At 35.3% G+C, this 144,179-nt stretch overlaps 2 protein-coding genes across 3 annotated transcripts in view; one reads left to right on the forward strand and one right to left on the reverse strand.

Annotated features, from left to right (window-relative positions):
- The first annotated feature begins 7,913 nt into the window (after positions 1–7,913).
- On the forward strand, positions 7,914–77,733 carry LOC143256074 (transcription factor collier-like). Its single transcript, XM_076512746.1, has 14 exons — positions 7,914–9,065; positions 17,499–17,652; positions 27,334–27,397; positions 31,303–31,358; positions 38,885–38,958; positions 39,660–39,728; positions 59,203–59,284; positions 63,542–63,659; positions 64,135–64,277; positions 67,541–67,667; positions 68,817–68,905; positions 73,732–73,906; positions 75,062–75,244; positions 75,380–77,733. Exons 1-14 carry the CDS (start codon positions 8,926–8,928, stop codon positions 75,478–75,480), a joined length of 1,575 nt encoding a protein of 524 aa, XP_076368861.1. The 5' UTR covers positions 7,914–8,925; the 3' UTR covers positions 75,481–77,733.
- Positions 77,734–120,119: 42,386 nt separating this feature from the next.
- Positions 120,120–144,179, reverse strand: part of LOC143256075 (uncharacterized) — a 127,747-nt gene continuing 103,687 nt past the window's right edge. Inside the window, exons 11-22 of one of the 2 annotated variants that reach the window (XM_076512747.1) lie at positions 135,639–135,780; positions 134,577–134,830; positions 132,940–133,113; positions 131,463–131,639; positions 130,950–131,156; positions 129,177–129,308; positions 128,496–128,792; positions 127,987–128,269; positions 126,349–126,518; positions 125,972–126,080; positions 122,725–122,875; positions 120,120–121,331 (exon numbers count right to left, since the gene is read on the reverse strand). In XM_076512747.1, the coding sequence (XP_076368862.1) occupies positions 121,161–121,331; positions 122,725–122,875; positions 125,972–126,080; positions 126,349–126,518; positions 127,987–128,269; positions 128,496–128,792; positions 129,177–129,308; positions 130,950–131,156; positions 131,463–131,639; positions 132,940–133,113; positions 134,577–134,830; positions 135,639–135,780 (2,267 nt within the window). In that variant the 3' untranslated portion in view covers positions 120,120–121,160. The remainder of the gene's footprint in view (positions 121,332–122,724; positions 122,876–125,971; positions 126,081–126,348; positions 126,519–127,986; positions 128,270–128,495; positions 128,793–129,176; positions 129,309–130,949; positions 131,157–131,462; positions 131,640–132,939; positions 133,114–134,576; positions 134,831–135,638; positions 135,781–144,179) is intronic. The other variant, XM_076512748.1, reaches the window with a different exon arrangement.

Genomic DNA, 144,179 nt, shown 5'->3' on the forward strand with positions numbered 1-144,179 from the left:
CAAATAGTGGAAACTAACATCACCTATAATACACAAAAATAGTCCTAAAGTCCCAAATAATTATTATTGGAGTACCAGAACCCATAGTCTGGGACCTTAACCACAGGACCATATTCAGCCCCTAAAATGTATTAACACCTAAAGTATACTACAGTCAACACGCTTAGAAGTTTTATCATTTTGGGTCAAAAACTATGCCGAGTCCAAAATAAGGACTTAAATAATAAAAAAGCTGAGTTTTCTCAAAGTATCTCAAAATGAAACAAAACAGATATGTAAATATTAGTTTCGAAATATCGTAGTAAGAATATTACCACTAATATTTACTAAAATAAAAGTTATATAAATTTTTTTTTTAGTTTATAATATTTATTAAAATAAAAGTTGTATAATTTCTTTTTGGTGTGTAATATTTATTAAAATAAAAGTTCTTTTAATATTTATTAAAATAAAAGTTGTATAATTTCTTTTTGTAATATTTATTAAAAGTAAAGTTTATAATATTTTTTAAAATGAAAGTTGTATAATTTTTTAGTTCATAATATTTTTAAAATAAAAGTTGTAAATTATAATAATATTTATTAAAATAAAAGTTGTATAATTTTTTTAGTTTATAATATTTATTAAAATAAAAGTTGCATACATTTTTTTTAGTTTATAATATTTATTAAAATAAAAGTTGTATAATTTTTTTAGTTTATAATATTTATTAAAATAAAAGTTGTATATATTTTTTTAGTTTATAATATTTATTAAAATAAAAGTTGTATATTTTTTAGTTTATAATATTTATTAAAATAAAAGTTGTATAATTGTTTTAGTTTATAATATTTATTAAAATAAAAGTTGTATACATTTTTTTAGTTTAGCAAAGTATAAAAAGTCTTATTTTCTGACGTTGAAATGATATTTAACTTTTTTTTAAGTTTAAAAGTTGCCTGTGTGTATTTTAAAAAACAAAAGTTTTTAGCCACGGCATAATGACTCATAAAATAGCTCTGAGTTTGTTTTTTTCAGGTACAAAAGTTCAACTTTTAGCCGTGTAGTCTCTAGAATGTGAGATCAAATTACAGGTTTGAACTGTATTTCGATTGATGTATTTGACCACTTCCGAAAAGTGTGCCGCTACTATTGAGAATTTCCCCTTGTTTATTTTTATTTTCTTCAATATCATAAATAAAAGATTATAGAGATATTGATCGTTTGTTAAGACTGTGTATAAATAGAGTTTATAAGGCGCTCTTGCTGCATATATATATACCGTTTTTCTAACACAATGGTTACTGCGTTTTTAACACACTATTTACTGCACAAAGACAGTGAAATGTGGAGACGATGGCACATTCGGGTGCGTACTTAACCAGTTTCACTTCTAGTCACTCCCGAGTGACACAATGGTAAATCTGTGGGCTTAATATGCCAGAAATCCAGAAACCAGTTTTCGATACTAGATAGTCCATGGTGCTTCACTGCAAACAAACAAACACTTCCAGTCGTTTAGATCTTCCATCGTCAAATCGGTGAAATCTTTCATCATTAAATAGTTTTACAAGCGGTCCCACTGGGCAGAGATTTAATTCTTGACAGCTTTAAAATACAGGGAACTTGAGACCATTCATTCATCTTGTATTTGATGTATTGTAGGAGTGAGTCAGGACGAGATGTGACAGATTTAGGGCTAGGAAGTTCCAAGTGAAATCTACCTACAAACTTCATATTGTGCAGTTTTCAGACCAATGTATTGGTTTCATAGCAAAGCTGCAGAGTGATCTGCCTGACTGATGCTGACCACAGGGATCTAACCCCGAATTTTGACGTGATAAATATTTAAGCTTACCACTAAACCATTTGGCGTGGAGTAAGATATGATTAATATATTATCTTACAATTAGGATTAAAAATCTGAAACTGGACAACTTACATTTAGGAATATAAGTTAACGTTATCAGTATGTTTATACAGTTTTGTTTGTTAATTAAATTGGTCACAGAGTTTTTCTAAGTTCTTTTAAGTTATTTTCTCATGAAGCAATTATCAAATAACCTTGAAATAATAGATAATATGCCTGATATGACCTTGAAATGACAGATAAACCTGATAATGTGTAAAACGAGCGTATCATCTGACGCGCTGACTCAAAACACGCTTTCTCGTCGAAAAGCCAGTTATGAAATCTCTAATGCTTTCAAGTACTTAATCAGTGCGTTGAAAAATCCAGATGGCGTGACAGAAAAGCGCACCTGTCGGCGTGTAACCTAATCCTCAACACAGCGTACTACAGTCTGGTTCATAAGCACAGGCTACTATTCAGACCGATAGCATAAACCGTAACAATACCGCTAGTACAAATTTCAATTCATTTGTCCAGTATAGAGAAATAAGTTTACTTTTATTCCAGTATAGAAAAAGAAATTTACTTTTGTGGCCATGTTTTGTAAAGTCGTGACTCTTACCAAACTCAAGTGAATGCTTTTCAATCCAATACACTCATCCCGACCTAAAACATAGCCACACGTAATCAGAGGAGATGATTGAACACTTAATAATGTTACAAATGATCAAACAAATATAAATGTGAATGTGCCTATAAATAATTACATTTCCACGTGTAAAGGAAATTAAAAAAATGGGTTCGAACTCCGGAACACGGACAGCAGTAAAACACATTCACCTCAACTACACTACGCAGTACAGTCCGTTTTAAAACATCTTGTGGTAGGAGTGTATTTTACCTAACAAAGAAGTTATTGTTGCAAATAAGGTTCAGGTGACGAAGTTTATGTTAATAAGCTTTGAAAGAGGTTCTAACGTTACGAAGTTTGCTGACACTTTTGTAGCACCGAAACATAACGAGATTTCGTGGAAACTATTAATTAGTCATCAGTCAAAGGTACGGCTGTCACGTGCTCGTTTTCTTTCTTATTATTGTATTTTCGTGAATATTAGATACTTATATCTGGGATTAATTGCTTTTAATAAACAATAAAAATGAGTAAATAAATTCACATAAGTCAAAACGTCTGTCGAGTCTCAGGTGAAATTAAGGGGATTATGAAAACAATATCTAAGTGCGAATGACTTAATTAAACTTGAATATGTATCGTGTTGACAGATTAGGTTTATTAGAAATACCGCGTATTTCTTCTTCAAAGACGTCGTGTCACCGCGTAGGAGACAGTCAGAGACAGAAATTTACAGGGAGCATTACGTGACGTTACTTCGACTCGGGGGGTGGTGAGACTGGAAGGCTTGGCTTGGGGGGACAGAGAGAAAGGGAATGGATTCCCGCTGAGGTCAAGACATCGAAAGGATTAAGTGATAAACGTTCCATTCTAATGCTATCGACGGCATTGACGATTCCCGAGACGGTTGTAACTTAGCCGATGACCAGTACCTGAGGACACTGGACAAACAGGCACAGGTCATTATTTATCAGGATAATCAGTAATGAGTGCTAAGCGGTCGTTATAAAATGCTGCGAACACCTGTGTAGAGCGGTAAACGTTTAATGATGAAACGTCTAATAAAACTGTCTGTTTCAAGTTTTCTGACAGAGAAGGGTTTGGTTGGTTACAATTCTAACTCTTAATATTTCAAGGAAAGGGGACGAACAGACGGGAGAATAAACGATTTTAGAAGTTTAGCAAATCACTTTCCTAGGACTCGTTTGTAACGGGTTCATCCACCGATGGTAGTTTAAAAGTCATTTATTAACTCGCTGCTCATGGCCAATAAGAACAGATGTAACACTCGTAAGAACATTATCTGTTTAGAGCTGATCTGTTTCATTTCCTAGTTTAGTTTATCGAGACTGGTTCGAACCGTCCAGCGTGTTTCCGTAATGTCTGTTCACTGCTACGGCGGATACTGGAATCAGGGGTCAGAGGCCATGTCCTGCGTGTCAAGGTAATTATTACTCGAAGCAACATTTTGGTTAAAATATTTTGTAACATTCTGAAATTCTTTTATTTGAGTTTGTTTGTTGTTTTTTGGTGTGTTTTGTTTTTTTTGGGGGGTGCGTGATGTTTGTTTTTTTTTTTTTTTTGGGGGGTGCGTGATTTAAAATATAAACTGTAAAAGGTTAGTGAAGGGTACCGGTCTATAATAAACGTTTGTGCATATACATATTTATGTTATGTAATACATAGATATTTACATCCAGCATTCTAGCAAATATTCCATTCACACATTCATATTTACCGTAATAATAGAATGATTTATAGAACATCCGATTAGAGCAACCTACCGACGTAAAATGAAACTTAAATTCAAACTGATAATGAACATAGCAAAGTAAATGTATTTTTCTTGAGTTCTTACATATTTGGAATGCGTTGTTTCTTTCTTTGAATACCTCTTGCTGCTGAGGATATTTTCCCTGTAATACTTTAGTGATATTTTCCCTGTAATATCTCATGTCAAGAATACTTCACGTCTCATAATACATTACTACAAATAGATAAAAAAAGCAGAGGTTACGTGATGAATGAGATGGGCTTTGGAAGAAGCCGAGAACTAAAGCTTCTGTAAACTCTCCCAAAGAAAATTTGCAAAGACGTTTTTTTTTCGTCTACGGAAAATATATTTTGTTCCTGATGCCAAGAAGCAATTGCTATTTGCACTTTACACATGCTAGTATGTTGCACTAGTTTACATCTCGGACTGTTTCAGAATATGGATACATAAGAAGAAAGGAGAAACAGATTATTATGGTTTATTTTAAGTATTCGTATAGTGAATCGTACATCTTATCTTTCCTCTCTTGTTTTATCGCTTATCTGCCGCAGTGGCGGTTTTACGTTTACATCTGTCAAGCAAAGGATATCCTTTGCTAGAGACACAACGTTCATCACAATTGTTTATGGTCGAGATATATTATTTGTTAAAACGTAGCAGTTGATATACGATTATTACAACACTAACATAAAACCTATTACAATACCATGCTAACATCAGAACCAAACACAATATTCAACTAGCACCAAACTGATTATACAGGGTGTTCGGAAAGTCACTGTGCAGTTTTATAACAGCATTCATTCAGTCCATTTCAAGCCAGCAACTGACAGCGGTGTTTAGAAATAAAATATGAAGAATCCAAGCCTGTATAGATGCCAACGGGGGTCACATTCAACATTGTTTATAATTGTCATTCATATTTACCTTCTGTATTCTATATTGAAACATATATGTTAATAAATATATAAGTGCACAGTGACTTCCGAACACCCTGTATTACTGTACACTAGTATTATTGTAATACTATTACATTGTGTACAGCTCAGCATCGCTAAATTAACATTTACAATAGTATTATAAAATTTATGACTCAGCATAACTGTCATAAGTTTTAATAATATTTTGTTTATAACTCAGTATAGTTAAAATCATTATTTTAAACAGCAGTGTGACGTTTTAAATTCACTATCACAAGGTTACCGTGTTATAAAATTCACGGTGGCCCAAAATGGTATTATGGTAAAGGTAAACCTACTTTATTACTGACTGTACAACATACAAAAGGCTATAGCTTCAATAAAACCATAAGAAGCAACTAATCAGTCATCAATGAAACGTATGTTTACTATGTTTATCGCTCCTATGCTTGTTTTTGTTTGTTTTTTGAATTTCGCGCAAATCTACACGAGGATTATCTACGCTAGCCGCCTAATATTGCAGTATAAGACTAGAGGGAAGGCAGTTAGTCATCACCACCCACCGTCAACTTTTGGGCTACTCTTTTACCAACGAATAGTGGGATTGACTGTAACTTATAACGCCCCCACGGCTGATAAGGGCAAGCATGTTTGATGAGACGGGGATTCGAACCCGCGACCCTCAGATTACGAGGCCATGCCAGGCCTTGTTCCTATGTATGCAGTGTTCATTAAGTTAATTTTGTCACCTCAGCTAAACCTTGCACGCATGAAACAGCCCCATATTGTTGTTCTTCAATTGGGAAAGTGGACAATAAGACATAATGTCCCTCACCACTAATCCGGACACTGACGTGAAAATGGATTTTTTTTTTTCTAGCAGTAGCTGACTTTGATGGTTAAGGTGATCGGCTCGTAATCTGAGGGTCGCATGTTCGGATTCCCGTCACACTGAACATGCTTTTCCTTTCAGTCAAAGGTTCGTTGTAATATGACGGTCAAAATTTGGCGGTTGGTAGTGCCTCCCCTCTTGTTGATCACTTTTAAATTACGGACGGCTAAGGCATTTTTAAAACAAAATAAAGCCTAGTTGTACGCATCAGTTTCTCTATGGAGTAATTCACTACCACTGGAGAACTGATTTTTCGAGTAATTTTGGAGCATCTTGTAGCATGGTATTTCTAATTCAGTTGGACTAAAATCAACATTTGTAACAATATATAATGTTTACACTTAGTGACATTAAGTTAACGTTTGTAATAATATATAATGTTTACACTTAGTGACATTAAGTTAACGTTTGTAATAATATATAATGTTTACACTTAGTGACATTAAGTTAACGTTTGTAATAATATATAATGTTTACACTTAGTAACATTAAGTTAACGTTTGTACATTAATATTTGTAACAATATATGTTTACACATTTAGTTTGTACATATAAGTTAACGTTTGTAATAATATATAATGTTTACACTTAGTGACATTACTTAACGTTTGTAATAATATATAATGTTTACACAGTAACATTACGTTAACGTTTGTAATAATATATAATGTTTACACTTAGTAACATTAAGTTAACGTTTGTAATAATATATAATGTTTACACTTAGTGACATTAAGTTAACGTTTGTAATAATATATAATGTTTACACTTAGTGACATTAAGTTAACGTTTGTAATAATATATAATGTTTACACTTAGTAACATTAAGTTAACGTTTGTAATAATATATAATGTTTACACTTAGTGACATTAAGTTTACACTTAGTGGCATTAAGGCAACGTTTGTAATAATATATGTTTACAAAACGATATTATTGTTCCTGCTTTAGCGTCACTAGCATTTACACGTGACAGTAATGTTGTCTATACCTCAATAAATACTCAGCCAGGGCGTATTAACGCAGCCAAATAGGACGCCCAGTTAACTCTCATAGAAACGCGAAACAACTCCGTACAACCCGCGAGATCAAAGTATTAGCTTTTGCGACTATTATCCAAGTTAGTTTCAATAGAAAAAGGAGCAAAACGTCCCTTGACGTTAATTGTTATTAGAAACGTAGACTAGTTTCATCAGACACATATAATCGCAACTAGTGTGTTTCTAATCATTCGTATTTTTCATAAAACAAATTCCTTGCATGTTACAAAATTAAACAATTTGATCCGAATGTAATGTATTTTGGTATGACTTACTAGATTATCCATACAATGCTCAAACCTCGTAAGAGCTTATTAATTCATGTATTTTACTACAAGTTTGCGATTTTGGGAGCTCGGGTCCCAAAACCCTTAACCTGCCAGTATGAGCAGCATCATTGTAACACTCATATTAATACATCTACTCCTAACAGCAAACCTGCCCCCCCAGCGTGACTCAACGATCAAGTTAGTGACTGATGACGGTGAGATTCGTGGTTTGATCCCGGTTGTAAAAGGACGAATATTTAAAATTACAATGGGCTAAAACAATCCTGATGAAACTAAGCTGGACTTGAAGAGTAATGCAAAGAATGTTCGACTGTAAAGTATAAAGTAAAAGCACACACTTGCACATGCGAAGTAAAAGTTGTATTTTTAGTGGTATTGAACCATTAGATGATTAGACATAGATAATATGACTTTTACAAATGGTTGCTCTTATTCCTCTCAACGAGTCAAACTAATAGTCACGAAAACAATTACAATACGAGACGTATAGAAATACCTGCCTCCAGCTAATTATCATTGGCGGAAACCCAATTCACATGCTCTCGATTGGATGCTTTCTTCCCGAGGGGGTGGAGCTTCAATTTGTTTGTAGGCAGTATTGCCACCAACCGTCCCTAGGGGGCGTATTCCTTGGGGAGGTTCCTCTACCCATGCGATCGAGTGCGCACAAAACGCGCCCCATGAGAACAAATGCCGTCAAATCGACGGTCACTGTTGGCCGAGTAACGTTCACGTTCTTTCGAAGCGGCAGGGACCTGGCGAATGAACGGAAATTACTGCATTTTGCTCCTGGTGGCAACGCAAAGCTACCAGATAAGTGTTTAAAATACATCATAACGGATGCTATTAAGCCCAGAGCTTAACGCGGCAGTTTCTGCTCTAATTCTACCAGTAAAGCTTCTTCGGGGAAACATCATTCTTGTTCAGTGAAACCCAGAGGAGCTTCCGATGGTTAGGTACATCTCAGCACTGGAAAAAATATTTACATTCGTTATTTATTTATTTATTTCACATACGGTACCAACTGTGAAAAGTATTTGCTGGGTTTCGTAGTTTCAAGTAACCTTTTGAAGGGTAAATTAATCTTCAAGGGAAAGTTAAATAGTTAAAGACTAGGGGGGGATAAAGCCTGTTAAGTAGATGGCATTTACCTGAACAGTAGCTTCGAAACATTTTTGGCGTCGGTGCTTAGCTTGTCGCTCCATGCAGTTGACATTAAGAATTGGTAGTAAGTTCTGCAGTGGTTTTACCTACTTAACATTTAGGACTAGTTCTGAGTTCTGAAGGCATTCCTTATTGCGTGATAAGAGATCGTACATAGCGCAGAAATTGATTTCCTTGTGACTATTTTCTTCGCTGGTCACACGCGACAGTCTCTTGTATACACGCGATCTTGAATATTAGTGAAGTATCCGTTAGTTTCTCACATTAAACACGCTTCTGTTAGATCTAAATAACCTTTCGTCAAACGAACACAGAAAACCTGTCGGCTGTGACTGTTCGGCGCATGCTGAGTCAGTGAAAGCAACCGTGAGGACGGCGTGGTCGATGTTCGGGCCGACGGACCCTGGGCTTCATCCCCGCGGCCCCGCGGTCAGCTTGAAGGAGGAGTCTCTTTGTGCCGCACAGGTCGGGGCAATGCGGAGCGGTTGGATTCAACCAACTGTCATCGAACATGGAACCGGCAGGTAGGTTTGTGTTTCCCTGTATTGAAATGGAGAGCAAATGTTGTCATTTCTTATTCAAGCGTTATTCATTTACACATTTGTTATTTTTATGTGTTTTAGTTAAACATCAGTTTAGACTTTACGACTGTTTAATACAGGCAACTGTGTGTGTGTTGTTTCTTATAGCAAAGCCACATCAGGCTATCTACTGAGTCCTCCGGGGGAATCGAGCCCCTGATTTTAGCATTGTAACTCCGTAGACTTACCGCTGTACCAGCGGGGGACGTACAGAGAACTGATACTAACAAGAGACTGGAGTTTTATGATTGTTTAACACAGAGGGCTAACACTTTAAGAAAAGAGACTGAAGCTTTACTACTGTTGAATACAGAGGACTGACACTAACAAAAAACGACCAGTTTAGGCTAAACGACTGTTTAGCATAGAGAAATGAAGCTAACAAAAGAGACTGAAAAATAATTTTTGCCAGGATTTTGTAGGAGTTTCAGAAAACTTGACAAGGTCTGTTTTTGTCCAGAAAACTTGAGAAGGTCCGTTTTTATCCAGAAACCTGACAAAGTCTGTTTTTGTCCAGAATACTTGAGAATGTCTGTTTCTGTCCAGAAAACTTAATATGGATTTTGTTCTTTGTTGTTGTTTTTTTACTTTTCTTAAAAAATATTTATCTCTCTCCACCAACACAACATAGAAATGTTTATAAGACAAAATGTTGTACATCACCATTGGGATAGTACCTTGAGTTTAACCCATCATTAACAACATGAGGCTCACATGTCATTTTAAATATTAGTCTCCCAGCAAAAATATGCCTAACAGACATACCAATACGTTGAATTATGTGCGTTATATTTCAATATGCAATTAACTACATTACTTCCCTCCAGTTATATATGACCCACACACAACAACGTTAGTTCCCTCCAATTTTATATGACTCGTATATAACTTGCATTACTTCTCTCCACTTCTCTTTGACTCGTATATAACTACAATACTTCCCTCCAATTTTATTTGACTCGTATACAACTACATTACTTCTCTCCAGTTCTCTTTGACTTGTATATAATTACATTACTTCTCTTCACTTCTCTTTGACTCGTATATAACTACATTACTTCCCTCCAATTTTATTTGACTCGTATACAACTACATTACTTCTCATTCTCTTTGACTCGTATATAGCTACAATACTTCCTCCAATTTTATTTGACTCATACAACTTACTTCTCTCAGTTCTCTTTGACTTGTATATAATTACATTACTTCTCCCACTTCTGTTTGACTCGTATATAACTACAATACTTCCCTCCAATTTTATTTGACTCGTATACAACTACATTACTTCTCTCCAGTTCTCTTTGACTTGTATATAATTACATTACTTCTCTTCACTTCTCTTTGACTCGTATATAACTACATTACTTCCCTCCAATTTTATTTGACTCGTATACAACTACATTACTTCTCTCCAGTTCTCTTTGACTCGTATATAGCTACAATACTTCCTTCCAATTTTATTTGACTCGTATACAACTACATTACTTCTCTCCAGTTCTCTTTGACTTGTATATAATTACATTACTTCTCTCCACTTCTGTTTGACTCGTATATAACTACATTACTTCCTCCAATTTTGTTTGACTCGTATACAACTACATTATTTCTCTCCACTTCTGTTTGACTCGTATACAACTTACATTATTTCTCTCCACTTCTGTTTGACTCGTATACAACTTACATTACTTCTCTCCACTTTTCATTGATTCGTATATGACTGCATTACTTTCTTCTAGCTCAACCACAAATACTTCTTGGTTTTTGTTTAAGCACAAAACTACAGAACGGGATATCTGTACTGTGCTCACCACGGTTTTAAGCCCGTGGTGCCACAGAGGGAAATCATAAATAATATCCTCAATAACCTTTAAATTGTTATCCTTCAAAACACACAATCCTGTAAACAGTATCTATTATCCTTTCCCCCTGGAGACTGTAAAAACTGGTAGTAATAAAGTCAGATATATCATTATAATAACAATCCATATCAACGGTCGTAGAATAAGAGTACTTTACGTTCACTCGCTTGCTATATTAAAGCGATCAGTTTAAACTTCGGCAGAAAAAAAAACAAATCCTAAAGTATTCGTATTTAGAGAAGATTACATTATCGTGAGGCAACTTATTCATCTTGGAACCAAAATGTTCTAAAAATTCACATGTATCAAGTTTCTCGGTTGAGGGACTGAATTCTCCAAATAACTGAACGTTCTGCCTTAGATAATTCTGATTCGTTTCAACAAGAAATGAATTCTTCAGAAATAAATATTCGATTTCTTCAACCACTACCCCCTACTTCACCAAACCATTAAATTAAACATTGAGTCAAATCTAACATTCACTAACCAAACTACACCATCGTGAGTTAGAAGACTTTCACCGGAAGTGTTTAAGGGGTTGAACCAAGGAGTCTACTTTGAATCCCAATTTTAGCACTGTATCGAGGCGCATGCTCAGAAAACTCGAATTTCGGAGAGAGGTATCTTATCAAATTAAACAAACAAACAAATAAAAGTAATGTAATGGATATTCATAATATGTGTGTACAATAACACGCGCTCGCACGTATTTTTGCTAGTTCACTAAAATCAGTGTAAGCATAATTTATGTGGCGGATGTTTGAAACGAACCCGGATAATTATTCTTTGAAAAATCCCGTCTCTATCCAGTCACATTATAAGCATTAAATATAAGAAATATATAACAGTAATATGGGAAATATTACTGGTCGGGTTATGGAATAAGTAACTTGAGATACAAATTTAAAAGCTACGAATATCTAGTGAAGTTGACTACTTAAAATTATAACCGTTTCTTCAGTGATGTCGAGAAACCCACTTGTTGAGAAATTTGTATGCAAAATCGGCTCGTTTGGGTTGAGAAAATATTTTACATAGAAGAGCGAACAACGTTTCGACCTTCTGCGGTCATCGTCAGGTTCACTTTTTGGAGTCATTTAACATACGCACTTAAAAGATCGTTTTAACCATTTCTTATTGGAGTTATTTGACATATGCACTTATAAGATTGAATACCTACTGCATTTAGCCTCTGTCATAAACATTTTTTATTGGTTTATCCTCATGTAAAATCCACTTAAAGAGAAAATGTTCACTTTGTGAACCTGACGATGACCGAAGAAGGTCGAAACGTTGTTCGCTCTTCTATGTAAAATATTTTCTCAACCCAAACGAGCCGTTTTTGCATATAAATATAACCGTTTCTTATTGAAGTCACTTGACATGTGCACCAAGTGATCGTTATAACCGTTTCTTATTGAGTCATTTGACGTATGCACTTAAAAGATCGTTATAACCATTTCTTTTTGGAGTCATTTAACGTATGCACTTAAAATATCGTTATAACAGTTTCTTTTTGGAGTCATTTAACATACGCACTCAAAAGATCGTTTTAACCATTTCTTATTGGAATCATTTGACATATGCACTTATAAGATTGAGGACCTACTGCATTTAGCCTCTGTTATAAACATTTCTTATTGGTTTATCCTCATGTAAAATCCACTTAAAGAGAAAATGTAAAATTATCGTAGATTTTCAGACAATAGTTAGTTTCTACTTTAAAATAATTATGTTTAATATTTATACATTAGGTTAATAAGGAAAATGGGAAATCAGTGGAAACAAGTTGATTTTAAAAAGTTTTATCATCAGTATAAAATGTACTTGTTTATATATATATATATATATACACTATATGGTCAAAAGTATGTAGACACCCGACCATACACAACATGGCCAGAAGTATGTGGACACCTGACCACCACACCCATATGTGTTTGTTGAACAGCTCATTCCAAAACAATGGGTATTAATATGGAGTTGGTTCTCCCTTTGCTGCTATAACAGCTTTCACTCTCTAGGCTGGATTTTTACTGGATTTTGGAACATGGCTGCAGGGATTCGCTCCTATTCAGCCACAAGAGCATCAGTGAGGTCGGACACTGATGTCGGGCGAGAAGGCCTGTCTCGCAGTCGACGTTCCAATTCATCTCAAAGGTGTTCGATGTGTTTAAGGTCAGGGCTCTGTACAGGCCAGTCAAGTTTTTCCACACCAACCTCGGCAAACCATGTATTAATGGACCTTGCTTTGTACACGGGAGCATTGTCGTGCTGAAACAAAAAAGGGCTTTCTCCAAACTGTTGCTAGAAAGTTGGAAGCACACAATTCTCTAAAATGTCATTGTATGGTGTAGCATTAAGATTTCCTGTCACTGGAACTAAAGAGCCTAGCTCAAACCTTGAAAAACAGTCCCAGACAACCGTTCCCCCTGCACAAAACTTTACAGTTGGCACTATGCTTTCAAGCAAGTAGCGTTCTCCTGGCATCCGCCAAACCTAGATTTGTCCGTCATACTGCGAGATAGTGAAGCGTGATTCATCACTCCAGAAAACGTGTTTCCACTGCTCCAGAGCCCAATGGCGGTGTGCTTTTCACCACTCCAGCCGACGCATGGCATTGCGCATGGTGATCTTAGGCTTGTGTGTGGCTTCTCGGCCATGGAAACCCATTTCATGAAACTCCTGACAAACAGTTCTTGTGCTGACGTTGCTTCCAGAAGCAGTCTGTTACTTGGTAGTGAGTGTTGCAACTGTAGAAAAACGATTTTTACGCGCTACGCGCTTTAGCACTCGGCGGTCCCATTCTGTGAGCTTGCATGGCCTACCGCTTCATGGCTAAGCTGTTGTTACTCCTAGACGTTTCCACTTTACAATAACAGCACTTACAGTTGACCGGGGCAGCTCTATAAGGGCAGAAATTTGACGAACTGACTTGTTGGAAAGGTGGCATCCAATGACAGTGCCACGTTCAAAGTCACTGAGTTCTTCAGTACGATCCATTCTACTGTAGATGTTTGTCTATGGAGATTGCTTGATTTTATGCAATTGTTAGCAATTGGTGTGGCTGAAATAGCCGAACCCATTAATTAGAAGGGGTGTCCACACACTTTTGGTCATGTAGTGTATATAGCAATAGAAGAATGGATTTGAAAATAAAATATTAAATTCTAAAAAGAAGAAAAACTTCAAAAAAATTGACCCGAGTTCGGATCATTTACCCGTGCGAGTAACCACATAAGTATATCTGTCTTTTCATACAACTTCCAAAATTGTATACTTTGTTTTAATTATGTTGTGCTTTGACAATTGTTACTGTGTGATCGTATTTACTACGCTAGCAAAACATAATTATAATTAATTTTACTTGTCATAAGATATTAGTGTTAAGCCTATTCTATTATTTATTCTACATTCTTTATTCAGTCTCTCAGGGACTTTCAGTAACGAGAAGAACGTATAATAGTATTCCAATCACATTATTTTCGCCTTATCCATTGCCGACGACGCAATGTTCAGCCCACCGAGGGGAATCGAACCCTGATTTTAGCGTTGTCAATCCGTAGACTTACCGCAGTACTATCGAGATGCGGGTCGCGTCGCTCCCAACATAAAAGTGACTATTTATATAAGTCACTTATTACTATAACAACTGTTACGGTGTGAAAGCCTTTTAGGCTCGTTTAGTGTGATTATAATTAATTAAATTTGGCATAAGAGATTAGTATTATGGTACGTGAGATTACATTTTGTGCTTTTTTTATATAATTGTTCGTTGAGGTCAGTTAATGAGACAATAAGTTAAAAAGTTTTAGTTTACCAATCAAAGCACTATTATGTGTGTGTGTGTGTGTGTGAAAGAAGAACTGGTGTTGATGTCAGATTTTTGTATAAAGCAAAACAATGGGCTAATTGTACTGTCCACCGCAGAAAACCAATCCTCTTATTTTTGGATTGTAAGCCCGGAAACTTGCTGCTGACCCATGAACGGTTAGGAAATGGGATTATTTGAACATAATTTTCGTCAGAGCAACAAGTTGTACATGTATTGGTAGAAATATGCAAAACCAAGTTATATAAGGTTACTATGGACGATGCCCGACATGGCCGGGTGAGTTAAGGCGTTCGACTCGTAATCCCAGGGCCGCGGGTTCGAAGCCCTGTCACACCAAACATGCTCGCCCTTTCAGCCATGGGGCGTTATAATGTAACGGTCAATCCCACTATTCGTTGATAAGAGTAGCCCAAGAGTTGGCGGTGGGTGGTGATGACTAGCTGCCTTCACTCTAGTCTTACACTGCTAAAGTAGGGACGGCTGGCGCAGATAGCCCTTGAGTAGCTTTGCGCGAAATTCAAACAAACAATACTATGGACGAAATTTTTTACATCTGATGTATTAAGTGACAGAAATTATGAAATCCATATGTTATTTCAGATGATTGAAAGGTAACACAGGTGAGTTACCAAAGTAACAAGGAGGTCGAGTATGTGGTCAGCATCTATATAACTTTACGTGGAGAATAGAATTGGCACTAAGGCCTAGCCACCAATACGAACACATAGACCGTAACGTCCCTTTAATGGTGCTACTGGTGTGAAGCGCGGTCGGTAGTAGACAACTAAGTGACATCAAAATCTATAAATATACACAGTGTGAAGCACTTGGTAGCGACCATCTAAATGAAGCAAAAGCCTATAAACATACATGGTGTGAAGCAGTCAGAAGCGGACACCTAAATAAAACCAAAAGGCTATAAACATACATGGTGTGAAGCAGTCAGAAGCGGACACCTAAATAAAACCAAAACCTGCAAACATACATGATGTGAAGCAGTCAGTAGCGGACACCCAAATGAAACCAAAGCATACATAGTGTGAAGCAGTCAGTAGTGGACACCTGAATGAAACCAAAACCTACAGGCACACATGGTGTGAAGCAGTCAGCAGCAGTGACGGATTTAAGGTTGTTTGGGCCCAGGGGCTAATAATTTTTGTGGGGTTTACATCTCATGCAATTTTACATAAAATACAATTATCAATGGGCCCCCATTAAGACTTAGGTCCTGGGGATGAGCCTCCTCTAGCCCTAATCAAATACGCCACTGGTCAGCAACGGATTCATAAATGAAACCAAAGCCTACAAACACACAAAATGTAAAGCAGTCAGTAGTAGACACCTAAATGAAACTAAAGTCTTAATACAAACATATGTGATGTAAAGGGGTCAGCAGTGAACGTCTGAATGAAACCAAAGACATTAAATATACATGTATTTAGATAAGTTTGTATTACAATCATAGAAAGGTAGCCAAGACGATGAGAACGTCACGTTCTCTCTTTAAAAGGAGTTCTAAGTAACAGCAAGGTATCTAAGACTTCTAGAACATTGCTCAACCCCGGTTGTTCAGCGTTAAGTCTAAAATCTTATACCCCTAAAATTCGGGTTTCGATACAGCATTGACAGTCCATTGAGTATTTGCGTGTTTAATATAAAAGAAACAAACAGATTTAGAGTTTTCTTTACTGGTTAGGGCCACGGTTTACTCGAACTCTGCTGGTCGCTCTTTTGAATCCCACATGAGTGCTATAATGTGACAGTCAATCCCACATTTCGATTGAAGTAGCCCAAACGTCTGCAGTGGATGATACTGACTAGCTTCCTTTTCTAGTTTATCACTTCTAAGTTATTGACGGCTAGCACAGACAGCCTCTGATTATAGCTTTACACGAAATACAACAAATAAACAAAATTATTTTAAATCTTGAAATTTGTATTTTCCATCACAATTGATTTTTGGATGCATAGCGCTATGTTTAAAAAAGGTTTCGTTTGATTTCCAATAAATTATTTGTTATTTATAGCAAAAGCATCGCTTATAAGTACGAAAAAATGGAAAATACAATATGACAAATCATCTTCGTCCTGCTGAAAGACAAAACAAACTATAATGAGTTGAAGCCTGCTCTTGTCTTGTGAATTAATTAATAAGTCTGTCATTGTTCTCTCTGTACTAGAAAAATCTTTAGTCAGAATAGGCCCGATAGAGCATCAACTCGCAACCTGAAGGTCGTGGGTTCGAATACCAGTCGCACCAAACATGCTCGCCCTTTCAGCCGATTAGGCATTATAATGTGCTGGTCAATCCCACTATACTTTGGTAAAAGAGTAACCCGAGAATTGGCGGCAGTTGGTGATGATTAACTGCCTTCCCTCTAGTCTTATTCTGCTAAATTAGGGATTGCTAGCGCAGAGTGCCCTCGTGTAACTTTTCGCGAAATTAAAAAACAAACAAGCTAAAAGTACAATTGAGTCAGAAATCTAGATTTAATACCAGAATATCGAGACTATCTCAGTCGGCCACCTTTGTGAATAGGATATATCTCATTATAGGCTCCATAAATTATCAATACCGGCTGGTATGTATAGCTATATATATGTATAGTTATTATGAACTTTCATCTAAGGATTTTAACCTTGTTGTGAAAGACAACAACAACGAGTTAATTGTTCTTCCAGTGTTGGTTTGGGACGTGCTCATCTTGAGAAGCAGCCGCCGTCCAACCTGAGGAAAAGTAACTTCTTCCATTTTGTGGTGGCGTTGTACGACAAAACGGGACAACCTGTGGAAGTGGAGAGAACATCTTTCGTCGGTTTTATAGAAAAAGACCAGGTAAGAACAAATAATTTGATTAAGCAGTTTAACTTGTCATGCAAACAAAGTATTAGTGGAAACAAAATACGTTCGACATCATGTTTTATCTGATAGTTTTTAACACTTGTAAAAAGAAAGACGTAAAGATAGCCGTATATAGTTAAAATAGTTATTTCTAGACAGATGGTTTGGCTGGCATTGCATTTATGTCGAGTTACTAACGAATGTTAAGTTGGTTGTTGTTTTTATTTTTAAAACTATTATTCAACTTCTAGTTATCACCCACGACTTATTACAGTTAGTGTTGAAGTGTTTATAGTTGGTTAATTTATACACGTGTCAACCTCTCGTTATATAAGATAAATGTTTTATGACAACCTACACCTATAAAGCTATATATATGTATATGTAAGCCTGTGAGTGTTCGGTAAAATATATAACTGTAAGTCGTTGACCGAAAATAAGTTAGCCGTGCCTTTTCTACCGCCATCTTGTTGAAGGTAAGATATCTTACCAAACATAATAGCATTTATACTATGTAAGACAAGTTTGTGTGTGTTATAGCTCAACTTTCTAAGGTTTTCCCAAGCGACTGTTAATTTCCTATATGTTTGCATGAAACAAAGACACATCGGACTATCTGTTGAGGCCACCAAGGGTAATCGAACCCATGATTTTAGGGTTGTATATCTGTTGACTTACCTCTGTATTAGTGGAGGACACGTATAGTGATATTAACCGTCGTATTATAACGCCTCTCTGGCTAAAAAGGCGAGCACGTTTTGTGTGACTGGGATTCGAGCCCATGACTCTCAGATTACGAGTTGAGCGCCCCCTAATCACATGGCCATGTCGGGGATTTACAACAGCGGACAGAAACACGAAACCTATTAATTTCATTAAATAACTTACCACGTGTATTGTTTGTATAATATAGATCAATCGGACGTAATACCTTTAGATAATGGCTAAGTGGTTACGGCACTTGACTCGCCGCCTGCTTGTTGCGTGTTGGAACCCCATTCTGCTATACATGATCTCCCTGTCAACAGTGGGGACGTTATAATGTTTTGGCCAATCCCTTTATTCGTTGTTAGAAGAATAGCTCAAAAGTTGACGATGGGTAGTGATACCAGCTGCCTTCCCTCTTGTCTTACACTGCTAAATTAGGGTCGGCTGGCGAAGATATCCCTCGTGTAGCTTTGCATGAAATTCAACCCAACATTTAGATAATGTTTCTAGCTTAATAAATTATTAAACTTACTGCTGTGCCATTAGAAAGCATGAAGTTAGGATATCTGTAGACTTTACAGCATTTAATTTTGTGTTCACTTCATTTGGAATAAAGAATTTTAAAATAAGTAATTTCTAGGTTATTTTTTCGACCGTTTAATTGGTCCCATCTAGGGATTTATTTGTCAGTAAAGTACACAAACACTGAAGTCGAATATAATCGACAAATTATATTCTTGCAAATAGAAGCTCAAATTGAAGCACAGCTGGATGTTTGCGTACAGGTATTTCACATACAATAAAAGTAAACATAGAAAGAAACCTTTAATATTAACCAATAGAGCTACAATAAAGTTGTCAGAAATGTTCCGCACTCGGTACCAATATTGGCAAAAGCTATACAGAGAAGAAACTGTGTGAGTTGCAGATTATATACATAAACAGGGTTGAATGAAATAACATACAGTTTCCAAACTGAAAAACTTTAAATACATTGGTGAAAAATAGTATGAATTAACCGTAATAGCCATAAGAAAACTAGAAGGAAAATAAATATTCTAAACTTAATACTAAAATAATCAAACTGAAGAGTAAATAGGGCAAATAAGTTTAATGTCTGAAGAGACAAACGCTGAATCAGACATGCGTAGTCAATCACATGACAGGATCAACAATACAATAGATAAAACTATGTGACAGGTCACTTTCAGCTAGTAAAAATATATTAAAATAAAAATATTCGATATAACGTGTACGAAAATCAATAGTATCAGACATTAAGAAACTAAGTGTCTGACAAGCGAGAGCGACATTAATTTTCTGGCTAATCCACCGCATTCGCCCGAAATCGCTCCCGTTACTCAAACCGAGGCCTTTTCCTTCGGTCGACTAGCAATCCGAGGGCCTTTTTAACCGATGGGAGCGTTATAGATGGTTTTGTTTTTTGAATTCCACGCAAAGCTTCACGGACGCTATCTTGATAGCCATCCTTAATTTAGCAGTGTAAGATTAGTGGGAAGGCAGCTAGTATCACCATCCACCGCCAACTTTTGAACTACTCTTCTACCAACGAATGATGGGATTAATCGTAATATATAACGTCCCCAAGATTGAAAAGACGAGCATGTTTGGTCCGATGGAGACTAGGACCCGCGACTCTCGGATTACGAGTTGAGCTCCCTAACAACCTGGCCATGCTGAGCTTGAGAGCGTTATAATGTGATGGTTAATTCCATCATTTGTTGGTAAAACAGTAACCCAACAATTGGCGATGAAGTGAATTATTTTGACCAACTCTCTGCCCTATAGTCTACCACTGCTAAATCGTAGAGGTCTAGCACAGATAGCCCTCGTGCAGCTTGGGGTTATATGTAATTAAAACCTCCTTTTTTCTTGGATTTCACAAAATTTTGTTGCTTTTTTTTGTAAGTACCTCTATTTTTCTTTCCCCTTGCCTTATGAGTGTGTGTGTGTTTTCCTATAGCAAAGCCACATCAAGCTATCTGTTTTATCCACCGAGGAGAATCGAATCCCTGATTTTAGCATTGTAAATCCGAAGACCTACTGCTGTCCCACCAGGGAACCCCTTGCCTTATGAATCCTTTTGTATCTGATAGTGCATTATTAGATAATGTTCACATGTGAAATGCATCTAACATGCTCTAACTACTAGTCCCTTTCTGGGAATGAAGAAATGACCTGTAAATGGCTTTCACAGAATGTACAACCTTTTAATCCATGTTTCTTAGTGTGGAAATATTTTCTGCGATTTCATCACATGTAACATTCCATGTACGAAGTACTGCTTTTGGAAAAAAAACGTTTAATTATGTTCTAACAGTATCAAGAAAGAAAAACAAAATCAAGGTTTTTTTGCCACAATAAACAAATTAAATATTTATTAAAACTTTCAGCCAACTATTTATCGTCGTTAGGGTTAATGAACGATGGCGGTAACTGTTACCGAAAATCGTCTGCTGAAAGTTGTAATAAATATTTAGACCTTAATTGTGTAAAAAAAAAAAAACAAAAAAAAAACAACATCGAATTTGCCTTTTACTCTTTATGTAGTAGAACAATATTCCGGGAAAGGACTTGCGGATGTTCTAGGAAATTGAGTTAAAATATTAATGTCTACTTTATCAACGAAGAAATATACAATAAATGTCTTTCCCGCCCGACCAACCATTAGAAAGTACTTCAGAACCAAACTGTCGATTTTTTGTTGAGCCACAGCTATATCTTAAATTGTAAGACAAAAGTATTTTTTGTGACAATTCCCCACTAATTTCATATTATCAAAGCTATGTAATAAATTACTAAGCTTCATTTTTTCTTGCATATGTGATATCAATTTTATTTCTAATTTTAAACTTTCACAATTTACAAAGTGCTTCAAGTGCGTAGTCGTAAAAAAAGAGGTAGTACAAACATCTGATGCAAAAAAAAAATCGGTAAACATTTGAGGAATAAAAATAAATGTCATAGCCAAGCTTTTCGAGTCTTCTGAACTGTCAAACACATTGCTTCACTTCTCTGTTTCTCAGAGTATCCTATGTCAAATGTCCCACGACACCAGGAAAAGCGTTCCTGATGAATTGACATCGAGCCTTCATATAAACCCTGTTTTTTATTTTCATATTCCTAATGAGCCACTTTTTATATCTCCTCCTTAAACGTTCTCCCATTAGTTTCATATTATTTCTCAACAACTGCTTTATTCGGGAACAAACTGTTAGACGATCTGCAGTGTGTTGTTGAATACATCTTGAAATGCTTCTGCTGGAACATGGTTCCTCAGAAGAAATTATAACACAGGTGTGCATCCAAATGTACGGTGTGTATACATGTCGTTGAATCTATAGCTAATTAGTGAAGAGCAGTTTTCGATCCAAGATTAAAATAGTATGAGCACTTAAGTGGAACATTATTCTGAAAGTTGGGCTTTGAAAATCACGTGACATTTCTTTTTGCAACAACAATTAAAAATTATGCATAGAGATTAATTTGAAGTGGCTAATCAGTTATGTTTCCATATTTTTTTTCATTTAAAACAAACATGATATTTCACTTCAGGCTGAGGGTCTTGTTCAATTTTTTTTTTTTCCACTGGAGACTTCTTCGATTTCACATTTTGCAAGTGAAGAAAATATTGATGGCGCAACTTCATTTTTAAGTACAGTGGAGCTATAAATGAAGAGAAAATGAAGGAAATATTCATGAGACAACATCATTTTCAAGTAATGTGGAGCTGCGAATGAAGGGAAAATGAAGAAAATATTCATGGGACAACATCATTTTCAAGTATTGTGGAGCAGCGAATGAAGGGGAAAATGAAGGAAATATTCATGGGACAACATCATTTTCAAGTATTGTGGAGCTGCGAATGAAGGGAAAATGAAGGAAATATTCATGGGACAACATCATTTTCAAGTATTGTGGAGCTGCGAATGAAGGGGAAAATGAAGGAAATATTCATGAGACAACATCATTTTCAAGTATTGTGGAGCTGCGAATGAAGGGAAAATGAAGGAAATATTCATGGGGCAACATCATTTTCAAGTAATGTGGAGCTGCGAATGAAGGGAAAATGAAGGAAATATTCATGGGACAGCATCATTTTCAAGTATTGTGGAGCTGCGAATGAAGGGAAAATGAAGGAAATATTCATGGGACAACATCATTTTCAAGTATTGTGGAGCTGCGAATGAAGGGAAAATGAAGGAAATATTCATGGGACAACATCATTTTCAAGTATTATGGAGCTGCGAATGAAGGGAAAATGAAGGAAATATTCATGGGACAACATCATTTTCAAGTATTGTGGAGCTGCGAATGAAGGGAAAATGAAGGAAATATTCATGGGACAACATCATTTTCAAGTATTGTGGAGCTGCGAATGAAGGGAAAATGAAGGAAATATTCATGGGACAACATCATTTTCAAGTATTATGGAGCTGCAAATGAAGGGAAAATGAAGGAAATATTCATGGGACAACATCATTTTCAAGTATTGTGGAGTTGCGAATGAAGGGAAAATGAAGGAAATATTCATGGGACAACATCATTTTCAAGTATTGTGGAGCTGCGAATGAAGGAAAATGAAGGAAATATTCATGGGACAACATCATTTTCAAGTATTGTGGAGCTGCGAATGAAGGGAAAATGAAGGAAATATTCATGGGACAACATCATTTTCAAGTATTGTGGAGCTGCGAATGAAGGGAAAATGAAGGAAATATTCATGGGACAACATCATTTTCAAGTATTGTGGAGTTGCGAATGAAGGAAAATGAAGGAAATATTCATGGGACAACATCATTTTCAAGTATTGTGGAGCTGCGAATGAAGGGAAAAATGAAGGAAATATTCATGGGACAACATCATTTTCAAGTATTGTGGAGCTGCGAATGAAGGAAAATGAAGGAAATATTCATGGGACAACATCATTTTCAAGTATTGTGGAACTGCGAATGAAGGGAAAATGAAGGAAATATTCATGGGACAACATCATTTTCAAGTATTATGGAGCTGCAAATGAAGGGAAAATGAAGGAAATATTCATGGGACAACATCATTTTCAAGTATTGTGGAGTTGCGAATGAAGGGAAAATGAAGGAAATATTCATGGGACAACATCATTTTCAAGTATTATGGAGCTGCGAATGAAGGGAAAATGAAGGAAATATTCATGGGACAGCATCATTTTCAAGTATTGTGGAGCTGCGAATGAAGGGAAAATGAAGGAAATATTCATGAGACAGCATTATTTTCAAGTATTGTGGAGCTGCGAATGAAGGGAAAATGAAGGAAATATTCATGGGGCAGCATCATTTTCAAGTAATGTGGAGCTGCGAATGAAGGGAAAATGAAATAAATGTTGATGGTACAACATCATTTTTTAAGTATCGTGGAGCTAGAGATGAACGCACCTATTAACTTTTAACTTTTTAACTGACACTGTATAAAAAACTCGAATCAGTTTCTTTTTGCTGACTTATTGTCCCTTTCCGTATGTACTATTTTCTTTGTTTCATTTACTACGATATACTGATATGAGAAATAATACATGTTTTCTATTACTGCCACTTAACAAATGAAGAATTTCCTCTAAACACTAATAGTTGAAGAAATAATTACAAAATAATTTGAAAAACAAGACTGTTTGTTAAGTTTTTATAATGGTTTAGATAATAAACAAATACCTGAACTTATTATGAACTGAAAAGTTCGATGCAGATGCGCGAATATTTGGTTGAGTACAATATCTTTTATATATAACAATAAATGTTTAATTGTGGAAACCTAGCAGTAAATAGGTGCTTATAAGCTATAATTACTTCTAGTTAGATGCGTCGTTTATAAACACAGCCCTATTTATGATTAAAAATTTGCAAAAAATCTAATATGCCAATCAATCAGTGTTTTTTTTTCTATTACCAATTATCCTGCAGTTTCTAAACTAATTAGTTAAGCCTACAACAGTCAATTACATAAATATTTACGCCACTGATAAATTACTAATATAATATACACAACTTGCGATTAATTCCAATTTTAAAACATTTAAAATTAAATGCAAAATAATCAACACTTACCTGCTAGTAAAAAGAGACTGGCATGTTTTATCTTCTTAGAAATATCTGAGTGCAGAAGTCCACAACAGTTATTGTGCATTATTTCTACACTTAGGCCACCAACTAAATGGCGCTTGTCTGGCATAGCAAGTGAACGACACTATATTTTCAGGCTATATTATCTACAGCTTGCTGATCAAAGTTGCTATTTGTTACATTTTCTTAAATTTAACAATTTTATTACGCTAAATGAATGATCGTAGTTCCACTATCTAAGTTGATATTGTATTAAATTAAGTGACGATCATTGCCACACTGCCAGAGCTGGTATTTAGTTACATCAAAATAGACATGTGTGGCCCAGTGGTTAATGTACCGGACTATGAGTCCGGGGGTTATGGTTTTCTCCTAGCTGCAGCTAAATTGTGCTCGGCGTGAATAGATTGTAACAATGGCGGTTAACTCCCACTATTCGAGTAGTGTGTCCCAAGAATTGGCGGTAAGTGCTGTTTTATTTCTGGAACAGTTAGCCCCTTTGTAACTTTGTGTGAATATTCGAAGCAAACAAATATGAAACCAGAAACCACTGTTTCAACAAAATGATGCTCGTGCTGTAAGTGAGAGGTTAATATTCGTTTGTCTAGTTATGACGGATGGTGATAATAAAATACCCGCGCTCTACTATGGGGTTCCAAGTGCCCAATCTACGGATTATCATGCTCCATTATATTCAGTTATTTCTATAACAATCTTTAAGGAGTATGTAAAGTACCTAAAAACAAAGACCTTTTGGACACCCGCCCGTGGTACCTGAGAAGGTATAGCTCTGTGCAAAAGTGTAAGGACACGAGAATATTTTGTCATTCCATCCATTTTATGGGCTAATTCTTCTATGGCATAATTTCAACACTATTGTAACGCTTCACTGATCCTTGTTGATAACTGAATGAGCCAGGATGAGAACACTTGTAATTCTTTAGAATTTCCATGTACTTATACCAAGAACATGCTGATCAAATTCAGGGTCAGAAATAGCTATCATGGCACCCCATGCAGTGTCTTAACTATATAGAAATAAGTTAGCATATGGTACTCTTATATGCTAGGAGGGATCAGTTTAATAGGTCTCCACAAATAAACCTTAATAAAACAGTGTTTAATGCTATGTATTAAGTGTTCTCGTTCCACGGCCCAAAAAGCGTAAACAATTTTTAATAGAACAGATAAAAGCTTCACGTGATGCTGGTTGAACCCTCCGACAAATTGCTGAAGACTCGAACTTCTTCCTAAGCACTGTCAGGTACACCCCAGATCGTGACACCGATATTAAGTATCTTTGGTTTTTACACCCTTCGGAACAGAAGAAAAACTGTCATTGAACTTAAACATGAGATAAACGACCACGTATCAAACCACAAAAAACTGTCCAGATCTACAGTATCTAAAAGATTGAAAATGAATGGAATATTTTATCATGTAGAAGTTAAAAAATTTTACTTCGATCTCCAATATTGTCAAGAGACATAAACTGCTAAAAATTGCAAAGACTGGACTGTTGGTGATTCGAAAAAGGTGTTATGGACGGATGTGTCCAATTTTGAAATATTTGGTTCAAATCGTAGGTTATGCTTCGGTCGGAAGAAAGATGATACTTATCTCAATGCATAGCACCTACCGTGAATCATGGGGGTGGCGTGTAATAGTTTGGGAGTGTTTTGTGCTTACATGAAGGAGATATTTTCAAAATGGATGGAATAATGGACCAGCACAAGTACCGTCAGATACCGATCCGTCATTTAACCTGCGCATAAATTACTTAATTAAGGAAGAAGTTGCTGGAGTCATTCAGATGATGCAATGCCCCCCACAGAGCCCCGATCATAGCTCAATTGAGCAGATCTGAGAGTTGATATATCAAATATTTGCCAGTCAAAAGTTGCTTCCAAATAGTCTTTATGGGAATATATTAGAATCATTTGGACACTTTGATTAAATATGTTGCAATAATGTCTGAAAGACTTCCTGCAGTTATTAAAACAAAAGAGGAAACACAAAATATTAAATGTCCCCTGAACGCAATCACTTCCACTGAGTTTATGTTGTACTAAATATGAACATTAATAACATTTTGATGTTTCACCTGTGAGTTATCTTCCACTGTTCTTTGAAAGTAGCCTGAAATTAAATTTTCAATTTTTGCACAGTGCTATATGCCTAGGGGACGGAACAGGAACACAAAATCTGATGCCACTTCGGTCCCATCGACCCTGTAAATATGTCCCTACAATTTTATCATACCTTGGTAATAGGGGGGCTACACCATGGGGATTCAACCTCAAACAAACCCCATTAGGATACCTACCCGTTTACCGCATTTGGTTTCGCTAACTTGTATTGAACGTGGTTTGAAGCATGGGTCCTCCGGATCGTAAGCAAAGAGAGATAGGAATACAAAATTTCAACTAAAATCTGGTTCAGAAACCCTGAAAATCCACTCTAAGATCCTTCACCTCCCATGACTCGTAGGTGACCTTCTGGGTGCATTGTAGCCCATCTTTGTAGGAGCTACACTACAGAGAAGGAGGACCCTTGGCAACAACGATTCCGCCAACCAAGTTTTTTCGTGCTTTCTCCAAAATTATGCGTTCGCAGACAAACAAACAGAGCATGAACTGTTATAGGATTCAGCATGGATTGTGGGTGAAATGTTATTTGTGAAGCAATATGTAGAAAAAAAAAGTATAACAAATTTAGCAGACAAATTATTTATAACATTTCTTTACTAATAATTAGTTGAATACTTTGATTCTCAATTTATAATATAATATTTATAATAGATTTTATAATGTAATAATTTTGTGATTCTATTTCTTACTTACATGACCTACAGGAGCCAGACGGTCAAAAAATAAGTAATGGAGTTCACTACAGACTTCAGTTACTGTATTCCAGCGGTAAGTTTACTTCCTTATGGTATACTTCAACATTGAAATGTGTTAATAGTATTTGGATCTCCTTCAAACATTGTTAATACAGACATAAGGGAACTATATCCGGAAATTGTTTAAGATTAGTTTGTTTTTGAACTTCTCGCAAAGCTACACGAGGGCTATCTACGATACTCGTCCCTAATTCAGCAGTATAAGACTAGAGTGAAGGCAGCTAGTCATCACCACCTACCGCCAACTCTTCGGCTACTATTTTTACTAAAGAATACCGTCACATTATAACGCTCCCACGGCTACCCCGTCGCAGCACACATACTAGCCTTTTTATGTTTGGTGCGGCGGGGGTTCGAACCCGCGACTTTCAGATTACGAGTCGAGCGCCTTAACCACGTGACCATGCGGGGCCCGTTTAAGATTGGAGTGTATTGTGTTAACTATACTTGAGTAAGATCGCGCAAATAAATTTACGCGTATGAAGCAAACGAGACCAATACGATATGAATAAGTTTTATTTAAGATAAATTTGTAGAGACTGTGAGCATGTGTATAACAACAAAAAATATCTTGCGCATAACATATACAATTTCGAACTCAAATAGCGAGAAACAAAAACAGTTTCCATAGCAACTGTTTTAAACTAAAAAGAAAATTATTCAGGGAGTTTGTCATTTACATAGTAAAAGAGTTTATTATAAGAAATGCTGATCTAAAAAGAAAACAAAAAAATAGAGGTATATCAGCGAGGACCACGGATAGATTGGGGATTGAAACCAGTCTTCCCATGGGATCAGGGAGGAAGGATTCGTAATAAAATTACACGGTGTGTGCGCTTAATGTTCACGATCTATAGTATTTAGTGGTACTGTTTACACAATTCACAAATTAAACAAATTCACTGTGCAATTGTTCGATCACAGGTCACCGTTTTTTACATTTATTACCTGTCTTAATAAGGCAAGCACATATAAAACCACGAATATAATTACTGTTTTATCACTCACTCTTCCAAACCCGAAACGGTAGATTCGGTGAGTTGGGTAAATATTGTGTAAATGTTTCGTTTTCAATGTTGTTGTTCTTCGGATCGGCCGCCAGTTCACTGAGGTTCTCACCGGTGTCTGGAAGACCTAACGTGCCTCTAATATTGGCACAATAAACAATGTTTCTAAGGGATGCTGGTGTTAATATAATAGAAAAACTTCTGAGAAGCTATTGTTTCGGTGTAACCAGGTGGAGTAGAGAAGGTAAATTTTAAAAAAAATTAATAGACTACAACTGCCTATTAAAAGGTTTCGGTTTATATGCTGGGGCCTCTAAACACGAAATGTCCGAGAGGAACGTTTTCGAGCTTAAGAAAGGGTTTCTTAACTCTGAATGTTAGAAGGAAGTTGTTTAGGACAAATACGGTGAAGGGCCCGGCATGGCATTGTGGTTAGGACGCTCGACTCGTAATCTCAGGGTAGTGGGTTCCGATATCCGTCACACCAAATATGACCTCGCCTTTTCAGCCATGGGGGCGTTATTATGTCACGGTCAATTCCATTATTAATTGGTAAAAGAGTCGCCCAAGAGCTGGAGATGAGTGATGATGACTAGTTGCCTTCCGTCTAGTCTTACACTACAAAATTAGGGACTGATAGTCGTCGTGTAGCTTTGTGTGAAATTCCAAACAAACAATATTGTGAAAAAGTTATGTAAAGTAAATACATTGAATTGATTGTGAAGAAGTTCAATGGTTAAAGATATGTAATGAACAAAGTAAAGAGTTTGAGGATTACTGTACATAAGAAATTAATTCTGGAGAGCTGCTCCAAAATTACAATAACAAAGAATCCTGAAGTGTCTTTAACAATATGAGGTCGTTTCAGAGCTACCAACTGCATGGTCAACAGAGCTACTAGTTGTATGATTAATAGAGCTACCAGTTGTACGACCAACAGAACTACTAGCTGTATGATTAACAGTGCTACTAGTTGTCTCACCAACAGACTTACTAGCTCTATGATTAACAGCGCTACTAGATGTATGATTAACGGATCTACTAGTTGTATGATTAACAGTGCTACTAGTTGTCTCACCAACAGACTTACTAGCTCTATCATTAACAGCGCTACTAGATGTATGATTAACGGATCTACTAGTTGTATGATTAACAGTGCTACTAGTTGTCTCACCAACAGACTTACTAGCTCTATGATTAACAGTGCTTCTAGTTGTATGATTAACGGATCTACTAGTTGTATGGTTAAGAGATCTACTAGTTGTATGATCAACAGTACTACTAGCTGTGTGAATAACAGAGCTGCTTGTTGTCTCACCAACAGACTTATTAGCTATATGATTAACAGTGCTACTAGTTGTATGATTAACAGAGCTTCTAGTTGTATGATTAAGAGATCTACTAGTTGTATGACTAACAGTACTACTAGCTGTGTGAATAACAGAGCTGCTTGTTGTCTCACCAACAGACTTACTAACTCTATTATCAGCAGAGCTATTAGTTGTATGATTAACAGTGCTACTAGTTTTATGATTAACAGAGCTATTAGCTGTTTGACCCACATAACTCTTTACACTGTGGTATAATGAGATCGGTATGTTTGCAGGAGTTCTAATTGTAACACTTTATGCCAAAGAATTGTTTATCAGAGAAGCACTGGTTTTGGGTTATTTATTGAAACCTTAACGGGTACGTAATGGAAGTGAAGGATTTGTTCGGAAGAGTGCTTGCAGAACGAGTGTTTCAAAGCTTGTCGTACACTTAAAACAACTGAGAAGTTTGTTTGAAGGAATAATGGAAGAACATGCTTTGGAAAACTTACCATTTACTTAATACGAAAGATAGATTTGAAGCTAAGGCTACACACAACAAGGAATTAATTTCCCTGAAGGTTATTTTTGATTAAAGATGAAAGAACCTTTCGATTTTTAATCTTGTTAACGTAAATAAATGTTTCCAAACGTTGGCCGTTTTACTAGAACTTTTATAAAGATTAAGTAAATTGTTCGAGGCATCGAAAGTTATCTACAAATTTAGTGAACTACCGATACTTAAATACCTCGTAACAGTAACACAGAATTAAATGTATATAATATTTTAACTTATACTAATTTAATGTGAGAGTTTGCTACTGCTTAGCATTAAATATGTATATGTGTGTGTAATGTTATATACTGTTTCCTGTAAAGTGCAAAGTAATAGAAGAGGCAACAACCAGACTTATAAAATATTTTATTATTAATGCAGGTGAAAAGTAATGTCAAAATAACCTAAAGTCGTTTGTTATAATAAAACATTTTAACATATGGAAAGCATGTTATCGTTATGTTACATTGTTTCACAGTATATATAATATAACATAACATATATATATATATATATACACACGCACACATATACACACATAGATCCAAAGCGAGCACGGCATGGCCAGATGGATAAGGTGCTAGACTCGTAATCTGAGGGTCGTGGGTTCGAATCCCCGTCGCACCAAACATGCTCACCCTTTCAGCCGTGGGAACGTTATAATGTTACGGTCAATCTCACTATTCGATGGTAAAAAAGTAGCCCAAGAGTTAGCAGTGGGTGGTGATGACTAGCTGCCTTCTCTCTAGTCTTACATTGCAAAATTAGGGACGGCTGGCGCAGATAGCCCTCGTGTAGCTTTGCGCGAAATTCAAACCAGATCCAAGCCAAACTTTTTTTTTCGTTGTAAGTCATTGTTTGAGCTATGTTTCTGAGACATTGTAAAGCATTCATAGAGAACATAATCACATTTTAAAATTGGGCAGAGACATAATTGGTCACTTTTTGCTAAATATTATATAAAGACTCGCCCTGTCGGCCACTACGTAAGCTATTTGAAATTTTCATACAAGAAAACAAAAATGAAAATTTTTTTCCTTCACAGGTATTCGCCAGGAACAAGATATTTATGTCCGGCTTATTGATTCCGCTACGAAACAGGTAAGACAATCTTTTCCAGTAATGTACATAAATAAGTTTAAAAAGAAGAAAACGTTTGCTGATGAAAGTCGCTCGAAGGCCGAGTAAACGTTCCGTACCACGGAATCAGAGAAGCCTGGAACTTTTCCCTGTGTTTGTTTATACGCACGAGGTCACATCCCACTCTTGGGGTGATTCACGAGACGTCGTTTATTTTATGTCTTACTGGCGGTCTGCCTGTTACGTGTTAATCTAAAATAGATGTGTGTATTCGCGTTTGATGTTTAATTGGACTAGGCTGACGTTTCGTGTGTTGAAACATTTTGAAACTGTCTTCACCAAAACGTGATATGTTCTTTTGAGTCTGGAACGGAAATAATTTCAGCTCGGTTTTAGTTCTCGGTATTCTGTGTTTCTCTTGAAATGTTGTTTTATTATTATTATTATAGTCCATTTTATCCAGAAAAGACGCTAAGCGTATCATCTTTCACTATTGTCTATTGCTTTTTTGCATCTGTTTGTGTGTGCGTGTGTCGTTGTTGTTTTTAATGTCGCTGTTATTGTCTCACTCTTGAAGCCCATTATCGGCGACGGTTATTTGTTATGTTTGCCTTAAGCTAAATATCCCTGTACGTTTTATTTATTTCCACACTAACAATACGATATCTGGTTTTGGTTCTCGGTTGACTCTTGTATAACCTCATGCCAGTCATCCTATTTCTATTCAGTTTCGCTTTTGAAATTTCATATGACTATTCCCTATTCACTTTTAGTGCTCTTGTTTTACCGATTACTCCCGTTAGTCTATTTGAATATTGTTCTAATTTTTTTTTATTTACTTTAGTTGCTCCTTGTGACATCATTCTGTTTTTCTTGGCTTTGGTTCAACTCCAAGATTTCAAGTTATAATTACTTCTAGTTACTCTGTTGATACTCTAGCATCATTTAGTGCTGATCCTACCTGATCACGTTGGACGTAGTTATAATTACTTCTAGTTATTCTGTTGATACTCTAGCATCATTTAGTGCTGATCCTACCTGATCATTTTGGACGTAGTGCTAAATAGTTGCAGTTTGCACTTAACCGTTTATTCTGACACTATTTTTTCTTCCATTTTCTTCATTATGGTTTCGAGGTGTTTAATTATTCTTGTTTTCTTATTGGTGTTGTTTTAATTACTCCAGGTTTATTGGTGCTGTTGTAATTACTCCTTGTTTATTGTTATTGTTTTAATTACCCCAGGTTTAATGATGTTGTTTTAATTACTTTTGCTTTATTGGTGTTGTTTTAATTACTCCTAGTTTATTGTTGTATTAATCACTCTTGATTTATTGGTGTTGTTGTAATTACTCCAAGATTACTGGTGGTGTTTTAATTACTCCAGGTTTATTTATGTTGTTTTGATTACTCCTTGTTTATTGAAGTTGTTTAAATCATTTCAGGTTTATTGGTGTTGTTGAAATTACTCCTAGTTTATTTTTGTTTTAATTACTCCAGCTTTATTGGTGTTGTTTTAGTTACTCGTAGTTTATTGGTGTTGCTTTAATTACTCCTGATTTATTGTTGTTTTAATTACTTCTGCTTTATCGGTCTTGTTTTAGTTACTCGTAGTTTATTAGTGTTGTTTTAATTACTCCTAGTTTATTGATGTTGTAATTACTCCTGGTTTATTGATGTCGTTTTAATTATTTCAGATTAATTGGTGTTGTAATTATTTCAGGTTTATTGGTGGCGTTGTAATTAATTCAGGTTTATTGGTGTAGTTTTAATTACACCAAGTTTACTGGTGTTGGTTTAATTACTCCAGGTTTATTGATGTTGTTTTGATTACTCCTTGTTTATTGGAGTTGTTTTAATCATTTTAGATTTATTGGTGTTGTTGTAATTAGTCTAGGTTTATTGGTGTTATTGTAATTACTCCTGGTTGTTCACTGGTGTTGTAATTACTCCTGATTTATTGTTGTTTTAATTACTTCTGCTTTATTGGCGTTGTTTTAATTACTCGTAGTTTATTGATGTTGTTGTATTACTCCTGGTTTATTGATGTCGTTTTAATTATTTCAGATTTATTGGTGTTGTAATTATTTCAGATTTATTGGTGGTGTAATTATTTCAGGTTCATTCATGTTGTTTTAATTACTTCAGGTTTACTGGTGTTGTTTTAAATACTCCAAGTTTACTGGTGTTGTTTTAATTACTCCAGGTTTAATTATGTTGTTTTAATTACTCAAGATTTTTGGTGTTGTTTTAATTACTTCAAGCTTATTTGTGTTGTTTTAATTATTCCAGGTCTATTGGTGTTGTTGTAATTACTCCAGCATGTTTATTGGTGTTGTTGTAATTACTCCAGCATGTTTATTATTGTTGTTTTAATTACTCCTGGTTTATTTTTGTTTTAATTACTCCTTGTTAATTTGTGCTTGTATAACTCATCCTGGTTTATTGTTCTTGTTTTAATTATCTCCTGGTTTCTTGGTGCTGCTATAATTACTCCTATTTTTCTGGGGAGTGCTTGTTTAATTACTTCTAAGTTTTTTGTTTAAGCTAGTTTATGGTATATTGTCAAATGTTAGCTCTTCAAGTAGTTTCATGCACAAATACGGTAGGTATTAGTTCTAAATAGTGCCATTCGTCCCTTGATTGTTAGTGTACTGAGCTTTTAACGTGAATGAATCCTCTTAGGTATACTTAATATACATTTATAATTTAGGTGAATTTACCGTTAAAAATAATCAATTTGTTTATGCAACTGCTGGTTTTAATTTTTGAAAACAAATTTCTTTGTGGATTCTTGGAAACAAAAATCAATTTCTGTAGATTATCAGATTATTTGATGTAGTGAATGTGATAATTAAGTGAATTTTCAGCTTATTACCATATAGATAATGGTTAGTTTTATGGTTAGTTTTATCCTCTATATGGATGATAACTGTTGGGCGTTGTCGCTATGGTGACAAGAGGTGGCTATCAGGGTCTGATTCACGCCGATAGCGTAATAAATGCACGTGCTGCACGTGATCAGATATCACATCTTCGCAACTTTGAAAAAGGCGTAATTCATGTGTTATAAATCTAGTATGGCATCTTTTTTTATTATTATTAAAATTAAAACAAAACTCTCGTAATGATACCTTTCGTAATTATTGCTTAATGTGATAAATCGTAGAAAACTCTAGTCGGTTTTTAATAAAATACTGCCTGAATAGGTGTGTCACTATAGACGTACACGGTGCAGGTAGCGTTACGATTAATCGGTTTTTTTTTTTTCTATATAAACCTCAAGCTGAAGGGTAAGATGAACTCCTTAATTTTGTGCCATGTCAAATTATTTGATCAATTTCACACACTGAAATTTTACTAACGGCGAAGTGACCAGATACATGAAGAATATGTATTGGTCATTTCAGTTACCTCTGGTTTTTGTCTTGGTTGTCCTCTGTTTGCCATTAAGCATGTCGTGATTATTGTGAATCAATATAAAAAAAAACAATTCATAAATAAACTAAACGAATGTTTAACTGTAGAGTCACTACATCCTAAAGTTTCTAAAGATTGTTCTACACTTGCGGTACCTATGAAGGTACTAAAGCCTATTCTAAGCTTGTGTTACCTGTAGAGTTATCAAATTCTGGTCTAAACTTGTACTATCTATAGTGTTAGGAGTGCCTATGTTAAGCATATTCTACATAAAGGGTTGCTTAAGCTTATTTTAAGTTTGTACTAACTGTAAGACTAGTAAAATGTGTGGTACATAAAATTTTAGTTGTGTGTTATCAAATACAAACTTTATAATAGGCTATCTGTGCTGTGCCCATCAGGCGCATCGGTCTAACGTTATAAGTTATTCAGATTTACCACATAGATAATGGGGGTGATATTTAAACAAATTGGTACCAAGGACCTTTTTGGTTGATAAAGTTTATTAAAAGTTTAGGTAAAGGACATTCATTTAAAGTGTAACACCTCAAGACTAGTTTAAGCAATATGTAAAGCCAAGTGTATCTGAATTTTGGTCCTGAATTATAAAGAATTTGCCTATTCTAACGATATTTAGTTATAATACTGCTTCTATTTTCTATTCTCAGCTTCCTATTGCATATTAATTACATAACCTGTACTTTGTTGTCTTTTGATATTACCCCATCCCCAGTGGCTCATAGGTAAATCTGAAGTGTCAAACGTTCAAAACCGGGTTTTGATATTTGTGGCGAGTAAAACACAGATAGCCAATTGTGTAGCTTTGTACTTAACTACAAACAAACAATAACTTATAACTGAATGACTTATAATAATCATTGAGGTATTATATATTTACAAACTGCGACCTACAAAACATTTCTGATTGTCTTCATGATCTTCCATTAACTTTTCCTTCTTCTATCACTTCCACGCAGGTAATTTAAGTCATGTTTTCTTGCAGATATTTTGTGTTAGATCGATAAATTCTGGTTCCTTTAAAAAAGAAAAAGATGATCACGTAGACGTAACTTTATTTAAAATAACTAAACGTAAACAATAAAGTAATGGTATTTATAATAATGTACAGAATATGAAACAGTTACGAGTGTTCAGTGTATAACGGTGACTTATGAGTTGAAACGATGAAACTCACAAAAACGAAGAATAAAACCCGCAGTTAAGGAAAAAGTAGCTAAAAGGTGTTTATAGCAATCTATGATACGAACTGAAGTTAATTTATTGCATAGTAAAATAAGTATAAAGTTGTAACGAAGGCAAACTTAGCTGACGATGCAGAAACGTCTGAACAGGAGTTCACAAATTCATAAACGTGATTTTTAACGAACTGCAAATGCATATTTTAGACCTAAATCTGTCAAAAAAGCTTATATAAATTGTATTTAGTGTGATGTTTATTTTTTAGGATATTACATGGAGGTTAAGTGTTGTTTGCGTGAAAAAAAACTAAAGTTGAAATCGAAGCCAGTCATCACGTGATGACAATGACATTGTGTCATCGTGTAATGTACTCGTTACATTAAAAAGTTTAAGTAAAAACCACTTGAGATGATCTTGAATTGAAAAGCCGATTTGCAATTCCAATTCTTCGGAGAAAAATTTTGAAATGGTACGAGATTTGTAGCGTTTAATCAAAAAGTTTACAAGAAAAAGTTAGACAGAGAAACGTAAGCGTATTGTTTATACAGATATTGACCAGTTTCATAGGAAATTATATCTTTGGAATATAGAAAGAAAAACAAAGTCAAAAACAGGCTTACTGCGTAAAATATCCATTTACTTTTAAATGGATAAACATCACGTACCAAATTTGTATCTGTTGAATCTCTATCTGTAAAACTAGGCCCAGCATGTCCAGGTGGGTTCGAGTCGTAATCTGAGGGTCACGGGTTTGAATCCCCGACGCACCAAACATTCTAGCCCTTTCAGCCGTGGAGGCCTTATAATGTGAAGGTTAATCCCACTAGTTGTTGGTAAAAGAGTAGCCCAAGAGTTGTCGGTGGGTGGTGAGGGCTAACTGCCTTCCCTCTAGTCTTACACTGCTAAATTAGGGACGGTTAGCGCAGATAGCCCTCGAGTAGCTTTGTGCAAAATTCAAAAACAAACAAACATTGTTTCAGAAAGAAAGTTTTGACATAATTTTAATTCTGTGATCAATTCTTCTCTGATTTGACACAGAGAATAGAAAAAAGTATATTGTATTATTTCTTTCATTCCTTCTCCATTAATTCTAAACCTCTTATCTTTGTTTTGCACATCCTGACGTCTTATACTGCCACCTTCGTATTTTTTCACATCGAAGTACCCCAACATTTTTTTCTCCATATCATGTCTTTTAACTTTACATTTCTCAAAATCTTGTCTTTATTTTTCGTTTCCGTACGTCATGATGTCTCACCTTTTTATTTATCAAAATCCTGATGCCCATTGCGTTTAATTATCCACATTATTCTGTCTTGGCGTTTTAAGTTTGTCGAAACGTTGTGCACTTGTAATAGTTTCTCTAACCACCCGCCGAAAAGATATTTTTTATAAATCTGCCTTTTATCGGATCTGGTTAGTCTGTCGTGTTTATTTCTGCTACACTTTTAGATATACATGTTTTACAAGTAGCCAACACAACAGTTTCTTGGTGAGAGTTTATTGATATACAGATTAACCTCTTTAAACTGAGAAGAGCCCTTGAGTGGAACACTTGTATGTTTGGTAACATTTGGTCAGTGTGATATGTTTACCATTCATCGTGACGTACCATATGGGACACGCACCGCGGCGAAAACCGCCTACCGTGTGTATTCGCTCGTGAATCGTTTTCTTTCGCTCAAGCCCCGTGCAGCTAGCTAGCTACCCGTGAGGCACGCGGTAGGTGGAACATTAATGCCCACCACTGCCCCAGTAGCATAAAATTATAACAACGTACTAAGCCCCCGCAAACTAGCATTGTTTCTGTACTAGGGTTTTAGAATGAATAGATTAAATGACAGCTTTGTTTGATTTTTTTTTTTTTTTGGTGGGGGTTCTATAGTTATCTGAGATGAATGCACGTAACTCACGACAATATTTACTACGAGCTGGAGGGCAGAAAATATCGCTAGCAGCGATGGTACCCAATTGATGACGTAGGACAGCGGTCATAGAAGGTTTTTGAAATTTTTCCTGTCACTCATACTTAAGGCTGTTTTTTATTAGTTGTAATTATTATTGTAAAATTTCAACAGCTCTTCTGGTTATTTCATAACTACTATTTCTCTTTTTTTATTGTAACTGTTTTATCACCGGAAGTTTGAAAATAAAACATAAGCACTGTGTTTATATAGACGGTTAGAAGGAATGATAATGTGTAATGCTTTGTAAGGGCCAACGCCCATTGTTAGCTATGTGTAAATAGACTTCTCAGTGAATCTCGTTAAATATATAAACATAATGTGTGTGACTTGGTATTTCAGAAACTTGTTAAAAATTACTGAACTCTTTTAAACAGCTCTACAAATGTTATTATTTCTTGCAAACTAACCCACATCACTTTAAAATATATTTTACAATATATTTTTTTAAAATTAGCTATAATTAAGATCGTAAATTCTACCTTATTAATTCGCGTCGTTAATTAAATGAATAGATATTTTTAACTTTTCTCTTTCCAAAATGTATATACGTTAGAAACGAAATCACGGATATGTTTTTTTTTAATAATCTTACACCTAATCTTCTTTGGTGTTGGCCCAACATGGTCGGATGTTTAGGGGCGCTCGAGCAGCAGATTCGAATCCCTGTTACACCAAACATGCTCGTTCTTTCAGCCGTGAGGGCGTTACAAAGTAATCGTAATCTCACTATTCGATCGTAAAAGAGTAGCCAAAGGGTTGGTGGCGTGGGTTGTGAAGACTAGTCGCTTTTCCTCGAGTCTATCATTGGTACATTGAGGACGGTTAACCAAGATAGCCATCTAGTGGCCTTGCTCGAAATCCAAACCAATCTGTGGCGCCACTGATCAGAAAGCGTTCGACTTAAAGAGTTTTAAGGCTATGTTTTGGATGTTAATAAACTTATAAATGCGTTTTATTTCCAGCCTATTGCATATGAAGGACAAGATAAGAACCCAGAGATGAGAAGAGTTCTCCTTACTCATGAAGTCATGTGTAGGTAAGAAAATGTTATAATGGTAACACATATGGCAAACAGATGAGAAGAGTTCTCCTTACTCATGAAGTCATGTGTAGGTAAGAAAATGTTATAATGGTAACACATGTGGCAAACATATATCATAATTACGTGGCATATATATTTATGTTACTATGTAAGTCAAGGCCAACTGACAACAATGTAGTAGTTATCCATGTTACCATGTGAGTCAGGGCTAAGTAATAACAACATATTAACTATTCATGTAACTAGGTAGAGACCAAGCTAAATGACAACAGTGTGGTACCTACTCATGTTAATTTGTAAGTCAAGTCAATATGACAGCAGTGTAGTTACAATGTAAGTTAAGACTGAATAGATTAAATATTAAGCTTATTCGTATCGTAACGCATGTTCTAGACCAATCAGTAACGATGCTGCCCTTAGTTATGGGACCATTTGTTGTCAAGATTAAATATTCTCAACAGCAACGTTTACAATAGGTTGATTTAATTATTACTGTTGCCTAGACAACAGTATGCTTTTTTTTTTTCCAAGATCGTACATAGTGCCACGAACGTAGTTCTTAATAACGTCCTGATGCTTGAAACGCTTTCAGTTGGTTTCTATTTCCACTGTGCAACTCATAAAACACGTGCTACTACGTGTAGAAGTGTTCTATTGTGTGTTTTTTCCAAACTCTATGTTTCTTTTTCTACCAGTCGTTGTTGCGAGAAGAAGAGTTGTGGGAACAGAAACGAAACACCCTCAGACCCAGTGATCATCGACAGGTAAGCGTGAGTGTGTTGTTGTTGTGGCACTTTCTCTCTGTGCATGGCCGGGTTGAGATTAAGTGGGGTCAGAGGCCCAGGTAATATCTGGGTATAATAATTATTTCCTCTGTTTCTCTAGTTTTACGAGCCATAATATTTTGTACTTGGATGGCCGGCAGGGACCTTGGCTCGTGACTAATTGATCTATGTGTGTGTGTACGTAATTGCAATCCTATGAAAACGACGAAGAGACTTGATAAGAACGGGGACACCTAACTGCATTATAAGCTGTAGAGGACAAATTATATTTCAGTTTGCACTAGGGGAAGTGGACGTAAGGTTAATTTCTTAGGAAGGCCCAAGGTTTGCTTATTTCTATTTAGTCAACTCGTTTCCCGGTTAGAAGAATGCTATGATTACCGTAATTCATAAAAATTAAAAATAGAGCATCAATAACTCGATTAATAATGGAGGCTCTTGTTTTATCTTTATTAATAATAGCGACGTAACAATGAAGTCACGTTTGGGATTTTTTTTTTGTTTTGACGAATTGCTTATCTGAAATAAGGATATAACTCAGAGGTGTCAAGTTTTATATGATCTTGTGCCTGGTCTTTTATTTTTGCAGTTTCTTTTACTCCATTTAGTTCGTAACATACATCCATATCTAAAAATAAGTAATGTGGTGGGGAAAAAAGTGGCAATTACATATACTGTCCTCGCGGGCACAATTAGATATACTGTCCTCTTCCGTAGCTGTGAATGATGGAAGGGACGTGTCCTCTTTATCTTTGTTCTTGGCCCGACATGGCCAAGTCGGTTAAGGCGTTTGACTCGTAATCTATAGGTCGTGAGTTCGAATCCCTGTCGCACCAAACATGTTCGCTCTTTCAGCCGTGGGCTTTATAATGTAACGGTAAATCCCACTATTCGTTGGTAAAAGAGTAGTCCAAGAGTTGGTGATGACTAGCTGCCTTCCCTCTACTCTTACGTTGCTAAATTAGGGACGGCTAGAGCAGATAGCCCTCGCGAAATAAAAAAAAAACAACAACCAACAAACAAACAATCTTTGTCCTCGCCGTCGAAGCCATATGGTTATAAATTGGGGACATTTAAATCTATTCCCCTCCTGGCACGAAGGGTTTAAGGGACCTGTTCCTCTTGCCTGTGTTTACAGAAACTAAATACACATGAAGGTTATTGCATTTGACTGCGATGCTTAACACGTACTTTACGAATGTTCTAGATGCTGATATATTACTGTTTAACGCATTGGTTAGTAAATGTCACCCTAAACTTTGGCTCTTAACTTAAATATTTCTCAGTTTTACTTCTGATATAAAATTTGTAACAAAGTTTATAGAATAACGCGACTGCAAATCAACATAAGTTTTAAAGTTAAATTAACGGTAGATCTTGAATCCAAAATTTTCTAACGAACTACAACTTCACTAGAGGAATATTAAACCTTTACAAATGCGTACTCGTAGGTCATCCATCCAAGGGCGTTTCTGCCATCAGTCACTGAAAACTACTGATGCCCATCGTTGTGCTGACAGGCAGATTATCTGGCAACTCATCGTGAGATTCCTAGATAGCTTACGGGTCAGAATCTTTTAACTGAGTAAATAGGCTTACATGGGGAAGCCACGTGACACGTCTAGATTTACGAAATTTACTAGACGTGGCTTTAAAAGTCTTCATTCTTTTCATCCGACATCAATTTTAGGCCTAGTTCGTGGTATATATATGAGTACAGCTTTCTAAACTTGATGCTTTGTGAATGTAATAGACAGATACGGCTGCAGTGTTCAGATCTCTTGACGAGAGCGTGTGACATGCACGCACGCTTGCATGCAGCCGCGCGAAAACTGTGCGCGCGAGTTGCTATTGAGTAATAACTGATCCCGGTTCGAGATATCGTGGTGCGAGACGTCAAAGCACAATACGTACACCAAAAGAGAGACAGATGTTCTAATCAGTAAATCGTTTTACATATTCCTAGTTTTGATTCAATGATCGGACAATTCAAGCGCTATGTGTTACATTTTACATCTGTTTGACCGTGCTGTCTCTACTATTGTCCTACGGCAATTTTTTTTCTTTCTTTCTTACATTCAAAAACAATTGTGTGATTTTTCGAGTCTTTGTTGAGTACCAGTTTCAATGTCTTAAACTAATAAAGACAGGATGAAACCTAAGCATTGAATCAGTCCTCAAAACTGTAGCTTTATGTAAGGATAGTTTAATGATCTTTCAAAACTACGCTGAACCCCAGTTTTAAAATCTCAAATTAACAAAGGCAGGATGAAGCTTGATCACCGAACTAGGCTTCAAATGATAACATCACGTTTCATGTAATTAAAAAAAATATTTTAGGTCATTAAACTAAACGTAACACGTAGAATGAAGCTTGAACACTCAATTAGGCTTCAAAATGATAACATTATGTTTCGTGCAAGAAAAAAAACGTTTAAGACCGTTAAACTAAACGCATCAAGCAGGATGAAACTGTGTGTCTGTTAATAATTTCAGTTCCTTCGTTTCTTTGTAATTAAGCACAAAACTACACAATAGGATATTGTGCTTTGTCCACCACCGGTATCGAAACCCGGTTTCTAGTACTGTAGGTTCATAGATATGCTGCTGTGCCACTGGGAAAAATTCCAGTTCGATAATACACCATTAATACCTTGTAAATGTAACTAACCGAGCAGGAATTTAACGTTAGAACTATCTTCCGGTGGCAAACCATACTTGATTTGCTAACTATTTATAGACGTTTATAATCATTCAGTTTTAAAATTAATTCAAACTGCTCCCTCGTGAATATCTAAGATATTTAAGTTACTCTTAGTTTTACACTTAAAAAAAAACAAAACCAAATACCAGTAGTGGCGTATTTGGGTAGGGGCTGGAGGTGGAGCTCAGCCCCAGGGTCCATGGTCTTAATGGGGCCCATTGATAGTTTTATTTTATGTAAAGTTACATGAGATGTAAGGCCCACAAAACCTCTTAGCTCCTGGGCCCACACAACCTTAAGTCAGCCATTGAATACCAGGCTTATTAGGTCTTCACTAGTACTGTATTTCATGACACGCACATACCATGTATAAAACCACTACAAATACCTTGGTTACCAGCGCTTAGTGATTTGAAGTCCTTTAGTATCAAACATTTTTGTCTCATCTTGTTTTGTTGTTCTAAGTTTAAGTTTATAATAAATTTGTAAAAAGGCGAATCTGTTTTTCGTTCTCTTCAATGATTCACGGATGTGTGTGTATAACGGCTATGGTTTATCTCGTACATAATTAAAACGAAGCCACGAAGTTAGAATGTAGCATACATCACAGGCGGTGGAGCAAAATTGACGTCAGACGACAGTTTAGTGACTCACAGGGAAACCGCAGAGCACCTGTCACCGATGTTAGGCTTAGGAACGTCCCTGTGGAACGGCAGCACCCGCTTGGGAAACAGCGTGGAACTTTCTTTTTTTTCTGTTTTTTAATCGACGTACAATCGTATTTGTCTCCCTCTTTTGTTATATCAAAGCTTTAAAACTTTGTCGAATTCATGAATTGGCTGGTCGGAGTACATTATCTAATGCTGTCTTTTTATATAAGAGTCTAAAAAAAGTATACACTTGAATTGTTATTAAGTACTTTGTAAGAGTTGTTGAAAAAAATTATTTAATTCGAAGTTTATAATGTTATCAGTACAGGACGTCTCCCGGATATGCTTCTGCTCGTGCCACTCGTGTTTTTCTATTCAAACAATCAACAAGTAACAACATAACGTTCGCGTGTGACTGAAATATGTAGGTACCTAGCACTTAGGTAATAGATTCCTGCCTCAATACGCAGCACGCTGGAAGAAAACTGTACAGTCTGGACACGAGAGTATGTGTGGTACGTGTCTCGTGAAGCGCTGCTGTTCCAACGAGCTCTTCTGAGAGCACTTATAAGATAAATGGAATCAGTCCTACACAGAACATAGGGCTAAGCTAGTTTTAATATGGTTATTGTCTGTGTACCTGCATGGCTTTGTAAAATGTAAGTGGGCGCACGCCTACTGGAAGGAAAAAGCTGGGTAATAGTTATTTAAATTTGTATAAAGCACGGGATTTAAAGAGAAACATTCACGATTTGGATATTCAAGGATAATGTTTCTGTATTTAGTTTTTGTTTTTATTTATGTGACTACTAAACCACATTAATAAATTTGTTTTGTATCTGCACGCAAGTCTTAAAAGTTTTTTTTGTTTTCGCAGCTTTGCGTTATTATAGTAATAAAGACACCAGAAAAGTCCAATTGTCACTAAAGGAGCATATAACTGTTTCTGGTAGACATTAAACTACTGGGATTTTAATGTTCCGTACATAAAAGAAATGAATGGGAAGAAGCATAATTTTTTATGTCAAGAATAAAATCAGTTTTAACATATAAAATAGCGTAATTAAGAAATAATGCATAAGCGTAGTAATTTATTTACTATGGAATCTGGGTTTAGGATAGAATATAGGACTTCTCACATGCTAAACTAGCGATCAACCAACTGGGCTACAGTTAATTTACAACCAACTCACAAGACTCACATGACCAGGTGGTTAGGGTAGTCGACTCGTAATCCGAGGGTCGCGGGTTCGAATCCCCGTCACATCAAACATGCTCGCCCTTTCAGCCGTGGGGGGTGTTATAATGTGACGGTCAATCCCACTATTCGTTGGTAAAAGAGTAGCCCAAGAGTTGGCGGTGGGTGATGATGAATAGCTGCCTTCCCTCCAGTCTTACACTGCTAAATTAGGAACGGCTAGCGCAGATAGCCCTCGTGTATCTTTGCGCGAAATTAAAAAGCAAACAAACAACAGAAACAAACATTAAACATTTCTTTACAACTCAAGCTGCCATATAACGTTAAGGTCTTTCTTCCAAACTAGGACTATCCCAAAGTGTGTGGAAATCAGAATTTACGTTGCTCAAAAGAGGGGTGTACAGTTAATTTTATGTTTTGTTTTATTTAATAAGAATATTACAGATGCCACGTAACAATTCCTGCGGCTTTCCACAAAGCAAGTTCATTTCATTGTTATGTTTCATCTCAGGATGCATGAGGTTATAATTGCAAAAACATGTATATGCAAAGTAGAAGCTACTTACGTAACATTTGCCGCTGTGAAGTGTGTCACGTGGTCTCCTGAATAGAATAGAACACCCTGACTTCTCTCGTGAAACGCCTCGTGTTCACTGGGCGTTAACCGGGTTTGGAGATTAGAGTTATTTTTGCTAAGTGTGACTTTACTAAAACCCTGGAACAAGAACCCCTACGCCTAGTTTGTTTTATAGATTGTTGTTAATTTTAGTCATTCATAAATATTGGAATCTCGAGGATTCAGACATATAAATGCCTAAAATTAACAATAATCTATATAATCAAGAACAAAACGTAAACAGGGGTATAGAAACATGCTGGTATGCTAGTGATAAACAGAACGAGGATAAATAGAATAAACGCGACTTTCTGTAGGTTAAGTAATTGCAGAAGGAAATTATATTTCTGAAAAAACTAGTATTATAAATCTGAAGGTTTTCAAGCTTGCTTGTCTCTTTGTATAGGAGAAATTTTGGACAGTTGTATCTGTTTTAAGTTTCAAATCGTAATTCTTGTTTTTTTCTTTATAAAATGGTGGGTTAAGATGTCTGCTTTATTCTTATTCGAACAATTCCGAGTTAGCAGAAATGTCTGTAACAACAGCCCCTGAAACTCACGTTTATCCTTATGACATCACTACTCGACAGGTGAACTGGATTTACCAAACGTAACAATAACACATCCATTGTTACCATAAGCAACCCTGCTTGACGGGCGAATCGGTGTCACCATATGTAACCACAAGGCAGGCTTGCTCAAAAGATGAATTAACGTTTCCATACGTAACCCCGTAAAGCATATATACTCGACAGGTGAACCAACATCACCATAGGTAACCGTAAGACTTAACCTACTCGATAGATGAACCACCAACACAGGTGACCCAATATCACTATATGTAACACTAAGACATACTTAGTCGATAGATGAACCAATATCGCTGTGTATACGCGTAAGACATATGTACTCGACAGGTGAATCAGAAACACCGTATGTAACCGTATGCAAGGCCTGCTTGACAAGTGAATCAACATCATCACATGTAACCGTAAGGCAGGGCTGTTTGAATAGTAAATCAGCATCACCATATGTAACTACGAGGTAGGCCTATCTACAGTTGAACCATGATCACAACTTGTAACCGTAAGGCAGATATATCAAACCTTTAAGTTGTGAAGAAAGTATCATAACAGCAATAATTAGATAGAGAAATAAGCAGGCGGACAAAAATAAAATGAGAAATTTGATGACTATTTTTCAGAGTTATGAACTTAACATTTTATGCCAAACAACAGATGCACGCAACTCTGCTATATAAACGTCTAAAATACGAACTAAGTACATTTTTATAATAACAGAGAACTCACTGCTTTAGCACTAGGATCAATAATTAGGAATACAAGTTGATCGTTGCAGACGTAATTCAACTGTAGACTCTATATACACAGTACACAGATATATTAAAGTGTATATTCTACGTACACTGTACGGAGATATATTTAAGTATGTTCTATATACACAGTATACAGATATATTTAAGTGTACACACTGTAGATAAATAGTATACAGATATCTTTCTTTAAGTGTATAGACTGTTTTTTGTTTTGTTTGTTTTTGAATTTCGCACAAAGCTACTCGAGGGCTATCTGTGCTAGCCGTCCCTAATATTGCAGTGTAAGACAAGAGGGAAGGCAGCTAGTCATCACCACTCACCGCCAACTCATGGGCTACTCTTTTACCAACGAATAGTGGGATTGACCGTCACATTATAACGCCTCCACGGCTGAAAAGACGAGCATGTTTGGCGCGACGGAGATGCGAACCCGCGACTCTCGGATTACGAGTCGCACGCCTTAACGTGCTTGGCCATGCCGGGCCGAGTGTATAGACACAGTACTCAGACATGTTATATATATATATATATATAATACACAGATGTATATATATATATATTCAAATATCTTATATATTTATATATATACTTTTCACATATTTCTTTATATATATTAATATCTACAGTAAACGCTATGACTGTTTCAGTAGTTATCCTAATGTCGTTCTACTAAGTACATCCGTATACGCACGAACAGAATGTTTACACATGCGATGTGTATGTTCATGCTATTATATGTTTATCCTGTATCTTTCCTTGTTATTAAGGTTCTCGTCATGGGCTACTTGGTTACCTACGTCTTTACTCTATTGTTTCTGGTTGAACAGTTTTAATTTAAGGCTCTAGTTAGTGAACTCCTTTTGGGGTTCAGTGCATGCGCTTAATTAAGGACGTCATTAACGAACACAATTTTCTTTTAAAAAAAAACAACACAAAACTTCGATCTCTAGGCGGTTAGAAAGGTAAATAAATCTCTTCTCGAGGTACAAAAATACTCAATGTATGGAACCTAAGTAACGAGCAGTATTTGTTTGTTTTAAAATAATCAGAATTAATCGTCAACATCTCGCCTCAGTCTTGAGTTATAAGCTCAAACATGCTGAGAATTCAACGGCTGTACTACCAAGACTCTCAATAATCCACTGCTTAAGAATCGTGTAGAGTTTTTCTTTCAACCCTCACTTTAAAAATGGAATATCATTCTCTCTCTCTCTTTTTATTTCAGAATGATAACAAATTTACTTGCTTATTTTTTGTTCATTTGAAGTTAAGCACAAAGCTACACAACGTGTGCTGCTCACCACGGATATCGAAACCTGATTTTTTTAGCGTTGTTAAATCTACTGTAGAATGTTGGGTGCGGTGAAACGAATTTGAATCACCGGCTAAAGTAAGTAAATAAAGCACTAAAATTGGATTGTTGTGTGGTAAGTATTGAACGAATAACTTAAACAATGTATTGCTAGGGTTCTCGGGCCTGGCATGGCCTAGCGCGTTAAGGCGTGCACTTCGTAATCTGAGGGTCACGGGTTCGCGCCTGAGTCGCGCCAAACATGCTCGCCCTCCCAGCCGTGGGGGCGTTATAATGTGACGGTCAATCGCACTTTTCGTTGGTAAAAGAGTAACCCAAGAGTTGGCGGTGGGTGGTGATGACTAGCTGCCTTCCCTCTAGTCTTACACTGCTAAATTAGGGATGGCTAGCACAGATAGCCCTCGAGTAGCTTTGTGCGAAATTCCAAAACAAACAAACAAAGCTACGGTTCTCTCAATGACTAAAGTATTTGAAGGTATGCAACGTGTAATCGCAAAGTTGTCAAACATAACGTTCTGTTCGCAGAGTAAACGTAGGGACACGCTAGGATATCCTAAGATGTTTTTAAGGCTTATGAAAACCATGTGTTGTAATTTTCGTTAAGATTTCCTGGGAAGTATTTCGATTTATGATTGTTTGAATCTTTAGAAACAATGTTTGTTTGTTTTTTCTGCTGCCTATCTATTGGATTCTTAATATCGCTTTAATCAAGGATTTTCCCTGATTGTATCGTGTTCTAGTATAAGAATACATACTCAAAGGATATCTGAAATAGCAGGCTCCGATTTGAAACTGATATGATAGGGAAAAGGCAGCCACTCAACAGCACCCAAATCTAATTCTTGGGCTATGCTTCTCAGACCGAATAGTGGGATTTGACGATTGGCCACACGTAATGCATGCGCACTTATGTAATACGAAATACCACATAGCACTGACCTAAATTCCTATAAAACAGTTAACAAAAGATTTCTCACGCTCATGAAATAAGTACCTCAATCTTCTGTATAAGCCTTACAGAACGAGATACACATAACACTCAACACGCAATGTTCAAATCAAGAGATACACATAACACTCAACACGCAATGTTCAAATCAAGAGATACACATAACACTCAACACGTAATCGATCCAATCAAGAGATACACATAACGCTCAACACGCAATGTTCAAATCAAGTGATACACATAACACTCAACACGTAATGTTCAAATCAAGAGATACACATAACGCTCAACACGTAATGTTCAAATCAAGAGATACACATAACGCTCAACACGCAATGTTCAAATCAAGTGATACACATTCTGCTCAACACATAATAAGAGATACACATTCTCTTCAACACGTAATGTTCAAATCAAGTGATACACATTCTTTTCAACACATAATGTTCAAATCAAGATATAAACATTCTGTTCAATACGTAATGCTCAAATCAAGAGATACATATTCTGTTCAACACATAATAAGAGATACACATTCTGTTCAATGCATGATGCTCAAATCGAGAAATAAATATTCTGTTCAACACGTAATGTTCAAATCAAGAGATACACATAACGCTCAACACGTAATGTTCAAATCAAGAGATACACATAACGCTCAACACGCAATGTTCAAATCAAGTGATACACGTTCTGCTCAACACATAATAAGAGATACACATTCTCTTCAACACGTAATGTTCAAATCAAGTGATACACATTTTTTTCAACACATAATGTTCAAATCAAGATATAAACATTCTGTTCAATACGTAATGCTCAAATCAAGAGATACATATTCTGTTCAATGCATGATGCTCAAATCGAGAAATAAATATTCTGTTCAACACGTAATGTTCAAATCCAGAGAAAAACATTCTGTTCAACACATAATGTTCAAATCAATAGATACACATTTTGTTCAACACGCAGTGTTCAAATAAAGGATACACATTCTGTTCAACATATAATGTTCAAATGAAGAGAAACATATTCTGTTCAACACATAATAAGAGATTCACGTTTTGTTCAATACATAATGTTCAAATCAAGAAATAAACATTCTGTTCAACATATAATGTTCAAATCAAGAGATACACATTTTGTTCAACACATATTAAGAGATACGCATTTTATTGAATACCTAATGAATACCCAATTGAATACCTAAGAGATAAACATTCTGTTCAACACGTAATGTTCAAATCAACAGATAAACATTCTGTTCAACACATATAGCTCAAATCAACAGATACACTGTCTGTTCAATAAATATAATGTTCACATTAAGAGAAACACATTCTATTTGATGTACGTAACACTCAAATCATAAAAAGATTCTTAAACGTTGTGAGTAACACGCGCATTTTACCTTCTCTTTGAACAGATCTGTAGCTTAGAAGATCCATTATTATATTACTAATCCTTAGAGAATAATACTTCCCGTATTTTACCGTATGTTGACTCACCATATAATTTCTACTATCATGATACCAACAGTAAGTGAGAGTGAATCGTAGGAACACGCTGTGGTGCTTTCAAGGCTTGGGCCTACGTTTCCCGCGCTCTTTCCTCGTGGAAGTCTCGTGGGACACAAGCCAGGGCAGGCGCGTGGATCGCTTTGTAGAAGCCTGTAAATTGCATTCTTATCGAGCTCTTAGATATTATTACCTGGTTGTGTGACTGTGAGTGAATGTTTTGCTCTTGTATCGACATTTGAAAAAGCCCACTTTTAAAGGCCGTATTTTCTTTAGAAACATAAAAAAAACCAACGAAAACAAACTGAAGGGGTTATTTGGGATGACGTTTATAACTCAGACAATTTAACCGGATAGCTTGTAAAAAAAACAAAAAATATTAAGTCAAAATATGTCTTCCAGGAGAACTTGTAAGAATTAATTAAACGACACAGTGAAGACATGAAAAACTGAGTTGTGCTTAGAAACAGAAAACACTAAATGTCGTAACTACAAAAATAAAGAGAAAGCGATGTTTTCGCAAAACCCTTGATTTTATAATGATTGGATAACGACGGCCATTTTAAATAACAGCGTTGAAATGTACATGTAAAACTAAAATATTTTGGTGATTTGGCAATTATAAACTCACTTTCTACAGAAGAACAGACGTCACAATTCCAGTCTTTTTCCCAAACAAGATGAACATTTTATATCTTTATGTCTCAAACCCAGTCAGTTGGAAAAAATCAAAAAACTCTTAACCGTACATCATTACGTACTCAGTTGAAAGTAATTTAAATAACTTTTCCCACTGTTGTAAAAATTATAACTAGAAATTGGTATTGAGGATTAATTTAATTAATCTAATAATTAATTATCGTTGAAAGATGCTTACTTGACTTCATTTACACACTTCAACAATACACGACGCAATATTTTCACATGTGCAAAGTATCCAACGTGGTCGTGTGTTTCTGTAGCTTGAAAACCTGTTCCATCAGTAGCGTCCGACACTAGAAGACAGTATCACCGGCTCATTGCTTGATATGATTATTTCTATTGTCAGTACACTTGTTGATCACTGCTGTCTCTTTGTATTGTGAAAATGATTTACTGCGATCTAATAGCAGAACTGGCACACCACCAGATTTGGGTTGTTGTTTTCACTTCCGAAGAACCAGTAAGCAAAAAAGTTTGGATTCATAGTATGAAGAGAGTATACTTTATGGTTCCATAAGATTAAGAGGGTATACTTGATGGATTCATAAGATCAAGAGAGTGTACTTATGGTTCCATAATATGAAGAAAACATACTTTATGTATGCTTCCATAAGATGAAGAGGGTATTTTTATGGATTGATAAGACAAAGAGGGTGTGCTTGATGGATTTATAAATGATGAGAGTATACTTTATGATTCCATATATGAAGAAAACATACTTTCTGGTTCCATAAGATGAGGAGGGTATACTTGATGGATTCATAAGATAAAAAGGGTATACTTTATGCTGCCAAATATAAAGGAACGTAGTAGACCCTACTCTTTAAAGAACATATTTTAACCGTAAAAATTGCAAGAGTGGGTTATTACACTGAGAAGAAGATTGTAGTAAATTCAGGAACTGTGTATCAACCTTGGGTGGTTCGACTGTTGACTGTAAGCGCGAAAAAGCTGTATTCGAGAGGAATTTAAAAACAAAATAGAAACGACTCCATAAGAAACGCCCTAAGGAATCTGGCGTTTAGTTTATTTGTTGTTTACAATAAATCAGGAAAACCAGTTCTGATAAATTAATAAATAGAACCTAGGATTATTTATTAGCTATTTTCGTAATATATGAGCGTATTTTCAACCTTTCTATGCACGAAAGATCGTACGTCAGTTTGGAGGGTATTTTCTGATTATTGGGTGTATTCATGGGAGTGCACAAAGGAAGAAAGTGGGGGTATTAACTGTATTCGTACAGACTCTGTAATTGTGATTCATGTAACGCTATTTATGTCTATACATGCGATGTTTAACCTGTAACCCACACACACACACACCAAATGAGTCAAATGTAAATTTCTCTGTACAAATCCAGATATACTTTGATTTCGGCCCTCCAGTAGCACAGTTGTATGTCTGTAAACTCACACCACTAAAAATTGGGTTTCGATACCAGTGCTGAGCAGAGCACAATGGAGTATCTGCGCTGAATTCCAATCAACCAATCAAGTTTCATTTCTACAGCAATGCAATATCCCTTCCCATTGTTTTCTTCAGATCTTCTGGTTGGCTCAAACCGACATAGGTTAGTTTTAATAGGACAGAATTTTTAATCCACTTTAATCACAGATACTCAAAGAAAGAAAAGGAAACGTCTTCTAAAATGGCTTTTTTACGATATATAGTGTGTTCTTCATAACAGTATTATACTGTGCGTGATAGTAGGACGTCTCTGAGATCTTTAAGAATATCTAATTAATCTTCGACAAACTCTGTAATTTCTGATTATCGGTACAAAATAATTAATGCATTTTGTTTTGCTTGTTGTTTTTACCAGCAAAGGAAAACTATTTATCTATAATACATTTGTGTTTTCGGTATTTTAGGAACATTGACTCACAATACGACAAAATAAATTGTTTAAAAGTACTTAAGAATTGTGACAATCAAAACCTGATCGTTGTCATGGTTACCGATCTATATAACTACCTAAATTTAATTACTAATCTACCAGCGTACTTTCTTTATTTTTTCTTTTAATTTTCTGTTACTCCAATTAGTAATTATCAATTAAGTTCGAACGCAAAAAATTAATAGCTGATCAGTAATTAGATTTAAATTATCGCACAGGCTATTAACCATAGCAACCATTACGTCATTACGTTGACACGCCTTTTTCATAAAATATGGCTGCGGTGCCAGTGCTTAAGAAAATTGTTTAAAACATTTTACAACATTTTTCAATGCTTATATATTACAGAAATGCTCGTAAAAAATTCTTTGAGCTTTCTTTATTTAAAATACAAATCGGCTAAGAGCTCGATCACACTTAATCTTAATAGACTCGGATGACTTTTAGACGCAATCTCTCCGTTTCTCACGTTTAATATTAACTATCAATGAAAAGGAAATGAAACTAAATAACGTTATACTTCTTAAGAAAACTTTTCAGTTTTGAATGGTTCCTTAAGCCTAGATCCTTTATCGAAGTAGTCACAAAAACCAAACCAAAAGATGACATCAAATGTAAACATACATTTCGGTAAGCAACTGAGACCAGATACTTCGCTAGACACTGGCACACTGGGTTCGTGCCCCGAATTCTCGTTTAGTGTCTTGAAAAATCAAAATAAAAAACCGTAATCGATACCACACTGAAACTCTGATTTTGATGCCAGTGGTTGGCAGAGAATAGATAGTTAATTGTCCAGCTTTGTGTTAAACAGCACATCAAACAACCAATAATAAGAAAAAACTGCCCCTAAATTTTTTCTGGATTAGTAAAATATATAAAACAATAAGAAAAAACTTGTTCATCTTTTTCATTTAAGCTCGTAAATACAAGTCAGAATATTATGAAAAAAAGTCGAAACTTTCGTAACATTGTATATAGTTGTAAACTTTCACAATATTGTATATAGTTGTAAACTTTCATAACATTGTATATAGTTTTAAACTTTCATAACATTGTAACATTGCGTATAGTTGTAAACTTTCATAACATTGTAAAATTGTATATAGTTTTATTTTATATTTATTGTCCTATAGTACTGAACATGGAAATTAAATATCACCTACTGGTCAACTGATACAAAACGAAAATATGTTGCACTGACTGGTCAACTTACAGAAAGAAAACTTATGTAGAACTCCTGGTCAGCTGACTAAAAATTTCTTAACCCTCCTGGTCAACTGACTAAAGAGGAAATTCCGTAGCATTCCTGGTCAACTGACTAAAAGGGAAATTCTGTAACGCTTCTGATCAACTCATTAAAAGGGAAATTTCTTAACCCTCCTGGTCAACTCACTAAAAGGGAAATTCCTTAACCCTCCGGGTCAACTGACTAGAAGGGAAATTCCTTAACCCTCCTGGTCAACTGACTAAAAGGGAAATTCCTTAACCCTCCTGGTCAACTGACTGAAAGGGAAATTCCGTTGCGCTTCTGGTCGTGTCTTTGTACAAATAATGTACTCTTTGTTGTTGAGCGCAAAGCTACATAAATGAACTATATATGCTATAGCTACCATAGGTATCAAAACTCAGATTTTAGCGTTTTAAGCCTTCGGACTCATTGCTACACCGCTAAAGGGCTTAATAGAAAATATCAAAGAAATTGAACTCATTCCAAATTAAAAATAAAGTTTTTCTTCTCGATTTTTTCCACTTTGAGTAGGGTTTGTAGTTACTTAGCTCTTTGTCATTATTTCCACATATTGGACATCACCAAAACACCTAAATTGTAGTTGTTTTATTATCTGAGAATCTTTTTGGTGGTAATCTTTTTAATTGGTTTTCCGCGTCAACTGTCCTAATTCTTTTGAAGAATATCTCTAAATATCAGAAATTAGAAATAATATGTGCAACACATAATACTTTTATTTTATTTTAGGTTATTTAGAAAGCATGCAAACATGTTTGTTTTAAAGACAGTGGATGTTCATCCAATTACAAGAACTTTAAACTGAGAGCAAAAATGCTATAATTATGGAAACATTTACGTAATTTACGTGTGTAAGAGGGTCTGACAGTGAGTAATGGCAACTATATGACGTGTTTACTAATGGCAGAACAACAATCAGTTTACGGACTTCAACGTTGATATCAGGGGATTGATACCCCACGGTAGGTACAGCAGATAGCTTCAAAACAAACAGTTACTAATGGTATAAAACATTGTTATACAAAATGCAGACGTGAATACACTAGTATATTGGATATGCGTCATTTTGTCATACAGTTTAATAACATACAATTGTGGAATGTTGTTCAGTCTCAAAACTGTTCATTCCAGTATTTTGTGCAAACCTGGTGATGGTAATAGAATATCCCAATTAGATATGCACTGAGACCACTCCATGATAATGTGTAGATCGCTCTTTCAGAGGTGACATTTACGCTTGTGTTTAAAACAGTCGTTGGAGAGGTTTGTGGTCAGTCGTCGTCTACTTCCCAAGATATTTAACATCACTTTTGAAGTGTTTCAGTTTTTTTCTGTCTCAACAAATTCTTATATTAAAAGTGTTAATTCTACGCATTTGTTACGTACAACTTAAAGGCTATAACTAAATTCATACTACTACTGCTGGGCATAGCATGATTGCTTGTACTTCTACAGGTCTTACGCTGGTGTGGCAGTTTTTGGTTAGTCGAATGACAACCAATCGCAGCAGTATTCCTATCGTGCTTGCATTTCATGTCCTTTTTCCTCACTCTTTCCATAATTATTTCCAATACTGTAGATATAAATATATTACGCATAAAACAAATCAAGATTGCTAAACATAACAAAAATGACAGCTTACTTTTAACCAGTGGCTTTGAGTTTAAAACATAGCATCAGACTCATATTATCATGCCACAGAGACGAGGTTATGTCACACACAGCACAGCATGCAACGTGGATTGCGTGACTTGCGTCTACTTTTAGTAATTTTAGTGTTTACAAATGTTGGGCTACGTATACAACAATAGATGGCTTTTTTAGAGTGTCGATTTTATATAAATCACGCATTATATATTTTTGTTGAAAACGCCATCTACACGGTTATATAGTTACTATTCAAACAACGTAGTATTACGATCAACATCCTTCGTAAGTTATTCGGAAAATATCCCGATTTAAAGGAGTTGTATTTTGTTCTTCTAATGTTAATTTTAATAGAAATCAAGATCCCAGCTTTGTTCCCTTTATTTTTTATAAACTTTGACAAGTTCTTGACAAGAAAGTAAGTCATTATTCGCATATCTGTTGAAGCTCTCACTATGGTTCTATGTTTGTTTATTTGTTATGAATTTCACGCACAGCTACACAAGAGTTATCTGCGCTAGCTGTCTCTAATATGGCAGTGAAAAACAAGAGGGAAGGTAGCTAGTCATCACCACCCACCCCTGGGCTACTCTTTTACTAACGAAGAACTGGAATGACCGTTCGTTATAATGCCCCCACAGCTGAAAGGACGATCATGTTTGGTTGGACGGGAATTCGAACCCGCGACCTTCAGATTGCGAATCTAGCCCAATCTAACCAGCTGGTCATGTCAGACCAGGGTTCTATGTATCAGTGTTTCGCATTTCCGGTAGTCTATAATATCCTCTCTTTACAATGTCTCATAATCAAAAACATTCTAATACACCTCACAAGCTTCGAGACTGCTGTTCTATGTAAATGGGTCCCCAGTTGGGACAGTGATGAATTTTAAGGTTGGCAACGTCAAAATCCGGGGTTCAAATGCCCGCGAGGGACAGAGAAGATAGTTCAATGCGACTTTGCTATAAAACAACAACAACAAATTATAAAAAAGAAATGTTTTGATGTCCATATATACATCAAACTTCTATACAAAGCATGCTGAGTAACCCGTGTCACACGCTCAAGAAACCTCTAGATGTTTCAGGCAGTAATTACATCAGTATTTATTACATATAAGTATTGTATCACAAGAACATGCAATATAAATTCATAGTTACACTAGGATTGTGATTATGTTATAATCGCTGTCTGGGTGGACAGAATGTCACAGAACGTTCTTTGAAAGAAGCTTTCACTCTCGTCACACGTCCCATATTGAAATAACCCAAGTAAACCATCCAAAATTTTTGAAATAAAAATAATTTTTTCTTTAGAAAAGAAAACTTTTTTTATGGCACTCGTCTAATTTAGAAATAAATATTCTGTATAACATTTAATGGTAAATCTCAAATATCCTTAAATGTCTCTCATTTGAAAACACAATTATAATATATGAATATTTCCTTCTCTCTAAACCTTCGGCCTGGCATGGCCAAGCGCGTAAGGCGTGCGACTCGTAATTCGCGGGTTCGCGCCCGCATCGCGCTAAACATGCTCGCCCTCCCAGCCGTGGGGGTGTATAATGTGACGGTCAATCCCACTATTCGTTGGTAAAAGAGTAGCCCAAGAGTTGGCGGTGGGTGGTGATGACTAGCTGCCTTCCCTCTAGTCTTACCCTGCTAAATTAGGGACGGCTAGCACAGATAGCCCTCGAGTAGCTTTGTGCGAAATTCCAAAACAAACAAACAAACTCTAAACCTTCTGTGTGGAAACGTTGACAATATTTTAATGCTTACATATGTCCCTAATGTGAGTTTTTTTTTGTTGCTTTAGAAATTAATAAGTTTCAAAGCATTTATATATATGTATATATATATGTGTCCCTTTCTGTGTTGTTGTGTAGAAATTAGAAAGCTTTTAAAATAATTAAATATAACCGTATATAGAAGTTTTTATTTTGTGCTAATAGGATTTAATGGAACCTTGTAATCCAACGAAAAATAAGAGAAACCGGAACCTCGCTAGTTTTAGTCCACCCCTTGATTTGGTGACATTATGTGGTTATACCGTACGAGTTCATGGGTCAAGTATGTGTTCTTTATATACGTCGAACGTTTTCGATCATACACAGATGTGTACTTAGGTTATTCCATCCATCTGTACGTACATGACTGTAAACACACACACACAGCACTCAAAACGTGTACATAATTATAACCTATCACGACTCAAAAAAAAAGTCGAAATTATAACATTCAATCCATCATCCAACTTGAAGCGGAAGCAATGTTTACATTTACTGCAGCTCAGCAATATAATTATCAGTGCACAGACTTTTATTTCATTCATCGTTTATGTATGTGCCCTCAGAAGATGCTTAATTAAAGACGACAGTTTCTTCGGGGAACGGAAAAAAAACTGAACGAGGAAACGAGAACAACGTTTATTTGAGGGCTGTATGTCAGTTAAAGGGCAAAGCTGAACAACAGTTTCCAAGTTTTTCTTCTACGCTTATCACTAATATTATCCATGGCTGTTGTTTGTTTTTGTTAAATAACTTTTTCGTTAAACTTATTTTCCTAGAAACCGGGTTTCGATACCCATGGCGGGCAGAACATTGTGTAGCTTTGTGTTTAATTACTACCATGAGGTAAAGGAAGTCACTTTAGCCCATTCAAAGAGGGTAAGTCACTTTGCAGTACTGCAGGGGTGATTGTAGCCTGTCATTAAGGTGCCCGAACTTATCATTTGGAGATTTTGTTTGTTTGTTTGTTTGTTTTGAATTTCGCACAAAGCTACTCGAGGGCTATCTGTGATAGCCGTCCCTAATTTAGCAGTGTAAGACTAGAGGGAAGACAGCTAGTCATCACCACCCACCGCCAACTCTTAGGTTACTCTTTTACCAACGAATAGTGGGATTGAGCGTCACATTATAACGGCCCCACGGCTGAAAGGGCGAGCATGTTCGGCGCGACGGGGATGTGAACCCGCGACCCTCAGATTACGAGTCGCACACCTTAACAGGCTTAGCCATGCGGACCAGTTCGAGATTTACGATTCGCTCCGTACTTTGGAATCGATGGTGCGTTATAAGAATGACAGTCAAATCCCACATTTTGGTCATAAAAGAGTAGCCCAAGAGTAAGAGTTCAAACTTAGGGTCATATATGCACAAATAGCCCTTCTGTAGCTTTGAGCAAAATTCAAAAAACAAACAAACGTGCTCGCTCTTTTAGCCATGGGGCGTTATAAAGTTGGTCAATCCCACTATTCGTTGTCGATGGATGGTGATGACTAGCACTTTTAAATTAGGGACAGCTAGCGCAGATAGTCCTTGTGTAGCTTTGCACGAAATCTCAATTGGACATTGAGCTAAATCCTTCTTAAGGCAATCATAAGATTAACATGAAAAAAAAAAACGAACACATCTAAGATCTTCTTGCTGTATTAAATAAACATACTTTCTTCTTTAAATTGAATACATGAGAAATATTCAAAACAAATCTGAAACCTAAGAAAAAAACGAGAAATCATAGAAAGAGAGGAGGTGACTATTGTACTAACGTGGTAGCATATTGATGTCACACTGATGGCGTCTTAAAGTGATTACAATACGTTATTGATACTTTCAATACATAGTCTTACACGTTCTGTGATTGATTTCTGTAACTTTGTATTTTATTTTGTTTCAGGTTTTTTCTCAAAATCTTCTTAAAGTGTAACCAGAACTGCCTGAAAAATGCTGGGAATCCAAGAGACATGAGACGTTTTCAGGTAAGAACTCGTGTGTTGTCATTGTAAATTAGCAGAACGTTTCAAGGAAAGTGCGCTCTACCATCTGAACGAAAGAAACCTTATAATTTACGAACCGCGCAGGTTCATAGACAGAAAGGGGAACCTTGTGGGTATTGTGTTAATACCACTAACACATTTGCAATACAAAATATTTTCTGTTTCTATGACTGTTACTGTCATACTGTAAGGCTTATAATATTTAGAGGAACGCTGACTTACCAAACATAAATTTAAGTAACGGTAACCATAAAATACCGTGCGATGGAACAAACTGAGTCAAACACACAGGAAACATAACTTGAAACAATAATCAGTGATGACGAGAAACCCACTTGTTGAGAAATTTATATGCAAAAACGGCTCGTTTGGGCTGAGAAAACACTTTACATAGAAGAGCGAAACATTTACATCGTGTGACGGAATAACTTGAGTCACACACAGGAAACACAACTTGAAACATTTAATCGTGTGACGGAATAACTTGAGTCACACACAGGAAACACAACTTAAACATTTACATCGTGTGACGGAATAACTTGAGTCACACACAGGAAACACAACTTGAAACATTTAGATCGTGTGACGGAATAACTTGAGTCACACACAGAAAACACAACTTGAAACATTTACATCGTGTGACGGAATAACTTGAGTCACACACAGGAAACACAACTTGAAACATTTACGTCGTGTGACGGAATAACTTGAGTCACACACAGGAAACACAACTTGAAACATTTACATCGTGTGACGGAATAACTTGAGTCACACACAGGAAACACAACTTGAAACATTTACGTCGTGTGACGGAATAACTTGAGTCACACACAGGAAACACAACTTGAAACATTTACATCGTGCGAAGGAATAACTTGAGTCACACACAGGAAACACAACTTGAAATATTTATACAAGTAAAAGCATAATTAGGAATAACATGTGACGTATCAAGTCCCGGTTGTTATCAGAAAAAGAGGCTCTATGAACTTGTTTACTGCTCTGTATTCTGACTTCTCTTTTCTCTGGTGCTCCGTTTTTGATACACGTCTTATCAAAACGTTGAAGAGTTTGATAGAAGAATGATCTGAGCCCTGGGACCATGGCGGGAAAATATTCTATCTCGGCAATGGGGCGAGTAGTCGTTAAAAGGGAACCCTTGAGGGCTGAGACAAATTCTCCCTCATGTACCATTAGCTCGTAGCGTACCTTTATCACCACACGTAAGGTGTCACCTGGGACTTCGAGTGAGTTTCATTCCTCACAGCCCATTCATTTTAGCTGCCTAGACGGACGTACTGGCGTGCTGTGTGAATCAAAGAGCACAAAAAATGACTGTGTTTGTATGCACGCTTGAAGAGTTGATTTTTTGTGTGAACAATATCGAAGAAACAAGATTTAAGTTTGTTAACAATGTACTAGAAAGAAGTTTGATTCTCTGTTAACAGTGTGGTAGAAACAAGACTTGTGTCGTTGTTAACAATGTGCTAGAAACAATTTTGATTTTTTGTTAACAATGTGCTAGAAACAATTTTGATTTTTTGTTAACAATGTGCTAGAAACAAGTTTGATTCTTTGTTAACAATGTGCTAGAAACAAGTTTGATTCTTTGTTAACAATGTGATAGAAACAAGTTTGATTCTTTGTTAACAATGTGATAGAAACAAGTTTGATTCTTTGTCTCACTGTGTGATAGAAAAAAGTTTAATTCTTTGTCAACAGTGTGGTAGAAACAAGTCTTTAGTGGTTGTTAACATCGCGGCGGAAAATATTCGATTTTAATATTTGAAATGTCATAGAAACAAGACTTAACTCTTTATTAACAATGTGTTAGAAAAAAAAGTTTTTGTTTGATTTTTTTTTCTAACACTAGGATAGAAACGTGTTTCTTTCTTTATTAACAATGTGATGAAAATAACGTTGCACTATTTGTTAACAATAGGATAAAAGACATTTGTTAACAGTGGGATATAATACATTTGATTCTTGACTAACAATACGGTACAAACAATATTTGATTCATTTTTAAAAACAGTGAGAAACAGAACTATTTTATAAATCAAGTGAAACACCATATTTATATCATTAACGTATTTATACAAATAGAAAGTGGGCAGAAAGTTACAACCACTTTCTTCTTGTAAAATAAAATAAAAACCAATTCATTTAGTATTATCAACTAAGTTCAAATACATTTTAACAATTGTATATTTAAGCCACTAAAAATAGCTTACGCCGTTAACATACACTTAGAACTCAAATATAAAAACTTACTCCAAATGTTCGGAATACCTCTCAGAACTTACACCGTAGTATATACGAAACATGTAGTATGCGCTAACACGAACCACTGCTTTGATTTTACCCTAACGCATATCAACAGCTTTAGGAGCGTTCACATTTCTCTAAAGGTTAAGTCATTAACCGTTTAAAATATACAAGAAAACAGTTCGTTGGTGTTATATAAACATGTCCCCATAAAACTGTTTTTAATGAAAACTCTCTTTTCATATGACTTGCACAACAACAGCGAGTCACAACCCCCTCAAGTACTGTCGAATATCTCTAACAAGTGTACTGTGTTAGGATAATTCCATTTTTCTGGTGTAGTTTGACACAAACGTCAGCCACGGGATGATTGTTGACCAGTTAGAAATCAAGGTGTGATGAATCCATACATTTCCAGATGACGGAGAATAAACTTTAGTCTTAAACGAAAATCCTTCAACCAATTTTTCACAATAATGATTGGATGTATCGATAAAGATTTTTGTTGGGTTTTTTTCCTGTAAAAAACTAAATTAGAACATTTAGAGCATGTATTTAACGTTCTTTCTCTTGTGTTGTTTGAATGACAACAGCCTAATCTCATCAGTTTAACTCTTGTGTTGTTTGAATAAGACTAAACTGCCTACTGTGGTGTACTTTTTATCAGTCGAACTAATTTTATTTTATAAGTTCATACTAAATAAATACACTCTTGTATTTATTTAATAAAAGATAAAATATTTTTAATAATTTAATAAAATATTTAATAAATATTTAGTAAAATAAAAAAAAAAAAAATTTTTTCAGGATAATCCTTATGTACCTTTGTATAATTTCTGGAAATTTGCTGAACAGTGTCCTGGACATAAGGTGATTTGAGAGCCTATAGAACCTGCGGAATTAATTTCTTTGGAACGTATTTTGAGCGTACAGACACTATATATGTATATATATATATTTCTTAATGTATTCTGTTGTGGGTATGCTGTAAATTATGAAATGTAATAGATTAGCATGCAGTCTGAGGACTTACACCGCTAAAAACCGGGTTTCGATACTCGTAGTGAGATAACTTATTGTGTGTAGGTTTTTGCTTAACAACAGCAAAAAAAAAAAAAACCAGCTGCACATCCAGCTTTCTATCAATTTCAGCTTATGAATGGTAGGTCAGTCAGTCTTGGGGCATAATGGGTCGTAAATATTTAAACGTATCTCAGAACGACTGGCATGGACTTATCTCATTTTTCGTGTTTACTTATTTTTGTCCTAAGTTGAGCAGAATAATCTTTTCTTTGGTAGCCGTTGTCGCTAAAAGTAACTTTTATCATTCGTTAATTTTTGCCATTTCGTTTCCATTGTAAACAGCTCATGTTACCAGAAGCAAAGGCCTGGCATGGCCAGGTGGTTAAGTTGCTCGACTCGTAAAATGAGGAGGGTCGCAGGTTCGAATCCCCGTCGCACAAAACACGCTCGTCCTCTCAGCCGTGGGAGCGTTATAATATGACGGTAAATCCTACTACTCGTTGGTAAAAGAGTAGTCCAAGAGTTGGTGGTGGGTGGTGATGACTAGCTGCCTTCCCTCTAGTCTTACACTGCTAAATTAGGGACCACTAGCGCAGATAGCCCTCGAGTAGCTTTGCGCGAAATTCAAAACAAACAAACAAACCAGAGGTGAAAAATAAATATTAAAAAAAGGTTGAAATACTTAACTCTTATTTTGGAGATAATATTTTATTGAAGAAATACATTGAGAATGAGTGTATGTTTTGTTCAGTGTTTTCAGTTGTTTGTTATCTATATCCTCAATCCTGTATAAGTTAAAATCATTAACGTTTAAACCGAAATCTCGAAAACGATTTACTTCAAATTGTTGTCGATGTTGTAATCAAACATAACATGTTTAACTTGTTTTGTTCTTTTTATTAAGATATGCATATACACATGTGGGATTGTTTTATGTTTTAAACCTAGGTAGTGATATCAACACAAATATCGGTCGATGGCCCCCTACTGGCGGTATCCGACAATATGTTTGTGCACAACAACTCCAAACATGGCAGAAGAGCGAAACGGCTTAACCCCGCCGAAGGTAAGTTATGAACTACTTTATTGAAACGTTTTGTGTTGCTCTAAATTTCAAACAATGTTTGATTAAGATTCAGTAGCTGAAAGGTTAGAGCTTATTAAGTGCGAATATGAAATCATATATATATTTTTCGAAAATTTAGAATTTCTTACCAGTAACGTTATTATCGATCTATAAAATTATGTCCGGAAGACGAGTATCTTTTGACACAACATTTGTCTATCTTTCAAATTGAATTAAGAATATTGATCTTGGAAAACAATTCTCAATAATCGCGAGCAAAACTCAAGTATAAAACAAACTCCAAATTTTTTCAACGTACAAAGAAATTTCCATAATTTCGTGTTAATTGTTGAATTCAATTTAAATTTATATATTAGCACGTGATAATACTGATATTTTTTAAAAGTTAGAATAATAAAATACAAGAATAATATATTGTACTTCTTCTACAGTTTATAAAATTTGATTATTTTAGTTCCCTTTGCTGTCACTCCTTGTATTAAAGCCATCAGTCCAAGTGAAGGCTGGACAACAGGGGGCAGCACCGTAATTATCATCGGAGAGAACTTCTTTGATGGGCTTCAAGTGGTATTTGGTACCATGCTGGTATGGAGTGAGGTGAGAATCGCTATCCATAAATCATATTTATTTCAACACTTTTAACAGTTTAAACGTCACGTGGAATATGTATACAAAATTTTAAAATGTATTCCATATGCTAGAAGAAACAAAATATTTAAAAATAAATGTTCAAACAAACTATAACTTCGTGAATGGTGTGTAACTGCATATGGCACTGAGAAAGCGTTCAATATATTTTATCTCTTCAACTATATAACAACGTAGGTAAGAATTTGTCGTGACAAATAAACCTACTTGGAATTATTAGAGAGACTGTTTGAAGTGTATAAACTCATAATGTCCTTAACTTTAACTGCACATTCACTGTCTACAGATAATTATGGGATGGTGTAGTAGTCTAGTAATAAAATCAGTTGGAAAACATTTCGTGATTTTATAGGTTGTTGTGTTTTATATATATATATTTTTTATTTCTGTATGTTTTATCTATGGGTGTATTTGGATTACGTTTGTATATTTGTATTTTCACTTCCTTGTTCTGTGGTTGATGACAAGTTAAACCTACTTACACATTATTATGTTCAGTTCATGTGCTTACTCATATATATACATATTCTGCTTCTATTTCTAGCAGCCAAAAATATAGAAATATTTATCGTTACTGATTATCTGCCCCCCCCCCAGAGACATAGTGGTATATCTGCTAGCTAGAAACCGGGTTTTGATACCCGTGGTGGGTAGAGCACAGATAGTCCATGATGTAGCTTTGTGCTTAATTCCAAACAAACCAAACCAAATACTGAACACTTACAATGAGCTTCAACTATACCATAACGATACAGTAACGTCCCGAAAGTTAGTAACGTAATATCACTTCTAATTACAAGTAAGGTTTCTGAAAACAAAACTCATTCTTTAAGATAAACATTTCTTAACCCCCCCTCCTCAGTAACACAGTGGTATGCTTACAGACGTACACTGCCAGAAACTGGGTTTCGACACCCATAGTGGACAGAGCTCATTGTGTAGCTTTGTGCTTCAAATAAAACCAAACAACCAAACAAATAACAGAATTCCACCCTTTAAGACAAGCATAATACTTTTTACTTGACTAAAATAAGTCCATTTTTTAAGACATACATATTACTTCCTTAGCAGAAGCACTCGAACGATTACTTTGTTCCAAATTTCAAGATTTGCTATATAGTTTTTTAATACGCTTGTCATGCGTGCGTTAATTAAAGTCTATATTTTTACATTTTGCAAGTCTCAGAAAGATACAAGTGATCGTAGTTCTGATATTGTAAGATTTTGTTCATTTTCTTGGGTTTTAGCACGAAACAACACAACTGAGTAACTGCGAGGGTAATCCAGGCTCGAACTTTGACGCTATAAGTCCGTAAACTTACCGCTGACGCGCGGTGGGACATCTTTCATGGACTTACTTTTCACAGTTCAAAATGTCTATAAGACATAATGTAGCTAATTATTCTGTTCGTAATTAAATTCTTTGCAATCAATCATTTGTATTTAACTTTTGTAGTACACTGTGGTTCAGTGGTAAACTACAAGGTTTACAACGTTAACATTTGAAGTTAGAATCTTGCGAAAGTGACTTAGTTCTAAACCTTTATGCCATTGTTAGAACTGCGAAAGAGTCAATGTTTGGACGTTATATGTCACAACAATAATTAGTTTGTATATATGTGAGAGCTATACACATAGAATATCTGTTTATTTTATATAACCTTCGTGCAAATCTGCATAAATAACCCTTATGTTGGGCTAAAAGGAATCCAGCCAGTCAATAGCGCCTATGGTTAATTCTGGAATTACTGGTGTTTGATTTAAGAGTGAGAGTTGATCGCCGCTATTTTAGCGTGTAATAAAGTAGAGATACAGTTTTTGTCGCAATGGGACGCGAACCACGAACCGTCGGTTTAACTCTCTCGACACACTAACCACTCAGCTTGTAGTATAACTACAGCTGTGGGGGCGTTATAATGTGACGGTCAATCCCATTATTCGTTGGTAAAAGAGTAGCCCAAGAGTTGGCGGTGGGTGGGGATGACTAGCTGCCTTCTCTCTAGTCTTACACTGCTAAATTAGGGACGGCTAGCGCAGATAGCTCTCGAATAGCTTTGCGCGAAATTAAACAAAAACAAACAAACAATACAGAATATAAAAAAATGTACATTTCAGGACAATGTCTCACCAGGGGAATATATTACAGAAATACATTGAATGGTTTTATTACTTTACTCACTTCTTATATTTTACGTTACAGAAAGTAATCCTTGGATAATATTACATGATGTGTCATGTACAGTAACACAGAGATTATAACACCTTACAATATATAACAGGACAATTTATCACTAGCAGAGTCGATCTTGAAAATTTATAACAATTAGAACACAGAACAATGACAATTCAATTCATGTAAAGAAAAACTTAGAAAGGTTGTCATTATTTTTTATTTACGTGAATTGAATCGTCATATTTTTTGTTTTGTGCTCAGACAAAATTGTTTGATTTGTTTTTCGTGTGTATTTCATATTTTCTAACGATTTATTGAAAAATTTTAGTCTCTTCTATTCGACTGAAAACTGTGTTTGACAACTGTTTTATTGAAGTAGAACCATTTCTTTCCAATGAGATGTCATTTACATGCAACAATGTGTAACTTCTAATCTTAACAAATAAAGCTATAATTACCAAATTACCTACCTAATTGGATATTCACTTGGAAACAAACACTCTTTTGAAGTAATTTCCCTGACATAATTAAATTATCACTTTGAGACAAACAAATCTAAAATAGCAGACAAACAAACTTTCAAGATGTCTTAAAAAAACATAATGAAAATAATTAAAAAGGTAGACTGTACAAAAAAATATTTGGGTGAGACATTGACTGTATCCCTGCTGCTTAGTCAGGAAATGTTTATAACGAGGCACGAGATTTACCTAGCAGACGATTCCGTGAATGAGCTACGTCTCCTTTTGTCATACAACAACCGTACGGTGTTGAACAGCTCGCGACCAATATCTCTTTTGAGCCTTTAGGTGAGACGTTTTAATGTTCAGAGTGCCAGCTGAAGAGAAACTAGCTATTCATCTTCTCCTAAAATTATTCTTTTAAAACAATAAACATGTCTGATTACAACATATTCGAATCAGATGATGTGATGTATGAGAAGTTAAATGATGCTAATTTATGATGGCATATATGAAAGCATTCTGATAAAGTGGTGTAAGATCAAATAGTTACACAGTAATGTTGTTGTTGTTCCTAGCTAATAACTCCACACGCAATTAGAGTTCAAACTCCTCCTCGCCATATTCCTGGTGTTGTGGAAGTGACGTTGTCTTACAAATCGAAACAGTTCTGTAAAGGTACGCCAGGGAGATTTGTTTATGTCTGTGAGTATGTTTTCCATTACTTTCATATAGTTTTGTTGTTGTCTTTAACAAATATATTATTAAACTACTCTTAAGACTATAATTATTTCTACTTTTGTTAAATCTCTTTGTCGACGTAGTTTTGCTGCCGTTATGACAGTTGCAACGGACTGTACTGGTTATACCAACTATATCCTACCAGTTACTCAATAACCATTAGTTATGACTACCATATCCTACCAACTACTGAATAACCATTAGTTATGACTACCATATCCTACCAACTACTGAATAACCATTAGTTATGTATACCATATCCTACCAATTACTAAATAACCATTAATTATACCTACCATATCCTACCAATTTCTGAATAACCATTAATTATACCTACCATATCCTAACAATTACTAAATAACCATTAATTATACCTATCATATCCTAACAATTACTAAATAACCATTAATTATACCTACCATATCCTAACAATTACTAGATAACCATTAATTATACCTACCATGTCCTTCCAATTACTGAATAACCATTAATTATACCTACCATATCCTAACAATTACTAAATAACCATTAATTATACTTACCATGTCCTACCAATTAATGAATAACAATTAATTATATCTACCATATCCTACCAATTACTGAATAACCATTAATTATACCTACTATATCCTCCACGTCTTCCAATTACTGAATTTTCATTAGCTACACCTACCATATTCTACCAATTACTAAATAACTATTAACTATACCTACCATATCCTACCAATTACTGAATTATTATTAGTTACACCTACTATATCCTACCATTTACTAAATAACCATTACTTATAGCTACTATATCCTACCAATTACTTAATAACCATTAGTTATAGCTATCATATCCTACCAATTACTGAATAACCATTAGTTATACCTATCATATCTAGAAATTATTGAATAACCATAAAACAGTTAGTTATATCTACCATGATTTCCACATCATGAAATTACTGTATAACCATAAACGATTAGTTTATACTTACGTTGTCCTTCAGTTGTTTTTTTTAGTGCTTGTACGGATTAATTTTCCAAGTAATAGGAAATCCAGTTTATATCATATCTAATAAAATGTTTAGCCTACAAAACTATATCTCTCATTTTGTCTTTCACCAGCTACAAATGAGCCTTCAATTGACTATGGTTTTCAAAGACTTTCTAAATTAATTCCCAGACATCCAGGTGATCCTGAAAGGCTTCCAAAGGTAGGAAGAAGACAACATTTTTTAAATAACGTAGGTTAGAAATGTGGTATGTAATTGGGTGAATGTAAATTTAATATGTAGGTTTTGTTTGTACATTATTCTGATCAGAATAGTGCTGCAAATATAACACTATTTATATGGTTGAATGAACAGCTAACGTGTAGTTTTTGTTTATATATACATGAGTTTGTTACAATTTGAAAAACAAGCCGAAACAAAAATAGATTAAACAAAAATCGCTGCACTAAATGAAAAGATCCCAGGGTACAAACTATAATGTGGTATTATTCAATATATCCTAGGTTTTGGAGGTGACTGATGAAATAGGACTCACACTGCGATGGGGATACACCTTTTATCAGTCTTAGCCTCCATTCGTCAGTCTCACGTAAGAAATAAAAGAGTAGCAATAGATATAGAAATAGAAATCAGAAGAGAGGAGTAGGTACTCAAGCCCACAATGTCCCACATATATATCACCCTTCAATGCCTGCACACAGATGTGGGAAGGTGACTGCTCTCAAAAGTAAAGAAGAAAAATTAATTGAAATAAAAATAAAAATAACAAAATAAGGTACCAACAGTTGTGGGTAAGTAATTCGAAAACTTACCTCTTGAAGTTAGCATTCAGTCCCCAATACGGTAGAAAGGTACTAACTGATAGCGCAGAAGACGAATTATACTACTATGAAGCGTCTCATCCAGTTATCTAAATAAACTAATGTAGCTACCAACCACCACGTAATTATTAAGTCTACTGTGACTATCATGCTTTAAACAAGCCTTTATATGCGGCAACCTACCACATTAAGGCTAAAAATACTTTTATGCATCAGGAAGTTTTCAAATTTCACATACAGAATATTTTTAATGTCCAGATATTTATTAGACGTTTCTTAAGAAAAACATATTTTCCTGTTACTTTAGTAAGAAATCTCTGTATTTTTTTGGTCAAACTGATCGATCTAGACTGACTACAAATTATATCGAGAAAACATAAATATTTAGATTAAACAGCTTACATTTCATAACGTTATACATTTATATATATATATTTATTATTTTTATTATAATGCGCTTTCATCCGTGCCTGGCTAACAATACAGAAGTTATAAAGACGCAGCATCTATGTACATTCGTATTACTGTATCCAATAATATAAAACTGAGTATTTTTATCTTTACAAAGTGACCTGTCTTGTCCATGTTTCAGTGGATTAGTATTTTGTAAAATACCGTCACATTTCAATTATTAAACATTCTGAATATTATTACTTGTAAATTCTTAAACTTCTTTTTCTTAAAACATAGAATAGTAAATACAGAAGTGAAGAAAACAATTATTTCTTCAAGTAACAAACCGTCGTACTCGGTTGATGCCAGTTATAGCTTGCTAAGCCTTAAAGGTGAATTTTACAGAAAAAAGAAAACTTTGCAGTCAAAAGAACTACTTATACTGATTAATTTTGCTGATTCACATTTTTTATAAAAAATATCTGCTGATAAATGAAACATAGAACTTGGTGGAGAAAGAGCCCTTTTCGAGCGGCAATCCGAACGTTTTAGTGTTTACGTTTGCCGCTAGGAAAAGTACTGTGACGTAATAGTTGCCAAGCAAACCGCCAACGCGAACGCGTTGAATGTAAATAAACATGGCCAGTGCATATGGAGAAACAGAGGCGGAGTCTCTTTTGACTTTGTGTTCTGAACAATGTCGAGTAGCGCTATATCAATTTGAACCTACTCTGAACGAACCGAGAACAGTTACTTTTGACACAGATCTGACAAGTTCTAGTGATGAGGACAGTTTTGTGAGTAACACTGATAGCGCCCAGGCCGGTTGCGAGTCAGTCATACCTCCAGTGGAAGAATGGTAAGCCTAAGTCATGACAACAAATATGGTCTGTATTATTTCACGTGCAATTTTAAGCATCTCGAAACCTGTCTGGTGTTTATAAATTATTGGTATCACAGACTGGGTTTTATTTGTTTATACTTTGCCGACTACGATAACTAATACTCGGCTCTTCCACAATCATGGTTCCGGGTATTTATGACTCGTTACAAAATGAATTTCAATTATACGTCATAATTTTGTCTATAAAATCAAACTAGATGTAGCAGTCTGAATTGTTATCTTGGAATGTTAAATTTCAAAAATGGAATTATTCAAACTTTTTTATCCATATTTAAAAATGATACAAAAACATCTACAGAATGATCTATCAGCTTTTAAACTTGGAATATACTCTATTTGGGATAGATTTGTCCACTGTCTAGACTAGGAAATCAAGATTTCACTGACTTTCAGGTACCACAAATGCAAAACACGTTCATGAATGTGAAATGTGTATGTCTAGTTACATTCTTCAAAAACTTGTACTTTTTAAATTATTATATTATACTAGTTATTGTTTATCGCTTTATACTGCACACATACCTTTAAGTTGTTCTTTTCGTGATGGCAAGGGATGGCTTCAGAGGGGTGGAACCTGTACACTGCAGGCTGAGATCAGGAAAGATGGTGGGGACGATTCTGTCTGCGGCCGATGGTTTTTTCAGTCTCAACCTGCCTGGCTTGAAACCCACGGAATCCAAAACAGTGGGATCCGACACAAAACATAAGCGTTCAAAGTGATCTTGACAGAGCTTTGCATGGTGTGAAGGAGTCCAATTCTTCCTATTGACCATCCGCACCCACTGTCGCCACCTTGCCGGTTTCTTCTCCTTGCATGGAAACGAAAAGAAGCTTTTGCCCGATGCAGAACCGTTTTTACAACCATAACCAACGCAGTAAACCATGTTATCATAAAACAAACATAAAGTAGTAATATCAAGACAAAAATAGTCTCACAAAGTATGTACTCCGAAAAAAAGCACCGATAGATTTACATAAAACACCAGCACTGAAAGGAACACAATGGTCGGCGTGCAACAAAGCGTGTTTGGCAACTATTACGTCATTGTTGTAAAACGTCACGGAAATAGCCGACCAACCAAGAGGAACTTGAGTTCGAGGACCCGCATATTTTGTTTCATTTTTTACTCAAAAACTAAAGTGTTTAAAAATATGGCAACCACACAGGAATTATACCTAACCAAAGTACAGTTTCTAAGGCAATTATTAAATTTGTTGAATATTCACCTTTAAGAAATTTCGCACGTGGAGAATGTGAAATAAAATCATTTTGTTTAGGTTATATATATTTCAATAACCACAAAATCATATATTATTGTATCGATATCATAGAATTTCATTATATTGTATTTAGCTTAGTATCTAAGCTGTATTTTGGTCTATAAAATATGAAATTTCAAACAGACTAAAGACTCACCTTTCTAGCACGAAGGAAAGGAATGTTATCGTTAAGTATACTTTACAATGACTGAGAAAATCACTAGGAGGACTCTTTGAGCTTTAGAGTGGTTATTCACATGTCATATACAGAAGTAAGAGTATATAAGGGAACTTTTCCAAAAAGAGAAAGAGGTGAGCGGGGCCACAGTGTTTGATTCAGTGCACAAGCGATATTTCAGTAAATAGAAAATATAGGAGGTTATTATTTATATTCTAGTTTCTAAATATCGGTAATTTGAGTTGAATTTGTATTTTGAAATCACAAACATCTAATCTGAACCAGTGCTGCATTCAACATACCATGTGACAGACAAAAATCGATGTTTAGGTGTAGTTTTTTAATATTTACTTTTATATTGAGAAATTAACTAATATTTCATAATAAAATATGAATTATAATATACAGTTTTATATCAAACTTAGTGATATAAAGTCACAAAATAATAGGTCAATAAAATTTCGAATGAGAGTTCACAAACGTGATGACATGGCCTTTGACCATTTGTTGCCCTTCTGGAAAAGGAAATATTAGTATGGATTGAAAATAAAATAATAAAATGATCAATTTTGTTTAGTCTTTGTTGGTCTTTTGAAGTGTATTACTTACAATTCAGTTTGTCTCTGGGTCTGGCATGGCCAAGCGCGTTAAGGCGTGTGCTTCGTAATCTGAGGGTCGCGGGTTCGTGCCCGAGTCGCGCCAAATATGCTCGCCCTCCCAGCCGTGGGGGCGTTATAATGTTCGGTCAATCCCACTATTCGTTGGTAAAAGAGTAGCCCAAGAGTTGGCGGTGGGTGGTGATGACTAGCTGCCTTCCCTTTAGTCTTACACTGCTAAATTAGGGACGGCTAGCACAGATAGCCCTCGAGTTGCTTTGTGCGAAATATCAAAACAAACAAACAAAAGTTTGTCTCTTTTCGCTTATTTCAAATCATTATCATAAAATGTTTTTAAACACGTAGAATAATAACAACAACAAACAGAAGAAAGCACAATGTATGAAATCACTAATCTCACTTTCATATTTAAGTATGGTGCCTCAGAATTTCCACGAGTTAGGAAAGATTGTTTGGCTATTCACGGTTCTTGAGTTGAGAGAGGTTGGCCCTAGTATGTTTGTTTGGAATTAAGCACAAAGCTACACAGTAGGCTATCTGTGCTCCGCCCATTCAGCGTATCGACACCTAGATTTTAGCGTTGTGAGTCCGCAGACATGCCGATGTGCAAATGGGGAAGGGGGCAGGTTGGGCCTAGCTAATACTCAGGGCTCTTATACTGGGAAAGACTCGGTCTGGCAAATCAGAACTCTTTCGTAGAGAAAGATTGGGAACCAAATTATAGAACATCTGCATTTGAAACACAACAATAAAAGTTTAAATCGTTAGTGTAAAATATCATGTAATTCACGTTTTGTTGCGATTAGCTTTTACCATTGATAATAGAAACACTTCCTATGTGTGTTTTCTTGTAGGAAATAGTTCTAAAACGAGCGGCTGACTTAGCCGAAGTGTTATACAGTATGCCTCGAAATAACCAACTTGCCCTTCCACCTCCAAGATCCCCCTCTTTAAACAGCGCCACCGCAATGTCCAGTTTCAATGCTTATGCGGGTCAGTTGGCGGTTAACGTCCAGGACAATGGTACGGGTAAGTACACACGTTATATAAGCAGAATAAAAACTGTACATTACTCTATAGAATAAAAACTGTACATTACTCTATAGAATAAAAACTGTACATTACTCTATAGAATAAAAACTGTACATTACTCTAGAGAATAAAACTGTACATTACTCTATAGAATAAAAACTGTACATTACTCTAGAGAATAAAACTGTACATTACTCTATAGAATAAAAACTGTACATTACTCTAGAGAATAAAACTGTACATTACTCTATAGAATAAAACTGTACATTACTCTATAGAATAAAAACTGTACATTACTCTATAGAATAAAACTGTACATTACTCTAGAGAATAAAACTGTACATTACTCTATAGAATAAAACTGTACATTACTCTAGAGAATAAAACTGTACATTACTCTAGAGAATAAAAACTGTACATTACTCTATAGAATAAAAACTGTACATTACTCTATAGAATAAAAACTGTACATTACTCTAGAGAATAAAAACTGTACATTACTCTAGAGAATAAAAACTGTACATTACTCTAGAGAATAAAAACTGTACATTACTCTATAGAATAAAAACTGTACATTACTCTAGAGAATAAAAACTGTACATTACTCTAGAGAATAAAACTGTACATTACTCTAGAGAATAAAACTGTACATTACTCTATAGAATAAAAACTGTACATTACTCTAGAGAATAAAAACTGTACATTACTCTATAGAATAAAAACTGTACATTACTCTAGAGAATAAAAACTGTACATTACTCTATAGAATAAAAACTGTACATTACTCTAGAGAATAAAAACTGTACATTACTCTAGAGAATAAAAACTGTACATTACTCTATAGAATAAAAACTGTACATTACTCTATAGAATAAAAACTGTACATTACTCTATAGAATAAAAACTGTACATTACTCTATAGAATAAAAACTGTACATTACTCTAGAGAATAAAAACTGTACATTACTCTAGAGAATAAAAACTGTACATTACTCTATAGAATAAAAACTGTACATTACTCTAGAGAATCGAACATTAAAAAGAAAAAATCTAGGAATTCTTAATTTATCATCACCTTCAAAATTTTTCATGTTCTCCAAAGATATTTCGGACATAAACTCTTTCATAAATTTTCGATATGGTCTTTAACAGATTACGGTCGGACCCAAACCAATATGCTCTCTCCCAGGGGTTACGGAACTCACCCTTCCACAGCACACAACAATAACGGGAGCTCTTATGGAGCTGGCGCGATGAATGGAAGTTACGGAAATCCAGGGAATCTAGGTAACATGACGGTGGCAACCTCTCCTTGTCTCCTTAATGGGACTTCAAGTAAGGCACTTCGATTTTTTTTTATTTACTAAGATTTAATGAAAGCGATATATTAACTGTTTTAATTGAGATTATATTTTCAGTGAGTTACGTATATTTAATTCAAATATTTCGTTTCTGTTTATTTTGTTATAGGAGTTGGAAGTATAGCTCCTTTTGCATCAATGAATCCTTTCGCTCTCCCAGCCTGCAATGGACAGTCCTATGGAGGATCAATTGTTTCTTCTACCAAATGACCTACGTGGGTGTGACGTCAACCATTTTTAAAAAGTGGAGCTCCTTCTGGGAAAAACACTGGCAAAAAGATTCTCATTCTATATAATGAACTGCCATTGGCTCACCTTTTGTTGACGTCATTATAGTTGAATCTGTCTAATAGGCAGAAGTAGGGAAGTGGCTGTTTATAACATGTAACTTTAAAGTAATTGCAGCTACTAACTCGATTATTTGTGAACCCGCAAAAGCTCTACGCTAATTTTTGATCTTGTAAAACTCTGCGCCAGAATGAAAACCAAAAAAGATGGCGCTACTGACACACTGTTGCAAGATAATATGTGTGCTGAATAACGAAGATACGAATGGTTTTGTATATATAAATATAAATATAAATATATCTTCCTTTTTTTCAATTTTCATAGCGTAATTGAACAGATATGACATTTGTTAATTTTGTTGTTAATACCGTATTTTCAAATTACACATTGTACAACGAGAACTTAAGTTTACTCATCGCGTAAGTGAGAAGCAGAACTTGGATTTTATTGCTTCAAATGATTACTTAGGTTAAATTATGCTGCAATGAAAGCATGAAGTCTCGTCATTTGTTATTGTCAACCGTTAGAGGCAAACCAAAGAGTATACATTCGATGTTAATAAACAAACTATTATGGAAATCTACAAGCCAAGTCTTACGTTTTGTTACCAAGGGTGACAGACTGAAAACCCATGTTTGATGTTAGCGAATAAATGAGCATGTCAGCTAAAACAAACATGTATTTGTCTAATACGAAAATGTGGCAAACTGGAAAATATCAATTGTGAACTATGAAATTGAGATCGTATAAGATGGCGGATAAGCATATCTTGCTTTAAAAAATGCAAGCTCATGATTACGTCTCATAAGAGTGAACAGAGAGTGACAAAATGGGTTTTTGTATTTCGTATTTATCAACAGGTTTAAAGAAACAATAGTTATAAACCCTAAATATTAGAGACATAAACCCTAATGAAACGAAATATAGCAAGTTAAACCCCATCTTAATTGGTCACAAGCAAAGATGGCGTATTTTATGTTCACAATTAAGGTTGATTAACCGACTTTCCTGTGTGATAGTCGTCCATGTTGTTAATAACAGAGGAAGAGAAGCCCAAAATGGCGTCTTTAGTGCTAACAACGGGAGAAGACAAACTATGAACAGCAAACTAAAACCGTGTCGGATATTTGTTGATGAGTTTTGAAACTGTACTATTATCATCTTTGAACAATTATGATATATAATAAAAACATTTTTATGTATTGTATAATATATAAACCGATATATATAGCTTGATGATAGGATTTCCCTTAATTTCTTATGAACGTCTTTAATGTTGTGTGGATTTTCAAGGCTCACATTTACTTTTCGTTGATCATGTGAAAAACAAAGATGAAATAGAATTTTTTTTTCCATTCTGTAAATATATGCTCATGTGGAGATCTGTAAACGAAAATGTTTCGAATATTCTTTATTGTACATGTAATACTTTAAAACGGGTGAGAGTTTTATGCAAATAATACATTTTGAGCCAAATGTTGCACTTCAGTTTTTAGTGGCTATTTACAGGTGACCAGACAGAAGTCAAAACACTCGAAAAAAAGGTACAGAGCCGTACTTAAAAACACAAGCTTTGGACATGAAGTCAAAACCATTCAGTTGTATTCCGCTATGTTCGCTACAACATCTAGACAATAAACTTAAGTTTTATAGCTGGTAAAAAGTTTTCTTAATACAAATTTTCGATAGAATAGTTTCATAATCTCAGAGATAACGAGTAAATTATTGCTATTATAAAAAAGAAAATTATAAAACGTGAGTTACGATGAGATACGTCTTACTTATAAGAAGAGTTATTTTACTATTAGCTATCCAGTGAATTATATATTATCATATAAAAATATACTCTTTTTCCACATGTCAGTTGGGATCATATTAAGAGTTAGTTTAGTTTAACTGTAGTACTGTGCACATGTTGAAGCTTTATATACTGAATAAACCTAGTGTATGTTCTAGATATTAAAATAACATCTGTGTTTCAAACTTCTGTGTACCTTGGAAGGTCGCAAACCACTCGAAATGTTGATAAATAAGATTGATACGTTTATCATGCATCAGATTTTTGTCCCTCTCAGATGAATTATATTTCTGAAATGGACTTTTCAATTAAAATCTTGAAACTGTATGAATGTTTTTATGTAAAGCATTACAAGAATAAATATTGATTTTAAAAATGTAAAAATTTAAGCCGTTTTTCCCTGAAATTAATCTTACAAACTTAACGTTAATGTTTAGTTTTATATATTTTACAGTCAAAGATCGAGAAATAAGAAATTACACTTCAATTTGTTATACAGGAAGTGTAAAAGTGTAAAATATTTAATACATTTTTGGGTCTTTTTACAGATTTCACAAAGAACAGTTGCTGAAAAGAAATTTCGCAATATTGCGAAAATATTACTTAATTTTGAGGAATTTCAAATAAATGTTCAGTTTATAGAGATGTTCCAGTTAAGAGAAATAAAACGAATAATGTTGATAGAGTACGCACATTTATTTATACAATAAGGATAGGTTGAACAAGTAAATAAAAGACTTAATTGGTTAAACCGAGTGACCATAATGTGTAATAGGAATTAATGCATCGTCATTAACGTAACAAGGGAAAAGTGCACTCTGCAAATTAGTAATTATTTGGAGAATAGGGCAGTATTCCCCGCGCTTTAAACACACGTGTTTTCCATCTTCCTCTCTTCTATTCTGCCAAACATTCTTCATTATTGTGATTCAAGGTTTGATTGCTAGTCAAGGGAGTTTGTTGTTTTTTTCACATCGGAATCCTGTATAGATCATGAGTTTCTGTTGCATTACACTTTGCTAAGTAAGAGAAGATCCAGGCGCAGAAGGTATTGTTCTGTTCTAGGGTTCTTACATGCATCTAACGTAAAATGTATTATTTAGTTCGACTCGTAATTTGAGGGTCGGGGGTTCAAATCCCCATCACACCAAATATGCTTGTCCTTTCAGGCGTGGGGACGTTATATTGTTACAGCCAATTCCACTACAAAACAACCAATTACACTATTCTTTGGTAAAAGAGTAGCCTAAAATTTGGGGTAGGGGGGTGACTTTGAGTTTTACACTATTAAATTAGGGACGGCCAGTGTAGATATCCCTCGTGTAGCTTTGCGCGAAAATTAAAACAAAAAGAAATAATGAATTAATTCCAATTATCAGGTTGATATGCGCCTAAAATTATTCAATGTCATTATTAAAAAAAAAAAACACTTTTGAAGATATACCGTAATGTTTACTTAGTCGCCCGGTAGAATAGCGATTAGTCTTTGGATTTACAATGCTAAAGTCAAAGGTTCGATTCCCTTAGCAGATAGCCTGATGTGGCTTTGCCATAACAAAACACCAACATGTATACTAAAACGCCACATGGCTAGGTGGGTTAAGGCGTTCGACTCCCCGTCGCACCAAACATACTCGCCCTTTCAGCCGTGGGGGCATTATAACGTGACAGTCAATCCTATTATTCATGGCTGAAAGAGGAGCCCAAGAGTTGGCGGTGGGTATTGATGACTAGCTGCCTTCCCTCTAGTCTGACACTGCTAAATTAGGGACGACTAACGCAGATAGCCATCGTGTAGCTCTGCGCGAAATTCAAAAATAATAATCTTTCTACTAAGATACTTTATTTTTGGAAGATATCATTGGCTGAAAGAAAATTTCGAACACTAGGTAAATCAACGTAACCATTTTGTTTCGAAGTTTCTAAAATATTTTTTCGTCTTACGACGTGAAATTACTTGAAAAATATCGGGTTTTAATCGTTTATTAGGTGTAACAGGGAAAGATATTTTAGTAGCTTGCAGGCTTTCAAACAAGACAGATTTATTTATAGAATAGAACGGGTCGCTAAACGCTAACATGAGTTACTCACGCATACATACCTAAGTGTTGACTTGGATATTTATAAATATTATTAACAATAACGCATCCTTCTATTTCAGTGTGTAAACTGTTTCTGTTGTTATAAATATGTAAAGAGAACTTCGGGAAGATATCGGCTGAAAAGATTAATTAATGTACACAACAAACCATGTTAATTCAGAATACAAGATAATATGGAAGAATTGATACAGAGCTACGTGGTGCTGATACGAAAAACAGGAATTATGGAGGAATGCGTATAATTTGCTTAATTATCTAAAAAGCTAGAGCTAATTACTAGAATTACCAAGCTAATCGTACCAAGAAAAAGGTTAAGTGAATTAAACGTAATTAATTTAGTTAGACAAAGGTTAAACCACTTTAAAAATAAGGGTTTTTTGGAGTCGCTGACTCTGGTTTTAAGAGGATGCTTTTCATTTAATTTTCACACATACCACACTCTAATCAGGAATATGTTCAGTAATTTCATTGTGCGAATTAGAAATAGATATTGGTCTTTACTAAATAAATGAACGTAAAATGATTGACTTTAATTTTCTAAACTGAAGTAACTATAAATCAGAAAGAAATTACTATAATAAGCTGGTTGTAACTTTGCTGATTTGTACAGTTAAATATGCAAGCTTTTGATATTCGACTTGAAGGTTCTTAGCATGCTTAATGACTTGTATTACTATAACAGTTTTGTTTTTAAAGTTGACTGTTTTCACAAGAAAACCTTTTCAGTATTTGTTCTCAGTTTTTAAAAGGTTTTAATAGATGTATTTATACATTAAAAAATACAGGGTGTTCGGAAAGTCACTGTGCACTTGTATATTTATTAACAGACATGTTCCAATATAGAATACAGGAGGTAAATATGAATGACAATTATAAACAATGTTGAAAGTGACCCCCGTTGACATCAATAAAGGCCTGGATCCTTCTTATTTTGTTTCTAAACACCGCTATCAGTTGCTGGCTTGAAATAGACTGAATAAAATATGATTACAAAACTGCACAGTGACTTTCCGGACACCCTGTATTTATATTGAATCCCAGTTTACATTACCACACCAATAATATAATGTTTCTACCTCTTGAAATTGGGAAAAGGTCACAAAAACGTTACCATTTTGATTAAAAAGATGACGTGCAACTACTTTCCAGGAACACAATAATAATAAGAAAGGACGACGTAATCGGCCCCCGGCATGGCCAGGTTGTTAAGGCACTCGATTCGTAATCGCGGGTTCGAATCCCCATCACACCAAACATGCTTGCCCTTTCAGCCGTGAGAGCGTTACAAGGTGACGATCAATCCAACTGTTCGTTGGTAAAAAAGTAGCCCAAGAGTTGGTGGTGGGTGGTGATGACTAGCTGCCTTCCTTCTACTCTTACACTACTAAATTAGGGACGGCTAGCGCAGATACCCTTCGTGTAGCTTTTCGCGAAGTTCAAAAACAAACGATGTAATCAAAGCCCCCTGATTCTCAAGGATATCACCAACAGTGTCCAATCATCGAATAGAATCGTCTTTACAGATATATGATGTAAAAGAAATTATCCAATTTTTTTATAAAAACGAATCGACCTCAGACTCAAAACATTTAGGAAACCAAATCTGTCTGGACTGAGCTCAGAAATTACTCGAATTTAAATTATGCACTACAGTAAATAAAATGCTATTTGCTCTGCCATGTAAAATGTTCCAATTCATTATTAATAATACGGATACAAATTGAGTGCAGTGAATTACTTAACCATGTTAATGGTTAGATATGATTACTATAATTACATATATCTACAGTTTCAAGAAAAAAAAAGCATTATTTTAAATTATACATAATTTACTTAATCAGGTAATATTTCGTACAATTCAAACTTATTCGTACTGTTTGAATGGCTTGGAAATTCGTTATGTTAGAAAACACCAGCCTTTTGTGAGGTATCGGATTTTTTCTTATAGTACATAAATAACTAGAAAATGTCGCTAAGATATTAACTTTATTGTGATAATACTTTACATTTCAAAGGGTTTGTTTTGTATATGCACCGTCTTGTTCATGTATCTAATAAACTCCTCTCATTTTGATGTTTGATTGATTGTTGTGTTTGTTTCTTTTTGAATTTCGCGCAAAGCTACCCGAAGGGTATCTGCACAGGCCGTTCCTAATTTAGCAGTGTAAGACTAGAGGGAAGGCAGATAGTCATCACCACCCACCGCCAACTCTTGAGCTACTTTTTAACAACGAATAGTGGGATTGACCGTCATATTATAACGCGCACACGGCTGAAAGAGCGAGGACGTTTGGTGTGATGGGGATTCGAACCCGCGGCCCTCGGATTACGAGTCAAATGCCTTAACCACCTGGCCATGCCGGGCCTGATTGTTGTGATTACTGTTTCGTGGTACACAAAAAAGCCACAGAATTGTGAGTTATGAAAATAAATATCCGCATTTTTTTTCAAATGAATAACGTTAGTAAGAGAACTATGAAACGTAGTGAAACCATAAATTTGTACTTTTGCACAACGTGTAGCAAAAAAAAATACTGACACATAAAATTCATGAATCCGGTTAAAGATTCGGATTTGAAATATCGGCGGACTTTTATGGTTAGTAACAAATAAATAATCGAAGGCAAAAGTAAACTGTTACAGAGAAACAAATTAAAATTATCATGTCTGTTATTCTATACATTTAGTTATCTCTGTAACAGTTTATGTAAACATTTATGTTATGTTAAGGAAACAAATCAACGCGAAGAATAACATGCACACATGCACCTGTTTTAACCATTCGAAGGAGTGTGTTGTCTATCAGTCAGTCAGTTGACATTGAAATAATGTCACGTAAGGGACACTTTACGTTGCAATTTGCACGTTCTTGATGTCAATAAAACGTGTGCATACCATGAATCAACGCGCCAGAAGAATTATGCATTCTATAGGCTACAACACAGCATGACGTATGAGCTTCAAAAACAAGAAATAACAATATTTGTTACTCTTAATTTTGGTTTTATTTGATCTTGAAACAGAACACTTTCAGAGACCCTGCTAGAGAACATCTATTAATAGTTTTGGTAAGGAAGATTTTAATTTAATACGATATTGTCAACAAGAAGTAGTAAATTCCTCACCAGAGGGCGTTATACATTATAACTTAATAAGTCTAATCTAACTATTATAACGTTTCAAATTTCAAAAGTTCACTGACAACAGAAAATGAGACAAGATAACTATAAGCATGCTGCCGTAGCCCAAACCAGTTGAAAGAATTAACTTCTACAACTGAAAATTAACTATACTATGTTATTGAGAAATAACAACAACACTTAACAATATTATTAGGAGATTTTGTTATCGGCATTAAGTGTGTGACAGCGTTGCAACCTAACGATTAGTCTAACACATTGTTAGTACGGAGAATCGAAAACCTAAAACGTAGAAGAAAAGTCTGTTTGCTTGTTATTAAACGCAAAATTACACAATGAGCTGTCTGTACTCTGCCCACTGCGAGTATCTAAACCAGATTGTTTAGCGAAAGGACGGGGGTATTAATTTGTTGAATGTATCAGGTGTTATCCCTTACGTAATGTCCGATTTTAGGCTCGGAAAAAGAGAAAGGATTTCAAACGCTTTTAATATTACTTAATCAATAATGTATGTTCCTTTATTATTAATTTCTTCCTACTAACGGTTCACAAGCTTCTGAAATCCACTTCTATAAAATTATTAGGGTTTGGAGGGAAATAATGTAGAAAATGTAGTTTTGACAACTTCATGTGTTCTACGCTCTTTTCTATTATGATAGTTCTGCAAACTTCGGAATAGATGATAATCAGATGGATCAAGGTCTGTAGAATAAGGAAGATGTGGAAGTTTTTCCCTGTCTGGCTCTTCAGTCTTTGCAGATGTGATCCTTGCTGTATGGGGCCATGCATTATCCTGGTGTAACACAACACCTTTACGATTGATCAAGGCAGGCGTCTTTTCTTTCAGTGCAACACTCAAGCGCTCTAACTGTTCACAATAGAAGTCTGATGTAATCGTTACAATGAGTAGCAGCAACTCAAAGTGGATCACACCAACAATATCACACCAAACGCTTAACAAGACTTTCCTAGGGTGGAGGTCCATTTTGGGCTGTGCTTTAGCCAGTTTACCTGCACTGAGCCATTGTCTGCGGCGCTTAACATTTTTATAATATATCCGTTTTCATCTCCAGTCACTAACTTGTCCAAAAAAGCTGAGTTACGTTCACGAGAGTGTAGAGAATTGCAAATGTCCACTCTTGCTCTAAGGTTGGTTTCTGTCAAATCATGATGGGACCCATTTTCCAAGTGTTGACACCTTTCCAAGCTGTTGCAGATGGCAATGAACTGTTGAATGGGTTGAATTAAGCTTCTATGCTAGTTTTTCAACTGTTACAGCACAGTCTTCAACAAGTATAGCCAGCAGCAAGTCATCTTTAAACTAAACAGGACGACCTGAACGTGGCAAATCACTTAAGCTGTAGTCACCTGATCTGAACTTCTGAAACCACCTTCGACATTTTCTTTCATTGAGAGACTCCACATCATAAACACTTTGAATGTTTCATGTAGTTCCTGCTGCACTTTTGCCTTTTTTAAACTCGTAAAGCATTATATGCCTAACGTGCTCCTCAGACACATCCATCTTGATTAATGATTTGAAAAAGTGAAGTTGGGTTAGTTATCTTTTATTTGTCTGAATACTTTTATACATGTCCTACTACATATTTTAGTCATTAAAGCCTTTCACAAAGACGGAAATGATGATGCACTTTTTATATTAAATTTTCGAACATTACATATGGGATGACCAAGGTCTTTTCTTTCAAGATAAACCTGCAAACTTCAGAATAGATGACAATCAGATGTGGCAAGGTCTGTAGGATAAGGAGGATGTGGAAGTTTTCCCAGTCTAGCTCTGAGAAAGATGGACACTTTACATCTTTACAGGTGGTTCCATAACTTATCTCATTACTTATTAAATGTCTGATGGGTTCCTTGAAGATAGCATTACTCATTTCTATATAGAAAGCCTGATGGGCTCTTTAAACATAACTTACCTCATTACTGTATTGTGCATCACTATAGAAGTGTAAACTTGGAAAAAATACTGACCGATAATACGACGACTGATGGTTATAGCTAAAAGCTTATTACGTTATAATTAAAGTTGAGTAAAAAATGAAATAAACTGTGTTTAATTTAAAATAATAATAATAATAAACTGTATTTAATGGACACAAAGAAAAATTAACTTTACAGTGTAAAGGAACTAACATAGTTTGTCTGTTTAACAGAAAACTTACAATCAGCAGGTAACAAATGGCAAAGAAAATGAAGACGCAATTCTACAAGTCCTTCCTCTTTCAAGACATAGACAGATCTGTTTAAAACCACCAAAAGTACAACTGATCTATTATACAAGTAGTATAAACCATAACACAATATATGAATGGACCCTGCCAAGAAAAATTGCACTATAATTGGCCGTTGACTTCCACGTATTTTTACACGTTCCAGATTAAAACCTAAGAACAAAAATGTTTTAAATTGACAAGGAAAAGTGGGATCTAACCATGACTATTATTGTGTCTCCACGACCTCACAACAAGCAACGTCTCTTGCGGCAAAAGGACTCAAACAAGGTTCATATTCTGGGTACGCTAACAACTAGGCCACACCCAGACCAGTCTTAATAAGGTGAAGAGAAGTAACCAAATCTAATTCTCAATGGGAAAGATATTATCAACGTGTAATGAACTTAGACTTCCTTTATCTAATTATAGTTTGATAGCCTAAGGTTTATTTCCTGAGACTTATTAGAAAAATATTTGTGGAAGAGATGTTCAAACGTTTAGTTGGTAAAAATGTAGTGAATAAAATAATCAGTTGTAGGATATATTAGGAGTTGTGTATAGTTTTAAGCCATTTATAAGAATTAATTACTTTTTAATTGTAAAATGGAAATCAAAAGTAAATTGGATCAACAGTTCATATTCATAATATTGTTTGAAGCGTTGACTTTGGGAAAAAATCACAATATTTCACTGAATAAAAACAGTTAGTCAGTTGATCTTACTTCAAAGATTTCTCTGTCTCCGATATAGTCATAGATCAAATAGTCACAAATACTGCTGCAGCCCTTGCAAAGTGTTTTGTTTTTATTCCATCTGAAGCAAGTTAATTTTGTATCAAAATTATCTGAATTCTAACTTATAGATGAAGAAATATCTATCCAAACTCTCACTAAAAGTACCAGTTTACCACTCAAAGGTTTCGAAAACATCAAAGGATTTAATGGAATCACATTTTTGGGATACCTTTTTAACTGAGAGTGAAGCTGGAATCATACTTGTGTTATATCATTCTGAAGTACGTTCAGCAATTGAGCTCTGGTGGGTCTCTCGATGGCAGCTTACCTCATTACTGTATAGGTCTGGTGGGTACCTCGATGGTAGCTTATCTCATTACTGTACGAAAGACACGGGTGGGTCCTTAAAGGTAATTTACGTGTAGTGAAAGATAGAAGATATTTATGGATTATTCGAAAATAGCATATTTGCAGTACTGTATAGAAAGAATGGGTGTATCCCTCAAAGGTACCTTATATCATTACTGTACAAAAAGTACGGTGTGTCCCTGAAGGTAGATTGCTTGTAATACTATATCGTAAGCCTGAGTGTGTCCTTGTGTGGTACTTTGTTTACAAAACTTAAAGGTAGCTTGCTTGTACTACTATGTTAAAAGTCTGTGTGTGTTTATCAAAAGAAGTTTTGTTTACAATGCTGCATGGAAACTCTGGGTGAGTCCTTTGAGAGTAACTAGCTTGTAGTATTGTATACATCTCATGGATTCCTTGAAGGTAACGTACTTCATTACTGTATAGAAGGTCTGATGGGTTCCTTGAAGGTAACTTACCTCATTACTGTATAAAAAGTCTGATGGGCTCGTTGACAGTAACTTACACCATTACTATACAAAAGGTATGGTGAATCCCTTGGAGATAACTCATTTCTACATAAAAAGTCTGATGAGTTTCTTGAAAGTAACTTACTTCATCATTGTATAGAAGGTCTGATGGTTCTTTGACAGTAACTTATCTTATCACTACACAGAAGATCTGATGGATTCCTTGATGGTAACTTACCTCATTACTGTATAGATAGTCTGATGGATTCCTTGAAGGTAACTTACCTAATTACTGTATAGATAGTCTGATGGATTCCTTGAAGGTAACTTTCTTCATTACTGTACAGAAGGTCTGATGAATTCCTCGAAGGTAACTTACTTTATTACTCTACAGAAAGTATGATGAGTTTCTTGTAGGTACTTTACCTCACTATTGTATAAACAAGAGCTATCTGCGCTAGCAGTCCCTACTTTTGAAGTGATAAACTAGAGGGAAAAAAACTATTTAACACTTCTCGTCACAAATTATTGAGCTACTTTTTTACCAACGAATAATAGGATTTACCATCACTTTATAATGACCCCACGGACAAAGGGCAAGCATGTTCGATGAGAGTATTCGAACATGCGACAAGCAAGTTACGATTCGAATGCCTTAACAACCAGGCCATGCCATGACAGTCACGAATCCATTTCAGCTGCATTACAAAACTATGACACAGACTTTCAAACCTCCTTCATTTATAGATAAAGGAACACTTGTCTAAGTTAGCAGACCAGACACTTGAACGAAATTTATAGTCTGTGTCTGTCTATCTTCTTCATCATGTATTCTTTCTCTGATGGGTTTCTCAAGTGTTACTCCAGGATTACACGAAAAAGATACTCATATCGTGTTAGTTCCAAAGAAACCATCTTCAACGATTTACGAAGTTTCTTCAAATAGCTAAAATTGTTCATAAATCATAACTTAATGTCAACTTATTTCTTCCTAACACAAATGGACTCATTGATTCTTAGCTAGTTTTTCGACACTAAAGTCATTCCAATTCATTTTTAGCAATGAAACCAAAAATCCACAAAAATCTTACAAATTAAACGACCTCGTGGACTACGTCTTTAGATTCGAACCCTTATACATTACAACCGGATGAACAGTATCACATACTCTACGTTAAAGCCTCTAACTCCAAAGTCCACGTCTACTACAGAACTCCAACTTTTTTTTTTTCGTTGAAGATTTTATCACTTTTCTTATGGATATAATTTTATCCCTGGCTAGAAACGAAATATTTTGCACATGACTAATGTTTATACAGTAAATACGTTTTACTTCTCGCAAATGTTCATACAGTAAACAGGTTTTACTTCTCACAAATGTTTATACAGTAAATATGTTTTACTTCTCACAAATGTTCATACAGTAAATATGTTTTACTTCTCATTTCTACATTAGTCTTACTAATCCTGATGCAACTTCTTGTCTTAAACAATTATTCCAGTAGGTGGCATTTCCGCGCTTTTCATTCCACCTAATCCCTTTCAGTGTTATAAGTTAATATACAGGATCATTGTTTGGATGGTTGGATGGTTGGTTGTAATTAAGTAAAAAGCTGCACAGTGGGCTGTCTGTGCTCTGTCAATCACTGGTATCAAAACCCGGTTTCTAGCGTTGTTTGTTTGTTTTTGGATTTCGTGCAAAGCTATACTAGGGCTATTTGCGCTAGTGGTCTCTAAATTAGCATTGCAAGACTAGAGGGAAGGCAACTAGTTATCACTACCCACTACCAACGCTTGAGCTAATTTTTTTACCGACGAATAGTGGGATTGACCGTCACTTATAACGCTTCCACAACTGAAAGGGCGAGCACGTTTGGCGTGACGGGGATTCGAACCTTCGATCCTCGAATTACGAGTCGAGCGCCCTGGTTATCCCGGGCCTTCTTGCGTTGTAAGTCAGCAGACATACCGTTGTGTCATTGAAAGGCATGCAGGATGACCTACATTACAAGACATTTGAAGACTCATAATATCGTTGCGATTAACGAAACGCTACCAAACTGCTATTTTTACAATAACAATAGTCCCCTGGTAGAACAATAGTAAGTTTAAGGACTTACAATGTTAAAATCCTGGTTTCGAGTGTCTTTATGTGTGTGTGTGATTTTTTATAGCAAAATCACATTGTGCTATCTGCTGAGTTCACCGAGGTGAATCCAACCCCTGGTTTTAGCGTAGTAACTTCGTAGACTCACCGCTGTACCAGCTGGGGACCCCGGATTCGATGCCATGCAGTGGACAGAGCAGAGAGCTCGATGTGACTTTGTTCAAAAAACAAACAACCAATTACAATATCATCGCTCATTCTAAATTACGTTGTTTTATTTCCGTTTTGTAGAAAAAAACTATTTATTAACTAATCTTTTTAATTCCAGTGATCGTATTTTGTATGATATTAATTTTGAAAATTATTTATTTTAATATACCGACATTTTTTTTTAAATCGCTTATTAATTTATATGCCGAAACAATTATATTTGGTGATCTTAATTTCAAACATTTTGACATTTTCAAGCAACTGTAACAGACTAGAGGGAGCAATGAATTATCGTTTAAATTTGTTGGTAATTGCACAATGCTACACGAGGGCTATTTGCGCTATCCGTCCCTAATTTAGCAGTGAAAGACTAGAGGGAAGGCAGCTAGTCATCACCACTCATCGCCAACTCTTGGGCTACTATTTTACGAACGAATAGGAGACCATGAAAGGGCGAGCATGTTTGGTGTGATAGGAATTCGAAATCCGCAACCTTTAGATTACGAGTCGAGCGCCCTAACCACCTGGCCATGCCGAGCCGTTACTTATTTCTATCACACTATTATTGCCACTAGTATTCTTTGTATAAATCTCTTATCATGTAGCGCAAGTTATGAGTCGTACACTGATCTACCAGCAAGTGTTTGGCCTTCTTTCTTCAAAATATCCTATGTTCCTTTTGTCAAAGTGCACTCAGGTCGATTTAATTACTTTAGAACCACGTTTTGACGGTATAAATTATTATCTCATTTTCTACTGTTAGTATTGGTTTTCACAGTTTAAACTTTAAGCTTATGTTAATTGTTAGGCCTATTACTCTACCACAGTTAACTTCGCGCCGAAATTTTCCTTGGCCGTGACTTTACTATCCTCTGTTATTGTTTTTGTGTGCTGTTTCTTGCTCATCTTATACTATTCATATCTTTATTACTAAATCGTCTGCTCGCTATATTTTCTACATTCATAAGCTACAAACACAACTTCCAATAATCGTCTGCTTTTAACTCTCTTATAATAAAAAAACAACAACAGCTAAATAATCATAAAATATTTTATTACAATTTACAGCTCTAACATTAGTGAGATTAGTTTTTAAAACACGTACGACGTTTCGATTACTGTTTTGGATATTATAAAGTACTTTAATATATTCATTCACAAAATAAATTAATTAATAATATCTACACTAAACAATCTTTTATACCATGTCAAGCAGAAACTTTAAGTGTTGATATATATAATACATCACTATACATGTAAGTATTCTTATACAAATACATAATTAAGTAATTAATATGTAATGTCGGGAAATGTATTAAACAACTTAAGAGTAGCCTTCCGTGAGGTACATTTATTTCCGTCTCGCTCGTTCGGTATTTTAATGGAGGTTAGGTTGGTTTGGTTGTTGTTAAAGAAACCTGTGATGTAGTTTTGGGTGATTTTATTTCGTGGTTGTGTTTTTGGTAGGTTCCAACGTGGTATTTTTAAACTACTTACCATAAGGAAGACAATCAACCAACAGCACATGTCGCCACAAGTACTTTGAACTAAATCGTGGAACTGACTGTCAGCATTTTAAAAACATTCGCAGCTGAAACTGAGAAGCACATTACATGTTTGTTTATACAGCAAAGCCACATTGGGCTATCTGCTGTAGTCACCATGGAGAATCAAACCCTGGATATCAACACTGTATGTCAGTAGGCTTACCGCTGTATCACCGAGAACATGAATGTTGTGGTCAACCACTAGCAGTACTAACTTTACAAAATTTTTCGTGGTCGAATAATCTAAGCAAAACAAAAAATTAAAAGAATAAATCACTTATGATTTGCCCCCCGCTAGTACAGAGTACAGTCTACGGATTTACAACGCTAAAATCAGTGGTTCGATTCCCCTCGGTGGGCTCAGCAGATAGCCCGATATGGCACTGCTATAAGAAAAAAAACACACACACACACTTATGAGTTTAGAGTAATATTATATTTCATTATACGTTAACAATGTAGAACATACTTATTTCGATATTAATGGTTAGAGATGTCTTATATGCAAATATTGTTATAAATAGTAATAAATTAAGGTGCGTTAAAAGAAAAATATTAAATATTTTAGTCTCCTGTTGGTACAGCGGCAAGTTTACGAATTTAAAACTCTAAAATCAGGAGTTCGATTCCCCTCGGTGGACTTAGCAGGTAGCCCGCTGTGGCTTTGCTTATAGAAAACACACACATTAAATGAACGTAAATTTGAGGAAACCGAAGTTTACTTATATGTCTTTCCAGGACTTTTCACAACTTTTAAAAGCGTGTTTCTAATCGTTGTGCATTTGTTTTCCTGTAAAACTGGTGCTAGATTTCGAAACTTTCCAGAATAATGTAAACTAAACGCCCGATTCCCCACAGTATTCATATGTTTCACTCTTACTATCATCATAAAGTTCAGATAAAGCTACATATAGTCTTTGATGAAATTAATTTAAATGCTCACTTGAACCTGCAGTACGGTAAACAAGTTTATGCTTTTAAGTCTGTTAATGGTATCAGGTGAAGTTGGATATGAGCCCACGGGAAAACCCGAAATGGATATGACAAACAAAATACACGCGGAATCTATTAGCGCTGGGTCCCAGAAGAGCGTCTTGTTGACAGGTATGACAATTATTGCAGATGTATAAAGTCAATAAAAGAAAACATGCGTTGTCCGTGTTGAACTTTATACGCGCATGGGTCTAACGGTCGATAGTAAATAATTTAGCTCACTCTCTCGACAGATCTCGACGTTCTGAAATATTATTATCTCTTTTAACTTTAAACAAGAGCTACAACATTGTCTGTTTAAGTTTCAGAATATTTTATTAGAGACGCGGCACCTGAGTTTCATCTTATTTCCCGCCGAGACTTTCAATTAAGACTTTTGAACGAGATATGGGGGATTAGAAGCAGATAAATATCATGTCTAACTGGCTCTTGCTGTCAAACTTATCCAAGGCAATTACCTAAACAAAGGCATCGGTTTCGAGCTGATCCCTATGGAACAAAAGGCGATAACAAGTCTCTCTTGCTATTATTGTGGAAAAGGAATACGAGAAAATAATTTATAGTTGACTGGATGGTTACTTAACTCGAAATGATCTGCACTCACAGAATACTGCTTCGTATTGAGCTAAATAAATTTACACGTGTTATGAATGCCACGAAATAAGTTTAGCCTGAATACTGTCTTTGAGTAAGATGTTCATTTATTTACATTTTCTATCTCCGTATTTTTGTTTTGTTTCTTTCTTAAACGAAAAACGTACTGATTTGGTATTATACCTCCCCGGACTGTTGAACGCTGTAGAAGTGTCGAGTGCACACCTGTGTATCGTATTACAAAAAAAAAAAAAAAAATCGAAGCCGGGCGAACCTACAAAAATTCACTGCACTTTGAGCTATGGATGCGTTATAAGAATGACAGTTAATCCCTTAGCGTGAGTGGAGAACGGTAATAACTTTTCTCATAAATACATGAACGATGGTCTTGCTTAGATGCGTGAGGACGTTGATAAAGCAGTGTTTCTATTTCAACGCTTCGTCCTCCAGTGAGAAAAAAAATAAGTTTACGAACTACGACTCTAAAATCTGAGGTTCGATTCCTCACTGTGGATACAGCATGAAGCGAAGCGTGGCTCTGAAGAAACTTAGACTCTCAACAACACACTTATATATTTTTGTCTTTACTTTTTGCACCAATCAAAAACACAGAAATATAATGATCAATTTCGTTTCTCATTAATTTTCACGCGATTCGTTAGTTATTATTTACGTTTCCTCCCCTTCATTACCTCACATCGTGTGACCTAAGAAACCATTAACGAAGCCCAGCTTTGAAAATAGTTAGAGACGAAGGGTAAACAACATTGGACAGAACAGGCTATAAATTACCTACATAAATGAAGAATTAAAAACAAAATACTAAGATGGCGAAGAGAAAAACAACCACGCCCACCCTCGCTAGTACAGCGACATGTCTACGGATTTACAACGCTAAAATTAGGAGTTCGATTCCCCTCGGTGGGCTCAGCGGATAGCCCGATGTGGCTTTGCTGTAAGTAAAAAACACAAGAAAAACAACCGAATGTAGATGGAAGTGTGTCAGACTGTAAGAGCAGGCCAGGCGTGGCCAGGTGAATTAAGGCGTTCGACTCGTAATCTGAGGGTCGCAGGTTCGAATCCCGGTCGCATCAAACATACTCGCCCTTTCAAACGTGACGGTCAATTCCACTATTCGTTGGTAAAAGAATAGCCCAAGAGTTGGCGGTGGGTGGTGATGACTAGCTGCCTTTCTTCTAGTCCTACACTACTAAATTAGGGACGGCTAGCGAAGACAGCCCTCGTGTAACTTTGCGCAAAATTTGAAAACAACCAAAACAAACTTTAAGAGCAAACCACACGTTTGAAATTTTGTATCCTGTGTTTAGACGTTCTTTCCATTCATAAAAACGTTTTCAGGTCAAGTTATATTCAAGTGAAAGCTACGACAATTTTATTCCAGTGTCTCAAACCTAATGGCGTAAATACAAAAGACTGCCCCCCCCATATTTATTTCTCTATAATTGTAGTTACGATTATGGCTGATTCGGGCCCTCTTTTGGTTCGAACACTCCTATAGGTTCGAGGGCTACAAAGGAATACTTTTGCCACTATTCAAATTCTTACCTATGAATATTATTTTTAACTATGTCATACTACACATACATAAAGTATATTTATATATATTATTAATACATAAATTTATTTAAACCAATAATATTATTATAAAACCTAAAGTTACCTGGCCTGACGCCATTTTCAAAGGATAGACTTTAGGTCACTGATAAATCTTGATCAGTGAATACATTGTATTTCACTATCTATAGTTGCAAGGGTGAATATTGCAATTGGGCAAAATAAAATTCCAAAAGGAATACCGTTAACTGGAATCATTGAAGTTGAAGTTGACAGGAAATATAAGATGGGGCCTTCTGAGTAATAATAACAATAATAAAAAAAACTCTGAATCGAAAGAAAGTATTCTTAATGTTTTTCGAAGAGTTCCATAGAACAAAATTTTACGTAAAAATAAAACAACTAAATAAGAATTATGCGAGTTTTGCAGTCAAAACTGCTTATTATTTGGTAAGTATGACCGATATGACTTCCATACGATTAGGTTAAGCATTTCTCTTGTCAGGAAGAAAATGTCGAAGAACATCTGTAATTAACTCCACCCACCCCATATCTGGAAAGGGTTAAGAAGTTGGGTTATTTTCTCATTGCACTGATGAGAAATAGCTTGTACCCAAATATATGAACAGAAGTTGGGTTACTTTCTCACTGCAGTGATGACAAATAGCTTGTACCCAAATATATGAACAGAAGTTGGGTTACTTTCTCATTGCATTGATGACAAATAGCTTGTACCCAAATATATGAACAGAAGTTGGGTTACTTTCTCATTGCACTGATGACAAATAGCTTGTACCCAAATATATGAACAGAAGTTGGGTTACTTTCTCATTGCACTGATGACAAATAGCTTGTACCCAAATATATGAACAGAAGTTGGGTTACTTTCTCATTGCACTGATGACAAATAGCTTGTACCCAAATATATGAACAGAAGTTGGGTTACTTTCTCATTGCACTGATGACAAATAGCTTGTACCCAAATATATGAACAGAAGTTGGGTTACTTTCTCATTGCACTGATGACAAATAGCTTGTACCCAAATATATGAACAGAAGTTGGGTTACTTTCTCACTGCACTGATGACAAATAGCTTGTACCCAAATATATGAACAGAAGTTGGGTTACTTTCTCATTGCACTGATGACAAATAGCTTGTACCCAAATATATGAACGGAAGTTGGGTTACTTTCTCATTGCACTGATGACAAATAGCTTGTACCCAAATATATGAACAGAAGTTGGGTTACTTTCTCACTGCACTGATGACAAATAGCTTGTACCCAAATATATGAACAGAAGTTGGGTTACTTTCTCATTGCCCTGATGACAAATAGCTTGTACCCAAATATATGAACAGAAGTTGGGTTACTTTCTCATTGCACTGATGACAAATAGCTTGTACCCAAATATATGAACAGAAGTTGGGTTACTTTCTCACTGCACTGATGACAAATAGCTTGTACCCAAATATATGAACAGTTTATTTACTGAAATGTATTTTATCTACAGCATTAAGTTGTTGTTGTTTTCTCGTTTGACAATAAAATCTAAAATTTTCTTTTTCACGGACTTTTATTTAGTTTTTGTATCTCGGTCGAAGAGTCACGAGGAAAAACAAAAGAGAACCCTCAATAGCCGCGGCACCTTTAGGTGGTGTTAGAGTAAATTAATCTACGATACTTTTTTTTTCCTTTTTATTAGCTATATTTTTGTGCACCAACAATAGCGAGTGTGGGGCGCACGTGTACCCGATTCGATTTTCTTACTCGTCAGAATCTCTACCAGTCTACCCTCAACATAAAATGATTTCATGCAAGATTAGAATAAATTAATCTAAGAGACCTTGGAAGTGGTCAAATATATTACTTGAGAGTGTTCGACCTCCTGAGCCCAAATGTGTTATTAGACCTCAGATCGGTCAAAAGATGACGGAGTAATAACCTAAAATTTTGTATCAGAAAAATAGAAAGAGCAGTTCTATGAGCCGCTTTGTCGCGACTAAATAAACGATATGTTACGCATGCGCATTACAAAATTCCATTTGTTTCGTGTACTTTACGCTATCATTAAATATTTACTTCTCTTCTCTCCAGACAGATAGCGCTGAAACTCGAGTTTAAATACACGTGGTGGGCACAGTACACATAATCCATTATGAAGCTGTGTGTTTATTTATAAATTAAAAAATATTTTACATACACAAAATCATGTCCTTGTTTCCTCTCTTCTGTATTTCTATCGCTATGAAGCTTTAATTCAACTTATTATGACCAAACTAAAAAAGATAAAAAAAAGACTACAATTAAAGTTGTTCAGTAAATCAGAAAGTAAATACTTATTCTAATGATGTGTATAAAAACTGATTTTCGGTTTGAAATCTAGACTATTAGTGTATAGGAATTAAGTGTATTTGTCTGTTTGCTCTTTCAAATTTTGACGTAGGTGGCGTTGTCATAATACGAGAACTTTTGATACTTTAATCATTCATGGTTTCTTTTTGATTTGGTTTTTGAATTTCGCGCAAAGCTACACGAGGGCTATCTACGTTAGCCATCCCTAATTTTGCAGTGTTAGACAAGATGGAAGGCAGCTAGTCACCACCACCCACCGCCAACTCTTGGGCTACTCTTTCAACAACGAATAGTGGGATTGACCGTAACATTATAACGCCCCACGGCTGAATGGGCAAGTGTGTTGGTGCGACTGGGATTTGAACCCACGACCATAATCATTCATGCAATAAATAAAAACGTTTATAAAAGTAAAACCACATGATTAACGTTCCATTAACTATTTTATTGTGATTTTTCTTCTCGTTAAAGATATATGTAAATATTTACACTGTTGGCCAAAATCGGAAGGCCAATGAACATAAAGACAAAATATGTATTTTGCGCTGTTAGACTCAACCACTTATTTGAGTAGAGCTTCGAAAGATGAAAATAAGAAAAGGGAAATTAAAAATTTAAAACTTTTTTTAGCATTTAATAGGGAAAATGTGAAACTATGAAATTAACCTAAGTACTAGCTGTTCAAAAGATTAAGACCATACCAAAAAGAAGTCCTAAACAGGGTAGGAAATGCCCAACAAGAGGTCTCAGTAGTGAGTTGCACGGCCACCATTGCGAATAACTTCAAACATTCGCTTTGGCATGGTCGATTTAAGCGTTTGCAGAACGCTGGCTGGAATGTTATTCCAAGTGGTGAGGATGGCTTCATGAAGATCGTGCACTGTTTGAAATTGACGTCCATTTCTATAAACTTCCCTTGCCATCCACTCCCAAACATTTCCAATGGAGTTCAATTCGGGCGAACACGCTGGATGGTAAAAAAGAATCACGTTATTCGCCATGAAAAACTCCTTTGTCCTGCGGGGATTGTGGATTGAAGCGTTGTCCTGCTGAAAGATCCAGTTATTTCCACAAAAGCGAGGGCCTTCAGTCAATAAGGATGCTCTCTCCAACATGTCAGCTGCTGTTTGACGCTCTTGTATAACCTGAAGCTCTATTGTTCCATGGAAGGAAAAAGCATCCCAGATCATGATGGAACCTCCTCCACTGTGTCGTGTAGAAAATGTTTCCAGTGTGATATTCTTATCGTGCCAGTAACGTTGGAAGCCATCTAAACCATCCAGGTTACATTTCTTCTCATCAGAGAACAAAACCTTCGTCCACTTTTCATATTGTTCTTGAGCTGCATTCTTCGTCCGTAAGGGCCTTAAACTGGTTTGACGATCGGCTGGTGTCTTGCCGGACAACCCGTCAAATCCTCCTACTCAACGCCGGCAAAATTTTCTTGGGCCGACCACTTGACATTTTCGTTCTGTATCCCTCAGGGTCTTTTAAGAAATTTGCAACAACAGTTTTACTACACCCAATTTCACCAGCGATGGCACGATGAGAGAGACCTTGCTTTTGCAGCTCGACAATTCTGCAATGTTCAAACTCTGTCAACTTTTTAGCTTTTGCCATGTTTTTACCCAATGTAACACAGGAGATGTCAGTGGGAGATGTTGACAACGCTAATGCTTGAACGCAAATGACTAAATTTCGTTACGTGTTTACCGATTAACGCTTCGTTTTCAGAAGAAATGCATATTTCTTCTTTATGTTCATTGAGTTTAAGATTTCGGCCAGCAGTGTAGATATCGAGTAAAAGTAGAATATTCACGTCTTTCAAGCTCGCTTGATATTCCAAATCATTAAATCTGTCGCGCCCTCAGAGGTGTATCCACGAGCTACAACGCCAGAACCCGTGTTGCTCGTGGTGGGCAGAACACAGTGTGTGATGTAGCTTTGTACTTAACTACAAGCAAACTTTATCTTGATGTTTCATTCAGTTATATGGCGTATAACTCGGCTAAACATAAAACTTACAGCCAACAAGTGTGATTAAGCGCAAATATGGTTCTGTTATTAAGTATAAAGCTACGAAGGGCTGTCCACAAGTTCGACTTGAGACCAACAGAACAACAGTTACCAATTCTTTCTTAAATCCTTAACCCTAGAAGATCATCGCCAGAATTTCTTAACACTTCTTTTACTCACAGCTGTTAGCGACAGGGAAATATAAATTATACTTAATATTTTAGTAATTTAGTAAAGTTGGGTTAACGAAAAAGTCGTATAAATGATAGTCGGAAGCTGCTTGGTTAGGCACTAGAATTTAGCAGAAATAGAATTTCGAGGCACTAAAATTCAACAACAGTAGAATTTTGCTGCACAGAATCCCTCAAGGAACAGAAAACGTTGAAAAAATAAAGTTAGTGATTATAAAAAGATTTTCGACTCCCTGCGGTGGACACAGCAGATGTGGCTTTGCTCTGAAACAAGCAAACAAAGCAAATGAATTTAATAGTTCTTTGTCTAAGTTTCCACTGAAAGTGCTTATGGTAAAATGTAACTACTGCTGGTAAAAACAAAAGAGATAAAACAATGGTACCAGAGATGATAAAAATGTCAAGAAATCAATATTTAGTGAGTGTTTTTTCTTCTCGTTGTTCTCCTAAAAACCTTCACGTAAACAACTTGTTTCTCATTGAACAGAATTACATTCAATGTACAAGCCCGGCACGGCCATATAGTTAGAGCACTCTACTCCAAACCTGAAGGTAATGGGTTCGAATCCCTGTCCCACCAAACCTGCTCGCACTTTCAGTCGTGAGGGCGTTATAAAGTTACGGTCAATTCCACTATTCACTGGTAAAAAGAGTGGCCCAAGAGTTGGCGGTGGGTGGTGATGACTAGCTGCCTTCCCTCTAGTCTTACACTGCTAAATTAGAGACGCTTAGCGCAGATAGCTCTCGAGTAGCTTTGCACAAAATTAAAACCAAACCACACCTTAAGGAACATGTTTGGAGGGGCGGGAATTCGAACCCATGATTTACAGATTGGAAGTTTAGCGCTATAACCACCTGGCTATTTTGTGCTTGATAACAAACAAAGAAAATTACACATAAAAAACTTTATTGAAATTTATTGCTGTCAAAAACCTTGATACTTTTTACAATATGACTGTTAAATAGCCTTCAGTTGTCCTCGTTTGTTTGTTTTTTTTATGACGAATAATGACATTCACGACTGACTGACGTGTATGAGAAGGGTTTCGTCAGATTACAGTAGATACGCGTACACGATCCTTATTGTAAACATTTTACAGGCTTACGTAGATTAAAACTCCAATGGATGATTAGACGGATGTTTCGATCTTCATTAGATCAGTGTTATAGAGGGCGAAACTTCTGTTTCTTTATGCTGCGTGACATGTGTTGTGTGAGACAGTGCTTTCGAAAGTTTTCAGCCCGAAGCACACTTTAAAAATCTCAAAATGTTGCGGCACTTTCACGTAAATAAGTTCGTATGACAGGCCTAATGGTATCGCATTCCCCTAACTAAGACAGGCAAAAATAACTATTAAACTGTGTGTGTCAAGGAAAAAAAAATAAATTAAATTTTAAATTTTAAAAATCTATTAAATTATAATAATTTTGTATTACTAAGTAAAAAATTACTTAATAATTGCAAAAATAATTTCTTTTAAATTTCGCGCAAAGCTACCCGATCCTGCTAAATGTTTAGCAGGCTTTTCGTTTGTTGAAGACGTTCTGGGTGTTGAAGCAGTTGGATTTTTCTCACTGCGAGAGTTTTAAAGATTCGCCTATTTGATCAAGTCTGTGTTATTTTCGATCAAATACTCAGTAAAAAACACACGCTAGCCGTCCCTAATTTAGCAGTGTAAGACTATAGGGAAGGCAGCCAGTCATCACCACCCACCGCCAACTCTTGGCCTACTCTTTTACCAACGAATAGCGGGATTGACTGTTACATTATAACATCTCCACTGCTTAAAGGGCAAATATGTTTGGTGCGACAGGGATTCAAACCGACGACCCTCAGATTACAAATCGATTACCCTACCCACCTGGCCACGCCGGGCCGTACGAAGGCTTATAATGCTGTAAAGGGGCCTTCGATGTCTGTGGTGGATACATAACAGATAGCTCGTTGCGTAGCTTTGCGCAAAATTCAAAACAAACCAAACCAAAGCCTCCAGACTTCCCACTGGGCCTCTGGGAGGCTTTACTTTATGTTTTTATAAAACCTACTCTGTGTATGAAGTCGTTCTGAATATATGTGAAAGATACTAATGTTGTAAAAATATTCAGGATTGACTTTGTATGATAATAAGGAAAATGCAGCTGATGTTACATAAGTTATTAATTTATTTCGTTATGGTTAAATAACAGGAAGTAAGTTTTAATCACTGTGTCCCTGAAATAAGGTTGTAAAATAATATAAATTTATTAACATCGATAATAAAAATATGTGTCATTATTTAAAAAAAGAATAATGAAAGTTGAATAGGAATAAAAATGGAAACCAACATAATACGTTTGAAAACACGTTACCGAATCCAGTTAGAGTTTACTATTACTTGAACTCTGCACTTTCTCAACGTAGATAAATACACTAATACAAACAAATGAAACGTTCACAATGGGCTTCATTTCCTAGTCTTTACTTGTGGTTTCTACAAATTGGAATACACGTAGAGCACATTTATGATGCCGTAAAACCCGCGTTTAGACGCATCCGTCCATCCAATAATATCCTAAAGAGAATAGCACGTCATTACAGTGTTTCTAGATCCTGTTAGCTTTTTCTGTTCATTAACAAATACGGCTTGGACGTGACATCAATTTAGCAGGCTTTTCGTTTGTTAAAGATGTTCTGGGTGTTGAAACAGTTGGATTTTTTTCACTGCGAGAGTTTTAAAGATTCACCTATTTGATCAAGTCTGTGTTATTTTCGATCAAATACTGAGTAAAAAAACACACGAAAGAGCTGGGAAAATACGTTAAAGAAGCAAGTGAATTATTATCTCGTTAAACCTTTATTTTACACAACTATACAAATCGGTTTGAATTTCCCGCAAAGCTACAAGAGGGCTATATGCGCTATCCTTCTCAAATTCAGCAGCGTAAGACAAGAAGGAAGGCAGCTAGTCATCACCACCCACCGCCAAGTCTTGGGCTACTCTTTTACCAACGAATAGTGGGATTGACCCTCACATTATAACACACCCACGGCTGAAAGGGAAAGCATGTTTGGTGTGACGGGAATTCGAACCTGCGACTCTTAGATTATGAGTGGAGCTCCTTAACCACCTGGCCATGCTGGGCCTTTTCGAAAGTGAATTTAAAAAAAAAATTATAAACACCGTTTGCTCGTGTATAACGTGACTATTAATGTAAGTTTACAACAGTTTTGTATCTACTTAAACAAAACAGTTGTGTTCAAAATGTTATTTTTTCTTTTGAAGGAGTGTTATCTGCCGAAACATAGCAAAACACTTTAAAATATAAAGAACAAATATGTTTAAGAAAAAAACACATTGTTTCTCAATAAAAGTAAGTAAACTGAAAACAAAAACTATTAAAAATAAATTGAGTTTCGAAACAAAAATACAACATATTTGTTTTAATATTCGTGATACAATTTCTGTTCGTTGCTCAACATAACATAGGTGGCTAGTTCAATTAGAATGTCCTTGTCTTTCTCTTTGGCAAAAATAGATTAAATAAGACTCGGTGAATTAATTTACACGGAATCAATGTAAAATGTCCTTCGGAAGTGAGGTGAAACTCATGTAACAATGCGCCGTAGTTAATTAGTCCCTTGTATTCAATAATAAAACTTGACATTTAATTAAAAAAAACCAACAGTTTTTCAACTATACAATATAATTTTTAACGAGGAATTTTAAGTATTTTTGGTTTTGTTTTATCAAATTTTATAGTTAAATATCACAAGGGATTCACTGAGAACAACGTACGATTACACGAGTATCACTTCTGGCGAAAACCTTACATCGATTGTATTTAAATTAATGGTTCGTGAGCCATACTTGGAACTATTTTCTTAAACACAACAAAATATGCTAAATCTGTTACATATACGTACTCAGGGAGAGAGGTAGGAGTTTCGCTGAATCCGCAATTTTTTGTGATGTAAAAAAAAATTATGCTTATATAGTTACAGGGCAAGTTGCTTATGGAATTAAAAGTTGTTGATGTTTGTGCATTTTTTTAACTTAAATTTCTAACAAAATTGCTTCTTTACTTATTCTTTACAAACTCCATAGAGGGCGTGCTCCTTAGTGTTAGCATATGTTGGTATTTGATATCTTAAAATTATAACAACCCCCCTTTAAAATAAACTACGCATGAGCCTGTGTTGTCCTTTATTATTATTCACATAGCCAAGGCGAAATAAGACAGTTTGTTATGTTCATTAGACATGCTCATGTTATGGAATAAGAAAAGATAACTTATAATATTTTAGTCAGATTGTTTGAAAAAAAAAAAAAAGTCAAGTCCAGTTTCCAGTGCAAGTTACCCTTATCAATAATGTACACAATAATTTATTAATAAGACCGGCATGACCAGGTGATTAAGACGCTCGACTTGTAATCGTGGGTCGTGGGTTCAAATCCCCGTCGCCCCAAACATGCTCACCCTTTTAGCTGTTGGGCGTTATAATGTTACGGTCAATCCTATAATTCATGGCTGAAAGAGTAGCCCAAGAGTTGGCGGCGGGTGGTGGTGACTAACTGCCTTCCCTCTAGCCTTGCCCTGCTCAGCTAAAGACGGCTAGTGCAAATAGCCCTCAACAAATAGTTTATTAATACTTTTTTCTACTTCTCTGACAACTGGCTTAATTTTCAGTTGTTTTGTTGTTGTTCTTAAGGCTGTTTACTTTTTAAATACATTTAGTTGTTGTTTTATTTATGGCTATCTTTGTACTTTTCTTGCATGTACAACGGTTTGGCTGTTTCACCTCTCTATCTGTATACAGGGACATGATCCAACACTACGTATTAAGAACTCTAACGAACCCTTATATCTGGTTTCAAACTCTTAGTAACAAAAGAAAAAACGTGTTGTTATTTAATTTTGTGATAAACACTAATTTTATTCAGTGATTACTTATAAGCCTAACATTTTCTTCCCAAGTCTATTATACAGTCAGTACTTGGAGTAAGATATTATTGAACTTCTGTAGCGATCTATGGTCTAAAGTTTCTTTGCATCACATTTTAATGTGTTCTATTAGAAAGGTAATAGCTTGTCTGATTTTCACGTCCATTAAAATGTAAAATAAAATAACATTGAACTGACCTGCAATATTCAGACATGGATGTCTGTAGTTAGCATAATATGAATGATACACTTTCACTTCAAACTAACAACAAAAAGATAGAGAATTGGAGTTACCCCCGAAACGCATGCGCAGTCTAGCAGTCATTCACCGTAGAGTGTGAACATCTCCGCCGTTTGAACCTATTGAAATCAGCTATTGACGAACATCCGCCGAACGTAAGTGGGTGATATCAGTGTTTTCCTTTTACGGGGTTTTAATGGAACAACGATCCATGTCAAGCAACTTGCTATCTCTAACGAGAATCCTGCTTTGCACGAAGAGATGCGCTCGTGCTTGACGTCATTAATCGAGCTCCCCCTGCGAGATGCCAGCATCTTCTGGCCTACACGGACTTTATCTTGATTGACCAGGTGCTTTCAGGCCTCTGCAGTGGTCACGGTCGACGGTCACTCGTGGCTGGGGGACCCAGATACGTCCAGTGTACGTGCCCCTGGAGACAGACAAACAGACACAGTCCAATAGATACAGAACTGTAGATTTTCGAAAAGTCTGTGAACTTAGCGAATTTCTTAGAGTAATTTGTCAAGTAGAAAACAACGCAATGTTTGACGAAGGAAAAATGTTGCAAACTGCGGAAGCAAAACCGAAATTTCTGAAACAAGGGTTAGATCTCAAACTTCAACTTCTCCTTAACTTTGTTAAGTTTGTTTTGTTTTTTATTTTTGTTAATGCATTGGATTCTACAGCACAGAAATCGTTGTATAGAATCCAATGTGTTAACAAAACAAAACAACAAAACTAAAGTTAATAAAAAGTTCAAGTTTCAGATCTAACTCCATTTCAGAAATTTCGATTTTGCTTCCGTTGTTTAAATTAGATGTACCGAATTTCCTTACCTGCCACGTATGTTAGGCTCGTCCACTCTATTTGTTTGTCTGAATGTTTGTATTAAGACACGAGAGTAACCGTCCCAAATTTTGATAAACTAAATGATAAGCAGCTACTCAGCATCATCCACGGGTACTTTATGAGCTTCTTTAACCTAATAACTGGATTTGACGGTCACTCTTATAACGTTCCTACAGCTCCTAACCACAAAAAGCGATTTTGCGGAAACAGAGTACTAGGCACGGACTGTTAAACTTACAATTCAGTAAGCTAACTATTAGGTCACGCCCAGCTGCCCTCTACTGGGAAGATAATCCAATTAGAATAATTTGATAATTTCTTAACTTCGCGTGCAAACAAATTAACACATGCAAATGATGCTCTCGTTTAACGTCGCTTGTCCCAAGCGTTTATTTTTTGATAAGCCTGAACTTGTCACACTTCGTGCGTACGACAAAAAATGCCCGGCATGGCAGGGTGGGTTAAGGCTTTCGCCTCGTAATCTGAGGGTTACGGGTTCGAATCCCCGTCGCACCAAACATGCAGCCGTGAGGACGTTATAATGTGACGGTCAATCCCACTATTCGTTGGTAAAAGAGTAGCCCAAGAGTTAGCGGTTGGTGGTGATGACTAGCTGCCTTCCCTCTAGTCTTACATTGCTAAATTAGCGAAGGCTAGCGCAGATAGCCCTCGTGAAATTCAAAAAATAAACAAACAAACGAAAAATTAATAAATTAAATTTTAAAACAGCTTCACTATTTAACTAAAGAAACAAGGTCTACTCTCAGGTAAACAAGTTTTGTTTACTCTTTTTCATAGAATTTTGCAATAAAAATAATTTTAACAGATGGGCATGATATTATTATCAATAGGTACAGTAGTGTGTAGTGCAGCCAAAACGACCTGCAATTTTCACAGTGTTATTAAGAGAAGTGGCAGTGTAACAGTTTCCATTTCTTCTGTAGCTCCGTCTGTGGTTATCCAAACTACCACATTTTCCGTTAATGTGCTATACTACATCCTTACTTCACTTACCAAATTTCAAGACAATCTTTTAAGAAGTGGGCGAATTGTGATTTAATTTTTTCCTATATTTTATCTTTGGAACGAAAGTGAAGATATTTTATTTGATAGAAAATCATGCTTAAAGTTCAAGGATTTTTTTTCAAATTTGGTACATTGATAGATCTTTACAAACTACAAATTAGATGCCCAATTTCATCTATATATAAGTTATATGTGCAAAGTTATTCAACGAAAACCGCTCAGAATTTTGCGCAGTGTTATAAGCAAAAAGTCCATTGAACTATCGGTCTGAAATTCTTACCACAACTTCACCTAAGAGTAAATGTTGAACGTTTTTTGTTTCTGTCTTTTGTGTTAAAGACGGCTGATTTAGAACATTAAAACTATAAGATGAAAGCACCTGTAGATACATAAGCGTTGGTTATGCCAAGCAAAGTAGGTTAGCAGTTTCTAGCTCAAATGTCCAAAAGAACCATAACAGTATACTATTATCAATGATTATTCATTGCCAACTTTTAAGAATAAATTTGCTAAGGTTTATAAAATTATCATAATTAAAAAAACTTTAACGTCACGTGATATTACTTTAAACAATTAGCTCAAATAATGACGCTCGATACAGCTGTACCAAGTACATGAGGGTGATAACAAGAAACTGTTTGTCTAGATTCCATGGCGTTATTACAACTATACAAGGGAAGCTAATAACACCATTTTAGAAAAGATACACTGTCATAATATACTTCAAAGAATATTCTTGGTTCTGTAAAGTTTAGATTTGTTAAGATATTAGGAATAATCTCCTAAAGCTAATGTTTGTTTCGCTCGACTGCCACTTTCTTACTTTCTGTGGTCTGTTGGTGTGTATAGTCAAATATTCATGACAATTAATGAAAAACACCTTAAGTGGGGAAAAAGTGCAAAGAGACAATGATTGTGCTCATTAACTAATGAATTAACAATTGCTGTAACATTCTTATCAATGCTATAAGTGTAACTACCACTTTGGTCGCTTACTTTGGTTTCATTCCTTTAAGTCGCACGCTCAATTCCTGTTTAGTTGTACCTTTCATTTCACGCTTAAGATGTTTTTCATTAGATTACAGGTTTGTTTTGAATTTCGCGCACAGCTACACGAGGGCTATCTGCGCTAGCCGTTCCTAGCTTAGCAGTGCAAGACTAGAGGAATAACAGCTAGTCATCCCCACCTACCGCCAACCCTTGAACTACTTTTTATCAATAAATACTAGGATTGACCGTCACATTAAACGTTCCCACGGCTGAAAGGGCGATCATGTTTGAGGCGACGAGGATTCGAACTCGAAACCCTCGGATTACAAGTCGAGTGCCTTAACCACCTGGCTATGCAGAGCCGTGCTTTGTATGTAGGTCTATTTTAGTTTTTTCACTATCATGTTTATAGATACACAACTTTCTCAGTGGCAAGTTTATTTTTAAGAATACAAACACGAAAACGCTTTTAGGTTGCATAATTAATTAATCTCGACCGTCAGATTCAGATTTCGAGACGACTGTCGTAACCACCTAGCTATGCTGGGCTTTAGATTACAGGTAACTGAAAAAACTATTCACTTATGTAAACTATTAAAAATATAGAATGTGCAAATTTGCTCTACTGTACCCTAATATGCTTATGTGAACGTATTTTTAGGCATTAGCTGTTCGTTTGCACACACCCTTGTGTAAATTAATTGAAACAAATGATCATTTTACAATATTTTCAGCATGGCGGCCGGTGTAGGCTCGCTGGACCCGCTGATTTCCTTTAATAGTCATTTTTTTTACACAGATGGCGTCATTAGCTGTGTTTTGCAGTACGGTCGATCTATTTTTGGGATATATGACGAAATTTTGAAGAATAATACGTCGTTCGAAATTGCGTTAGAAGGGCAAGAAGACCAGTCACAAAAAAACTTCTTACCAGCTCAATGAAGAAAAAACTGTATCAATGGGGTCTGAAATACAAGAACTGGACACAAGAACAATGGTGAAAGGTGTTATTCAATGACGAGACTCATTTCTTCGTACAGGGTCAAAGAAGTCTGCATGTTCGCAGATCTCCAGGTGAAAAACTTCGAGAATCTCACATCAATCAGTTCGTAAAACATCCCTTGAAGAAGATGTTTTGGGACTTTTTCAGCTACTGTGGCGTCGGAGGCTTATATATCGTAGAAGGTATGATGCGAGGACCACAGTACATCGTAGCTTTGCAGAGAAGAGCCGTTCCAGAATTGAAAAAGAGATTTTCAGATGGATCTGGCATTTTTCAGCAAGATCTGGCTCCGTGCCACACATCGAAACTTGTGAAGAATTTTATGACTACAACGCGAATATAGGTGCTGGACTGGCCTGGAAACTCTCCGGACTTAAATCCTATTGAAAATCTTTGAGCGATTTGTAAAGAAAGACTTCGGGAAAAACTGTACTACGAAAGATAAGCTAATTGAGTCCATAATTGATGTGTGGTACCACGATCCAAAAATTAGTAAAGATTGCAGTCAACTCGTGGACTCAATGCCAAAGCGTATTAATAATTTTCTGAAAAATAAAGGCGGTCATATGATGTATTAATTTGTGAGTAATTTTTGAATTCTCAGAAATAAAACGCAAAAATTTGAAAAAATCGTAATTTTCCGTCTTGTTTCAGTTACTTTGCACAAGGGTGTATGTGGTACAGATTATAACCATACGTACAGACTACTACTGTATACAAGCAATACTGTAGTATACAATACGGAATGTATTAATACGTCCAGACTACTGCTGTATACATGGGTGTTTGTATAACGAAGTCTGAAACCTTTCTTTCTCAGCAAACTGTCCCTTAGTAACAAAGAGTTTGTTTGAAGTTAAGCACAAAGCTACACAATAAGCCATCTGTGCTCTACCAACCACAGGTATCGAAATCCGGTTTCTAGTCTTGTAAGTCCCCAGACATACCGCTGTTATATCAAACCATCTTGAGTAAATCCTTGAAATATAGTTTGTATGTATATATATATATATATAAACCAAAGATAAATCCAAACTTTCACAATTAAACTAAAAAAAAAAAAAAAGAAGTAATTGTCCATTACCAGCTCTTTATAATGAAAGACCAACTTCAGGTAGCTGGACTTGTCCTAGCTCGCTCGGTCCATACCTGAATAAATTGTCCAATACCAGCTCTTTATAATGAAAGACCAACTTCAGGTAGCTGGACTTGTCCTAGCTCGCTCGGTCCATACCTGAATAAATTGTCCAATACCAGCTCTTTATAATGAAAGACCAATTCAGGTAGCGGACTTGTCCTAGCTCGCTCGGTCCATACCTGAATAAATTGTCCAATACCAGCTCTTTATAATGAAAGACCAACTTCAGGTAGCTGGACTTGTCCTAGCTCGCTCGGTCCATACCTGAATAAATTGTCCAATACCAGCTCTTTATAATGAAAGACCAACTTCAGGTAGCTGGACTTGTCCTAGCTCGCTCGGTCCATACCTGAATAAATTGTCCAATACCAGCTCTTTATAATGAAAGACCAACTTCAGGTAGCTGGACTTGTCCTAGCTCGCTCGGTCCATACCTGAATAAATTGTCCAATACCAGCTCTTTATAATGAAAGACCAATTCAGGTAGCGGACTTGTCCTAGCTCGCTCGGTCCAAACCTGAATAAATTGTCCATTACCAGCCCTGAGTAATGGAAGACCAACTTCAGGTAGCTGGACTTGTCGTAGCTCGCTCAGTTTATAACTGAACAAATTGTCCATTACCAGCTTTGTATAACGAAATATCAACTTCAGGTAGCTGGACTTATATGTTAGCTCGCTCGGTTTATACTTAAATAAATTGCTCATTACCAGCCCTGTATAATGAAAGACCAACTTCAGGTAGGTGGACTTGTCTTAGATCGCTCGGTTTATACCTAAATAAATTATTCATTACCAGCCCTGTATACTGAGAAACCAGCTTCAGGTAGGTGGACTTTTCTTAGATCGCTCGGTTTATATCTGATCAAATTTCTTTGAATAAAACAGAAAAAGGATGGCAGTATAAAAATTATTACAGAAATATTAAAGAAAAGGTTTTACTTTTAGTTAATATTATTGAACATTATTTTATAATAATCTTTTAAAGTGCGAAGGTTGATAGTCTTCAAAGGCAAAAAATAGGGTGTTTGGTTTCTATTATAAGATCATCATGATATCTAATACTAGTATAACTGCCTTATTTTTAAACCATACTGAAACGGTGGACATCGGGAATCTTACGTTTATAAAGTTATCGGGTGGTTTATTTCTATTAATACTGTGATTGTTTGTTTGTTTTTATGTCCAAAGATTGGGGGTGACTTCCTTCCGATAACTGGCTGGAGACAGAAGCTGATATGTTGTGGGTGAAGAACTCGGTTATTAACCCCTAACTGGTTCGTCATCTGCGTTTGGATTACGTCTGATAGGTGAATTATCCCAATGTTTTGGAAGCTCTGGCTATGGACATTTTCTATTATGACTTAATATGACTGGCAAGGACTGTGAATGGTAATTTTATTATAGTTATATATTGCTAATGTAACCAATTATTTACAAGTAATGTAATTTATACTACACGAAATACTGATATATGTATATATACACACACACCAACAGTTTAGTACTAACTGAAGCAAACAAAACAAACATTTATCTTTATCTCATCGGTGAAAGCTCAAAGTATTTGTAACAGTTTCTGTAATAAAAAAATGAAAGTATTTGTACCAGAGTTCTACCACAAAGCCACATGAAAGTTACTTACGTTAACCAACCCTAACTTTAAACTGTTAAAATAGAAGAAAGGAAATTAATCATCAGCATTCAGTGGCGACTACTGGGCTACTCTTACCAGCAGTATTGAATAGTGACGACTACTGGGCTACTCTTACCAGCGGTATTGAATAGTGGCGACTACTGGGCTACTATTACCAGTACTATTGAATAGTGACGACTACTGGGCTACTCTTACCAGCAGTATTGAATAGTGACGACCACTGGGCTACTCTTACCAGCGGTATTGAATAGTGACGACTACTGGGCTACTCTTACCAGCGGTATTGAATAGTGACGACTACTGGGCTACTCTTACCAGCGGTATTGAATAGTGACGACTACTGGGCTACTCTTACCAGTAGTATTGAATAGTGACGACTACTGGGCTACTCTTACCAGCAGTATTGAATAGTGACGACTACTGGGCTACTCTTACCAGTAGTATTGAATAGTGACGACTACTGGCTACTCTTACCAGTAGTATTGAATAGTGGCGACTACTGGGCTACTCTTACCAGCAGTATTGAATAGTGACGACTACTGGGCTACTCTTACCAGCAGTATTGAATAGTGACGACTACTGGGCTACTCTTACCAGCAGTATTGAATAGTGACGACTACTGGGCTACTCTTACCAGCAGTATTGAATAGTGACGACTACTGGGCTACTCTTACCAGCAGTATAGAATAGTGACGACCACTGGGCTACTCTTACCAGCGGTATTGAATAGTGACGACTACTGGGCTACTGTTGCCAGCAGTATTGAATAGTGACGACTACTGGGCTACTCTTACCAGCAGTATTGAATAGTGACGACTACTGGGCTACTCTTACCAGCGGTATTGAATAGTGACGACTACTGGGCTACTGTTGCCAGCAGTATTGAATAGTGACGACTACTGGTACTCTTACTGTTTGACCAGCAGTATTGAATAGTGACGACTACTGGGCTACTCTTACCAACAGTATTGAATAGTGACGACTACTGGGCTACTCTTACCAGCGGTATTGAATAGTGACGACTACTGGGCTACTGTTGCCAGCAGTATTGAATAGTGACGACTACTGGGCTACTCTTACCAGCAGTATTGAATAGTGACGACTACTGGGCTACTCTTACCAGCGGTATTGAATAGTGACGACTACTGGGCTACTCTTACCAGCAGTATTGAATAGTGACGACTACTGGGCTACTCTTACCAGCAGTATTGAATAGTGACGACTACTGGGCTACTCTTACCAGTAGTATTGAATAGTGACGACTACTGGGCTACTCTTACCAGCAGTATTGAATAGTGACGACTACTGGGCTACTCTTACCAACAGTATTAAATAGCGACGACTACTGGGCTACTCTTACCAGCAGTATTGAATAGTGACGACCACTGGGCTACTCTTACCAGCGGTATTGAATAGTGACGACTACTGGGCTACTCTTACCAGCAGTATTGAATAGTGACGACTACTGGGCTACTCTTACCAGCAGTATTGAATAGTGACGACTACTGGGCTACTCTTACCAGCGGTATTGAATAGTGACGACTGGGCTACTCTTACCAGGGCTAATGTTGCCAGCAGTATTGAATAGTGACGACTACTGGGCTACTGTTGCCAGCAGTATTGAATAGTGACGACTACTGGGCTACTCTTACCAGCAGTATTGAATAGTGACGACTACTGGGCTACTCTTACCAGCGGTATTGAATAGTGACGACTACTGGGCTACTCTTACCAGCAGTATTGAATAGTGACGACTACTGGGCTACTCTTACCAGCAGTATTGAATAGTGACGACTACTGGGCTACTCTTACCAGCGGTATTGAATAGTGACGACTACTGGGCTACTCTTACCAGCAGTATTGAATAGTGACGACTACTGGGCTACTCTTACCAGCAGTATTGAATAGTGACGACTACTGGGCTACTCTTACCAGCGGTATTGAATAGTGACGACTACTGGGCTACTCTTACCAGCAGTATTGAATAGTGACGACTACTGGGCTACTCTTACCAGCGGTATTGAATAGTGACGACTACTGGGCTACTCTTACCAGCGGTATTGAATAGTGACGACTACTGGGCTACTCTTACCAGCAGTATTGAATAGTGACGACTACTGGGCTACTCTTACCAGCGGTATTGAATAGTGACGACTACTGGGCTACTCTTACCAGCGGTATTGAATAGTGACGACGACTACTGGGCTACTCTTACCAGCGGTATTGAATAGTGACGACTACTGGGCTACTCTTACCAGCAGTATTGAATAGTGACGACCACTGGGCTACTCTTACCAGCGGTATTGAATAGTGACGACTACTGGGCTACTCTTACCAGCGGTATTGAATAGTGACGACTACTGGGCTACTCTTACCAGCGGTATTGAATAGTGACGACTACTGGGCTACTCTTACCAGCGGTATTGAATAGTGACGACTACTGGGCTACTCTTACCAGCAGTATTGAATAGTGACGACTACTGGGCTACTCTTACCAGCGGTATTGAATAGTGACGACTACTGGGCTACTCTTACCAGCGGTATTGAATAGTGACGACTACTGGGCTACTCTTACCAGCAGTATTGAATAGTGACGACTACTGGGCTACTCTTACCAGCGGTATTGAATAGTGACGACTACTGGGCTACTCTTACCAGCGGTATTGAATAGTGACGACGACTGGGCTACTCTTACCAGCGGTATTGAATAGTGACGACTACTGGGCTACTCTTACCAGCAGTATTGAATAGTGACGACCACTGGGCTACTCTTACCAGCGGTATTGAATAGTGACGACTGGGCTACTCTTACCAGGGAATACTACTGGGCTACCACCAGTATTGAATAGTGACGACTACTGGGCTACTCTTACCAGCGGTATTGAATAGTGACGACTACTGGGCTACTCTTACCAGCAGTATTGAATAGTGACGACTACTGGGCTACTCTTACCAACAGTATTGAATAGTAGCGACTACTGGGCTACTCTTACCAGCAGTATTGAATAGTGACGACTACTGGGCTACCCTTACGAGCAGTATTGAATAGTGGCGACTACTGGGCTACTATTACCAGCAGTATTGAATAGTGGCGACTACTGGGCTACTCTTACCAGCAGTATTGAATAGTGGCGACTACTGGGCTACTCTTACCAGCAGTATTGAATAGTGACGACCACTGGGCTACTCTTACCAGCGGTATTGAATAGTGACGACCACTGGGCTACTCTTACCAGCGGTATTGAATAGTGACGACTACTGGGCTACTCTTACCAGCGGTATTGAATAGTGACGACTACTGGGCTACTCTTACCAGCAGTATTGAATAGTGACGACTACTGGGCTACTCTTACCAACAGTATTGAATAGTAGCGACTACTGGGCTACTCTTACCAGCGGTATTGAATAGTGACGACTACTGGGCTACTCTTACCAGCAGTATTGAATAGTGACGACTACTGGGCTACTCTTACCAACAGTATTGAATAGTAGCGACTACTGGGCTACTGTTGCCAGCAGTATTGAATAGTGACGACTACTGGGCTACTCTTACCAACAGTATTGAATAGTAGCGACTACTGGGCTACTGTTGCCAGCAGTATTGAATAGTGACGACTACTGGGCTACCCCTACGAGCAGTATTGAATAGTGGCGACTACTGGGCTATTATTACCAGCAGTATTGAATAGTGGCGACTACTGGGCTACCCTTACCAGCAGTATTGAATAGTGGCGACTACTGGGCTACTCTTACCAGCAGTATTGAATAGTGGCGACTACCGGGCTACTCTAAACGCTAAAAACCGGGTTTCGATACCCGTGGAGGGCAGAGTAGAGTTAGCCAACTATGTAGCTGTGTGCTTAATTTAAAACAACAACAGTAGCGTGATGTAATTTTCCGTTTTTATAAAAAATAAATTCTCTGAAATTAAAAGGAAATAACAGCTTAAAATGATTGTCCTGAGTCATGATCTACTTCTATATAATTAACATTACGTTAATTTTTTTATAGAAAAAGTTAATATAAAACTACACAGATACCTGAGGGTACTTAACTATGTTATGAGTTCCTCTGCACCATTAAAAGAAAAACTGAATCAAACATAAAGTATGCTTTTCTCTTTTTAACTTACCAAGGAAATGCAAAGTACTTGAATTACGGTACCGAACGATAACCGTTACAAACACAAGTTTATATTATAAAAGCAGCCTGGCATAGCCAGGTGGGTTAAGACTTTAGACTCGTAATCTGAGGGTTACGGTTTCGAAACCCCGTAGTACCAAACATGCTCGCCCTTTCAGCTGTTGGGGCATTATAATGTGACTGTCAATCCCACTATTCGTTGGTAAAAGAGTAGCCCAAGAGATGGCGGTGGGTGGTGATGCATTCCCTCTAATCTTACACTGCTGAATTAGGGACGGCTAGCGCAGATAACCCTCGAGTAGCTTTGCGCGAAATTCAAAAAACAAACAAACAAAACACACTAATAGTGTATTCATGCTCAAAAAGCATGGAATTATTTTTGTGGCAGTCGGTTGCGAACCATACATCATCTTTTTCATAGTTCTAGCACGTTTATCACTAGATTAGTTTCCAATGTATTAAGTATAATATTGTTTTCTTATATTTCATTCAATATATTTAATTAATCCGCGACAAGCTGTGTTATGTGTTTTTATGAGTAAATATTCAGAGTAAATTCCTCATTCTGAATGTTTTTCCGTAAATTTCGTGAACGGTTTTAGCACCAGAATAACGTGTTAGCATGTAAAACAGCATGAGCTGCTGTTTCCATGAATAATTACGTTTGATAGACTCTGTTATAACGCTTCCACAGATCCAAAGTGCGAAGCGAGAATTTGTGGCAACAGACGTGAACCATGAATTCTCGGATTAACAATTTGCCTACTCTCAAGTGTAACTCACCGCAGCAAATACCACAGATTGAGGTGACAACTTTATCATAATGAGTGGAACTAAAGAGAAAGAGAAACTCATGGTTACATGTCTACAGTCGAGTTGTTGCTTTTTTTCGAATTTTGCGCAAAGCTACACGAGAGCTATCTGCGCTAGCCGTCCCTAATTTAGCAGTGTAAGACTAGAGGGAAGGCAGCTAGTCATTACCACCCATCGCCAACTTTTGGGCTACTCTTTTACCAACGAATAGTGGAATTGACCGTCACATTATAACGCTCCCACGGCTGAAAGGGCGAGCATGTTTGGTGCGACGGGGATTCGAACCCGCGCCCCTCAGATTACGAGTCGAGTGCCTTAACCACCTGGACATGCCGGGCCAAGTCGAGGTTCAACCAACAAAAAAATATGACTAATCCGAGTTTCAACCAACAAAAGATATGACGAACCCGAGTTTCAACCAACAAAAGATATGACTAACCCGAGTGTTAACCAAAAATAATATTACTAACCCTCTTCTATTCAGTGTGTGAACTTGTATTCCAAGTTTACCATAAAACACTTTGCTAATCATTAGTGTGGAGTTTACGAAAAAAAACATTAGGAGGTGTATTTAAACAGAGTAACTTGTGACGCTGCGAACACAATATACCTGTGTGTTCAGGTGTTAAATAATCTTTTAACCCTTAAATAGATCTCGTGAGTCACACAAACAACGACTGGTCTTTTCTTGTTAACATTCTTCAATCATGTAGTAGACAACGACACAAACCCATCACAGCGACATTTTGGTTTGTTGTTTTTGTTTTTTCCGGTAGGGGAGGGACTTTTAATCTTTGGACCTTAGTCTCTAGAGGTTCAACAAGCGGTTGTTCCTGTAAAAAGAAGAAAAAAAGAACAGAGATTCCGCCCCGATGACCTCAAGAGTTTAATCTCGTTCCCAGTTCGAGGCCCCCTAGGGACAACTTCAGTTGATTAAGACAGATTCCCATCTTTGAATTCGTCCTCCAATCAAACTTATTGGTTTGTTATTTCTCGTTTCTCTTTATCCCTAAACATTTCTGTTTGATTTTTGTTGTTATTGTTGTTTTAATTTAGTCGGCAACGTGTGCGTGAGAGAGAGAGAAACAAAACGCTGCCACACAGACAACATTGTTTAAATGAAAGGCATATTTTTAATTTTTTTCGAAGATTTATTTCTGATAATAACAGACAGACAGTCCTCAAAACCAAACCCTAAAATAACAACGTAACATTTTACGGAAACATTAATAGTTTGTTTGTTGTTAAGGGCAAACTCGATCGAACGCCTTAACCCACCTGGCCATGCCAGGCCATTTTTGTATGTAAATAACAACGGTTTTAGTTTCATCACTGGTTTTTGAAATAACAAAAACTATATTTACTCGACTCGTAATCTGAGGATTTTGGGTTCGAATCTCGGTCACACAAAATATGCTCGTCTTTTCAGCCATGGAGGCGTTATAAAGTGAGGGTCAATCCTACTATTCGTTGTAAAAGAGTAGCCCAAGTGTTGGCGGTGGGTGATGATGACTATCTGCCTTCTACCTAGTCTTACACTGCTAAATTAGAAATGAATTGCGCAGATAGCTCTCGTATAGCTTTGTGCTATAATTGAAAAAACAAACAAATTTGCCATTTCTGATGCGTCCGGGCAAGATCGACTTCCTTTTAGGGTATGTTAAGTGTGTGGGCATGTATTTTTCTTATAGCAAAGCCATATCGGGCGATCTTCTGTGTCCACTGAGAGGAACCGAACCCCTGATTTTAGAGTTGTAAATCCGTAGACCTACTGCTGTCTCGGCAGTGGTCAAGGTTACGTTATAACTAATAGCTATATGGCTAGGTGCACGGAAATCATTATGGTGTAAAATGTAATTCATTGTTCTATTATAATACTTAAAAATAGTATTCAAAAGAAATTGTTGTTGTTTCTTAGTATACAGAATTCATCAGGTTCGATTACGATAAAGTTAAGAGTTGATTATTTTAACACATCGCCTGCAGAGAATATACTATTACAGATGAGTCACAGCAAGACAAGAATTAATGTTAACCACTTGCAAGTATTATTCTGTGACTACAATAATCCTCACTCGGCTGTCGAGAATCATTCTTGGTATCTTCAGTCTAGCCCACTATCTGAACTATATTCCATCCTTCATTTTACTACTGACCATTGTCTAACCAATCAGAATCAGTCAGTTAGGAGAGAAGTGACGTAGGTATACACACTTGTCATCTAGTTACCGTTAGTGCCTTATTATTATTTTTTTTAAAAAGAAATCAACATAAAATATTACACAAACAGTTTATTTGAAAAAGATGAGAAACACTGAAAATAATAGCGTCTTCTTTCGTTCTAATGAGTTTGGGGTGGTAAGCGAATGCTCTATCGGTTTATAAAACTGGTTTTCCCTCGACTTGTGTCGCTTGTGAAACTGGATTTCCAGGAAAGAACACTGAAACGTTCAGATAACCTAAATGACGACGTTTTGAAGATGTCAAAGTATACCAAAACGTTCAGATAACCTAAATGACGTTTGGAAGATGTCAAAGTACACCGAAACGTTCAGATAAACTAAATGATATCTGGAAGATGTCAAAGTATACCGAAACGTTCAGATAAACTAAATGATGTCTGGAAGATGTGAAAATATGCCGACATATTCAAATAACCTAAATGATGTCTAGAAGATGTGAAAGTATGCCGAAACGTTCAGATAACCTAAATGATGTCTGGAAGATGTGACAATGTACCGAAACGTTCAGATAACCTAAATGATGTCTGGAAGTTGTGACAATGTACCGAAACGTTCAAATAACCTAAATGATGTCTAGAAGATGTGAAAGTATGCCGAAACGTTCAGATAACCTAAATGATGTCTGGAAGATGTGACAATGTACCGAAACGTTCAGATAACCTAAATGATGTCTGGAAGTTGTGACAATGTACCGAAACGTTTAAATAACCTAAATGATGTCTGGAAGATATTACAATGTACCGAAACGTTTAGATAACCTAAATGATGTCTGGAAGATGTGACAGTGTGCCAAAACGTTCAGACAACCTCAGTAATGTTTTGGAAGATATTAAAACATGCTGACGCGTTTAGCAATCATCAAAAATGTTCAGGAAGATGTGAAATCCTACTGAATCGTTTAGGAAACTTCAACGTTTTAAAAAATATGAAAGCATATCATATAAAGTATTAAAGACATTTGAATAGTATAATACGTAAATTCAGACCGATAACTTTTAGATACCCCCATGAAAGTAAGAATAACGAAACGTTCTAGAACCTGAACAGAATTCTTAATCACACCAGTAAACTCCTCATCTGAGCAAACGATTAAACTATAGCATTCTGAACAAAGGTAACGTTAGTTTTTAATATATTTCACCTTTTAGAGTTAGTTACTACATGTAAAATGTGTTTTGTATAACATATGTTTTTATAACGTCAAGTTACAGATCAGTCTTAACACAATCACAGCTCTTCAAATAGTAAACTGGCACAGCATTAAGTCATAGCTCAGTCTTACTAATACAGGTATGTTATAACATTAAATCTCAGTCTTACTAACTACAATGTTATTATAACGTTAAGTAAAACTCAGTCATATCACAGTTTCAGTGCTATTATAACATTAAGTGTGCGTGCATGTGTTTTTCATAGCAATGCCACATAAGGAAGTCTGCTGTGTCCACCGATGGAAATTGAACCCCTTATTTTAGCGTTGAAAATCCGAAGACTTGTCGCTGTCTCACCGGGAGACATAACATTCAGTATTTGTTTGTTTTTGAATTTCGCACAAAGCTACTCGAGGGCTATCCGTGCTAGCCGTCCCTATTTTAGCAGTGTAAGACTAGAGGGAAGGCAGCTAGTCATCACCACCCACCGTCAACTCTTGGGCTACTCTTTTACCAACGAATAGTGGGATTGACCGTCACATTATAACGCCCCCACGGCTGAAAGGGCGAGCACGTTAGAACATTAAATAAAACACAGTCTTACTACGGTCACAGTAGTGTTATAACATTAAGTCTCAATTCAGTCTTACTATAGTTACAGTAGTGTTATAACATTAAATTAAAGTTCAGTTTTTCGTTAGTTACAATGGTATGTATAACGTTAGGTATGTTTCAACTGGTATGTGATCATTTAGGGTACAGTTCTGATAGATTATTGGGTGATCTTCATTCAGTAATAGTATTTGTATAGTAACATAATAGGACAACTAGATTTCAAGATTTGAACTAGAAAATATCCCAGCTTTTGCGCTGTTACTAACAAGATAATGTTGCATATCTTTTAAGACTGAATTTAAATTATTGTAAAAGTTAGAGATTTTTACGCTTTGAGTGTTTTACTTCTTTAGTAAACAACAAATAACCTGGTTGTTGAGTAAATATATAGTTCGATAACCTGCCACTAGATGGCAGGACATCACAACGGGAGTTAAATTGCTGCTTTGAGCTTGTTTGTTTATAGTTAAATACAAAGCTACACAAAGGGAAATGTGTGCTATGCCAACTATAGGTATTGAAACTCGGTTTTTAGCCTTGTAAGTTTGCAGACAAATCACTGTGCCACTGGGGAACATTTCCATTAAGCAGGTTCTGTATAAGGATGTGTGATCTTGGTCCATAAATTATTCATATTTAGTAGAATATATTTGTTGTTACTCTTGATTAATGTTTCTTCCCTTTAAGTTTATGATATTCTAAAACTATTGTATAGATCACAAGAAAATGCTGTTAAGAACTTTGTTATAAAAAAACATTCCCAAAAGGTAACGGGGTCTGTTGAGTGCTCGGTTTTTTTTTCTCTCTCTCTCTCTCTCTCTCTCTTTCTATGTATATATCTAAAGCGCAAAAATTTGTGTCTGTCTGTTTGTCCGTTATCTAAGCACTTCTAGGTCGCTAAGCCAATCACAAACAAACTTTGTGGGTTGGTAGTTTAGAGAAAGAGGCAAGTTAACCGGGGTTAAGAATTCCCATTGTTCCTGTCGTTGAGTATTCATTATCTTTGACGTTAACTACATTCATAAATGGAGCCACGTCCTTACACCAAAAATGCAGCATACACACGGGCGACTTATATACGTCTGATAGAGCTCTAGCGCTTTCTACAGAGAAATGCAATGAAAAAAATGGCCGCCACTACTGGAATACTAAATAACAAAAGGGGAACAACCGTGCATGGAAACTGTTTTTAGTTTCAGAAATGTGACAGTGAAAAATACAATTGGGGAAGATGTGTGGACATGAAATGTTTGCCTTAGAAATGTGAAAAACAAATTGGGAGTCACTATGAACAGAAACTGTTTCTTTGCCTTAGAATCATGAAAGTTAAAAACAAAATATAAATAGCTGGTGAGTTGTTCCATTCTACTTTTATTAAAGTACTGTTTTACAAAAGTTGTGAGAAGATAAACTATATGGCATTATGATTGGTTTCCAGCAACCTATAGAAGACAAAGAGACAAAATTATGTGACATTGTGCTTAAATTAACTGCAAGGGAAAAGCAGAAACGACTGTAGCCTGAAGTTGAACATGAAAAAAAATACACTGACCTAAAGAAGACTTATATACATTCAGATGCTCTCAAGTAGGTCTTTCACAAGTGAACACCTTCTCATAAAAGTAACTCAACAACAGTGTTTCTTAATGAACGTTCATATTACCATGAATCTCTTTTATTTTCTCTCCAAGTTACCAACATTTACCACTAATTTTTCTTCATTCTATTTGATTTATTTTTACCTTCTCCTAACATCATCAATAAACTAATTCTATGAGATTAGTTAGGGTTTTAGTTTATTAATATGAGAGATGTAGTTTTACATCACACAGAAAGCACAACTCTCTAAATAGTTTGCTATGGGAGTGTTTATGAAAATCTAGGAAAACATTAATTTCTTTGAAAAAAAAAAGCTTTAGTAAACAGTTATACAGGTGACTTTGAGAAATTTAAAAGAATTAGAAATATGTCTTACAAACATTAAACGAATATATGAAGTATCAGATTAATAAAGGATATTATGAAACTAGATAAGTTTTAAAAAAGACAAATAAAATGTTATACGACTGTTAAAGTATCATATTAGTAACATTTTCTGAATACTAAAACATTAAAAAAAATTAACTCAAACAACATTGTTTCATGAACCTCTTGGTCTGATGTACCCTTTAGTTACCTGTACTACAAAGAAACCCTGGGAACTTGAGCATTTGGGAACACTTGAGACACTGCAATGCAACAGGTGAAAGAACATAAGTAAAGGGCACATTTTAAAATAAACAGACAAAAATCCCAGAAACTAAGTCTTTGACATTTGATAAAGTGATCTATATACATCAAGAGTAAAATTCAGATGCTATAATCCAAGCAGTGTGAGCAGAATTCTTGGTTAGATTTAGTTACTACTGAACCCAAGGATGTTGTCGTTGGGAACGTCCACTTGGGGAAAGGTGCGGAAAGCATATGCACACTGAACTTTACATACATGGTCTTCTAAAATGGATTCTTTGGAAAATGTGGAGGCTAGGTGAAAACAGTTATTTATCCTTAGTGACTGACAGAGTGGCTGAAAAAGAAAGGTTAAAAGAAATTATTAGATTAGTTATTTGTGCATAAAGATACAAGATAAAACATTATTTTAAAGTCCAGATATAAATTTATGTTTTGTTCAACTAAATACCAAGTTATTTACAAAATTATGTATACAGTTTATATTTCAAATTCTAGAGACAATAATAACAATTGTGTTCTTCATACTAGTCATAAAAATAGATGCATTCGACTCGTAATCTGAGGGTCGCGAGTTCGAATTTCCGTCGCACCAAATATGCTCGCCCTTTCAGCTGTGGGGGCATTATAATGTGATGATGAATTCCACTATTTGTTAGTAAAAGAGTAGCCCAAGAATTGGCGGTGGGTGGTGATGACTAGCTGCTTGGCGCGAATTTCAAAAACAAACATAAAAATAAAAGTATTTTAATATTTACATGCAGATATAAAACCTTAAGACTAATTAAAAACTCATCTAAATTTAATCTTTAGACACGTGAACAGCTAAACACTGATTCAAAACTTTGAGCTGTAAAAATAATAATAACTAAAATATTCATCCAAACATGTAAGCTGTAAAGATAAGAAAAATAAAAACACTCATTCAAACAGTAAAGCACAAATAATTGACAAATTTCTAATGAAAATAAGAATTTTTCACACTAAACACCAGAATGTACAAATAAAATTCATCCTTTGTAAATCTGACCATAACCGAAAAAGGTCGAAACGTTGTTCACTCCTCGACGTAAAAAATTTTCTCAACCCAAACGAGCCGTTTTTACATATATATTTCTCTGCAAGTGGGTTTTCTCAACATCACTGAAAATTCACCCTTATTAAAAGTATATCCAGTAGAAACTTTTATATCCGCTTGTGGCACTACCTTGTGACAAATTAAGGAAGTAATTGTAATACTTGGAATATGTGAAAATACTTACGGGTTTTAGAAGCTAGTCTGTTTGTTTTTTATAGAAGTTATAAGTATAAAAAAGTAATACTATATTACACCTCAAAATTAGCCACTTGTAAATCTCAAGCACTATCACTCTACGTTCTCTTCCAGGCCAAATATTCATAATTTTAAAGTTAATATAATTTTGATATACATGTGAAAAATTAGTGATTTTAATGTTAAACAACACCACACATAAAATTTATTAAAATATATCCATGAAGTCACTGTATACCATATTAAAGCACCAGGAACACTGGAAAAGTAAAAACTACAACAAAACAGCATGAATAACACACGTAATAAAGAACACACTAAAAAGATTTTATAAACTCATTTTCACCTCTTTGTTTATTGTTTTAACAGCTAAAAAGTAAATTAAACTGTTAATTTATTTATACTACCTTCTTAAATAGGCCACTAGTCATTAAATTTTAAAAGAATAGGTTTTTACCCCTTCTTTAGTGCAAGTACACATCACACATGGAGAAATTCTCTCAGCAGTTCCCACATCGATGGTGACGTGGTCTACAGTACAAGAAACCCGTTCTTTCCACTGGTCAAGGTCCATAGAAGGAAGACTTGAGCATTTCATTCGTGGATTTCTGGTGAAAGACACACGATTTAAGTTCAATGAGTTAACAGAAAATACTTAGTAACCTAAAACGCCAGGACCTGTAGAAACAAGTTTAAACATCAAGTTCTTCAGAAAGTACTTTAGTTTCACCTAAGGTTCTCTAGAAATATAAGGCCTCCTTTTTAAATTGCATTTTCTAATAAAACTTTGTTCCAGAAGAAGAAAAACACCTCTGAAAGAATGTCTAAATATATCATCGCATATAAATTTTTTTATTAAAATTTTAAAATTAAAGAATAAAAATGGAAAATATATCTTACCCTTTCAATTAAACCTAAAAAGTCTAATTGATTAAAAACTTGCACAGGATCGAAAAACGCAAGTTGATCTGTTAGAAAACATGGAGTAAGTTTATGGTAAAACAAAATTTATTTTACCTAAAAATAGAAAATAATAAAATTAAAAGCAGATTTCTTTGTACAAAGCCTTAATATATTATAAAATATGTAAATTAACTGAGAAACATTTTCCAGATAAAGTATGTTTCATTTAGGAGTTTGTTTGAGTTGAGTTTTTTCACTCGGTGTAAAACAACTCAAAAACTTTCTGCTCTACTCTCCGTAATTTTCTTTAATTTGAAACAATAAACTAAAAGGAAAGCAGCTATGGAACAGAAATCACAACTAACTTTTACATCACTCTAATTCAGGAATTCTCAAACTATGGTAGGAGGTGCTAATGTCAGTAGAACATGACACAACTGACTTTCCCCCTATGCACACACAGCACTATTCTCACTTATGACTTATCATTTACCTCACAGACTTGCTAATACTTTCTTCCCTTAAAACTGAAAAAAATAGAACCACATATTCTTTGAACGTGCCAGAAAAACAATTGCATCTTTGGCATTAATGGATAAGTACATTAAAAATATGATTGTTTTTTTCTTAATGGGTTTTTATCTTTTTTTTAAAAAATTAGACCTGGTTTTGTAATAAAAACAAACAAAATGTGGTGAGCCTAAAAAGTTTGAAAACCACTTCTCTAACTGGTTTGAATATCACTTTTATAATGTTCCAACATCCCTGGAGTGTGGAGTACCTTTTATCTTATCATAGCAACAAGGCATGAACCATGAGACTTTGAATTCATAATACTGCTGGGCCATGAAACTCCTATTCGAATTGTTTAAAAAAAAAAGTTATTATTTCACTCATTTTTACATAAGTCTGAGCTCAGCATGGCCAAACGGTTAAGGCACTTGATTCACAATCCCCGAGTTACGGGTTCGAATCCCCATCACATCAATGGGAGCATTATAATGTGATGGTAAATCCCATTATTTATTGGTAAAAGAGTAGCCCAAAAGGTGATGATGACTAGCTGCTTTCCCTCTAGTCTTACACTACTAAATTAGGGATGGCTAGTGCAGATAGCCCTCGTGTAGCTTTGGACGAAATTCAAAAAATTCTCCCTTTTATAAGTTTGTAATTTTAATTTTTTTAATATATGTAAAGTTGATCACTGTTAGACCTCTCTCTCTCTACTTTTTTTTTTTTGTATACTTGCTCTTATTTTACCCACTTGAAAATTTATTCATGCTTCTCCTGTTCATTTATTGGTCTCGTTTGTTCATCTACACCAGATGGTTTAATTTTGAGCACTAAACACCATAAATCTCATTGTACTTATAACTAGTCAAAATACACAACGAGATATAGTGGCTAAACAGTTCAATCAGAGTAAAAGTAGCAGTTTCTAGGCTAGTAATTACATGGAATCAAATTGTCAGTAACTTACTCCATCTGCTACTTGAGTTGCTTTATCAAAAATTATAAAAATAAATGAAAATACTGTATATATACACTGTATTCCACAACCACAGATTTATAAACTTTACATTTAGTTTAATTTTCTCTTTAGTTTGTTTGTGCATAACGCCAGCTCACGACTAGTTAGCTTTATTAAATTAAAATGATTTACAAAGTGGGACAAAAATGACTGACGCTGGACGTTGTAGCTTTTGTCTGGATTGCTATAGCACACAGACATGTGTAAATTAGTGTCTCTCTCTACAGAAATAAGTTGAACAGACGTTTTTTCCAAATAAGCAATAACTGTCCCACATGCGAGTCATACAACTTTATCAAATAGTAGCAACTAATAGAAAAACAAGCAAAAAGAACTGAATATTTATATGTGAGACACTCAAAAAAAAAAAAAAAGAACCCAGAAAACAAACTGGATATTACTTAAAACCTTGATAAAAATGTTGGGATTTATAACAAATCAGAGTTTGTGTTATGTCATCAAACATCAAACAAATTTTTGTAATTACTTTTGAAAGTTAAGTTTTTCTTTCTGGTTATTTTTATGAAGGTGATTTGCAGAGTTTCAAGCTTTTGAAGTTTAAATTTGTCATGAGCACATTTTGTTCTATTAGTGAAAACTAAAATAAATATTTTGTTTTGTTTTTCAATATCCCAGTATTAAATTCCTAATTTCCAAGTATTCTTGCTGTATAATAAAGGATTCATTATAGCACAATTATTAAAAACACTTCTTATACCAAGATACAAGATTCTAAAGATCCGACAATATTGTTAGTTTTCACACTGACCCCTACTGGGTTTTTCAAGAAATGAAAATTTCCCCTTCTACTAATCTTATTTACTTAATAACTTTCACTCTATTGTCTGACAATTTTTACAAAGTTAACACACAAGAAACAGCTGTTTAGTTTGATCCAATTAATAATATAACACATATTAGTATGACAATGCACTACTTGTATATAAAAGACATGTTTTGTATATGTCTCTTTTCTGACTTGTAATAAGCCATATCGGAGCTTTTCCTGTGCATATAGATACTACTCTCCTCACTTATAAACTCACCCCATACCTACATAGACTCACCAGTATTTTATTCGCTTAAAATACTGTAATTTACATCATTTTCATAAATCTGAAAACTTGGTCCTAAACAGCACTTCTTTTGTGTGTTCACTTTTTACATCTTCACTAAGGACAAAACATACTACACAAATGTTTTTGTAAGTTTATTAAAGGAATATGGAAGAGCCACATTAACAAAATTTAAAAAACAAAATCAAACTTACAAGAATGGATCAGGCAAATCAAAAGCCGACCGTTGAATAGAATCAACCGTGTCAGTGTTGTCACAAATGACTTTAGCAAGGGTAACCTTTCTTATTTGTGTCAATTGTGCTAGAAGAAAAATCACTAATCATTATAATACATATTAAAAATTAAGCCAGAATGGGATTTTTTTCATACTTTTCTCTTACTATTATTTCAAAAAGAAGCTTTCCAGCCTAAATTTCATATAAAGTGATAGTGGTTTTAAATGTTGATATGTTGCTTTAAACTAACTCTAATGCTTAAAATAAAAGAGCAGATTTTGGTTTATGAATTACCTCTAACACATGCAAGAAAGTGAACCACATTAACGTTTAACATTAATATTTGCACCAACCTTCTGTATATCGAACTAAGGGATTGTTGCTTTCATACCAGAAACGATCACATTTCTTGAGCAACTGAAACTGAAGACCAAAGATACATCCAAATGTTGGTCCCACCAGCCCACCATGAAGAGGAGTTTCTGCTAAACCCCCAGAGAAAAGATCGATGTTATCAACATGGCTGAAAAAATGAAAAAGTGAGAAAGTATGTAGAATTAATAAGTGAGCTCTAGTGACTGACTATGTTCTTTATAAATTTACAGTGTTGTAACTATGGAATAATTCTTTGTACATACAACCAGTGTTAAAGCAAAAAATGTCATATGAGAAATATTTTTTCACTCCCAACTATTTATCCCATTTTGTAAATATTTCCCTGTTCTTTTTATTTTGTTTCTCATGTTTTTCATGATGATGAGAAACTCACTTTGAGTAAAAACGTATTTCAGTACAGTTGGTATGGGTATTACTGATAAAGATCGAAACATTGTTCTCTGCTTTATTAGTAAAAGTGTTAATACCCATGCCAGACGAACTGAGATACATTTTCCTCATGCCTTATTAATATTGTAACAATGTACACATTATGATACTTATTAGTCTCAAAATATATGAATATGACTTCTACATCTTAACCCAACATACATGATTTCAGTCCAATGAAACAAGCCCATATCGGAAAAATAATTTTGACACTAACTCCAAAACTACTAGTATATCTTCATGAAATGTGACAAGCATTTAATAAAATGTACAAGACTGTTGTACAAGAAAATCAGATGTGTTACAAATGTCTTTGTACTCAAGATATGTTTGTGAATTGATGACATCAGTTTGTTTCAGACTCTGAGAAGTTGGAGTGCAACGTAATATTTATTTAAAGAAATGCAACTGAATTTACAAACTGTATTATGAGCAGAAGTGGTTTTAGACTTCTAGTGCAGTGCTTCAAAAACTGCATGCCATGGCACAACGTTGTACTCCTGGAGGGTCTCAGCTGTGCTGTGGAATTTTGCAAATATTAAGCAATTTTTATTTTGTAAAATAAATATTTAAAATTTCCATTTTGATGTATTTTCTCCTTGATACACAGAACAGCAGTAATTTCTGCCTGTCTTAGTAATGGAGGATGCCAATAGACCTGCTGTACAGTCTTACATGTGTCACAAAAAAATTTTGTTGAAAGTGTGCTGAAAGCTGAAAAAAACTTTGGAAAGCACTATTTTAGAGCCTCCAAAATACATATCTACAGTTTTTCAGTATCTCTCTATACTGTATCTTGTGTTTACATTCCTCTGAAAGAACTGTCACTAAATTAGCAATGTAAAATGAAGAGTTGATAACTCCGACATCAAATACATAATACTACGTCACGTGGCACTCTGTAACAGATCATGGCATGGGCACTTTGACCTCCAGCTGTGCACCTGAGTTTAATACAGAATTCTGTATCATTCAGATACAAGAAACACAAGTTAGAAAATGTAAAAATTTGTAAATTTGTAAAAATGTAAAAATATTTAAACAAATATTAAATTTTATTTTATACATTTTAACAAGGTAAAGAAACCATTAACTTAACATATAACTGGCTACATTACAAACCACAAATTTAAACACATGTTGGTAAGACTGCTTAAAATACATACTCATAAACATTTCTAAGTCTATCAATGATATTCAGTGGAATTTCTTCCCTGAGGTCATCAAACGTTCTAGCTCTTGTCAAGTTACAGACTTCCCGATAATCATTATACGGGCGGAGACCATGATCACGACCACGCTGTAAATTGAGGGCTGCTAAGTCCATTCCAGAAAATGGAATTCTCTTATCTTCAAACAGATGGTTGGTTACTTCTTCTGTAATGGTATTATCTAATGTCTCCATACTACTGGTCACAAGGCCACGCATAATATGGTCAATAGCTTGAGCTAGAATATTACCAAAGCAATAAAATAATAAATTAATGTCAAAGTTGAAACTTTGAGAGTGCCTATTAAATGAGAAAACCATTACAAGTAAATTAACTAATATATCCACTGAAGTTTACCACACAAAAATATGATTTCAATATGAAATACTAAGCTTAAAGTATTTTGTCTCAAAATTCCATGACTGGACTTCATATTTTGCTCAACTCCCCACAATGATACTTACCAGCATATAACATATCGGTATTGAAAAAACCATTCCTTAATTTCAGTGGGTCTCTCAACACTCTGTAATCATGACCCATCCTTTCCAAGACTGGCTTAATTAGACTGTGTCCAAAACGAAAGGCTGCAGTAGCAAACTCATTCAAAACAGTGGGATTACAAGTGGGGTCATAACCTTCATAGTAGCCTTCATTCAACAAGAATAAGTCATACCGGTGAACAAAGTTTCTGCCTACAATCCTTGGGAGGAACTCATTATAGGAAATGTGTTGTATCATAGCCGATACAATACGGCGACCTGGAGAAATTAATACATTTATATAGATATAATGTTTATTTAAAGATAGCACTGCAAACACAGGTATAATTTACCTATGATATAACATTTACAAATGAATTTATCTCGTGATGAGTAAATTTTGTGTTGGAAATAATAATGCAGTTTTCTGAAATCGTTTTAACTAAATGTTAACAATGTTTTCTATTTTTCTCTAAGTTATTTGCAGTTAAATTACTTAATTGAAATATATACTGGAAATATTCCAGTATGTATTCCCAACATGTCAATAATTTAATTTATGTTTCGGCTACCAAATTTAAAATATTTATTCAATGTAATATGGTTAATAATCACCGTATTATTGTGATCTTCTAGAGCAAAACTATCCATTGTTTTACTCACCATTCTGATAAATTTGTTCATCACTCCAGTGTGGATTTACTTGTTGCAGATAATTTACAATCCTGTTGTGTTCCCTCATCATGACTGTGTGAATAGCAGCTAAAGCAGGTTGTTCACTGGCCCTAGAGTCACCTGGAACAACGAGATTGTAAGGAAATAAACTATCTATACACTATGCAAACTACCTACATAGACCAGAACTAAAACTTAACTCAATGAATAATGTTGCTAGTTTAATATATCAGTCTAATTAGAAGCATGCATGTCACAAAATCAAAACTTATAATAATTAGAACTTATCAAGCAATACTTGTTGTTTTCTTTTTTTTCTGTAATACAAATAAAAATCAACTAAATATTGATCCATTTTTCAAATTATTTAAAAAATACTGTTAATTCATGGTTCCTTGTGATATTAAGAAAGGTATTCCAGCAACCTGTAAAGCACTGATTAGAGAACCAAAAACATTTACAATATTTTATGCAGCTTAAAGTAATTTAATAACGTTAAAATTTTCAATATCTATCCAATTCGTTATATATATACTTCTTCTGTGATTTCAACAGTTATTCTAATTTATTTTTCCCAATTTAATTTCTGTTCACAAATTATCTATATATTGAGGTACGTTTTAGTTCACTGTTCACAAATTATCTATACACTGAGGTACGTTTTAGTTCACTGTTCACAAATTATCTACATACTGAGGTACGTTTTAGTTCACTGTTCTTATTTTATTTATAGAATAATCCAAATAAAAAGTAAGAATCATTCACAATGATATCTGATCAAATACTGGAATAAAAGTATTGTGATACAAGAGATGTTGTTTTCTCTCTCATTAAGATTCAAACCTGTTCCAGTAAGTTAGAATGTTCTAAAGAACATGTGAGTAGAGATGAATGATTTTTTGAATAAAAGAGCATGCTTCAATTAATCATGTTAGTTTGTAAACAATTTATGACCTATTTTATATCTACAAAAAATAGAAAAAATGAATTTCAGAAATCTTCTTGGCTAACTATTAGTGTTCCAGGTTTGACTACATTCTGTCAAACAAGAGGTAGTCTAAGTTCATGAGTCAGAGTAAAAAAAAAAAGATGGAAAACCCTTTCTTTTTATATTAAAAATGAGCAAGTACAATGTTTAATTTTTAAAATTAATGACTGAAATCAGGTACATATTTAAGGAATATTCTTATTTTTCACATGTACCAATTTTAAATTCTAATTACACATTTTGAGCAGTAACATTTAACTTCCTCTCGTCTCTATGACAATTGATATTTGACCATACTATAGAAGACACAATTACACATGCCTTATGTTTTGCCTTTTAAAATTTTATCATATAAACCCCATGGACTAGCATGAATATTGATGGAAAAAAATAGTTTTAAAAGTTTATCTTCATCAAGATGCATAACCATGTATAACTTGCAGTCAATCGATCACACACACACATTATTAACATAATTATTTAACATTCTGTTTTTCTTTCAGTTCTTTACGTTTTTGAGTTCCTATTCAAAAAACAAAAACGATTTGCCTCGGAAGTCGTATCATAAAGTGTATAAAGTTAACTAATTTCCTTTGTATTTAGGTTTCATTATATTTTGTGCACTGTGGAATCTATTGTTTGAAACTTATATTTTCTTAGACAGCATAATTGTTCTTAAAAATTAAATAACTAGAAAGTAAAGATTTTTACATATAAAAATTGAATATTAAACCACTTATACACACTATACACTGCAAGTATAAACCATTTACCAGCTTCAAAACATAACCCAGAGGGCGCTCGGCATTCCTTATGGGTTGCTGTCTGAGGCAACAAGTCTTTTCCATTTAATGGATGACGAGTAACATTTAAACCTCCACCAATGAAAGACCTTAACATCCGAGCTTCACATTTGTCTGACCCGTAAACTTGGGATGCATCAACAAAGGCTGTTACCTGATTTAGCTGTTCCCGACGACCTAAATTTAAAAAAAAAAACTGCACATAAATATCAATATAAAAATTCATGACAGCTTAATCTTACTTAGACATCAAATAAAAGTGTTAGATTCAAAACTTCTAAAAATTACAAACGTCAAAAAAAAGGTAAAAAAAATTCAAAATCATTAAACTTTGACTCTCTTTAGCCATAGTACTGAAGTAGGAAGAAACATTCTACAGTAGAACAAATATTGATAATATTCAAACAAAGATTCAAATGTTATGTTTCAGGAATTTATAAAGTCTTCAAATTTTATATTAACCACTGATTCATATTCACTGACCAAGTGTTAGCTGCCCAGAGAGTGACCGTACAAAAGATATACAATTTGGTCGACCAGTAGTCAAGTTGACAGGTGGATAATAAGGGTCATTGTTGGGAATGCTTATCGGTAAGCACTCTGGATGAACTTTAGTAGAAGAATCACAATCTTTACAATTCAGAACTGATCCTTTAAAACCTACAAAATATATAATATGAGCATATTTTGATATACTTAAAAGCTTTGAAACAAACTAATACTAGCAAGATTAGATTACTGTACTAATCTACCTGGTAAGTAATAGATCTGAGGTTCAGATCCAAGAAGAGTAAATAGGAAAAAATAACACTGAAATTACCACAAATATACGACAAAACGTTTAAAAACTACACTTTATAACCATTATATTTTTAAGAAACAAAAACCATAATTGAAAAAAATTATGTTAAAGTTGTAATGAACCACCTTTGCTAACACATCACATGGATTCTATTTTGCCAAACTATTTTTTCTGGTGTGATTTCTTTTAACTTTTATCTAACAAACAAATATATTGTTATAATTCCATTAGCTGTTCTTGTTTTTGCACTTCTTTAACTCAATGGACTTTTTCCTGTCATTTGAAATGCATATTCAACTTTATGGTTGGATAAAAAAACAAGGCTTAAGTTCAAACTTCTCCTTGCACTCCTGGTGACTCACATTCATCAAGATACAAAATGGATTACGCTAACTTTCAATACTATTTTTTTTCAAAATATTCGAACTTAAGTATCACAATTATGGAACTTTACTTGCCAAAATATTGATCTGGTGAACAAAATAATACAAAAAAATTACCACATTATACTTAACTATACAATGTAGATCCACTAAAACACATACAGCAGATATGCTTACAGGTTAGTTTAGCTAACTGCTTGGTTTGGAATATTTTGAATTTTATGCAAGATTGCTTGTGGGATATCTGAACTAGCCATCCCTAATTCTGAAGTGACAGATGCAAAATAAGGCAGTTAGTCAACACTATTCACTACCAACAAACTGAATAATGATCATACTCACATTATCACATTTCAACAGCTGAAAGAGTAACCATGTTCAGTGATGGGGACTCAAACCCATAATTTGCAGATTGCAGATCAAGTGCCTTAACCACAAGGCTATGCATGCCCTTAAATAATTCCAGTTATTGTTGTTCCAAAAGAAAAAAACTTATAAATTCTAATGAGATGATGTTCTGAAATTTAAACAGTGATAACACAGGTGAAATGCATGGTATTAAAAATACTAATAACTTTTTCAAGTAATGATGGCAAAAAAGCCTACAAGAGTAACTAAATGTTATTACATTTTTCTTAGTAATTATTCAAACGTAGCTACATTAATCTATAGTATTAATGTTTTAGGATGTTAGAAATCACTGAAACATATAAAAACTGGCCACTTTCTTGGCTACTGAAATGAAAAAGACATTAAGACTCCTTCTGTAGTTTACCTTCATTCATTGGGGTAAAGGTTATGTCATGGTCTAAGAACTGACCCCATTGCATCACCATCAGTGAATAACGAACATGTGGGGCACTCACATCATAATGTACTGTGGTTGAAATTACTCTGGGACTTGGAAGTGGTGTTCCTTTGATGCCCTCCTTTCTTGGTTCACTCATATCTTAAAATATTTAAAGAGTCAAACAACATTCCTGTTTTTATTTTTAATGTAAAAAAATGTTTTGTCAGTAAATGTGACCTTTGTCACCTTTGTGAAAAATACTATAGATATTATAAGTTATGCAGTGTCACTTCTCAGCTTTCTGATGTAAAAATATTTATTTAAATGTATAATGTATACATAATTAACTCATCATCAATGATACACAAAAATATCTGGTGGATTTTATGATATAATTACAGATATAAACATTCATCACATTTTCTATTACATACATAAAATCATAAGAGTGTACTAGCAAGCAATGACATGTTATTTTCTAACAGTGGCAGCGACTTACAATTTGTTTCTTATCTTTTTCTGTTTATAATGAACTACTTTCACCTCTTTCCACCATTTTGAAAGTTTTTTTATTTCTTACCTATTTTAAGTACTAGTTGCACAACTTCTTTTCACTTGGACCTCAAAATGTGCAACATAAATCAAATCATTTGTAATTCCTCCTTTTGAACATAAGTGTAGTATCACATATAGGAGTATGCACATTACTCAAATTAATTCTGAACCAATTTTGAAATAATGTAATTAGTTAATAATGCTCTGCTTCCCAATATTGAAACTAATTATATTAGACCTCACACCAGATTGTTTATTCATATTAATCAAAAATCATATGAGAAAAATTGTGATGCATCTTATAAAACTGATGTCAAGTTAACTTTAGTTTCAGTCAGAGACGTAGCCCATGATTTTAATGTTTTGTTTTTCAGCACTAATAGTTTATGACTTACATAAAGTCTAATTATTACTTTCTTTAATTACTAATTTTAAAACATTACAGCCTTCTTTATATTTCGACCAAGTAATTTATGGTTAGAGTTTAAAGAGGTTGAAGTTTAGAATCTTAATAATTTTTGTATATTTCCATAAACAAGTATTAAAAAGGAGATGTTAACAATAGATGTTCTAATAAACATTGTTCCACTTAACCTAAATCTAAAATCACATGTGTTTAAGAACAATGCCAATCAAAAAATATTTTGTTTTAAATTACTAAGATTGTTATAAATCTATCAATCGAACCATCTCCTTCATAAATTGTTATAATGTTCCAAATAAAAGTCTTAATACGTACCTTTCTATGGGTCAAAATATGACAAACTAGTGTCTGTATACATAACAAACATGGATAATAAGCTGAGCTTAAGTTATAAGATCTTATACAGAATTTAATAATTATTTCAAATATTAGAGAAAAAATTCTTATTTTAATTTCAGACAACAGTGACGGATATTTCCCAGATATGTTAAATGTGAAATTTAAAATTACTTAAATAGAAATTTAACAAAACAATAACTTGGGTCTGTACAACTTTTTAGAGTTACCTAGTTGTACAATAATATCTAAACAATTGTTCATGTGCTTTACGTGCAACCTGTTGATGTGTCAAGCACATACTCACCATCATGATAACTAGGAGGAAGTAGTCGGTTAAAGATTCTCAAACTTTTACCATATTCTGGATTATTGAGGTTATTACACCAGCCAGTAATGGTCCTAAACTTAGTTGTATGGTCACATGGCAGTGTTTGTTCATCACAATCAAACACTTTTGGAATGTCCAGAAAGTCTTGGACATCGATGTTAGGGAGTGCTATCATTAGTTCTTTTATGTTGGTGGGAGAGCTGTTACTATCTTCTTTGTCTCGTTGGTTACTAAAAGATTCAATAACTAACTAGGATTAGCCAAAAAATGTTATGCTAGCTAAACTGGCAGTTTGTTTACAAAATCTGTAATTTTACAAAAAACGCATTTAGATACAATTGTTGCACAACATTTTTTTTAACAGACTTAATAATATAATCTTATATAAGATCAAAATGCTTAATACTACTACAAACTTTAACAACTGGGACATATATGAAGGTTAATATGTGTTGTGCAAATAAAAAAAATTACAGAACAGCATCTCAGGTCATCATCACTTCAATACATACAAGTCTTTGTTGTGCATATGTATTCTTACATTACCACCATGAAGTTTTATAGCATTCATAAACTTAGTTCCCTCTCTTAGATTCATTAATGGCAGTCTTAAAAAGTTTATTTCCATTTTTCAGATGGTTAAATGTTTAACTCAAATTATGAGAAGAATAACTCTCATGTATGAAACAGAAATTGTTAACTAATAAATATGCTGAATTATGCATTATGCAGATTCAAATATGAGCCGACAACAACAAATTCACTAATCACATTCACTACACAACTAATCAGTTTTTAAAAAATGTATTCCTGCTTCTTAATGCAATTTTTTTTGTAAATAAATTGTTGTTTACGCTTGGAACCAATGTTAAAGTCTGCTAAGGGTATATTACTTCCTGTCATAAAAATGCAGCTAAATGGCCCCCTGCTAAATTTTTCACTCACTACTTTTATGATTACACCATCAGTTTTTTGCACTTCTTTTCATTGCTACCATTAATTTATTCAAAGCACTACCATGAAAGAATATTTCTTTACCTGCTTAGTATGTTTGAAACAAATCCCTGTGAAGCAAACTCCAGAACAGTTGACTGGTTGGAGATCTGCCGAGCTTGCCGCTTTGGACGAAGAAATCCTAGATGTGCTGCTTCTGGACTTTTGTCATCTGCAACACCTACATCTAGTCCAAACATCAAAAACAAAAATACTGTCAGAGCTGAGAAGTTTTATTAAAGTCGTTGTAAGAACAGCTAACTGTAAATATAAAGCCCTCATATTTAATTGACTTTACTGTTAAAAGCTAGAAACCTTTTTGATTGGAAGTTACAGGATTTATTTAAAATTACTTCAAATTATTAGTACACCACAACATACACATACATTCACTTCCAGAAGATTATTTGAACGATATGTTTTTATATAACTTAAACAGCTATCATGGCCCTGGAGTACTCATCAAGGGATATCTGCCCTACTAAGAATGAAAATAATAAACCAGTTTTAGCATATATCAATCATATTTATTTACATTTTTACCTCTCTTGCTGTACGCTAAAAACTTGAATTTTTATGTACCTCACTGGAAGAAATATTTTTCATCTAATGCCTCTCATCTCTATATATGACAAGAGGAATAATGTGACAGGGTAGAAGGAAACTGTATGAACAAGACAACAACAGGAATAATGTGACAGGGTAGAAGAAAACTGTATGAACAAGACAACAACAGGAATAATGTGACAGGGTAGAAGGAAACTGTATGAACAAGACAACAGGAATAATGTGACAGGGTAGAAGGAAACTGTATGAACAAGACAACAACAGGAATAATGTGACAGGGTAGAAGGAAACTGTATGAACAAGACAACAACAGGAATAATGTGACAGGGTAGAAGGAAACTGTATGAACAAGACAACATCAGGAATAATGTGACAGGGTAGAAGGAAACTGTATGAACAAGACAACAACAGGAATAATGTGACAGGGTAGAAGGAAACTGTATGAACAAGACAACAGGAATAATGTGACAGGATAGAAGAATATTCTATGAACAAGACAACAGGAATAATGTGACAGGATAGAAGAATATTCTATGAACAACAACACAACAGGAATAATGTGACAGGGTAGAAAGATATTCTATGAACAAGACAACAGGAATAATGTGACAGGGTAGAAAGAAATTCAATGAACAACAAAACAACAGGAAAGATGTGGCAGGGTAGAAGGAGATTCTATGAACAAGACAACAGGAATAATGTGACAGGGTAGAAGGAAATTGTATGAACAAGACAACAGGAATGATGTGGCAGGGTAGAAGGAAATTGTATGAACAAGACAACAGGAATAATGTGACAGGGTAGAAGGAAATTGTATGAACAAGACAACAGGAATAATGTGACAGGGTGAAGGAAATTGTATGAACAAGACAACAGGAATAATGTGACAGGGTAGAAGAAGATTCTATGAACAAGACAACAGGAATAATGTGACAGGGTAGAAGAAGATTCTATGAACAAGACAACAGGAATAATGTGACAGGGTAGAAGAAGATTCTATGAACAACAAGACAACAGGAATAATGTGACAGTGTAGAAAGAAATTCAATGAACAACAAGACAACAGGAATAATGTGACAGGGTAGAAGAAGATTCTATGAACAACAAGACAACAGGAATGATGTGGCAGGGTAGAAGGAAATTGTATGAACAAGACAACAGGAATGATGTGGCAGGGTAGAAGGAAATTGTATGAACAAGACAACAGGAATAATGTGACAGGGTAGAAGAAGATTCTATGAACAACAAGACAACAGGAATAATGTGAAAGGGTAGAAAGAAATTAAATGAACAACAAGACAACAGGAATGATGTGGCAGGGTAGAAGAAAATTGTATGAACAAGACAACAGGAATGATGTGGCAGGGTAGAAGGAAATTGTATGAACAAGACAACAGGAATAATGTGACAGGGTGAAGGAAATTGTATGAACAAGACAACAGGAATGATGTGACAGGGTAGAAGAAGATTCTATGAACAACAAGACAACAGGAATGATGTGACAGGGTGTAAGGAAATTCTATATATGTTGGTACCTTAAAAACTAATTCACTGACAAGGAATTTAGTTACAAAAATGACTATGTTATTAATAAAACCATTACAAAGGTTAGTAAACCATACAGCACTCATCTGAATTCACTGATTAATAAATAAAAACTATCCATAATTACCAGTTTCAACAATATAATATCACAAATGTTTCTTTGTAATATAGAAACCAGTTAACACCGATCTTCTTCAGAGCTGACTTCTGACAAACACAACATGTTTAGGGAAATTCAAGTGTACAAAGACAAGTTAAATCTTATGGTAGTAATAGCAGTCTACTCTCTCACTAACAAAGAAGTTCCTTGTCAATATTTTCAGAATTCTTCTACCACCAAATAAACTAGATTATAAAGAAGTGACAAGAAAACTTATGTACACTTTGAACAAAATGAAGCATCAGCGTAGCTATAGGAATTTTTAGTGCTTAAAAGTTTTCATTTCCTGAGTACTGATAAGTCTTTTTGAAACGTAGGTCTAAATCTTACTATCATTAATCATGACTAGCTTCATTCTCTAATTGAGACTCTAAAATTAAAGAAATACCAAAGGATACAGAACGTATATTGAGAAACACATATTAAACTTACTGTTTCTGAAACTTTCCCTCTCAGCGTGAGAAACACATATTATACATACTGTTTCTGAAACTTTCCCTCTCAGCATGAGAAACACATATTATACTTACTGTTTCTGAAACTTTCCCTCTCAGCATGAGAAACACATATTATACTTACTGTTTCTGAAACTTTCCCTCTCAGCATGAGAAACACATATTATACTTACTGTTTCTGAAACTTTCCTCTCAGCATGAGAAACACATATTATACTTACTGTTTCTGAAACTTTCCCTCTCAGCATGAGAAACACATATTATACTTACTGTTTCTGAAACTTTCCCTCTCACCATCAGAAACACATATTATACTTACTGTTTCTGAAACTTTCCCTCTCACCATCAGAAACACATATTATACTTACTGTTTCTGAAACTTTCCCTCTCAGCATGAGAAACACATATTATACTTACTGTTTCTGAAACTTTCCCTCTCAGCATGAGAAACACATATTATACTTACTGTTTCTGAAACTTTCCCTCTCAGCATGAGAAACACATATTATACTTACTGTTTCTGAAACTTTCCCTCTCAGCATGAGAAACACATATTATACTTACTGTTTCTGAAACTTTCCCTCTCAGCATGAGAAACACATATTATACTTACTGTTTCTGAAACTTTCCCTCTCAGCATGAGAAACACATATTATACTTACTGTTTCTGAAACTTTCCCTCTCAGCATGAGAAACACATATTATACTTACTGTTTCTGAAACTTTCCTCTCAGCATGAGAAACACATATTATACTTACTGTTTCTGAAACTTTCCCTCTCAGCATGAGAAACACATATTATACTTACTGTTTCTGAAACTTTCCCTCTCAGCATGAGAAACACATATTATACTTACTGTTTCTGAAACTTTCCCTCTCAGCATGAGAAACACATATTATACTTACTGTTTCTGAAACTTTCCCTCTCAGCATGAGAAACACATATTATACTTACTGTTTCTGAAACTTTCCCTCTCAGCATGAGAAACATATATATACTTACTGTTTCTGAAACTTTCCCTCTCAGCATGAGAAACACATATTATACTTACTGTTTCTGAAACTTTCCCTCAGCATGAGAAACACATATTATACTTACTGTTTCTGAAACTTTCCCTCTCAGCATGAGAAACACATATTATACTTACTGTTTCTGAAACTTTCCCTCTCAGCATGAGAAACACATATTATACTTACTGTTTCTGAAACTTTCCCTCTCAGCATGAGAAACACATATTATACTTACTGTTTCTGAAACTTTCCCTCTCAGCATGAGAAACACATATTATACTTACTGTTTCTGAAACTTTCCCTCTCAGCATGAGAAACACATATTATACTTACTGTTTCTGAAACTTTCCCTCTCAGCATGAGAAACACATATTATACTTACTGTTTCTGAAACTTTCCCTCTCAGCATGAGAAACACATATTATACTTACTGTTTCTGAAACTTTCCCTCTCAGCATGAGAAACACATATTATACTTACTGTTTCTGAAACTTTCCCTCTTAGCATGAGAAACACATATTATACTTACTGTTTCTGAAACTTTCCCTCTCAGCATGAGAAACACATATTATACTTACTGTTTCTGAAACTTTCCCTCTCAGCATGAGAAACACATATTATACTTACTGTTTCTGAAACTTTCCCTCTCAGCATGAGAAACACATATTATACTTACTGTTTCTGAAACTTTCCTCTCAGCATGAGAAACACATATTATACTTACTGTTTCTGAAACTTTCCCTCTCAGCATGAGAAACACATATTATACTTACTGTTTCTGAAACTTTCCCTCTCAGCATGAGAAACACATATTATACTTACTGTTTCTGAAACTTTCCCTCTCAGCATGAGAAACACATATTATACTTACTGTTTCTGAAACTTTCCCTCTCAGCATGAGAAACACATATTATACTTACTGTTTCTGAAACTTTCCCTCTCAGCATGAGAAACACATATTATACTTACTGTTTCTGAAACTTTCCCTCTCAGCATGAGAAACACATATTATACTTACTGTTTCTGAAACTTTCCCTCTCAGCATGAGAAACACATATTATACTTACTGTTTCTGAAACTTTCCCTCTCAGCATGAGAAACACATATTATACTTACTGTTTCTGAAACTTTCCCTCTCAGCATGAGAAACACATATTATACTTACTGTTTCTGAAACTTTCCCTCTCAGCATGAGAAACACATATTATACTTACTGTTTCTGAAACTTTCCCTCTCAGCATGAGAAACACATATTATACTTACTGTTTCTGAAACTTTCCCTCTCAGCATGAGAAACACATATTATACTTACTGTTTCTGAAACTTTCCCTCTCAGCATGAGAAACACATATTATACTTACTGTTTCTGAAACTTTCCCTCTCAGCATGAGAAACACATATTATACTTACTGTTTCTGAAACTTTCCCTCTCAGCATGAGAAACACATATTATACTTACTGTTTCTGAAACTTTCCCTCTCAGCATGAGAAACACATATTATACTTACTGTTTCTGAACTTTCCCTCTCAGCATGAGAAACACATATTATACTTACTGTTTCTGAAACTTTCCCTCTCAGCATGAGAAACACATATTATACTTACTGTTTCTGAAACTTTCCCTCTCAGCATGAGAAACACATATTATACTTACTGTTTCTGAAACTTTCCCTCTCAGCATGAGAAACACATATTATACTTACTGTTTCTGAAACTTTCCCTCTCAGCATGAGAAACACATATTATACTTACTGTTTCTGAAACTTTCCCTCTCAGCATGAGAAACACATATTATACTTACTGTTTCTGAAACTTTCCCTCTCAGCATGAGAAACACATATTATACTTACTGTTTCTGAAACTTTCCCTCTCAGCATGAGAAACACATATTATACTTACTGTTTCTGAAACTTTCCCTCTCAGCATGAGAAACACATATTATACTTACTGTTTCTGAAACTTTCCCTCTCAGCATGAGAAACACATATTATACTTACTGTTTCTGAAACTTTCCCTCTCAGCATGAGAAACACATATTATACTTACTGTTTCTGAAACTTTCCCTCTCAGCATGAGAAACACATATTATACTTACTGTTTCTGAAACTTTCCCTCTCAGCATGAGAAACACATATTATACTTACTGTTTCTGAAACTTTCCCTCTCAGCATGAGAAACACATATTATACTTACTGTTTCTGAAACTTTCCCTCTCAGCATGAGAAACACATATTATACTTACTGTTTCTGAAACTTTCCCTCTCAGCATGAGAAACACATATTATACTTACTGTTTCTGAAACTTTCCCTCTCAGCATGAGAAACACATATTATACTTACTGTTTCTGAAACTTTCCCTCTCAGCATGAGAAACACATATTATACTTACTGTTTCTGAAACTTTCCCTCTCAGCATGAGAAACACATATTATACTTACTGTTTCTGAAACTTTCCCTCTCAGCATGAGAAACACATATTATACTTACTGTTTCTGAAACTTTCCCTCTCAGCATGAGAAACACATATTATACTTACTGTTTCTGAAACTTTCCCTCTCAGCATGAGAAACACATATTATACTTACTGTTTCTGAAACTTTCCTCTCAGCATGAGAAACACATATTATACTTACTGTTTCTGAAACTTTCCCTCTCAGCATGAGAAACACATATTATACTTACTGTTTCTGAAACTTTCCCTCTCAGCATGAGAAACACATATTATACTTACTGTTTCTGAAACTTTCCCTCTCAGCATGAGAAACACATATTATACTTACTGTTTCTGAAACTTTCCCTCTCAGCATGAGAAACACATATTATACTTACTGTTTCTGAAACTTTCCCTCTCAGCATGAGAAACACATATTATACTTACTGTTTCTGAAACTTTCCCTCTCAGCATGAGAAACACATATTATACTTTTCTGTTTCCCTCTCAGCATGAGAAACACATATTATACCTGTTTCTGAAACTTTCCCTCAGCATGAGAAACACATATTATACTTACTGTTTCTGAAACTTTCCCTCTCAGCATGAGAAACACATATTATACTTACTGTTTCTGAAACTTTCCTCTCAGCATGAGAAACACATATTATACTTACTGTTTCTGAAACTTTCCCTCTCAGCATGAGAAACACATATTATACTTACTGTTTCTGAAACTTTCCCTCTCAGCATGAGAAACACATATTATACTTACTGTTTCTGAAACTTTCCCTCTCAGCATGAGAAACACATATTATACTTACTGTTTCTGAAACTTTCCTCTCAGCATGAGAAACACATATTATACTTACTGTTTCTGAAACTTTCCCTCTCAGCATGAGAAACACATATTATACTTACTGTTTCTGAAACTTTCCCTCTCAGCATGAGAAACACATATTATACTTACTGTTTCTGAAACTTTCCCTCTCAGCATGAGAAACACATATTATACTTACTGTTTCTGAAACTTTCCCTCTCAGCATGAGAAACACATATTATACTTACTGTTTCTGAAACTTTCCCTCTCAGCATGAGAAACACATATTATACTTACTGTTTCTGAAACTTTCCCTCTCAGCATGAGAAACACATATTATACTTACTGTTTCTGAAACTTTCCCTCTCAGCATGAGAAACACATATTATACTTACTGTTTCTGAAACTTTCCTCTCAGCATGAGAAACACATATTATACTTACTGTTTCTGAAACTTTCCCTCTCAGCATGAGAAACACATATTATACTTACTGTTTCTGAAACTTTCCCTCTCAGCATGAGAAACACATATTATACTTACTGTTTCTGAAACTTTCCCTCTCAGCATGAGAAACACATATTATACTTACTGTTTCTGAAACTTTCCCTCTCAGCATGAGAAACACATATTATACTTACTGTTTCTGAAACTTTCCCTCTCAGCATGAGAAACACATATTATACTTACTGTTTCTGAAACTTTCCCTCTCAGCATGAGAAACACATATTATACTTACTGTTTCTGAAACTTTCCCTCTCAGCATGAGAAACACATATTATACTTACTGTTTCTGAAACTTTCCCTCTCAGCATGAGAAACACATATTATACTTACTGTTTCTGAAACTTTCCCTCTCAGCATGAGAAACACATATTATACTTACTGTTTCTGAAACTTTCCCTCTCAGCATGAGAAACACATATTATACTTACTGTTTCTGAAACTTTCCCTCTCAGCATGAGAAACACATATTATACTTACTGTTTCTGAAACTTTCCCTCTCAGCATGAGAAACACATATTATACTTACTGTTTCTGAAACTTTCCCTCTCAGCATGAGAAACACATATTATACTTACTGTTTCTGAAACTTTCCCTCTCAGCATGAGAAACACATATTATACTTACTGTTTCTGAAACTTTCCCTCTCAGCATGAGAAACACATATTATACTTACTGTTTCTGAAACTTTCCTCTCAGCATGAGAAACACATATTATACTTACTGTTTCTGAAACTTTCCCTCTCAGCATGAGAAACACATATTATACTTACTGTTTCTGAAACTTTCCCTCTCAGCATGAGAAACACATATTATACTTACTGTTTCTGAAACTTTCCCTCTCAGCATGAGAAACACATATTATACTTACTGTTTCTGAAACTTTCCCTCTCAGCATGAGAAACACATATTATACTTACTGTTTCTGAAACTTTCCCTCTCAGCATGAGAAACACATATTATACTTACTGTTTCTGAAACTTTCCCTCTCAGCATGAGAAACACATATTATACTTACTGTTTCTGAAACTTTCCTCTCAGCATGAGAAACACATATTATACTTACTGTTTCTGAAACTTTCCCTCTCAGCATGA

Source organism: Tachypleus tridentatus, chromosome 7, assembly GCF_004210375.1.
Source record: "Tachypleus tridentatus isolate NWPU-2018 chromosome 7, ASM421037v1, whole genome shotgun sequence".
NCBI classification, from domain to species: Eukaryota; Metazoa; Arthropoda; class Merostomata; order Xiphosura; family Limulidae; genus Tachypleus; species Tachypleus tridentatus.

What these genes read in the sequence shown, in the direction of transcription:
- LOC143256074 (XM_076512746.1), top strand. Translation starts at nt 8,926, where the DNA reads ATGTTCGGGCCGACGGACCCTGGGCTTCATCCCCGCGGCCCCGCGGTC. An exon ending in AGGGAGATTTGTTTATGTCT is followed by an intron (nt 67,668 to 68,816) that starts GTGAGTATGTTT and finishes GTCTTTCACCAG; the next exon opens with CTACAAATGAGCCTTCAATT. An exon ending in ATCCTGAAAGGCTTCCAAAG is followed by an intron (nt 68,906 to 73,731) that starts GTAGGAAGAAGA and finishes GTTTTCTTGTAG; the next exon opens with GAAATAGTTCTAAAACGAGC.